The 122,531-nt window shown below is 38.5% G+C and overlaps 1 protein-coding gene and 1 pseudogene across 5 annotated transcripts; one reads left to right on the top strand and one right to left on the bottom strand.

The window, feature by feature from the left end:
- The first annotated feature begins 1,050 nt into the window (after positions 1–1,050).
- On the top strand, positions 1,051–120,573 carry SNX12 (sorting nexin 12). Of its 5 annotated transcripts, none has more exons than XM_073228104.1 (5): positions 1,051–1,346; positions 5,126–5,221; positions 5,775–5,899; positions 6,280–6,370; positions 12,828–13,507. In XM_073228104.1, exons 1-5 carry the CDS (start codon positions 1,182–1,184, stop codon positions 13,218–13,220), a joined length of 870 nt encoding a protein of 289 aa, XP_073084205.1. In that variant the 5' UTR covers positions 1,051–1,181; the 3' UTR covers positions 13,221–13,507. The 5 variants fall into 5 exon arrangements, with proteins under 5 accessions (XP_073084205.1, XP_036858680.1, XP_036858682.1 ...); XM_037002785.2 differs by lacking the exon at positions 12,828–13,507 and adding an exon at positions 117,514–120,573 and having other exon boundaries at positions 1,055–1,346; XM_037002787.2 differs by lacking the exon at positions 12,828–13,507 and adding an exon at positions 17,755–19,308 and having other exon boundaries at positions 1,056–1,346.
- Positions 18,693–18,788, bottom strand: LOC118969243 (U6 spliceosomal RNA; annotated as a pseudogene).
- Positions 120,574–122,531: the final 1,958 nt, after the last annotated feature.

Below are 122,531 nucleotides of genomic sequence, written 5' to 3'. Positions count from 1 at the left end.
TGTGGACTTGTTAAGTGGTTCCTGAATATTAAAAATTAACTTAACATAAGGAATTTTCTGCCTTGATTTCTCTCTGGGACACTGGCGCCTTGGTCCGGGAGCACATCAAAAGGCTGTCTGCCCAGCCCCCAAGGTGGGATGAGGTATTGTCTATTTGCTAAAGAATCCTGCCTCTTAAACTTCCTGGGTGTTAAAATGCAATCTTTTAAGATGGAATTCTTCCTGCCTTTTACCATGTCTACAGCTGGGTCTGCATGCTAAGTTAGTTGCTCAGTTTGCAAAATCACCTTGTCAGATCTGAAGGAGGAAAGACAGCACATAGGCCTGGGCCTTTTAGTATGCTAAAGTGAATCTTACACATGGTTAAAAATGATTAGCATAATAAAACGTGCTACTCTTCTTTATCTGGGTAACATTAACTGATCTCACGGAAGAATGATTCTAGAGCTTAATGTTTAACACAGAGACTTAGTAGGGGGGTTTCCTTGCATGTAGTTACACTGCTCTGACTGCAAATATCCCGCTCTGCCCCCTCCGGAGGCCCTCACCCTACTCTGACTACGTCCACAGTCCCAGTCTCAGCACCATAGCCAGTGCGCACCGAGTGCGCAAATGCGTGTGGAAATGAACTGAAACTATCAATGGCACAAACGGAGGGGCTGCGTTCTAGGTTCTTAGGACTATTGGTGGAACCCCAGCCTCCGGAGACCAACCTTCTATTTTCGCGCAAAACCCTGACTTTTTCAGGTTACTGGGCTTCGGCCTTTCACCGCAGCATCCCAGTTCGCGGCGCAGTGCCTAATGCTGATTGATATACAGTGTAGACAACTTACTGAGTTGAGAAGCAGCGATTGGCGGATTCCGCTGCTTCCCAGGATATTGGGTTTTGCGTATTGGAAATGCAGGTTCCGGGGTGGCCGCGAATGGCGTCCGGAAACCTGAATGCTGCCTCCTACGTCCAGTACTCACTGCGGGAAGTGCGGTTGTTACTCAGGGTGCCGGGCCGGGCAGGGCCGGGGAGACGTGCACGTGCGTGCATACGTGCATGCGTGCGTGGGTGCGCTTGCGCGGGGCCACCGTCCATGGGTTGGCTGGTTATTTTGTAAACGGGAGGGGCCGTGCGCGATTCTGCCTCTGGCCCCTTCCCTTCCTTCCCCGGTCCCGGGCTCTGCTTCGGAAAGATGTCGGACACGGCGGTAGCTGACACTCGGCGCCTTAACTCGAAGCCACAGGACCTGACGGACGCTTACGGGCCGCCAAGTAACTTCCTGGAGATCGACATCTTTAATCCACAGACGGTGGGCGTGGGCCGCGCTCGCTTCACCACCTATGAGGTTCGCATGCGGGTAAGTCACGGGGTGAGGGAGACAGCTGAGGGAGGACCGAGCGGCTGGGCCGAGGAGCCTGCCAGGGGGACGACTAACGGTGGAGAACACATTGGAAAGGGTCATTTGGGGGTTAGGGGCTTAATAGGCTTGGGAAGAGGTCTGCTGACTCGCTTTGTGACCCAAGGGTACACAGAACTCCTGAGGGGAACGTCGGACCGGGGTGAGGGAAAACATGTAGCCAAGAGCAAGAAGTGAAGCATGGCTGGATAAGGTGGGGAGGATGGGAAAGATTAGAGTTGAGAATTGGAGGACATAGGAGTCATGACTCTAGCGACAGGAGGGAAGGAAGAGAGGAAGAGGTGCTGGGGGATGGAAAGCCAAGGCAATCTATTACTGGGTTGCATATCTAAACTAGGTTGTGGGAAGTCCGTGTGAAGAGGGAGGGCAGGAAGGCCGGGCTTCTTCCTAACGGAGTTCCCCTGGAATGATGGACTTAAGCAAAGCCTGGACCAAAGGGAAGATAGACTCCCGGAAAGGGAGACAGTGGGCTTGGTGGAGTAGAAGTAAGCAAGGGAAATCTCCTTGAGATTGAATGCTCCCCATACTTGTTTAGAATTAGCATCTGAAGGAGAGAAGTACTTCATGCTTAAGTTTTCTCAGGTACCACATGCTGTGTCTCACTGTGAAACCTGGCCTTGCACTGGGATTGGTGGATTGTCAGTCACTGCTCACATCCTGTGCTGATCCTTTAGATTTGAAGTATCCAGAATGTTTATTTCAATATTTATTGGCTCTCATTTAAATTTTCAGTGTATGTACTGGCATTTGCCCTTTCTGCCCTAGATTAACTTTTTGGATTCAGACCCTGGCCGTAGTTACTTTAATATATGACATTTCAGGACCGCCCCAGGAGTAGAGTGGTTTCTTCTAGTGTGCCCTACAGTGGACTTTATTCTCTAGTTCTTAGTCCACATTGCAAAGATGGAATGTGCAGATAGAGTATGTGGCTTGCAGGTTCTTTTGCCCAGTTGAAGTGGTTACAGGCAAAAAAGGTTGACCATTTTCTAATTTTCCTTATGTTTTCTTCTCTGACTAGAGGGCCAGAATATTTTCTATGGACAGCATGCTGCTCAAACAGCATTTAAAGACCTAAAAGAATTATGTGCTTTCATTTTTGAATGAGTGAATGAATTGAATTAGAGTGTGTCTCCTACTTGGGCTTTGAAATCTAAATTGAGAAATGATGATCTCCAAATTCCAAGTCTGGCAAAATCCAAAGAAAAGCAAATAGCAAAAATCGAAAACCAAAAACCAAAAACTTGTCTGTATAAGAACTATTTGAGATCATCTCTTTGGGGAAGAATGGAAGTTGAAGGTTGGAACTGGGAGACTATCCTATCCTAGTGCATAGCCTCTTGCTTAGATGGCTAGGTGCTGAGATAAGAGGCCATTATTGTCACCATCCTGTGGGGGAGGGGAGGGAATAGCATTTTTGTGAGTCAAAGGAGGAAGTCCACAAAACGACGGTGGGTGGTTTCACTGTCTTGGAAGAATCTACTCAGCACTCAGCAGTTTTTTTTTTCTTTGGTCCTTCGGTTGGCTTCTATAAAACTCCACTAGTTAAGGTTCTGCTGTTTGGGGATCATGGTTATTTGTAATGAACTCTGGTGGAAACAGAATCACATGGGCTTTCATTTTTGCAGGATTATGTTTCCCCCAGCTTTATCGAGATAAAATTGGCATAAAACCTTGCATAAGTTTAAGGTGTACAATGTGATGATTTGATATGCATGTATATTTCTTGCAGGATTCCGAGAATGTTCTCTGTGATGGTTTATTTTGAGAAGTTAATACATGCCATGTTACAAAATTCAAAAGGTTCAAAAAAGACCGTACTGTAAAAACTAAGTCTGCCTCCCTTCCTCTGCCTTCCAGAGGTTCCCTTTTCCAAAGAAACCACTGTTTGGTTTCTTATTTATTCCTCTAAAGAATAGTTTCGGTAATAAAATGTTACTTACATTTCCTTACTCCACTTCAACTCATTGTCCTTCCTTGGACCTTGATCCTGGGTAGAGTTGTAACTAATGTAACTTGGCTAATTTTTTGACTTTTGATAACCCACACCTAGAACTGGATCCTGAAAAGAGAATTTCCATACAAGCACTACAAAGCATTGTGTAGTGAGTGAGGACTATGTGAAGCTCTAGTGCAGCTCCAAGATGCTCTTTTCTTTCCCTGCGGCAGTTGTGGAGAAAGGAAAGGCCATTTGTTCCTTTTCCACCTGTTGATATGAATTGGCTGGTGGGAAATAGTATTAATACATGCAGCTGGCCATTTCTATTTAGAACTTGTAAACAGGAGTGAGAATCAGGGCTTTTTGTTGGGGGTTTATGTTACCATTAGAGCCTTGGCATAATTAAGATGTGGGAATAAGATGATTGATATAGGGCGTGAGCTATGGTAAGCCAAGTTAATGTAATTACTGTTTTTGCTCCATTTTCTAGATAAGGAGAGTAAACAGATATATAGGCCCTCTATTAATCAGTTGAATATTTGTTGATTAACTTGCATAAGTCTGCATTTAGGGACGTGTGAAAGTAGTCATGGCTCCTGAGTTCAGTGAAATTATGGTTTAGTTAGGTAGTAAGACTAACTATGATGCATAAAACAATAGTATGTCAGGCAATACTAAAGTATAAGTGTCATAGTTCAGAGGAGAGGGAGAGCAGTAAATTAAGCTGGTGTCAGGAATGACTTCCTGTATGAAGTGGGACTAGAAGCATGGAGAGGATATGGACAGGGAAAAACAGGATTACATACCTTGGAGGTGCTTATTTCTTGTTCTTTACCATGAACTTAAATTCACTTTTCAGTTGAAAATGTGATAGGTACACATGGTAAATTCAGATTGTGCAATGAAAAATGTGACCCACCTATTCCAGTTGTTTAGTCTTATTCTCCAAAGCCATTCACTATTACCAGTATCTATTCATAAATATAACTAAATATTCATGTGCATAGCCATTCTTAAAACTATATAAATAGAGGCAAGCTATGATACTATTCTGTACCTTGATTTGAATGCTTCATATCTTTACATACTGGCACATATATATCACATTCTTTTCATAGCCCTATAGTGTCCCACTGTTCAGGCATACTGTAATTTATTGAGCCAACTGTCTATTGATGGGCATTTATTTATTTATTTTTATTAAGGTATCATTGATCTACACTCCTGTGAAGGTTTCACAAGAAAAATGATTTGGTTATTACATTCACCCTTATTATCGAGTCCCCCCCATACCCCATTGCAGTCACTGTCCATCAGTATAGTAAGATGCCACAGAGTCCCTATTTGTCTTCTCCGAGCTACACTGTCTTCTCCGTGACACCCCCCACACCATGTGCACCAATCATGATACCCCACAATCCCCTTCTCCCTCCCTCCCCCATGCCTCCCCTTTGGTAACCACTAGGGCATTTATTATTATTACAAATAATAAATGCAGTGAAAACCCTTGTGCATACCTACTTACAACTTCAAGTCAATTTGTAGGATAAATTCTATTTGTAGGATAAATTCTGAGTAGCAGGGAACTTCTAAACACTAATGTGACAAGGCTGGATGTGGTAAGAATTGGTATTCACCTGGTAGTGTCTTGAAATGGTTATAGAAGCATGGTCCAGAAGAGCTGTTTCTTCACTAGGATCTGTCCAAGTGGTTCTGACAGGAGGCCACCAAAGGCTGAGCATTACTTACCATCTCTCCTTCTCTCATTCTTCCTCCCTTGTAGACAAACCTACCTATCTTCAAGCTGAAGGAGTCCTGTGTACGGCGGCGCTATAGTGACTTTGAGTGGCTAAAAAATGAGCTGGAGCGAGATAGTAAGGTATGGTTCCCTGTGTGGCACCCTTGGAGGAGGAGATCTGCATAGGTTGAGGGGGGCATATGATCACAGTCTATAAAATCTTGAAGGCAATGAAGAGAGTGAACACACACTGTCTAACCAAATGCCCGTATACTGGATCTGAGTGATACCCTTTGAAACTTGAAAGTGGTAAGTTCAGGACATGTTTTTTATAAAAAGTATTACTTGACTTAGTAGCAAGTAAAGTCATACAACTTCTGTAAGTGTTAAAAATGGAAATATAGTGTCGGGAAAGGCCTAGCTAAATTCTTAGATGGTAGTGCATTGTTAAAGAGAAGAATATTTGGAGTTGATTTCCTTTCTTTTGAGGTGGTAAACCTGTCCTAGCACAGAAGCAGAGTTGGATTAATTTTTGACTTGAGCCTGACTGTCCTTACAGTCTCAGTTCATGCAAGTTGCTGCTGTAGGATAGGATGGACCCTATGCCTGATGGGAAAGGAGGTATACAGTGTTTTACTGTCTTGTTCCCTCTCTGTCATCTCCCACGTGGCTAATATTTTGCATTTGTCAGCAGATTGTAGTACCACCACTGCCTGGGAAAGCCTTGAAGCGGCAGCTCCCTTTTCGAGGAGATGAAGGGATCTTTGAGGAGTCCTTCATTGAAGAAAGGAGGCAGGGCCTTGAACAGTTTATTAACAAGTAAGCCAAGTCCCTGGGGGCTTGTCTTGCTACTTTTGCCATCACGGTCTTTCTTTATGTTTTGTAATGGGTAATACGATGTGGTGCCAGTGGTGTGGTGAGGTGTGGGGATAGTAAAACCCCATTCCTTTGAGCAGAATTCTGGTCCTATAGCTCAGGGCCTGAGAAAGCACTGCATATTGGAGGTGGATTTACCCCTGCCTTCCCCCTCTGTCCCTTTCCCCTGTACAATTAGGGTTGAAGTGCTACCCTGCTGCTATCCTCTACTTGCTTGAACCTTAGGGCTGACCTTGTACTTCCTCCCCTGTCTATACCCCCATGCCTCTGCAAATTATCTCTGGTCCCAAATAGTACTGATAATCATCTTGGTCTCTTTATAGAATTGCTGGGCACCCACTAGCTCAGAATGAACGCTGCCTACACATGTTCCTGCAAGAGGAGGCAATTGACAGGAACTACGTCCCCGGGAAGGTGCGCCAGTAGGAGAGCCTCTCACCACTTGCCCTCTACTTTTTCTGCTGAAACGACATTGGTTTTTACACTAAGCCTCTGTCTCTCTCTGATCTAAAGTTGGCTTCCCATCCCCTGGCCTGATAAGACTGTCTGGCATTGTGTTCCTTGGTACCTGACTACATGGTGGGCACTCTGCTAGGATCCTCTTCTCTGAGGAGAGGTGGGAAATCACAGGCAGATGCCCTTTGCTTGAGGTTGGGTGTGTGTGTGTGGGGATTGGACTAGAAGGCCATTTCTTGGTCATTTACCCATACCAGAAGACTAACCTTTGGGGGGGGTCAGGGAGTCTTGTGCTGGTGGGGTACTTGGATACATACTGATGCTGCAAGTCCAGGGGATTTTTCTTACTTTTAGGTTTAACCAGGAAGACAGAGCGGGGGAAAAACTAAACACAGAGCAGGGGAAAAACCCTGCCTTTCCTACCTGCATGAACTTTTTCCTTTTTGGGAGGGTGGTAGAGACCCAAGAGCTCTCCTTGTTTTCTCTAGGCCTGCTCCTGGTTTTCTCAGCAGTTTGTTTTATTACTCCCTCCCTCCTGGTTGCTTTTTATGGCAGTAGTCCTCCTAGAGTCTAAGCAGTCTGTTGTGTGGAGCAAGGTGTTTGGGTTTTCTGGGCCCATTGTCATGGCTGCTTGAGTCAGAAGAAAGCCATAGGGCAGGAGGGGAGCTCCTATTGCCCAGTCCCTCTCCTCTGTGGCTCCCCACTCTGGCTGCCTATTCTTGTTCACCAGCAGGTGAGTCATGATGGGCCAACAGTTCTCCCTCCCCAAGCCCTTGCTACTTTATGGGTTAGCTTTGCAGGTTTGGTGGCTTGAGGGGTGGGGGCAACTCACCACTGCCAGGTAACTCCTTGAAGGGTGGGAGTGGATCATTTTCTGGGTACCTGCCCACTCCTTTCCTTCCATTGTCCCTTCCCCCCATCCCATTTAGTGCTGCCACAGGGTAGAAGCACAAAAACAAACCACACCATCTCTGACTTCCCCTAAGCACTTTGAGCTGCTGAATGGGGCTCAGGGGAAAGTTGTCAGTCCCCTCCCCAGCTTGGTCATGGGGTCACTGAGCTGCCTATACTTGTTTCCCATGAGAATTCTCAGCAGAAGTTGAGCTAGGGATAGCAGCTAGGTGTGGATTTCCCAAATCTTCAAGTCTGAAGTAGCTTCTTGAGGCTGGCAGCTTTCCTGGGCTTCTGTCTGGAAGGTAGTGGTTTGTTTGCTGGGGTCTGGTACCTATCTGAAGTGGTGGAATGAGAGCAAGTCAACTCTGGTGTCAGGATGAAAGTGGGGGCTCTTTGTGTAGACTCCCTATCATGGAAGGGTTGGAGCACTGTATATGGGGTCTTGGGGAAAAAAGGTTACTGACTGACAAGACTCTGATGGAGAGAACAGGACTGAATTTTGACATGGGATTGGAGTCTATATAAATGTTGAAGTTCCCCAAGACATATCAGCTCTCTAGCTGCTGAACCTGTGCCAGGGGCTGAGTAGCCCCTAGAGAGAGGCTCTGCTCCCTTTCCCACCTCCCCAAAGTTGGTGGTGTTGCTGCCTTTTTTATTTGTATCCTCTATTACTTTTTTTTTAAAAAGATTTCCTTCTTTCATTGTGCACAAGTGCTGAGTGCCTGAGGCCCCATTTCTGCTATGTATATATCCTGACTCGGGGCTTTTATTCAGCAAACTGTTCATTCTTCTGTCAGATAATGTCATATTGAACTCTGTTCATATTAAACCACTGTGAAGCAAGCCTTAAGTTGTAAATTTAGTATTTTTTAGTGTCTAGGATATTCTGGGTATTGTGCAGAAATCATACAACATGGTCAGTATCCTGAGGTGATAAGTAAGTTTTGCATTTGAATTAGAAAAATGTAGCTAGGTACCTATAGTGATATTTACTTACTACCCTTTTTGGAACTTGCCATTGACTTTGTTACAGAGGTAATTCATCTGCTTGCAGGAAGTAGCCATGGCTCAGTACCTGTGGTTTGGGTCAGATTTAGCAGATTTAGTTTTTAAGCTGTGGGTTTGTGCTAATTTGGGCAGAATATATTTATAGAGGGTGTGTGTGTGTGTAGGTATGTATATGCATATCCTGTATGTGTACATAAACATGTGGTTGTGATCCTCCCACACACCCTCACACTACCTTACAAACATTCTTTCATAGGCTTTTTATCTCAATCGAGACCTTTTATTTCCTTTCAAATAGATTTGATGCAGGCAGAAAGGTGAATGAACTCTTAAGAACTTTTGATGGGTGGATGTTTTCATCTGACCAGTGTACTCTGAAATGGCTTCCCGTACAAAGTGGTTTTTGGGAAAGGTTTAGAATGAGAGGAGGTAGGAATTTTGTCATTTGGGATGTCAAAGCTAGTTTTAATCATGTAGTTGAGTATGGAAAAAAGGTACAGAAAGTGATGTGGTCAAAAGATTATGAATCAAGGTGACTTAATATTCATACTTGGGTTTAAGTAGAAGTGTGAGGGCTGAATTGAGGAAGTTAAGAGGTTTTGGTAGTTCAGGAATTAGATAACTAAAGAAAGATAGCTGAGTGGACAGGGAAGAATAGATGATTTTGCAAGATAAGAGAAAGGAATACTAAGGAGAAATGCAACCCTCATAGGCAACAGTGTTAGAGAATAACTAGCCAAAACAGCTATAAAATAAAATCTGAACAAAAATTTGGACTGATGACATTCATTTAACAAGTACTAATAGCCTTCTGTGTGCCCAGCCTTATGCTAAAATCTGGGCTGGAGATGGGGTGGGATGGTCTTGGTAAAATAAAATACGACTCTTCAGAAAACTTAAACTTCTTATACTTTAGTTTAGGAAACGTCTATACCCGACAAGAAAATTCTAAAGACAAAGTAAGAGGTCCAGGCACATCTGGTTAGTTGTCTAGTCTTTTTTTTTAGTATCAGGTCAGGTAAATACCCTCTCTTTGGAGTTATATGGGCCATTTGAGCACACTAAGGAGTCCTTAAAGAAAACCAAATCCAAGTCATCTTACCCATCAACACTGAGGAGAAGCATACTTTTATAAGGAACTCAATTTTTGCATGCATCTAGGTATTTATTACTGATTAGTCCCCTTTATCCATAGCATAGAAGTGGTTCAACCTTACGCTGGAACCTGGGGGACAGAGAGTAATGAAAAATTTTGAATGTAGGCACGAAAGAAGTCTAAATTCTCACATTATGAAGGTGCTTTATCTACCCTTTGACACATTCTTTGAGATGAGGTGTTGAGCTAGTAGAGGGTGGAAAGGTGGGCAGCATTCAGGCCTCTCTGGAGTTTTTGTTTCATGAGGTATCCTTAGTGAGACACTTCTGTGTTCACATATATGCTCTAATGATTTAAGTAAAATTACTTTCTGCTGTGGAAATGCAGACAAGCTGCTCACTGAAATGGGTACTTCATATCTTTGAGGACTGTTGAGTCACCCTGGTCTTCTCTTCTTCTTAGACACAATAGCAATTCTAATTTCTCTTTTCTTGGCTCATTTTTAACCCTTTTATCTTTATTATTCTGAAGCTTGTCCAAGGTGCTCACATGTCCCTAAGTCATAGAGTTGAAAACTGGACACCAGTTTAATTAGTCTGAAGGTTAGGTGGGTTGTTAGTCCATTTATACATTGCAGTATTCAAGTTTATTTTAAAAATATAAACATTTTGTGACTGACTTAGCTTGTGGTTCTTTGCTACTCCTTTCCCAACCACCTAACCACCCTTCTTGCCTCTTATCTTTTTTTTTCCTTGTACAAAAAAATAATTGTTGCCTATTTTATTTTTTCTCTCCTCCCCGCCTGCTTATCTATCATCTGTCTACACTTTTGAGAACAGAATACTCATTCCTTACAAAACAGACAAACTGGGGTAATAATTAACATTACACAGAAAAAAGGATTCATAGCAAGGTTCCTTTAAATAGGTGCTTCCATTGGTGGTTTTAAATGTTTGTATATAGAGCATTAACTAGTTGATCTAGAGAAACTGAAGGTCAAGGAATAAGAGGCACTGCCAATTGAAGATCAACCAGAAACTGGATAGAACAGTACTTCTTAAGTGAACAGTAAAATAGATTTACAGAAATTTATGCATTACTTTTCAAGAACATGTTTGCCAGTGTTTTTTTGTCCAAATACAGTAAATTTTTGATCATCTGTTCTAATGGAGGTGTATACATTTTTTGTCATGCATTTTTGTTCTGAAATTAAAATATAGGGGTGTCTAATATTCATAAGAATTAAGACTGTTTCCCAATATGTCATCAGAATGAAGACCCAGGGAGATCTGAGAAGTAGAAAGTATACTAGGTCTGGAATAGAAACTAGGCCTTGGTTCTAGAGCTAGCTATTCTGTTAGTTGGCTATAGCACCTGTAGGCAATGTGCTTCACTTTGGGCTTGTTTTCTCAACTATAAAATGAGAGAATTTGATTAAATGTTATCTGAGGTACCTTAAGTCTAATTTTTTATTTCCAAACCTTGCCAAGGCATTGAGTAAACCCTGGAGGTGATGATGCCACCAAAAAGGTGCAAGCATGGCTTTTTTCTATGATGGAGTTTGCTGTAGTGTATTTCTCTCGCAGAAAGGAACAGCTCTTCACTTAACCTGATTAGATTTTGTTTGCCCACATTCTGTTGTATCTGGTCATGAGTACCCCATTGAAACTCGGTGTTGATTTGATTTACAGTTCTAATTTTAATCCTGGGTCTTTTAGCTGATATTTTAAAATGAAATAGTCACTTAATACCAATAGAGAATTATTATTCTTACTTAAAATATGTAAATAATAACTGTTGATTGTTCTGATTACAAAAGTACTTGTTAAAATGTTTTATTGTGGAAATTCAAAGGTAATCCTAGTTGACAAATTCAAGCAAAATATAAATGTGTGAAAAGATTTCTCCTTATTCCCTTTCCCTACTCCCATTCTCCAAGAATAACTTAATTTGGTATGTATCTTCCCAGACCTTTTCCTGTGCACAAATATATGTGTATGAATACATCTATACACGTGTGCAAATGTATAAATATACACATGCACATACACATATATGAATACCCACACACTTTATATAGTCTGAAAAAACAAAATGGAATATTAAATGTGCTATTTTACAACTTTTTTCCTTAGTAATGTATGTGGACTTTCTCTCACATTAGTACTGGAAATTTGCCTTATTAAAAAAAAGAACATTATAACATTTCATAGTATGGTTGTATGACAGTTTAGTGATTCACTTATTGATGGAAATTTGTCCCCAATCATTCACTATTACAAGTGATGCTACATATAACCTTGCTCATTAAGTATTTCTGTAGGATTTTGAGAGAAGGAATTGCTGTGTCAAAGGATGTGTGCATTTTACATTTTAATAGATATTACTAAATTACCTTATTAAAGAGTGCAGTTTAGACTCTCACAGCAAATGAGAATTTGTTTCCTCCCCCAAAGTGGATTTTTGTTTCCACACAAAACGTTTCTAATGCCCCAAGTGGCAGAATATTAAACAATTGATAATCATCCAAACTATTTGGTGAAAATGGTATTTAAGTTTTAGTTTACATTTTCTGGTACATTTAGTTGTAATGATGCCACTATCGGAAAATTCCCTGCACGTTTCGTTTTAGTCCTTCTAAAAGCAGTGTTTATTGCTGGTTGAGCATCCCTGCCACTCCTCAGTGTAGATAAACCAAATCTTAAATGCCGTGGATATTCCTCGGCTTCTTCCTACCTGACTTTGGGGAAAAATGAAGCAATTAGCTGGTGGCAAAGTATTATCGGACGCGTTCCCGACCATTGCTTTTCTCAAGTTGGCACTATGTGAGGGCAAGCCTAGAGCAGCACAATCTCCTTTGGGAACTCGGGTAAATGTTACTTTGCCTCTTTGGTCACCAACCCTCCAGCTTGGACCTCTTTTTGGTGATTTCTCCCAGATCCAAACCTTAAGATTCAAGGTAGGGACGAGTCAGGGATGGGGACCTAGGTCGGGATGGTGACTGAAGTAGGAGGCTGAATCGGCAGGCCTCGGCTTTTCTGGTTGGCTATCCGCACGTCAGTCAGAAATAAGCAAGCTTTCAATTGGTCTAATGCAATGGTGGGGAACACATACTCTCTTCTGACTGGCCTCTTCGTCGGGAGATGGGTGGGTGGGTCATGGGGGCACCTGCTGATTGGCCGGAATGCAAGGCCAATGGGAATGCTGTAGCGCTGCTTTCGAAAGCGAAACCTGCTCCACAGCCGCTAAAGAGCGGGTTGTCTCATTTGGAAACTGCGCGCTCCCAAACCTAGGTGCTCTAGACCTTGAGTTCCCCCGGTCACGCTTCTGAAGTCTCAGAGTGTCTCCAGGTGTGCGACGGCGGCTCTGACTGAAGTCTCTTGTTGGTGCTTAGAGAGACCTTGCCTTAGCCTACAGGTGCTGTTCCACCACGGCCAGTGCAGAACTCTTCCTCCGATGTCGCCGCTGAGGTCGTGGGGATCGGGGACCGGGAATGGGGCAAGAGCTTGCGGGCATCAGGGCGAGGTTTATGATGGCGGAACCGGGAGAAGCCGAGCTCTGCAGCCTAAGTCCGATCAGGAGGTGCCTGACCCAGAAAGTACCGCAGTCCAGGTGGCCACCACCATTTCAGCCAGCCAGCCCTCATCCCCTCCGTCACCCGATTTCATCCCTCCTGGCTCCTTACTAGACGCCTCAGCTCCAGAACCACTGCAGCAAATACAAGGGCCCTCTCATCGTGGACTCAGAGCGAGTCCCCTTTGTTACTCAGTGTCAGTGGGCTTAATGGCGTTGCTATATTTTTTGTCTTAATTATTTTTTATTACACTAGTACATTCTCCTTGTTAAAAAAGGCAACAACAACAACAAAAACCCTCAAAACATTTATGCATAGATAGGGCTAAAACTAAAATACACTTTGGCCATTACCCACAATCCTACTAGTCGTCTTCCCCTTCCCAAAGGTAGCTGCGTTAACAGTTTGCTCTGTATCCTGGTGGCCTTTCAGGTCTCTTTATTTCCCCTCGAAAATATATTCTGTTTTGTTTTTATTTATACAAAAAGTATACTATAGACTGTACACATCCTGCAGATTTTTCATTCAATATTTTGGAAACATTTTTATTTTGCTACATCTAGATTTATTTCATTTTTAGATCTTTTTCTTTTTTCTTTTAAATTGAAGTATAGTTGATATACAATATTAGTTTCAGGTGTGCAACATAGTGATTCTACTAAATTTACTTCATCTTTAAAGAAATATGGCATAATGTGCCATAATATGGCTATAAAATGATTTATTTAACCATTCCTTATTGATAACACTAGTGGATTTTTCCAGCTTCTTGCTTATACCAGCAGTACTGTTATGAACATTCAATATATGACTCCTCGCCAGAGTTTCTCTAGGGCAGTGGATCTCAAACTTTTTCATCTCACGACCCCTTTACACTCCAGGCAGAGAATTTGTTTTTGTGGGGTTATATATGTCACTATTCAGTATATTAGGAGTTAAAAGTGATTTTTAAAATATTTATTCATTAAAAATAACAGCAATAACAGTGAAATAAGTCAGGCAGAGAAAGACAAATACCAAATGATTTCCCTCATTTGTGGAGTATAACAACCAAGCAAAACTGAAGGAACAAAATAGCAGCAGACTTACAGACTCCAAGAAGGGACTAGCAGTTACCAAAGGGGAGGGAGGGAGAAGGGGATTGTGGGGTATCATTATTAGTGCACATAGTGTGTGGGGGGGGTTACAGGGAAGACAGTGTTCCACAGAGAAGACAAGTAGGGACTCTGGCATCTTACTACACTGATGGACAGTGACTGCAATGAGGTATGGGAGGGGACTCGATAATAAGGGTGAATGTAGTAACCACAATGTTTTTCTTGTGAAACCTTTGTAAGAGTGTATATCAATGATACCTTAATAAGAAATAAAAGAAAAAAAGCAATAAGCTCATTTCATATTAACGTGAATAATATAAATGAAATGTAACTTCTAAAGCAAAATAATTAGAACATTAAAATTAGATATTAATGTATTTTTATTACATTTTTATAATTACATTTTTAATGTATTACATTTTTTGCAAACCTGTTTAATAGACAATAGGAAACATCTGGATTTTCATATCTGATCTCCAATACTTTCACATTTGATCTATTATGATATATTTTGGTTGAAGTATATCACATAGATATGTAATTAGAAAAATGAGCAGTATTTTAATACCTTTTCAGAGAATTGTGGATATTATTTAATATTACATCAATCCTCAACAAGTGGTAGTTTCATAAAGATTACTTTTAATGTGGACTTTGAAACCGTATCAGCCATATCAATCAATTTTTCATACTATGTTACATTAAAATCCATTGGTCTACCTTGTACTTCAGTAAATCTTTTACCTATGAATGGTTTTATAACATCAAGTACTGGTAATTTGGGAAATATTGATTCACTGAATTATGCAGATCTCTCAAATATTGACACAGTTCATTATACAGTGTCAAAAAATCACATTCACAAATATTACCATTGCTTTCATCAGAAAAGTCTTGAAGTAGTGGCAAGTTGTCAAGTCTATGGTGGAGGTGCAAGTTTTCCAAAATTCTAGTTTTTGCTTGAAATCTCAAATGTTATCATTTAGCACCAGATATTGCAGTTGTGTTCATTGAAGTGACAGGCTCACTTTGTCCAGTTTCAAGAAAATGCCTGCCACATACCCATGTCTGAATAGTCATAGTTTATCTGTCAATCATTATGTTAAGAAAAATGGTGTTCCATGAACAAAGCAACTAGTTGAGCTCACAACTCAGTCTCACAAATGCTTGTCTTTGGGGCAACCATTGTATTTCAGTATGCAACAGAAGTGCTTTATATGTGCCTCCTGTTTTGTTGCACAGAATACTAGAAAGCCATGTACTCAGGCAGGAAGACTTAATACTTTTTCTGCTTCATCAAGAACATCCTTAAGTGTGTGGTGCTGAAAATATATAATGATTACTAGTGCAGTTTGGTGCCACTGCTTTGATTAGCACTAAGGCACCAGCAGTTTTACCTGCCTTTGCTTTTTCTCTTCCTCCCATTTTTCTTTTTGCATCATCAGTGCCAGTGTCAACACAGTAAAAACAAACAACATGTTCATAATATTATGAAAATAGTTTTGAATCTCATAGGCCCTCTGAAAGGGTCTTGGGAACTCCCAGGGATTTATGGACCACATTTTGAGGAAGTCTGAACATCTGCTCTAGGGCATATACCTAGGAGTGGCATTGTATGTAAACTGCATATTTTTAATATTAGTAATACTCCCAAATGCCCCTCCACTGTGGCTGTACCAATTTATACTTTCCTCCACAGGGTGTAAGAGGTCACATTTCTCCCTCTTCCCAACACTGAATATTATCAAACTTTAAATTTTGCCAGTATGGTAGGTAGAAAATGGAATCTCATTGTTTTATTTTTAGTACTCTGAATAACAGGGAAGTTGAACATCCATGTGTTCATTCATATGTTCATAAACATTCATATGTTTATTGGCCATTTGTATTTTTTCTGTGATGTGCCTGCTCATATCCTTTACCTGTTTTTTTTTTTTTTTTTTTTTTTTTTTTTTTTTTTTTTTTTTTTTTTTTTTTGAGAGGGCATCTCTCATATTTATTGATCAAATGGTTGTTAACAACAATAAAATTCAGTATAGGGGGGTCAATGCTCAATGTACAATCATTAATCCATCTCAAGCCTAATTCTCGTCAGTCTCCAATCTTCTGAAGCATAACGAACAAGTTCTTACATGGTGAACGAATTCTTACAGAGTGAATAAATTCTTACATGGTGAACAGTACAAGGGCAGTCATCACAGAAACTTTCGGTTTTGATCATGCAATATGACCTATAAACCATCAGGTCAAATATGAATATTCATTTGATTTTTGTACTTGATTTATATGTTGATCCCACATTTCTCCTATTATTATTATTATTTTTATTTTTAATAAAATGCTGAAGTGGTAGGTAGATGCAAGATAAAGGTAGAAAACATAGTTTAGTGCTGTAAGAAGGCAAATGTAGATGATCAGATGATCAGGTGTGTGCCTATGGACTAAGTATTAATCCAGGCTAGACAAGGGCAGCAAGACATCCACGGATGCAGAAGATTTCTCTCAAAGCAGGGGGGGTGAGGTTCTGAGCCTCACCTCTGTTGACCCCCAAATTCTCACCTGATGGCCCCCCTGCGACTGTGCCTGTCTTAGGTTGTTCCTCCCTTGAGGAATCTTACCCGTCTCTGGCTAACCAGTCATCTTCCGGGGCCATACAGGGAAATGTAAAGTTGCCTTTACCTGTTTTTATATGTATTTTTGCTTTTCTTATCTAGGAAAATTAAAGAAAAAATATTAGTCCTTTGTTATGTGTATTGCAAATATTTTTCTCCCAGTGGCTCTCTTACCTTTTAACTTTGTTGTGTCTTTTTTTAAATGGAAGATTTTAAGGTCAGATTTATCAATATTTTCTTTTTTGGCTTTTGATTTTTTTTGTGTTTTGTTTATTAAGGTCTTTCATATGTCAAGGTCATAAACATGCTTCTGTGTTTTCTTATACTTGTATAGTGGCTTCTGTTTGTTTGCTTCATCTTTAATCCAGCTAGGATTTGTTTTTGTGGATGGTGTGAGTGATCTCTGTTTTCTGTTCTTTGTTTTCAAAGGACTGTCTGTCTTGGAACACAGTAGAGAATAGAGGGACCTTAGGATTGTATCTCCAAGGCTCTTGTCCGTGTTTTCTGACCTCAGTAGTTGGGTCCATTCAATGGGACACACCTAATGAGGGGGGGCATTTACTATAAAGAAGGATCCCAATCAAAGCATAGCATTCCCATAACCAGCTCTCATCTGCCAATTAGTGAGAACTTCCTACATGACAGTGGCTCTTTCCTGGCCTCCACCCTCATGCTGGGAAGAGTTGTCCTATAGATGAGCTTAACATCTTCCTAAAAAATTCCTGAACGCATTGACCAAGGGGAAGGGAAGAGGCTTAGTTCTGGTATATCTTCTGAAGGGCGGAGCGGGAGTCACCTAACCCATCCACACAAACAGCCCTTAAGGGAAGAGAGCAGAAAATTCACTGAGTGGTCTCTCTAAGACTTCCTCTGGAGAAGACATTCCTTGAGCCTTCCTTGTCATGATGGGGACTCCTAAGAGTTTTCTTGGGGCCAACCATCTTTTCCTTAGGTTCCTCCATTTTTTCCTTTTGAAGTGGGTTTATTAGTTTCCTATTGCTGCTTTAACAGATTACCACAAACTTAGTGGCATAAGATAACACAACTTTATTATCTTACAGCGCTGGAGCTCACAAGTACAGAATGGCAGGATGGAGCTGAGAAAGGGTGTTTTTCCCCCCTTAAAGTTGAGAGAGATTTAAGTCTACTAAACTGTTGATGGAAAGAAGCCAGTTGAGAGGATGAAGTTCATGACATGGAAGAGACTGAATTCTTATGGTTTCAGTTGACCTGATTCCCAAATGTGTGGTTCTAATAATTCTCTCTTCCAAGTTCCAGACCTGTATAATCCAACTCTCTGTGGAACACATCCACTTGGAAATCCTTCTCAAACTTAAAATATCCAATATTACACAACCGTCTGTTGTTCCTTGACTTCCCCTTTCATCAACTCCCAACCCCTCCTGTCATTTTTCTTGTGGATTCCTAAAGTAGCTTTCAGAGTGGCCTCTTTTTGTTTCTACCTACTGTCCAATCCATTTTCTGTACAGCAGCTAGAGTGATCTTTCTGAAACTTACAGGTGACTCCTGTAAGCTATAAACATTCCCTATTGTTTTTAGGGTACAAGCCAAATCCTGTACTCATCTACATAAATTCTGTGCTTCAAGCCTGGTGAACTATTTCCAGTTCCCAGAGAAAGCTTTGTTCTTTCATATACCTCCATGCTTTCACACATAACAATTCCTTCTGCCTCTGATACCCTCTCCATCTTTTTGTTCCCACTCATATTTTTCTTGGCTAATTTCTACTCATCTTTCAAGATTCATTTCAGGATTTCCTTTCTACTTCCTCTGGGAAGCCTTTCTTGTGTTTCCCAGGCCAGGATTAGGTATCCCTCTGTATTTCCTAGTACCTGTGCTTTCTGGTATGCCACTGTGTTCCCATAGCACCTGTGCCTTCTTTACCTACCATACTCTCTTTTTTCTGTAATTGGCCCATTCTATTTTTTCAATTTTTTATTTCAAGATAATTTTAGATGTACAGAAGTGTTGCAAAAATAAAAACAAGGTACAGTTCACAAATTTGTGTATCTTTGTTCAGGGGTCATACTATTCATTGTAACATTCCAATTTTATGGTGTAGCACAAAAGTTACATTTTTGAATACTGCTTTTATGTCTGGCTATTTTACTAAAGTCTTATATTTAAAATTTGCAGGGTTTTTTTGGGTCTTTTATGTGGACAGTAATATCACCTGCAGGTTGTTTTTTATCCCTGTTCTTATTTTAAAAATTATTTTTTCCTACTTTTTAAAATTAAGGTATTATTGATACACACTCTTACAAAGGTTTCACATGAAAAAACAATGTGGTTACTACATTTACCCATATAATTGGCCTATTCTTTTAATTTTTTATAAAAAGCATTTTAGTTCCTCAAGTAATATATTAATATGGTTCTGTTATTTCAGTCAAATAGTTCTCCTTTTCAATCCCCTGATGCAGGTCCCTGTCCCAGAGGAAACCAATGTTATCAGGTTGGCATTTATTCTTCCAGATCATATTCTGTGTATTTAAAAATAGAAATATATTTTTCTTTTTGTTTGTGTATAAAATATATTTTGTTATATGTCTGTTTTCATTTTTCCCTATATAAATGATATCATACTCTATATTGTTCTCCAGCTTGCTTTTTTTTTCGGTATCATTAATCTACAATTACATGAGGAGCATTATGTTTACTAGACTCCCCCCTTCACCAAGTCCCCCCACATACCCCATTAGTCACTGTCCATCAGTGTAGTAAGATTCCAGCTGGCTTTTTTATTCAGCAATATGCCTAAGAGAATGAGGTAGATCAGTGGTTCCAACATAAAACACACTGCATAGTATTCTATAGTATGCATATACCATCTCCCATTACCCTTTTTAAAATTGTGGTAAAATAAACATAACAAAATTTACCATTAAAAATTTTATTTATTTATTTTTATTAAGGTATGATTGGTATACACTCTTATGAAGGTTTCACATGAAAAAACAGTGTGGTTACAACATTTACCCATACTATCAAGTCCCCACCCATACCCCAATGTAGTCACTGTCCGTCAGAGTAGTAAGATGCCACAGATCCACTATGTCCTTTCTCTGTGTTACACTGTTCTCCCTGTGATCCCCTATACCATGTATACTAAACATAATACCCCTAAATCCCCTTCTCCCTCCCCACCCACCCTCCCACACCCCTCCCCTTTGGTAACCAGTAGTTCATTCTTGGAGTCTCTGAGTCTGCTGCTATTTTGTTCCTTCAATTTTGCTTCGCTGTTATACTCCACAAATGAGGGAAATCATTTCGCATTTGTCTTTCTCTGCCTGGCTTATTTCACTGAGCATAATGTCCTCCAGCTCCATCCATGTTGTTGCAAATGGTAGGATTTGTTTCCTTCTTGTGGCTGAATAGTATTCTATTGTGTACATGTACCACATCTTCTTTATCCATTCATCTACTGATGGACACTTAGGTTGCTTCCATATCTTGGCTGTAGTAAAAAGTGCTGTGATAAACATAGGGGTGCATATGTCTTTTTGAATCTGAGAAGTTGTATTCTTTGGGTAAATTCCAAGGAGTGGGATTCCCTGGTCAAATGGTATTTCTATTTTTAGTTTTTTGAGGAACCTCCATATTGCTTTCCACAATGGTTCAATTAGCTTACATTCCCACCAGCAGTGTAGGAGGGTTCCCCTATCTACTCATCCTCGCCAGCATTTGTTGTTCTTAGTCTTTTCGATGCTGGCCATCCTTACTGGTGTGAGGTGATATCTCACTGTGGTTTTAATTTGCATTTCCCTGATAATTAGTGATGTGGAGCATCTTTTCATGTGTCTGTTGGCCATCTGAATTTTTTCTTTGGAGAATGGTCTCTTCATATCCTCTGCCCATTTCTTAATTGGGTTATTTGCTTTTTGGGTGTTGAGGCTTGTCAGTTCTTTATGTATTTTGGATGTTAACCCCTTGTCAGATACGTCATTTACAAATATATTCTCCCATACTGTAGGATGCCTGTTTGTTCTGTTTATGACATCCTTTGCCGTACAGAAATTTTTTAGTTTGATGTAGTCCCATGAGTTCATTTTTGCTTTTGTTTCCCTTGCTTGAAGAGATGCGTTCAGGAATAAGTTGCTCATGCTTATATTCAGGAGATGTTTGCCTATGTTGTCTTCTAAGAGTTTTATGGTTTCATGACTTACATTCAGGTCTTTGACCCATTTCGAGTTTACTTTTGTGTATGGGGTTACACAATAATCCAGTTTCATTTTCTTGCATGTAGCTGTCCAGTTTTGCCAACACCAGCTGTTGAAGAGGCTGTCATTTCCCCATTGTATATCCATGGCTCTGTTATTGTGTATTAATTGAACATATATGCTTGGGTTTATATCAGGGTTCTCTAGTCTTTTCCATTGGTCTATGAGTCTGTTCTTGCATCAGTACCAAATTTTCTTGATTACTGTGGCTTTGTAGTAGAGCTTGATGTTGGGGAGCATAATGCCCCCAGCTTTATTCTACCTTCTCAAGATTGCTTTGACTATTCGAGGTCTTTTGTGGTTCCATAAGAATTTTAGAACTATTTGCTCTAGTTCATTGAATAATGCTGTTGGTATTTTGATAGGGATTGCATTGAATCTGTAGATTGCTTTAGGCAGGATGGCCATTTGGACAGTATTAATTCTTCCTATCCATGAGCACGGGATGTGTTTCAACTTATTGGTATCTTCTTTAATTTCTCTCGTGAATGTATTGTAGTTTTCAGAGTATACGTCTTTCACTTCCTTCATTAGTTTTATTCCTAGGTATTTTTTTTTGATGCAATTGGGAATGGAATTTGTTTCCTATTTCTCATTCTGCTAGTTTATCATTAGTGTATAGGAATGCAACAGATTTCTGCGCATTAATTTTGTTTCCTACGACTTTGCTGAATTCAGATATTAGATCTAGTAGTTTTGGAGTGGACTCCTTAGGGTTTTTTGTACAATATCATGTCATTTGCAAACAGGGACACTTCAAGTTCTTCCTTGCCAATCTGGATGCCTTTTATTTCTTTGTGCTGTCTGTTTGCCATGTCTAGGACCTCCAGAACTATGTTGAATAAAAGTGGGGAGAGTGGGCATCCTTATCTTGTTCCTGATCTAAAGGAAAAGCTTTCAGCTTCTCGCTGTTAAGTATGATGTTGGCTGTGGGTTTGTCACATATGGCCTTTACTATGTTGAGGCACTTGCCCTCTATACCCATTTTGTTGAGAGTTTTTATCATAACTGGATGTTGAATATTGTCAAATGCTTTTTCAGCATCTATGGAGATGATCATGTAGTTTTTGTCCTTTTTGTTGATGTGGTGGATGATGTTGATGGATTTTGGAATGTTGTAGCATTCTTGCATCCATGAAATAAATCCTACTTGATCACGATGGATGATCTTTTTGATGTATTTTTGAATTCTGTTTGCTAATATTTTGTTGAGTATTTTTGCATCTATGTTCATCAGGGATATTGGTCTGTAATTTTCTTTTTTTGGTGTCTTTGCCTGGTTTTGGTATTAGAGTGATGCTGGCTTCATAAAATGAGTTTGGATGTATTCCCTCCTCTTCCACTCTTTGGAAAACTTTAAGGAGGATGGGTATTAGATCTTCACTAAATGTTTGATAAAATTCAGCGGTGAAACCGTCTGGTCCAGGCGTTTTGCTCTTAGGTAGTTTTTTGATTACCAATTGAATTTCATTGCAGGTAATTGGTCCATTCAGATTTTCTGTTTCTTCCTTGGTCAGCCTTGGAAGGTTGTATTTTTCTAGAAAGTTGTCTATTTCTTCTAGGTTTTTCAGTTTGTTAGCATATAATTTTTCATAGTATTCTCTAATACTTCTTTGTGTTTCTGTGATGTCTATAGTGATTTTTCTTTTCTCATTCTGATTTTATTTATGTGTGTAGACTCTCTTTTTTTCTTGGTAAGTCTGGCTAGGGGTTTATATATTTTGTTTATTTTCTTGAAGAAGCAGCTCTTGCTTTCATTGATTCCTTCTATTGTTTTATTCTTTTCAATTTTATTTATTTCTGCTCTAATCTTTATTATTTCTCTCCTTCTATTGACTTTGGGCCTCATTTGTTCTTTTTCTCATTTCATTAATTGTGAGTTTAGACTGCTTATATGGGATTGTTCTTCTTTCCTGAGGTAGGCCTGTATTGCAATATACTTTCCTCTTAACACAGCCTTGGCTGTGTCCCATAGTTTTGTGGTGTTGAATTATTGTTGTCATTTGTCTGCATACGTTGCTTGACCTCTGCTTTTATTTTGTCATTGATCCATTGGTTATTTAGGAGCATGTTGTGAAGCCTCCATGTGTTTGTGGGATTTTTCATTTTCTTTTTGTAATTTATTTCTAGTTTCATACCTTTATGGTCTGAGAAACTGGTTGGTACAATTTCAATCGTTTTTAATTTAGTGAGGTTCTTTTTGTGGCCTAGTATATGATCTATTCTTGAAAATGTTCCATGTGCACTTGCGAAGAATGTGTATTCTGCTGCTCTTAGGTGTAGAGTTCTGTAGATAACTGTTAGGTCCATCTGTTCTAATGTGTTGTTCAGTACCTCTCCTTACTTATTTTCTGTCTGCTTGATATGTCCTTCAGAGTGAGTAGAGTGTTGAAGTCTCCTAGAATGAATGCATTGCATTCTATTTCCCCTTTCAATTCAGTTAGTATTTGTTTCACGTATGTACGTGCTCCTGTGTTGGGAGCATAGATATGTATAATGGTTATATCTTCTTGTTGGATGGACCCCTTTATCATTATGTAATGTCCTTCTTTGTCTCTTGTGACTTTCTTTGTTTTGATGTCTACTTTGTCTGATACAAGTACTGCACACCTGCTTTTTTCTCTCTATTAGTTGCATGAAATACCTTTTTCCATCCTTTCACTTTTAGTCTGTGTATGTCTTTGGGTTTAAAGTGAGTCCCTTGTAGGCAGCATATAGATGGGTCTTGTTTTTTTTATCCATTCAGTGACTTTATGTCTTTTTATTGGTGCATTCAGTTCATTTACACTTAGGGTAATTATTGATAGGTGTGTACTTATTGCCATTGCAGGCTTTAGGTTCATGGTTACCAAAGGTTCAGGGTTAACTTCCTTACTATCTAAGAGTCTAACTTAACTCACTTAATATGCTATTACAAGCACAATATAAGGGTTCTTTTCTTCTTCTCCTCCTTTTTCTTCCTCCTCCATTCTTTATCTATTAGTTATCATATTGTGTACTCTTTGTCTATCCCTTGATTGACTTTGGGGACAGTTTATTTAATTTTGCATTTGCTTAGTAATTAGCTGTTCTGCTTTCTTTACTGTGGTTTTATTTCCTCTGGTGACAGCTATTAAACCTTAGGAACACTTCCATCTATAGCAGTCCCTCCAAAATAGACTGTAGAGATGGTTTGTTGGAGGTAAATTCTCTCAGCTTTTGCTTATCTGTAAATTGTTTAATCCCTCCTTCAAATTTAAATGATAATCTTGCCAGATAAAGTAATCTTGGTTACAGGCCCTTCTGCTTCATGGCATTAAATACATCATGCCATTCCCTTCTGGCCTGTAAGGTTTGTGCTGAGAAGTGTGATGTTAGCCTGATGGACTTTCCTTTGTATGTGATCTTATTTCTCTCTCTGGCTGCTTTTAACTGTCCTTATCTTCGATCTTCATCATTTTAATTACTATATGTCTTGGTGTTGTCCTCCTTGGGTCCCTTGTGTTGGGAGATCTGTGGATCTCCATGGCCCAAGAGACTATTTCCTTCCCCAGATTGGGGAAGTTTTCAGCAATTACCTCCTCAAAGATACTTTCTATACCTTTCTCTCTCTCTTCTTCTTCTGGTACCCCTATAAAGTGAATAATCTTCCTTTTTGATTGGTCACACATTTCTCTCAGTATTCTTTCTTTCTTAGAGATCCTTTTTTCTCTCTGTGCCTCAGCTTTGTATTCCTCTTCTCTGGTTTCTATTCCATTTATTGTCTCCTCCACTGTATCTAATTTGCTTTTAATACCCTCCATTGTGCTCTTCAGCAATTGAATCTCTGACCGGAATTTATTCCTGAGTTCTTGAATATCTTTCCATACCTCCATTAGCATGTTAATGATTTTTATTTTGAACTCCCTCTCAGGAAGGGTCATGAGGTCCATATCATCTTTCTCATGGGTTATATTAATTTTACTCTGTACCAGGTTCCTTTGGCGTTTCATATTTGTGTATGGTGCCCTCTAGTGTCCAGAAGCTCTACTCTGGAGCTGCTCAGCCCCTGAAGTAATGTCAAGGGTCGCAGGGGAATGGGATTGGAGCCTGGGGGGAGGAAAGAGCTGTTTCCTGCTTCCCAGCTACTGTGCCTGTCTCCACTGCCTGAACCAGTGTGCAGAGCACACAGGTATAAGCTTTTGTCCCAGAGCAGCCGGATATGGACCCCTGCTTTCCTCAAGTGGCTGGAGTCTCAGCCTCTCCAGGAATTCTGCCTGTCTTAGCTTTCCAACCCCATAATCATGAGAGTATTATGAAAGAACCATGAAATGTAGGTTTGAGCTCCCAGAGCAAATCTCTGGAGTTATGTATTCATCAGTCCCAGGCCTCCATTCTCCCTCCCTGCTCAGTTTCTCTTCCTCCTGCTGGTGAGCTGTGGTGGGGGTAGGGCTTGGGTCCTGCCGGGCCACAGCTTTGGTATGTTACCCTGTTCTGTGAGGTCTGCTTTTTTCTCCAGGTGTATGCAGTCTGGCACAGTCCTCTTTCCTGTTGCTCTTTCAGGATTAGTTGTATTAATTATATTTTCGTATTATATGTGGTTTTAGGAGGAAGCCTCTGTTCCACCTCTCATGCCGCCATCTTTAATCCACCCATTTTAATAGTTTTTAAATGAATAATTCAGTGTCATTAAGTACATTCACCTTTAAATGCAGCGGTCACCACCATCTATCCGCAGAATGTTCATCTTCTTCCCACTGAGATTCCATACCCATTAAACAATAACCCTCCATTACCCTCTTCCTCCAGTCCCTGGCAACCACCAGCCTACTTCCTGTGTTTCTCTGTAAATTTGACTATTACAGGTACCCCAGATTAATGGAATCATATAGAATTTGTTTTTTTGTGTGACTTTCTTATTTCACTTCACATAATGTCTTCAAGGCTTCATCCAGATGGTAGCATGTTATCAGAATTTCCTTCTTTTTTTTATTAAGGTATCATTGATAAACACTTTTATGAAGGTTTCACAAGAAAAACAATGTGGTCATTACATTCACCCTCATTATTGAGTCCCCCCCCACACCCCATTGCAGTCACTGTCCATCAGTGTAGTAAGATGCCACAGAGTCACTACTTGCTTCTCTGTGCTTACAGTGTGTTCCCCATGACCCCACACATACCACGTGCACTATCATAATACCACTCAATCCCCGTCTCCCTCGCTCCCCACCCGCCCTCCCACACCCCTCCCCTTTGGTAACCGCTAGTCCCTTCTTGGAGTCTGTGAGGCGGCTGCTATTTTGTTCCCTCAGTTTTGCTTAATTGTTATACTCCACAAATGAGGGAAATCATTTGGTATTTGTCTTTCTCTGCCTGACTTATTTCACTGAGCACAATACCCTCTAGCTCCATCCATGTTGTTGCAAATGGCAGGATTTGTTTCTTTCTTATGGCTGAATAGTATTCCATTGTGTATATGTACCACCTCTTCTTTATCCATTCATCTCCTGAAGGACACTTAGTTTGCTCTGATATCTTGGCTATTGTAAATAGTGCTGTGATAAACACAGGGGTGCATATATCTTTTTGAATCTGAATTGTTCTCTTTAGATAAATTCCTAGAAGTGGAATTCCTGGGTCAAATGGTATTTCTATTTTTAGTTTTTTGAGGAACCTCCATATTGCTTTCCACAATGGTTGAACTAGTTTACATTCCCACCAGCAGTGTAGGAGGGTTCCCCTTTCTCTGCATCCTAGCCAGCAGTTGTTGGTCCTAGTCTTTTCTATGTTGGCCATCCTTACTGGTGTGAGGTGATACCTCATTGTGGTTTTAATTTGCATGTCCCTGATAACTAGCGATGTGGAGTATCTTTTCATGTGTCTGTTGGCCACCTGAATTTCTTCTTTGGAGAAGTGTCTGTTCATATCCTCCGCCCATTTGTTAATCAGGTTATTTGCTTTTTGGGTGTTGAGGCATGTGAGTTCTTTATATATTTTGGATGTCAATCCCTTGTCGGATATGTCATTTGCAAATATATTCTCCCATACTATAGGATGTCTTTTTGTTCTGCTGATGGTGTCCTTTGCTGTACAGAAGCTTTTTAGTTTGATGTAGTCCCATTTGCTTATTTTTTATTTTGTTTCCTTTGCCCAGGGAGATGCGTTCAGCAAAAAGTTGTTCATGTTTATATTTAAGAGATTTTTGCCTATGTTTTCTTCTAAGAGTTTTATGGTTTCATGACTTACATTCAGGTCTTTGATCCATTTTGAGTTTACTTTTGTGTATGGGGTTACACAATAATCTATTTTCATTCTCTTGCATGTAGCTGTCCAGTTTTCCCAACACCAGTTGTTGAAGAGGCTGTCATTTCCTCATTGTATGTCCATGGCTCCTTTATCATATATTATAATTGACCATATATGCTTGGGTTTATATCTGGTTGCTCAAGTCTGTTCCATTGGTCTATGGGTCTGTTCTTGTGCCAGTACCAAATTGTCTTGATTTCCGAGGCTCTGTAGTAGAGCTGGAAATCGGTGCATAATCCCCCCGACTTTATTCTTCTTTCTCAGGATTGCTTTGGCTATTCAGGGTCTTTTATGGTTCCATATGAATTTTAGAACTATTTGCTCTAGTTCATTGAAGAATGCTTTTGGTATTTTGATAGGTATTGCATTGAATCTGTAGATTGCTTTAGGCAGGATTGCCATTTGGACAGTATTAATTCTTCCTATCCATGAGCACAGGATGTGTTTCAACTTATTGGCATCTTCTTTAATTTCTCTCATGAATGTCTTGTAGTTTTCAGAGTATAGGTCTTTCACTTCCTTCATTAGGTTTATTCCTAGGTATTTTATTTTTTTTGATGCAGTTGTGAAATGGAATTTGTTTCCTGATTTCTCTTTCTGCTAGTTCATCATTAGTGTATAGGAACGCAACAGATTTATGTGTATTAATTTTGTATCCTATGACTTTGCTGAAATCAGATATTAGATCTAGTACTTTTGGAGTGGATTTTTTAGGGTTTTTTAGGTACAATATCATGTCATCTGCAGACAGGGACAGTTTAAGTTCTTCCTTGCCAATCTAGATTCCTTTTATTTCTTTGTATTGTGTGATTGCCATGTCTAGGACCTCCAGAACTATGTTGAATGAAAGTGGGGAGAGTGGGCATCCTTGTCTTGTTCTTGATCTAAAGGAAAAGCGTTCAGCTTCTCACTGTTAAGCATGATGTTGGCTGTGGGTTTGTCATATATGGCCTTTATTATATTGAGGCACTTGCCCTCTATACCCATTTTGTTGAGAGTTTTTATCTTGAATGGTGTTGAATTTTGTCAAATGCTTTTTCAGCATCTATGGAGATGATCATGTGGTTTTTGTCCTTCTTTTTGTTGATGTGGTGGGTGATGTTGATGGATTTTGGAATGTTGTAGCATCCTTGCATCCCTGGAATAAATCCTACTTGATCATGATGGATGATCTTTTTGATGTATTTTTGAATTCTGTTTGCTAATATTTTGTTGAGTATTTTTGCATCTATGTCCATCAGGGATATTGGTCTATAATTTTCTTTTTTTGGTGTCTTTGCCTGGTTTTGGTATTAGAGTGATGCTGGCCTTGTAGAATCAGTTTGAGAGTATTCCCTCCTCTTCTACTATTTGGAAAACTTTAAGGAGGATGGGTATTAGGTCTTCACTAAATGTTTGATAAAATTCAGCAATGAAATCATCTGGACTAGGTGTTTTGTTCTTAGGTAGTGTTTTGATTACCAATTGAATTTCATTGCAGGTAATTGGTCCATTCAGATTTTCTGTTTCTTCTTGGGTCAGCCTTGGAAGGCTGTATTTTTCTAGAAAGTTACCCATTTCTTCTAGATTATCCAGTTTGTTAGCATATAATTTTTGATAGTATTCTCTTATAATTCTTTGTATTTCTGTGGCATCTGTTGTGATTTTTCCTTTCTCATTTTTGATTCTGTTTATGTGTGTAGACTCTCTCTTTTTTTGATAAGTCAGGCCAAGGGTTTATCTGTTGTGTTTACTTTCTTGAAGAACCAGCTCCTGCTTTCATTGATTCCTTCTATTGTTTTATTCTCGATTATATTTATTTCTGCTCTAATTTTTATTATATCCCTCCTTCTACTGATTTTGAGCCTCATTTGTTCTTCTTTTTTTTAGTTTCAGTAATTGTGAGTTTAGACTGTTCATATGGCTTTGTTTTTCTTTCCTGAGGTAGGCCTGTATTGCAATATCCTTCCATCTTAACATGGCCTTTGCTGCTTTCCACAGATTTTGTGGTGTTGAATTATTGTTGTTGTTTGTCTCCATACATTGGTTGATCTCTGTTTTTATTTGGTCATTGATCAATTGATTATTTAGGAGCATGTTGTGAAGCCTCCATGTGTTTGTGGGATTTTTCATTTTCTTTGCATAATTTATTTCTAGTTTCATACCTTTGTGGTCTGAGAAACTGGTTAGTACAATTTCAATCTTTTTGAATTTACTGAGGCTCTTTTTGTGGCCTAGTATATGATCTGTTCTTGAAAATGTTCCATGTGCACTTGAGAAGAATGTGTATCCTGCTGCTTTTGGGTGTAGAGTTCTGTAGATGTCTGTTAGGTATATCTGATGCCAGGGAAGGGGCTGCTGGTTTGCAAGCCAAGTGCGGGCTGGGCCAGGAAGAAGGTGCAGCAGGCTGTGTATCATGATGGGGTGCTTTGGAGCTGTATATCCAACCTGGGTAATGGAGCGCCTGTAGCTCCTGAAAGTTCCCATCCTTCTGGGCAGAGTGAGCCCAGACAATTTTGTCTACCCGTCCTTTATCCTGAGCAGTAAGCTCTGTGTAATCCTTGCCCCTTTAGCAGCCCTATCACTGTTAGCAACTCTCTCAGACTGCCCACCTTTCCTTTGTCACAGAGCAGATGGATGTGGATCCCTGTCCTCCACAAATGGCTGGAATCACAGTCTCTCCATGTATTCCACCTGTCTTAGCTTTCCAACCCCACTGATCACCAGAGCACCATGCAATGTATGTTCGTGGTCCCAGAGCAGATCTCCCGGGTTAGGTGTTCAGCAGTCCCAGGCCTTAACACCCTCCCCTCTCCATTTCTCTTCCTCCCGCTGGTGAGCTGAGGTGGGGAAAGGGCTTGGGCCCTGCTGGGTCACAACTTTGGTACGTTACCCTGTTCCATAAGGTCTGTTCTTTTCTCCAGGTGTACGCAGTCTGGCACAGCCTTCTTTCCTGTTGCTCTTTGAGGATTAGTAGTGTTAATTATATTTTCGTTTTGTATGTGGTTTTAGGAGGAGGCCTTTGTCTCACCTCTCATGCCGCTATCTTTAATCTTCCCATTTCTGCAAGTTTTGACAGATGCATCAGTTGTGTAACAACCACTACAATCAAGGTAGAGAACAGTTCTATCACCTCAAAATATTCCCCCATTCTCCTTTAGAGTCAGCTCTTTTTCCCCTGCCTCCTAGAACTCACTGCCTGTTTTATGTCCTTATAGTTTTGCCTTTTCAAAACTGTCATATAAATGAAATTATATGGCACATAGCCTTTTGAGATTGACTTCTTTCAATCCACATATGCTGCCTTCAAAATGTATCCATGTTGTTACCTATATCAGTAATTTGTTCCTTTTTCTTGCTGAGCAGTTTCCAGTGTATGGACATACCACAATTTGTCTTTCTGTTCCCCAGTTGAGGAACATTTGGGTTTTTTCCAGCATTGAGTGGTTATACATATAGTCACTGTAAACTTCAGTGTCAGGTTTTTGCATGAACATAAATTTTCATTTTGCTTGGGTGAATAATAGGAGAGAGATTGCTGGGGTATATAGTCAGTGTGTTTATAAGAAACTGCCAAACTGTCTTGCAAAGCAATGGTACCATTTTACATTCCTTTCAGCAATGTATGAGAGTTCCAATTACTTCTAACTCCCCAGCACTTGGTAATGTCAGTTTTTAAAAAGATGTTCTAATAGATGTGTAATAGTACCTCATTGTAGTTTAAACTTGTATTTTCTTAATGACTGCTAATATTGAGAGCATCTTTGGTATAGTGTCTGTTCACATATTTTGCCTACTTTTAAAACTTAAATAGTTTGTTTTGTTATTATTGAGTTCTGAGAGTTCTTACATATTCTGGGTATAAGTTCTTTATCAGATACATGATTTGCAAATATTTCCTCTCAGTCTGCATCTTGTTTTCCATTCTTTTACCTGTATCTTTTGAAGAGCAGAAGTTAATGATTTTGATGAAGTTCAGTCTGTCAATTTTTCTGTTATGACTCATACATTTTGTTTCATATCTAAGAAATATTTGTGCCACACAGGTTATTTCTGAGGTTTTTTTTTAAAGGTTTTTTTCTTTAAACTGTCTAGAATTTATTTTTGTGAATGATGTGAAATGTTGCTACGACTTAATTTTTTTCCAAACAGATAGCTAATTGTCCCAACACTATACTGACTTTCTCCAGTGACTTGAGATGCCACCTTTATCAAACACTAAATTCTCTTATACACGAGTCTATTTCTAGACCATCTCTTTTGTTTCACTGATGTATTCATTTGTACTTATGCCAGTAGCAATATTAATATCAATATTGGAATTAGTAGTATGACTTCATAAATTTTGATACCAGATAGGGCAAGTTTTCCCTCATTATATTTAAAACATTTCTCAGCTGGTCTAGCTCATTTTTCCTTCCACAAGAATTTTTAGAATCAGTCAATAGACTCAACAAAATATCTTACTGAGATTTTTGTTGTGATTACGTTGAATTTTCAGCTTTATTTGGGGAAAGTTGATGTCTTTACATTATTGAGTCTTCCCAACCAGGAACATGGTATATCTCTGCACTTATTTAGGCCTTTTTAATGGTATATCTCTTTTTATTTAAGCTTCTGTTATATTTTATACTATTTTGTAATCCTTTGTTTACTTCTTTCTCTTTCTCATCTGTAACCTTTTTAAGTGTAGGGAACCTTTTGTTTCATCTCTACAGTACCTGGCATAGTAGATTGCTTAATAAGTGTTTGAGGAAAAAGTTACATTGCAGTGATTGCTCAAGAATTTGATGAAAAAGTGGACTTCCCCCGAAAAATGCACAAATATACACAGAATTTTGCATAAAGTTTCAAGGGGTACATGGACACTCTCCTTTGTGCCCATAAAGAAACCTCATGTTAAGCACCCCTAAGCAGAAGTGATAAATCCTATAAAATTGATATGGGACTTGAGGGAAGGATTTCATAACTATACCCCAGGGTATCAGTGAAAGCCTCATTATAAAGATAATTTTTGGTCTGAGACTTAAAGATTGAGTAGGAATTTTCTTGGACTTTCAAGGGTGGGGGAAAGACATTTTAGGCTGAGGGTACAGTTAACCAAAAGCCAGTTTATCCTGCAAGCCTCTTCAGTCATTTGCCTTTTTGTCCACTCTTGAACTTCTTTGGACCTTCTGCTACCCTTCCATGCCTTCCTTACCCTCATTCATCCACCCACTATTCCTCTCTTGCCAACTCTTTGTACTATGTTTTCCGAAAAACCTATTCAATTGTAAACAAACTCTACCCTAAATTTCTTCCCCAAATTATCTCTCCCCTTGCTTTAACTGAAACCTTGCTTCTCCCCAGGGGTATGTCTCCTTTATTACTATGGATCTTGCCTCACATAACTTATTTAACTGATGGCCTTACTGATGAACATTTGGGTTGTTTCCTTTCTTTTTGCTACTGCAAAACTTGCCAAATGAATATCCTTACATATATGTTTTATTTTTACTTTTTACTTTTTTGTTAAGGTATCATTGATACACAATCGTATGACGGTTTCCCATGAGCAACATTCTGGTTATTACATTCACCCATATTATCAAGTCTCCCCCCACACCCCTTTGCAGTCACTGTCCATCAGTGTAGTAAGATGCTACAGAGTCACTACTGCTCTTGTCTGTGCTATACTGCCTTCCCCATGAGCCCCCTACATTGTATGTGCTAATCATAATGCCCCTTATTCCCCTTCTCCCTCCCTCCCCACTCATCCACCCCACCCTCTTCCCTTTGGTAACCGCTAGTCCCTTCTTGGAGTCTGTGAGTCTGCTGCTGTTTTATTCCTTCAGTTTTGCTTTGTTTTTATACTCCTCAAATGAGTGAAGTCATTTGGTACTTGTCTTTCTCCTCCTGGCTTATTTCACTGAGCATAATATCCTCTAGCTCCATTCATGTTGTCGCAAATGGTAGGATTTGTTTTCTTCTTATGGCTGAATAGTATTCTATTGTGTACATGTATCACATCTTCTTTATCCACTCATCTACTGATGGACACTTAGGCTGCTTCCTTTTCTTGGCTATTGTAAATCATGCTGTGATAAACATAGGAGTGTATATGTCTTTTTTTTTTTTTTTTTTTTTTGAGAGGGCATCTCTCATATTTATTGATCAAATGGTTGTTAACAACAGTAAAATTCAGTATAGGGGGGTCAATGCTCAATGTACAATCATTAATCCATCTCAAGCCTAATTCTCGTCAGTCTCCAATCTTCTGAAGCATAACGAACAAGTTCTTACATGGTGAACGAATTCTTACATAGTGAATAAATTCTTACATGGTGAACAGTACAAGGGCAGTCATCACAGAAACTTTCGGTTTTGATCATGCAATATGACCTATAAACAATCAGGTCGAATATGAATATTCGTTTGATTTTTGTACTTGATTTATATGTTGATCTCACATTTCTCCCTTTATTATTATTATTATTTTTATTTTTAATAAAATGCTGAAGTGGTAGGTAGATGCAAGATAAAGGTAGAAAACATAGTTTAGTGCTGTAAGAAGGCAAATGTAGATGATCAGATGATCAGATGTGTGCCTATGGACTAAGTATTAATCCAGGCTAGACAAGGGCATCAAGACATCCACGGATGCAGAAGATTTCTCTCAAAGCAGGGGGGGTGAGGTTCTGAGCCTCACCTCTGTTGATCCCCAAATTCTCACCTGATGGCCCCCCTGCGACTGTGCCTGTCTTAGGTTGTTCCTCCCTTGAGGAATCTTACCCGTCTCTGGCTAACCAGTCATCTTCCGGGGCCATACAGGGAAATGCAAAGTTGGTAAGTGAGAGAGAAGCCATACTGTTTGCAAAGGTTAGCTTTTTACTTCTTTGCAGATTTATGCCCTGTGGCTTCTATGCCCAGCACTTGTCTCAAGGTATCTTTACCACCTGGAGGAATTATGATACTCGGTAAATTCGATATGAGGCACGAATTCTATTTAAGGGTTGTAATTAGGAAGGAAGAAGAAAAGCTATAGATGTAGCATACGAAGGAAACTTGGGAGGATTGATTATTTCTTTGACATATCTTCTTGTATAGTACCTTAAGTATGTATAGGTTTTAAACTACTAACTAATTTGCACACATATATTAACATAATAGGAATACGGTGACATAAACAAAGCAAATCTATAATTACCATCCATCTCCAGTGAAGCCAAGAAAACCATTTAGGCACCCTAGGCATTTGTGAAAATTTATCTATGATATGATGGATATTGTCCAACTGTACTTGAACCATCAGACAAATTAAAGCAGCCCATTTCTGGGATCTGTTCACATCCCATATGTTCTTTTAACCATAGATAGTCTATAGTCATGAGATTTTGGAGTGCTACAACTTGCACCCCTCCCAACTCCTGGTTGAGTTCCAACAGTACAGATCCGGTCAAATTCGTTGTCTCACTGTATGCACATGCCAGCCTAGACATCTCCCTCCTCATTCTTATGGCAAGTCCAGGAGATGGTGGGCTGGATGCAGCCACAACCGCAGAATCGTCCGAATCCCTGTGGAGGCTTTTTGATGATCATCCCCCGGCACAAGTCCTCCAGAGAGTGCTGATGCCGGAAGCTCCTTCTCATATCGTATCTTAGTTCATTTTCTGGGTATCCAAGCTAGGCCTTGATCTCCTGCATAGAAACAAACAGACCCTTTGCCCACACTTTGACATGCCCTCTATACCACTGTGCAGAACTCATTGGAGGTCAGCACACAGTAACTGCTTTTTTGTATATGTCTTTTTGAAACTGAGAAGTAGTATTCTTTGGGTAAATTCCAAGGAGTGTGATTCCCAGGTCAAATGGTATTTCTATTTTTAGTTTTTTGAGGGACCTCCATATTGCTTTCTACAATGGTTAAACTAGCTTACATTTCCACCAGCAGTGTAGGAGGGTTCCCCTTTCTCTGCATCCTTACCAGGATTTCTTGTTCCTACTCTTTTTGATGTTGGCCATCCTAAATGGTGTGAGGTGATATCTCATTGTAGTTTTAATATACATTTCCCAGATTAATAGTGATGTGGAGCATGTTTCCATGTGCCTGTTGGCCTTCTGAATTTCATGGGATACTGCATTCTGGGATCCTCTTTTCTTTGGGCCTTACATATATGTTTGTGTGCTGTTAATGTATTTATGGGATACATTTATGGAATTGGAACTGCTGGATCAGATGGCACATTTAAAACTTTGATAAATACTGCCCAATTTTTATCCAGAAAAGTTTGTTCTAATGTATATTCTTACCAACCATACATGAGTGTGCATATTATTATACCTCACTGATACTGGAGAGTTATTAATTGTTTTTAGTCATTTTAGTCATTAGTCATTTTTATTTGCTTCGCAGGAAAAGTCATCATTCTTACTCTTCTTCACTGCTTTCAGACCATTGCTTTCAACCCTCAGGTTAGAAGTTTCTCCTTTGAGGCTCAGGCCTTGTGGCAGTATTACCTTTTTTTTTTTTTTTGCAGATTACTTCTTTTTTTTAATTAAGTTGTCATTGATATACAATCTTACGAAGGTTTCACATGAGCAACATTGTGGTTTCAACATTCACCTATATTATCAATTCCCACCCCCCACCCCACTCCAGTCACTGTCCATCAGTGTAGTATGATACTATAGACTCACTACTTGTCTTCTCTGTATCGCATCTTCTTTATCCATTCATCTATTGATGGACACTTCAGTTCCTTCCATATGTTTGCTACTGTAAATAACATGGCATAAACATAGGGGGTGCATATATCTTTTTGAATCAGTGATTTTGTTTTCTTAGGGTAAGTTCTCGAAAGTAGAATTACTGGGTCATATAGTATTTCTACTTTTAGTTTTTGAGGAACCTCCATTCTGCTTTCCCATATTGGCTGCACCAAATCACATTCCCATAAACAGTGTAGGAGGGTTCCCATTTCCTCACATCCTCACCAACACTTGTTATTTCTTCTCTTTTGAATAGTAGCCATTCTGATTGGTCTGACGTGATATCTCATTGAAATTTTGGTTTGCATTTACTGGATGATTAGTGATGTTGTGCATCTTTTCATGTGCCTGTTGGCCATCTGTATGTCTTCTTTGGAAAAATGTCTATTCAGGTCCTCTTCCCATTTCTGAATTGGGTTGTTTTTTGGTGTTGAGTAATTTGTATATTTGGATATTAGCCATTTATTGTATATATCATTTGCAAATATTCTCTCCTAGTCAGTAGGTTGCCTTTTCATACAGTTGATGGTTTCCTTTGCTGTAAAGAAGATTTTTAGTATGGCCACTGCCCATTTTTAAATTGAATTTTTTTCTAATTGTGTTGTATAAGTTCTTTTTTTTCATCATTAATGTACAATTACATGAGCAACATTATGGTTACTAGACTCCCCCCATCATCAAGTCCCCACCACATACCCCATTACAGTCACTGTCCATCAGCACAGTAACATGCTATAGAGTCATTACTGGCAGTATTACCTTTTATTCCTTCTTGATGTAGTTATTTATTGACTTCTTTTATATTTCCTTGTATTCTTTGTGAATTGGGCATCTGACTCTTATTCTCCACTCTACCCAAACTCCTGCTGCCAGTCACAGTGCTCTCTGGATGGACCAGCCAAGCTATGCCCTAGTTTTGCAGTTCACTAACCATTGCTAGTGCTGTTCTTTTCCACTCTACTTATACAACAAAATACCTCTGCCTGATCCTGGATTTGGTCATTTCCCAGAATTACTGTACTGAAAATATAAAATTCCATGGTCTCATTCTCTGTCCTGGACTTTAGATTGTTCCAGCTTTCTCACTACCTTAATCCTTTTCTAATTCTCCTTCAGATCCATAACCCCTCCGTTTTATTTTTCAAAACATGTGTTCTATTTAAAACTAATAGGAATTACAAAAGATTTGCTTAATAACACAAACCTACAACCTAGAAAGTATAATTCTCTTGTAATCCTTTCACTCTGAGATAACCACTGTTGAGTATTTAGTGTAAGTCTTCCAGAATTTTATCCATGCATATATGTTTAGATAATTTTTACAACAATTCAATGGGCACAAACTATATTTTATACACTGTTCTGCAACTTGCTTTTTTTCATAATTTTGGACATTTTAATCCTTTTATTACATATAGCATCAATGTATTCATTTTTTAAATTTTGGTATCATTAGTATACAATAACATGAGCAACATTGTGGTTACTATATTCCCCCCATTATCAAGTTCCCACCACATACCCCATAACAGTCACTGTCCATCAGTGTAGTAAGATGCTATGAAGTCACTACTTGTCTTCTCTGTGCTAAACTGCCTTCCCTGTGCACCCCCACTACATTATGTGTGCTAATCATAACGTCCCTTATTCCCCTTCTTCCTCCCTTCCCACATACCCTTCCCAGTCCCATTCTCTTTGGCAACTGTTAGTCCATTCTTGGGTTCTGTGAATCTGCTGCTGTTTTGTGCCTTCAGTTTTTGCTTTGTTCTTATGTTCCACAGATGAGTGAAATCGTTTGGTACTTGTATTTCTCTGCCTGGCTTATTTCACTGAGCATAATACCCTCTAGCTCCATCCATGTTGTTGCAGATGGTAGGACTTGTTTTCTTCTTATGGCTGAATAATCCATTGTGTATATGTACCACATCTTCTTTATCCATTCATCTGATGGACACTTAGGTTGCTTCCATTTCTTGGCTATTGTAAATAGTGCTGTGATAAACATAGGGGTGCATATGTCTTTTTGCACCTGGGCTCCTGCATTCTTAGGGTAAATTTCTAGGAGTGGAATTCTGGGGTCGAATGGAGTTTATATTTTTAGTTTTTTGAGGAACCTCCATACTGCTTTCCACAATGGCTGAACTAGTTTACATTCCCACCAGCAGTGTAGGAGGTAATGTATTCATTTTTTAAATTAAATTTTATTATATTTTATGGGGTATAATTGGCATATTACATTAATTTAGGTGTAAAAAATTATGATTTTATATTTGTATATGTTGTGAAAAGATCAACCACCATAAGTCTAGTTGGTATCCATCACCATACATAGTTATAAATTTTTTTCATGTGATGAGAACTTTTAAGATCTACTCACTTAGCAACTTCCAAATATGTGAAACAGTATTATTAACTGTCATTGCCATGCTGTACATTATACCCCAAGGACTTACTTATTTTATAATTGGATGTTTGTACCTTTTGACCCATGTTATCTGCCCCCTACCCTCTGCCTCTGGCAACCACCAATCAGTTCATTGTATCTATGAGCTTGGTTGTTTTTCTTTATAGATTCACATGTAAATGATATCATACAGTATTTGTCTTTGTGTGACTTATTTCACTTAGCATAATGCCCTCAAGTTCCATCCATGTTGTTGCAAGTGTCAAGATTTCATTCTTTGTTTTGACTGAATAATATTCCATTTTGCACATCTCAAATGTCCTCATTATCCATTTACTCATCCATTGATGGGCACTTAGATTGTTTCCACATCTTGGCTATTGTAAGTAATGCTGCAATGAATATGGGGGTGCATATATATTTTCAAGTTAACATTTTCATTTTGTTCAGATAAATACCCAGCAATGGAATTGTTGGATCATATATTTTGTTCTGTTTTTAATTTTTTGAGGAACCTTAATACTGTTTTCCATAGTGGCTGTGCCAATTTACATTCCAACCAACAGTGTGCCAGGTTTCTCTTTTCTTCAAATCCTTAGTAACACTTGTTATCTCTTGTCTTTTTGGTAATAGACACTCTAACAGATGGAAGCTAATATTTCATTGTGGTTTTTATTTCCATTTCCCTGATGATTACTGATGTGGAGCATGTTTTCTTGTACCCATTGGCCATCTGTATATCTTTTTAAAATTATCATTAATCTACAATTACATGAAGAACACTATGTTTACTAGACTCCCCCTTCACCAAGTCCCCCCCGACAAACCCCATTACAGTCACTGTCCATCAGCGTAGTAAGATGCTGTAGACTCACTACTTGTCTTCTCTGTGTGGCACATCCCTCCCTATGCACCCCGACATTATACATGCTAATCGTAAGGCCTCCTTTCTTTTTCCCTGCCCTTATCCCTCCCTTCCCACCCCTCCTGCCCAGTCCCTTTCCCTTTGGTAACCGTTAGTCCATTCTTGGGTTCTGTGATTCTGCTGCTGTTTTGTTCCTTCAGTTTTTCTTTGTTCTTATACTCCACATATGAGTGAAATCATTTGGCCATCTGTATATCTTAATTGGAAAAATGTCTATTCAAGTCCTCTGCCCATCAGGTTGTTTTTTTTTTTGTTATTGAGTTGTATGTGTTTTTTATATATTTTGGATTTTAGCCCCTTACTCAATATATGATATATAAATATTTTCTACCACTCAGTAGGTTGCCTTTTCATTTTGTTGATGGTTTCCTTTGCTGTGCAAAAGCTTTTTAGTTTAATTTAGTCCCACATGTTTATTTTTGACTTTGTTGTCTTTGCTTTGGATGTCAAATCCAAAAAATAATTGCCAAAACCAGTGTCATGGAGCTCGCTGCCTATGTTTTCTTCTAGGAGTTTTATGGTTTCAGGTATTACATTCAAGTCTTTAATCCATTTTGAGTTAGTTTTTGTGTATGGTGTAAGATAGTGGTCCAGTTTCATTCTTTTGCATATAGCTGTCCAGTTTTCCCAGCACCATTTATTGAAAGGGCTGTCTTTTCCCTGTTGTTTGTTCTTGGCTCTTTTGTCATAAATTAACTGACCATATATGTGATGGTTTATTTCTGGGCTCTCTATTCTTTTCCAATGATCTGTGTGTCTGTTTTTTTGCCAACACCATACTGTTTTGATTACTATAGTTTTGTAATATTGTTTGACAGGGAGTGTATGCCTCCAGCTTTGTTCTTTTCCAAGATTGCTTTGGCTATTCAGGGTCTTAATTAATTCATTAAAAATATTTTTATTTATTTTGACAAATAAAATTGTGTGTATTTAGGTTGTATAATGTGATTTTTTGATATAATATACATTGTGAAATAATTCATTTTAACAGCTGCACAGTGTTCCATTGTATACATGGCCCATCATTTTATTTACTCAAACCCACTGTTAGGCATTTGGACTCTAACATTGACTATTACAAATATTGCTATATTGTTTGTACCAACACTTATTTCAACACTTACCTGTGTGCCTATGGGAGTATTTCTATAGGATAAATTTTTAGAAACTGCTGTGTGAAACAGTGTGCACATGTAGAATTTTAAGAGTACAGTCATATAGCCTTCTACACTCTACCAGTTTACACTCCTACAATAAGGTATGAAAGTATGTTGTTTATTATAAATCATTTTTCATCCTTACCAATATGATAGGTGAGAAATTCCATGTTCTTTATTGCTGTTTTGTAATACATTTTGTTTGTACTGAACAGTATGTTCTGGACATTTTTCTATGTGAGTGAATATATATTATATTGTCATTTTAAATGGTTATGTAAGGAAAACATATCTATTTACAATTGCATCAAAAGAACAAAACACCTAGGAATAAATCTAACCAAGGAGGTGAAAGACCTATACTCTGAAAACTACAAGACACTTATGATAGAAATTAAAGAAAACACAAGTAAATAGAAATCTATCCCATGCTCATGGATAGAAAGAATTAATATTGTCAAAAATGGCCATCCTGCCTAAAGCAATTAACAGATTCAGTGCAATCCCTATCAAAATACAGCATTCTTCAATGAACTAGAACAAATAGTTCTAAAATTCAAAAGGAATAACAAAAAACCCTGAATAACCAAAGCAATCCTCAGAAAGAAGAACAAAGCTGAGGGTATTATACACTCCCTGACTTCAAGCTATACTACAAAGGTGTAGTAATCAAAATAGTATTGTACTGGCACAAGAACAGACCCATAGATCAATGGAACAGAATAGAGAGCCCAGATATAAACCCATGCATATATGGTCAGTTAATATACAATAAAGGAACCATGAATATACAATGGGGAAAAGACAGCCTCTTCAATAACTGGTGTTGGCAAAACTGGACAACTGTGTGTGAGAACGAAACTGGATGGGTGGCTAACTCCATACACAAAAGTAAATGCAAAATAGATCAAAGACCTAAATGTAAGACATGAAACCATAAAACTCTTAGAAGAAAACATAGGCAAAAATCCTTGAACATAAGTGCAAACAATTTTTTTCTGGACACATCTCCTTCGGAGAGGAAAACAAAATAAAAAATGAACAAGTGGGACTACATCAAACTAAAAGGCTTCTGTACAGCAAAGGACACCATTAGCCAAACAAAAGGGCATCCTACAGTATGGGAGAATATATTCATAAATGATTAATATGACAAGGGGTTAACATCCAAAATATATAAAATACTCATATGCCTCAATACCAAAACAAAACCAAACCAAATAACCCAATTAAAAAATGGGCAGAGGACTTGAGCAGACATTTTTCCAAAGAAGAAATTCAGATGGCTAACAGGCACATGAAAAGATGCTCCACATTGTTAATCATCAGGGAAATGCAAATTAAAACCACAGTGAGATTACCTCACACCAGTTAGAACACCCACTATCCAAAAGACAAGAAATAATGTGTTGGGAAGGATGTGGAGTAATGGGAAGCTTCCTGCACCATTGGTGGGAATGTAAAGTGGTGCAGCCACTGTGGAAATCAGTATGGAGACTCCTTGCAAAAGTAAAAATAGAAATACCATGTGACCCAGTAATTCCATTTCTAGGAATTTACCTGAAATAACCAAAATCCTTAATTTGAAAAGACATATGCACCCCTATGTTTATCACTGCATTACATATACAATAGCCAAGATATGGAAGCAACCTAAGTGTCCATCAGTAGATGAATGGATAAATAAAGAAGTGGTACATATACACAATGAAATATTATTCAGCCATAAAAAAGGAAATCCTGCCATCTGCAACAACATGGATGGACCTAGAGAGTATTTTGCCTAGTGAAATAAGCCAGGTGGAGAAATACAAATACCATATGATTTCACTTATTTGTGAAATCTAAAAGCAAAGCAAAACAAAATGAACAGCATAGCAGTAGACTCATAGACACTGAGAAGTGAATGTTCGTTACCATGGGGGAGGGGAAGGTGTTGGGGTAAGTGGGTGGTGAGGGTGAGGGGGTAAAGAGGTAGAAAAATTCTCAATCATAATATAAGTTGGTTATAGGGATAGTAGTACAGCATGGAGAACATAGCCAATGATTCTGTAACGTCTTCCTATGTTAACAGATAGTAACTGCACTAGTGGGAGTGAGAATTTAATATTATGGGTAACTGTTAAACTTCTGTGTTTTATATTTGAAACCAATATAAGAATGCATTTCAACAATGTTGCAATTAAAAAAAGATGTAAAGAATGGGGAGGATAAAGAAACTAACAAAAAAATAAATTGTTGTATAGTATTGCATTGTATGAATATAACATAATTTAAATTTCATCTTCATTTTCATTTAGATTTTTTTCACTTTTTTGCTTTTTAAGTTCTTGTGCTGAACATTCTTACCCTTGCATCTTTGCGTACTTGTCTGGTTCTCTCCTTAAAGCAAAATGCATTACTTGTTAATGTATTTATTAACCAACACTTATTTCAAAGTCTGTAGCTTGTAAGAAGCTGTTTTTGTGTAATACTTCTTTTGCTAAGTGTAATGTTTTTGAGATTTATCCATGTTATTGTGCATATCCAGTTTTCTCCTTTTTATTACTGAGTAGTATTCCATTGCATAAATATACCAGAGTTTATCCTTTTCGTTATTGATGGACATTTGGGTTATTTATGGTTTTTGGCTTTCATGACTAAAGCTGCAGTGAACGTTCTAGTACAAGTCTTTTTGTTAGCATACACTTTTTAAAAAGTAAGGTATCATTGACATACAATCTTATGAAGGTTTCACATGAACAACATTGTGGTTTTAACATTCAACCATATTATCAAGTCCCCCCCCACACCCCATTGCAATCACTGTCCATCAGCATAGTAAGATGCTATAGAGTCATTACTTGTTTTCTCCATGCTATAATACCTTTCCCGTGACCTACCTATATTGTGTGAATGAACAGTTTTTTTTGGTAAATACCTAAAAGTGGAATTTCTAGACTATAGAGTAGTTGTATATTTAAATTTATAAGAAACTTCCAAACAGTTCTCTAAGGTGGTTGTACCATTTTATATGCACATCAGCAGCATATAAGATTTCTACTTACTGCTCATCCTTTTCAACACTTGGCATGGTCAGTCTTTTAAATTTTAGCCATTCTGGTGTATAGTAGTATCTCACTGTAGTTTTATATGCATTTCCCTGATGACTGATGATGTCAAATGTTTTTCATATGCTTATTGACCATTCACACATCTTTCTTTGTGAAGTATCTATTCAAATCTTTCCTCCATTTCCAAATTGGATTGCTTGTCTTTTTTATTACTGAATTGTAGGAGTTCTTTATATGTTCTGGTTATAAGTCCTTTGTCAAATATATGTTTTGCAAATATTTTCCCCTAGCTTGTCACTTGCCTATTTGTTTTCTTCATGGTGATTTTTGATGAACCAATTTTTTTCTTTTGGTGAAATCTAATTTATCATTTTTTCTTTTATGAATATTGCTTTCTGTGTTCTTTCTAAGAAACCGTTGTCTGTCCTCAGCTCTCAAGATCTTTTCCTGGGTTTTCTTCTAGAAGCTTTATAGTTTAACAGTTATCTTTTATGTTTAGTTCCATGATCTACCTTCAAATGACATTTTTAAATTTCAATTTTATTCTAGCACCATCTGTTGAAAGACTTCCTTTCCCTAATTCCATATTGCTTTGTCAAAAATCAAATGACTATATGTATAGGACTCCGTTCTGTTCCATTGACCCATTTATCTATCAAATACGGCAGCTTTGTAATAAGTCTTCAAGTCAGGAATACAGGTCCTCCAAATTTGCTATTCTTGTTCAAGATTGCTTTGTATATTTTAAGTCCTTTACATTTCAACGTACATTTTAAAATCAACTTGTCAATTTCTATTTAAAAACCTGGTGGGGGGGACTCTCTTGTCCCCTCCTGGCCTGAGCCAGGAGCTCTGTCCTCTCTAAATAAAAGTCTCTGCCTTGCTCTCCTACCTTGAGTGTTTGCAAAGTTCATTCTTCAACTCCATGAGCAAGAACCCTGGTATCATTTTTGGGGGCTCGTCCGGGATATCTTCAGAGATGGGAGCGTCCTCTTCAAGTTTTCTGGCATGCATTCTGAATAATTGGGAGCAATTTGATCCCCAAACCCTGAAAAAAATGCCTTATCTTCTGCACACAAGCCTGGCCTCAATACAAACTCTCTGATGGAGAGGCTTGGCCCCTGAGAGAAGTATATAGTATAATAAGGTTATATAGCAAAATTAATTTTTCCACAAGGAGGGAAAATGGTCAAAAGTCCTGTGGACTACTACAATATAAAACTGGTCTTCTAATCCTTTTATTGGAAATCTATTCTACTTACTGGGTTCATAATTATCCTCAGAAATTGGGAGGTTTTTAAACCAGACTCCCTGAGACAGAAATTTATCTTCTGCAATATAGCCTAGCTTAAATCTTTCAAAACAAAAAATACTTAAAGAGGCTTGACTTTGTAATGTTTAGTGAAGGTTTTGTAAGTAATCTAGCATGGTTAAGAATGAGTGAACTAAAGTGTAGTAACTGAACTTCTTGGCTGCAAGGATGTTGGGTTAAGTACATCCTACACCCTGCAAACTTCCTAAGCCTCCAACATTGATGGACTAGGAGTGTTTTTCATTGGTATGTTCACCTAGCCTCCATTTTTATACCATCTCTTGGTTTAGAAGATGTAATTTGGCATATCAAATCTTTAACCGATTTTACTCAAAAGGCCTTAATACTAAAGTTAAACTAATGCACAAGCAGTTACACAAAATAGAATGGCGCTAGGCATCGTATCAGCAGCACAGGGTGAAACCTGTGCTATAATTAAAGTTGTGTATTGTGTGTACATTCCAAATTATTCACAAAATGTCTCTTTCGCTCCAGGACCTCCAAAAGCTAGTCCAAGCTATGTCAGGCCCAGAAGTCCCATGGACTACTACAATATGGAGTTGGTCTTCTAAATCCTTTTTAAGCTATGAAACTGCAGATAGTGATGGAAATGGAACCCCAGATAGAAGTGCCCATCTTCCGAGGCCCTCTCAACTGACCAGTGATGGAGACCTAGCTGCACCCTGTACTGTGCCCCCTCTCAGCATGAAGCAACTAGAGTGGTCTTACCCCCTTTTGCCTAGCAGCCGCTAGGGTCTGCATCTGTAGAGGGGGGAATGAGACAGGGACCATGGGCTTAGCTAGAGTTGGGTGAGGGCCTCTGGAAAAAACAAAGCAAGATAATCCATTGTGGGATTTTCTTTGGCCTGCTGGGGTCCCACCTTGCTTTTCTGACTTTACCCAGGTGCTGCTTTTCTTCCTCCAGCCCTAAACAAATGATTTTGCAACCTGGGCAATGTAGCAAGCAAGCCCAAAACAGCGTAGTAAAAACAGGAAGGATTCCATCTTGAAAATAAGATTGCATCCTAAAACCCAGTTAATTAAAAAGTAAGTTTCTTAACAAACAGACAATAACTCAGCCCACCTTGGGAGCAAAGCAGGCCAGACCAGGAAGCTTCTATCCTGGGAGGAAATCAGAGTAGTAAAATTCTTGTAAATAACCAGGAAGACTAATAAGAAACTTAATGTCTCTTCAAAGATAAACACCGTGGGACCACTTAGCAGGTGTACATCCCTAGCCCTTTGTTTCTCAACTGCCTATAAAACCCCTAGACAACGCACCACCCTGGGACTCTCTTGTCCCCTCGTGGCCTGAGCCAGGAACTATGTCCTCTCACTTTTTCTCTAAATAAGAGCCTCTACCTTGCTCTCCTAAACAAAACAAAACAAAACAAACAAACAAACAAAAAACCTGGTGGGGATTATGATTAAAATTGTATTAAATCTATAGATGAATTTGGGGTGGATTGACATTTTAACAGTATTGAGTCTTCCAATCTTTGAACATGGTATATACATTTACTTAGGCCTTTGAAAATTTCTCTTAGCGATGTTTTGTGGCATTCAGTGTAGAAGTTTCTGGATCAGCTTTGATTGATATTATTGAATACCTTCTAGAATGGTTTTTTTGCATTAACACCAGTAGTACATTTTCTCACACTCTCATTAATACCGAGTTTTATCAGTGTTTTTATCCCTTGCCAATATCATAGGTTAAAAATTATATCTCAGTTTTATTAACATTTCTTTGACTAGTGGTGAGGCTAAACATATTTTCACAAACCGCATTTATTGATTACCTATATGTAACTTTTCATGAATTGTCAGTTCTTATCCTTTGCCCACTTTTCTGTTGGGGTGTTCATCTTTTTCATGTTTGTTTATAATGATTTATAAAAGGTCTTTGTATGTTAGATGTGTATGTGAGTGTATAACTAGGGGAGTATGTAATATTGGCTTTTACAGCATGAAGAAATTGAGGCTGAGAAAAGCTTAGTGACTTGCGCAAGGTCATATAAATAATAAGTAGCAGAGCAAGAATTTGAATCCTGGCCTTTGTGACACAAAATACCATGTTCTTTCTGTTAGAGAAAGATTATTTTTAGTCTCTTAATAACTTTTCCAAGTCTTATAAAAATTCTTTAATATTTTTGTCTCCTTTGCTAACACTTTGGCTTCAGAATTTGGCTCCTACTGATACCTTTGTTAGAACTTTAGAGATTATAGTTTTCCCTTTTTCAATCATTCAAACCTTTTAAAAACTTAACTATTTTGAAATAATTTTAAACTTAAAGTTGCAGGAATAGTTCAAGGAACTTCATTATACTCTTTACCCAGATTCATACATTTTTTTTTGAGAGGGTGTCTCTCATATTTATTGATCAAATGGTTGTTAACAACAATAAAATTCTGTGTAGGGGACTCAATGCACAATCATTAATCAACCGCTAGCCTAATTCTCAACAGTCTCCAATCTTCTGAAGCATAATGAACAAGTTCTTACATGGTGAACAAGTTCTTACATAGTGAATAAGTTCTTACGTGGTGAACAGTGCAAGGGCAGTCATATCACAGAAACTTTCAGTTTTGATCACGCATCATGAACTATAAACAATCAAGTCAGATATGATTATTCATTTGATTTTTATACTTGATTTATATGTGAATTCCACATTTCTACCTTATTTTATTTATTTATTTTTTAATGAAATGCTGAAGTGGTAGGTAGATGCAAGATAAAGGTAGAAAACATAATTTAGTGCTGTAAGAGGGCAAATGTAGATGAACAGGTTTGTGCCTACAGACTAGGTATTAATCCAAGCTAGACAAGGGCAACAAAACATCCATGGATGCAGAAGATTTCTCTCCAAACAGGTGGGTGAGGTTCTAAGCCTCACCTCTGTTGATCCCCAATTTCTCACCTGATGGCCCCCCTGCAACTGTGCCTGTCTTAGGTTGTTCCTCCCTTGAGGAAACTTACCTGTCTCTGGCTAACCAGTCATCTTCCGGGGCCATACAGGGAAATGTAAAGTTGGCAAGTGAGAGAGAAGCAATATTGTTTGAAAAGGTTAGCTTTTTACTTTTTTGCAGATTTATGCCTTGTGGCTTCTATGCCCAGCATTTGCCTTGAGGTATCTTTACCAATTGGAAGAATTATGATACTTGGTAATTTTTGATATGAGGCACGAATTCTATTAAAGGGCTGTAATTAGGAAGGAAGAAGAAAAGCTATAGAAGTAGCAGACGGAAGAAAACATGGGAAGATTGATTATTTCTTTGACATAACTTCTTGTAGAGTAACATAAGCATGTATAGGTTTTAACAAACTACTAATTAAATTGCATACACACATTAACAGAATAGGAATACAGATACATAACAAAAGCAGACCTAAAATTACCAGCCATCTCCAGTGAAACCAAGAAAACCACTTAGGTACCCTAGGCATTTGTGAAAACTTATCAATAATATGATGGATATTGTCTAACTGAATTTGAATAGTTTGAGAAAAATCCGACAAATTAAAATGACACATTCCTGGGAACTGTTCACATCCCATATGTTCTTTTAACAGTAGATAGTCTATACTTGCACGATTTTGGAGCACTGCAACTTGCACTTCTCCTAATTCTTGGTTGAGTTCCGACAATATAGATCCAGTCAAATTTGTTATTTTACTGTATGCACAGGCCAGCTTAGATATCTCCTTCTTCATTCCAATGGCAAGTCCAGGAACTGGTGGGATGAATGCAACTACAACTGCAACAGCACCAGGATCTTTGTTGAAGTTTTTTGATGGTCATCTTCTGGAGTGACTCTTCCAGAGGATGTTGATGTTGGAAGTTCTTCATATTGTATCTTAATTCATTTTCTGGGTAGCCAAATTAGGCTTTGATCCTCCCCTTTGTGAGGCACTGGGTTCTCGCAGGTGTGGATGTAGTCTGGCTGTTGCCCTGTGTCTTCTGGTCTCTCTTTTAGGAAGAGTTGTCTTTGTTGTATTTTCAAAAATATATGTGGTTTTGGGAGGAGATTTCAGCTGCTCTACTCACGCCGCCATCTTGGCTCCACCTCCCAGATTCATACATTTTTAACATGTTACCATATTTGCTTTCTTATTCTATCTCCATTTCTATCTATACATTTTTTGAGTCAGAGTAATTCTGCAGATGTAAATTCCCTATACTCCTAAATACTTAAGCATGTTTTTCCTAAGAACAGGGACATTCTCTTCCAAAACCACAGTATAATGATCAAAATCAGGAAAACTAACATTCATACAATACTGTCCATATTCAGATTTTGCCTCTTATCCAATAATTATAACATTTTTTCCCTCAGTCCAGAATATAACCCAGGATTATACATTGAGTTCATTTGTCATGTCACTTATATCTCCTTTAATCTGGAATAGTTCCTCAGTTTTTCTTTTTGTCTTTCATGATGTTAGCATTTTTGAAGAGTACAGGCCAGTTGTTTTGTAGAATGTTCCTTAGTTTGTGTTTGTCTGATGTTTCCTTATGATTAGCTTCAGGTTATACATATTTTTGTAGGAATACCACAGAAGTGATATCTTTTCAATGCATTACAGTAGGAGATACATGATGTCAGTTTGTCCCATGATCAGTGATGTTGACTTTGACTATTTGGTTCAAGTGGAGTCGGCCAAGTTTCTCCATTGTAAATCTACTATTTTTCCCTTTGTAATTAATATACAATATGTGGGGAGATACTTTGAGATTTCATGAATGACTTGTTCCTCATCAAATTTTCACCCATAGTTTTTAAGATTCATTGATAATTCTTGCTTGAATCAGTTATTACTATCATGTGTGAAAAATGGTGTTTTTTTCAATCCCTTTCTAATTCTACATTTATTAGTTGGTGTTCTGTTGTAAAGAAGAGATTTCCCTTTACTCCATCTATAGACTGATTATCATTATAGGCATGTGGATTCTTATTTATTGCATGGGTCATGTTTTATTGTCATTATTCAGTTTGATGCTTAAGTTGGCCCAGATTTGGCCAGTGGGAGCCCCTTCAAGCTGATTTATATGTCCATTGACATGTCCCCATTATTCTTTAGTACTTCCTTACTTTCTGGGACACCTAGAATATTTCAGAGTTATCTTGCATTTTCCCTGGCCTACCTCTGGAATCAGCTGTTTTTCCTTGGAGCTCTGATTCCTTCAGTGAAGAATGATATTTAGAAACCAAAATCTGGGTGCCTGATATACTTATTGCTAGTGGGATATCACAGCTTTTTGGGCTGTTTTGAACTCTAGAGAGTCCTAGAAATTATCCCAGGCTTTTGAATCTCTCTCATTATCCCTACCAAGTTATTCTCCAGCTCTATATTTGAACACTTAATTTTTTGAGGAAATTTCTCCAGAGACAGTCTCTTCCATTGTTGGACAGCTCTGATACTTGACAACCCTTTATATTTGAAAACAGTGGTCATTGGCTTCCTCTACTAAGTCTTGTCTCTCTGTGCTTAACATTTGCAGTTCCTTTACTTCCAGCATTCTCGTGGCAGAGTTTTGAGATCTACTCATCATTCTGGTTTTTCTGTTCTGTTCTTACTTCAGTTCATTATTTCTCTTTAAAGATTGGCATCTAGAATGAAATGTTCTATTTCAGGCACATGTTCTGATCATTACAGAAGAGTGGGTCAATGACTTTCTTTGTTCTAGGCCTATGATACTACTCATAGAGACTAAGATTAAGTTAGCTTTTTTCTTTTTCTTTGGACAATCACATCATTCTTTTGATTTATGTTGAGCCTATTGTTTGTTGAAATCTTTAAGACTTTACCTCTGCTACTGTGTTCATCCATTTAGTATTTGCAGATGTGTTTTAGGACCTAATTCAAGTCTAAATTGATCTCTTTCTTTTCAGCTTGTTAAATTTAGCCTATCATTCCTACTTGTCAAGCTTATTTTGAATCTCAAATGTCATCCAGTTGTATTAGGTATCTTTTCCAGCTTATCATTGGCAAATTTGATTAGTATGCCATGAGTGTCTTCATACAAGTAACTTTTTAAAAATATCAAGAAGGTCAGGGTAAAGCTCAAATCATTTCAGCATGACTAGAGCCTTTCTCCCATGTTGAAATCATTCCATCAAATAAGGGATGCTGCTGTTTTTCTACCCTCAGCTGCTGTTCGTCTACCATCAGCTGCTGTTGTGTATTGGAACTGAGCCAACACACCTGCCACAAAACACAAAGCAGATCCAATTTCTAGTTTTTTCATAGGGCCAGGGTTTCAAGGTCATAGGGAGGCTTGTTTATTATAAAATGGGAGTCTAAACCTATTCTTGAATGGAAAGTGGACTGGTATGAGAAGGGACTAGTGACTGTGAAGGGGGAGGGGGAAGGGGATAAAGGGGCACAATATTTCACAATCACAATATAAGTTAGTCACAGGGATGGTAGTACAGCATGGAGAATATAGTCAATGATTCTGCAACATCTTACTACATTGATAGGTAGTAACTGCACACGGAGGGTGAGGATTTAATAATATGGGTGACAGTTGAACCACTGTGTTGCATATTGAAACCAACATAAGATTGTATATCAATGATACTTTAATAAAAAAATATAATAAATTGGCCCAGTCTGGTTCAGTCTGTGTCCTTCCAGGTGTTAGAGGCAAAGAGAAATGTTTCAGGGAGGTAGGAATATTCTACGTTCATCATAGAATCTTTATCAAACTTTAAGGATCATCTAGTTCAAGCTTAAAACGCTGACTGAGAAAACCTCCTACTAATCTGCCCTTCTATTTTAATCTGCTGTATCAGTCAACAAGCAGTTATACAATTTATTATAAAGGAGGAAAGGTGACTTAGAGAAAGGTGCTCTCAGAATTTCAAACAAAGGTGGGGAAATGTCATTGTCTTAAAATGAAGTAAAATTAAATAAAGCAGATAAAAGTAGCTATCTGAAAGCATACATCTACAGAATTAACCTATGCTAAGTGAAGACTTCTAAGTTTTCTTTTAATGAGATTAGGGTATTTTTAAAGTTTCCATAAAAGACCAGAGTGTAGCTTCAAGAAGAATAGAATGAAATGTAGTAATGTACAGAAACTCTAACTTACTCAACTGCCTTATTAACTTGGCCATCTGAGATAGTAATCTTTGAAAAGATGGGTGAAGGGTGGTTATCTGCAAGGTTCCTGGAAAGGGGAAGAATATTTTTCTTTAGCCTTTTCTGGGGCTTATTTTGTTGTTCATTTTTATTTTATTTTATTTTATTTTTTATTTTGATATCATTAATCTACAATTACATGAAGAACATTATGTTTACTAGGATCCCCCCTTCATCAAGTCCCCCCAACATACCCCTTCACAGTCACAGTCCATCTGCGTAGTAAGATGCTGTAAAATCACTACTTGTCTTCTCTGTGTTGCACAGCCCTCCACGTGCCCCCCACGCACTATACATGCTAATCGTAATGCCCTCTTTCTTTGTCCCCACCCTTATCCCTCCCTTCCCACCCACCCTCCCCAGTCCCTTTCCCTTTGGTAACTGTTAGTCCATTCTTGAGTTCTGTGATTCTGCTGCTGTTTTGTTCCTTCAGTTCTCCTTTGTTCTTATACTCCACATATGAGTGAAATCATTTGGTACTTGTCTTTCTCCGCCTGGCTTATTTCACTGAGCGTAATCCCCTCTAGCTCCATCCATGTTGTTGCAGATGGTAGGATTTGTTTTCTTCTTATGGCTGAATAATATTCCATTGTGTATATGTACCACATCTTCTTTATCCATTCATCTACTGATGGACATTTAGGTTGCTTACATAACTTGGCTATTGTAAATAGAGCTGTGATAAACATAGGGGTACATCTGTCTTTTTCAAACTGGGCTACTGCATTCTTTTTTTTTTTTAGAAAAATATTTTATTTCATTGTGTAACTGCATTCCCTTGTTGACTTGATTAATTAGACCTGTTCCACTTCTATAAGAACATAAATATTTTAGAATAAATCCAAATTTAATAAATGAACAAACTTATTAAGATGTAATTACTTTTTTAAGTTCTGTGTTTCAAAAGTCATAATGAGAATGTGGATTACAAACTATATGGCACCTTCAGGAAGTTTGGCTTATCTTTCTGTAATTTTATTTGGTTTAAAGCTAACCACGAATTAATATGGAACACAAGTCTCATAACTGGAGTCATTTCATACTGATAAAGCCAGGTTTTACTAAAAACAAGTGTAGTAAGTATTATAGTTTAAGATGGGGATATAGGGAAGAAAAGCATCCCAAGTAGAAGGAATTTCTGATTGTTTCATGTTTCCCCATGTGTAAACAATTATATATATTACTTATGAAGATATATTATTGATGTAAGTATGGATAGTATGGATGAACATGGAAATAATACAAAAATGTGCATGGAAGTGATAAAAGTCAGTTTTAGGATAGTGATTATCTGTGGGGAGAGGAGAGGGAACAGCTTAGGGCTTTAGTTGTATCTTTAACATCTTACTTTTTTTTTTTCTTTGAGAGGGCATCTCTCATATTTATTGATCAAATGGTTGTTAACAACAATAAAATTCTGTATAGGGGACTCAATGCACAATCATTAATCAACCCAAAGCCTAATTCTCAGCAGTCTCCAATCCCCCGAAGCATAACAAACAAGCTTGTACATGGTGAACAAATTCTTACATAGTGAATAAGTTCTTACATGGTGAACAGTGCAAGGGCAGTCATCACAGAAACTTCCGATTTTGATCATGCATTATGAACTATAAACAATCAGGTCAAATATGAATATTCATTTGATTTTTATACTTGATTTATATGTTGATCCCACATTTCTCCCTTTATTATTATTATTATTTTTATTTTTAATAAAATGCTGAAGTGGTAGGTACATGCAAGATAAAGGTAGAAAACATAGTTTAGTGCTGTAAGAGGGCAAATATAGATGATCAGGTGTGTGCCTATAGACTAAGTATTAATTCAAGCAAGACAAGGGCAACAAAACATCCACGGATGCAGAAGATTTCTCTCAAAACGGCGGGGGTGAGGTTCTAAACCTCACCTCTGTTGATCCTCAATTTCTCACCTGATGGCCCCCCTGCGACTGTGCCTGTCTTAGGTTGTTCCTTCCTTGAGGAAACTTACCCTTCTCTGGCTAACCAGTCATCTTCAGGGGCCATACAGGGAAATGTAAAGTTTGTAATGGGCTACTGCATTCTTAGGGTAAATTCCTAGAAGTGGAATTCCTGGGTCAAATGGTATTTCTATTTTGAGAATTCTGAGGAACCTCCATACTGCTTTCCACAATGGTTGAACTAATTTACATTCCCACCAGCAGTGTAGGAGGGTTCCCCTTTCTCCACAACCTCGCCAACATCTGTTGTTTGTCTTTTCGATGATGGCGATCCTTACTGGTGTGAGGTGATATCTCATTGTGGTTTTAATTTGCATTTCTCTGATGATTAGCGATGTGGAGCATCTTTTCATGTGCCTGTTGGCCATCTGGATTTCTTCTTTAGAGAACTGTCTATTCAGATCCTCTGCCCATTTTTTAATTGGATTATTTGCTTTTTGTTTGTTGAGGTGTGTGAGCTCTTTATATATTTTGGGTGTCAACCCTTTATTGGATCTGTCATTTATAAATATATTCTCCCATACTGTAGGATACCTTTTGTTCTATTTATGGTGTCCTTTGCTGTACAGAAGCTTTTTAGCTTGATATAGTCCCACTTGTTCATTTTTACCTTTGTTTCCCTTGCCTGGGGAGATATGTTCATGAAGAAGTCACTCATGTTTATGTCCATGAGATTTTTGCCTATGTTTTTTTCTAAGAGTTTTATGGTTTCATGACTTATATTCAGGTCTTTGATCCATTTGGAGTTTACTTTTGTGTATGGGGTTAGACAGTGATCCGGTTTCACTCTCTTACATGTAGCTGTCCTGTTTTGGCAGCACCATCTGTTGAAGAGACTGTCATTTCCCCATTGTATGTCCATGGCTCTTTTATCATATATTAATTGGCCCTATATGTTTGGGTTAATGTCTGGAGTCTCTATTCTGTTCCACTGGTCTGTGGCTCTGTTCTTGTGCCAGTACCAAATTATCCTGATTACTGTGGCTTTGTAGTAGAGCTTGAAGTTGGGGAGCGAGATCCCCCCCACTTTATTTTTCCTTCACAGGATTACTTTGGCTATTCAGGGTCTTTGACGGTTCCATATGAATTTTTGAAGTATTTGTTCCAGTTCATTGAAGAATGCTGCTTGTAATTTGAAAGGGATTGCATCAAATCTGTATATTGCTTTGGGCAGGATGACCATTTTGACGATATTATTTCTTCCTAGCCATGAGCATGGGATGAGTTTCCATTTGTTAGTGACCACTTTAATTTCTCTTAAGAGTGTCTTGTAGTTTTCAGGGTATAGGTCTTTCACTTCCTTAGTTAGGTTTATTCCTAGGTATTTTATTCTTTTTGATGCTATTGTGAATGGAATTGTTTTCCTGATTTCTCTATTAGTTCATTGTTAGTGTATAGAAAGCTACAGATTTCTGTGTGCTCATTTTGTATCCTGCAACTTTGCTGAATTCTGATATTAGTTCTAGTAGTTTTGCAGTGGAATCTTTAGGGTTTTTTATGTACAATATCATGTCATCTGCAAATAGTAACAGTTTAACTTCATCTTTACCAATCTGGATTCCTTGTATTTCTTTGTTTTGTCTGATTGCCATGGCTAGGACCTCCAGTACTCTGTTGAATAACAGTGGGGAGAGTGGGCATCCCTGTCTTGTTCCCGATCTCAGAGGAAAATCTTTCAGCTTCTCGCTGTTCAGTATGATGTTGGCTGTGGGTTTAACATATATGGCCTTTAATATGTTGAGGTACTTGCCCTCTATACCCATTTTGTTGAGAGTTTTTACCATGAATGGATGTTGAATTTTGTTGAATGCTTTTTCAGCATCTATGGAGATGATCATGTGGTTTTTGTCCTTTTTTTTGTTGATGTGGTGGATGATGTTGATGGATTTTCTAATGTTGTACCATCCTTGCATCCCTGGGATGAATCCCACTTGGTCATGGTGTATGATCCTCTTGATGTATTTTTGAATTCGGTTTGCTAATATTTTGTTGAGTATTTTTGCATCTACGTTCATTAGGGATATTGGTCTGTAGTTTTCTTTTTTGGTGCAGTGTTTGCCTGGTTTTGGTGTTAGGGTGATGTTGGCTTCATAGAATGAGTTTGAGTTTATTCCCTCCTCTTCTATTTTTTGGAAAACTTTAAGGAGAATGGGTATAATGTCTTATCTGTATGTCTGATAAAATTCCGACGTAAATCCATCTGGCCTGGTGGTTTTGTTCTTTGGTAGTTTTTATTACCACTTCAATTTCATTGCTGGTAATTGGTCTGTTTAGATTTTCTGTTTCTTTCTGGGTCAGTCTTGGAAGGTTGTATTTTTATAGAAAGTTGTCCATTTCTCCTAGGTTTTCCAGCTTCTTAGCATATAGGTTTTCATAGTATTCTCTAATAATTCTTTGTATTTCTGTAGGGTCCGTTGTGATTTTCCTTTCTCGTGTCTGATTCTGTTGATGTGTATTGATTCTCTTTTTCTCTTCATAAGTCTTTCTAGAGGCTTATCTATTTTGTTTATTCTTGCAAAGAACCGTCTCTTGGTTTCATTGATTTTTTTCTATTGTTTTATTCTTCTGAATTTTATTTATTTCTTCTCTGATCTTCATTATGTCCCTCCTTCTGCTGACCTTAGGAGTCATTTGTTCTTCTTTTTCCAATTTCGATAATTGTGACATTAGACTATTCATTTGGGACTGTTCTTCCTTCTTCAAGTGTGCCTGGATTGCTATATACTTTCCTCTTAAGACTGCTTTCACTGTGTCCCACAGTAGTTGGGGCTCTGTGTTGTTGTTTCATTTGTTCCTATATATTGCTGGATCTCCATTTTAATTTGGTCATTGATCCATTTACTACTTAGAAGTGTGTTGTTAAGCCTCCATGTGTTTGTGAGCCTTTTTGCTTTCTTTTTACAATTTAATTCTAGTTTATACCTTTGTGGTCTGAGAAGTTGGTTGGTAGGATTTCAATCTTTCAGAATTTACTGAGGCCCTTTTTGTGGCCTAGTGTGTGGTCTATTCTGGAGAAAGTTCCATGTGCACTTGAGAAGAATGTGTATGCTGTTGCTTTTGGATGTAGAGTTCTATAGATGTCTATTAGGTCCACGTGTTTTAGTGTGTTCTTCAGTGCCTCTGTGTCCCTACTTATTTTCTGTCTGTTGGATCTGTCCTTTGGAGTGAGTGGTTTGTTGAAGTCTTCCAAAATGAATACATTGCATTCTATTTCCTCCATTAATTCTGTTAGTATTTGTTTCCCATATGTTGGTGCTCCTGTATTGATTGGGTGCATGTATATTTATAATGGTTATATCCTCTTGTTGGACTGAGCCCTTTATCATTATGTAATGTCCTTCTTTATCTCTTGTTACTTTCTTTGTTTTTAAGTCTATTTTGTCTGATACTAGTATTGCAACACCTGCTTTTTTCTCCCTGTTGTTTGTATGATATATCTTTTTCCATCCCTTGACTTTTAATCTGTGCGTGTCTTTGGGTTTGAGGTGAGTCTCTTGTAAGCAGCATATAGATGGGTCTTGCTTTTTTATCCATTCTCTTACTCTGTGTCTTTTGATTGGTGCATTCAGTCCACTTACATTTAGGGTGATTATTGTAAGATATGTACTTATTGCCATTGCAGACTTAAATTTGTGGTTACCAAAGGTTCAAGGTTAGCTTCTTTACTATCTTACAGTCTATGTTCACTCACTTATTGACCTATTATAAACCCTGTCTGAGGATTCTTTATTTCTCTCCGTTCTTATTCCTCCTCCTCCATTCTTCATATGTTGGGTGTTTTGTTATGTGCTCTTTTTGGGAGTGCTCTCATCTTGAGCAGTCCTTCTAAGATACCCTATAGAGGCGGTTTGTGGGTGGAAAATTCCCTCAACTTTTGCTTGTCTGGAGACTGTTTAATCCCTCCTTCATATTTAAATGATAATCGTGCTGGATACAGTATTCTTGGTGTAAGCCCCTTCAGTTTCATTGCATTAAATATATCATGCCATTCTCTTTTTGCCTGTAAGGTTTCTGTTGAAAAGTCTGATGATAGCCTGATGGATTTTCCTTGGTAGGTGACCTTTTTTTCTCTCTAGCTGCCTTTAATACTCTGTCCTTGTCCTTGATCTTTGCAATTGTAATTATTATGTGTCTTCGTGTTGTTGTCCTTGGGTCCCTTCTGCTGCAAGTTCTGTGTGCTTCTGTTGTCTGAGAAACTATTTCCTCCCCCAGTTTGGGGAAGTTTTCAGCAATTATTTCTTCAAAGACACTTTCTATCTGTTTTTCTCTCTCTTCTTCTTCTGGTGCTCCTATAATGCGAATAGTGTTCAGTTTCGATTGGTCACCCTGTTGTCTTAATATTCATTCATTCCTGGAGATCCTTTTATCTCTCTCTGCGTCAGCTTCTCTGCATTCCTGTTCTCTGATTTCTAGTCCATTAATGGTCTCTTGCATCTTGTCCATTCTGCTTTGAAGTCCTTCCAAAGATTGTTTTATTTCTGTATTCTCCCCCCTTAGTTCTTGCATATTTCTCTGCAAATGCATCAGCATGGTTATGACTTTTGTTTTGAATTCTTTTTCAGGAAGATTGGTTAAATCTATCTCCACAGATTCCTTCTTAGGGGAGGATGTGGAAGATGTCTGGGTTAGTCCGGTCTGGATCAAATTTTTCTGCCTTTTCATGTTGGTAGATGCAGTTGTATGCTGTTGATTCATCTGTCAGCTGGGAGAACCATGACCCTTTCCACTTGCTCCTGGCCTGTCTTTATTGACCCCTACTGGCTTGTGTTGGGCAGTTGTGCATAGACTGGGTCTCTGTTTCTTGCCCGGCCGCTATGGAGGAAGCTCCCTTGCTGTGGGCATGGCCAGGCTCAGTCTGCTGCTCTGCTATGGTGGGGCCCTGCCAGAGGGGAAATGGGTGGGGGGCTGTTTACCACCATTAAGGGTCTCAGAGCTGCTGCCCAGGGAGTTAGGTCTCCCGGAGTTTTCCGGGATTCCCAGCTGCTTTGCTAAATGTCCTGGGATGCTTCCATCCAGCTGTGGCTTCTTTGTCCCTTTAAGACTTTCAAAAAGCACTTGCTTTTCTTTGTCCCAGGGGCGCCAGCTGCAGGGACCTGTTCGCATGTTTTACTGTCCCATTTTGCTAGTTTCCCACCCTCCTTGCACTGTGTGTCTGCGCTCTGGGTAGGATGGCTGGGGATGGCGATTTAGCAGTCCTGGGCTCCGTTTCTCTCCCTGCTCTGACTCCTCCTCCTGCTGGGAGCTGGGGTGAGGGGCACTCCGGTCCCACTAGCCCGGGGCTTGTATCTTACCTGCTTCATGAGGTGCTGTGTTCTCGCGGGTGTGGATGTAGTCTGGCTGTTGTCCTGTATCTTCTGGTCTCTCTTTTGCGGAAAGTTGTATTTTCAAAAATACATATGTTTTTGGGAGGAGATTCCCACTGTCCTACTCATGCTGCCATCTTGGCTCCATGTCCATCTGTTTTAATGGGTTCAGTGCCTCTGTCTCCTTACTTATTTTCTGAGTGGTTGATCTGTCTTTTGGAGTTTGTGGTGTGTTGAAATCTAAAATGAATGCATTGCATTCTATTTCCTCCTTCAATTCTGTTAGTATTTGTTTCACGTATGTCAGTGCATCAATGTTTGGTGCATAGATACTTATAATGGTTATATCCTCTTGTTGGATCGACCCCTTATCATTATGTAATGTACTTCTTTGTCTCTTGTGACTTTCTTTGTTTTGAAGTCTATTTTGTCTGATCCAAGTACTGCAACTCCTGCTTTTTCCTACATTATTGTTTGCATGAAATATCTTTTTCAATCCCTTCACTTTTAGTGTGTGTATGTCTTTAGGTTTGAAGTGAGTCTCTTTTAGGCAGCATATAGATGGGTCTTGCTTTTTTATCCATTCTATTACTCTCTGTCTTTTGATTGGTGCATTCAGACCATTTACATTTAGGGTTATTATCGATAGGTATGTACTTATTTCCATTGCAGGCTTTAAATTCGTGGTTTTCTATTTCCTTTCTATTTGTTTAAGTCTCTATTGTTATGGAATACAATATGAGAAATGAAACATACAATGGAGGCATTTAAAAGCAGATTAGATATAGTGGAGAAAACGGTAAATGGGAAAGAAATTAGAGAAGAGGGATACAAAGAAGCTGAGGTACAGAGAGAAAAAAGGATCTCTAAGACTGAAAGAATATTGAGAGAACTGTGTGACCAATCCAAATGTAACAATATTTGCATTATTGAGAATAATTCCTTTCTCAACTTCCTTTCTTTTTGTTTAATTTAACTCTCTTGGTATACAATTACAAACACAATCTAAAAGTTCTTTTATTTTTCTCCTCCTCTGTTCTTTATATATTAGGTATAATATTCTGTATTTTTGTCTATTGCTTGTCTGACTTTTGGAGTGGTTGATTTGATATTGTATCTGCTTCATGACTAACAGGTCTATGTTTTTTACTATGGTTTTATTTCTTCTGTTGGTAGCTATTTAGCCTTAGGAAGAATTCCTTCTATAGCAGTCCCTCCAAAATACACTGTAGACTCTTTGTGTGAGGTAAATTTTCTCAGCTTTTGCTTATCTGGAAATTGTTTAATCTCTCCTTCAAATTTAAATGGTAATCTTACCAGATAGAGTATTCTTGGTTCGAGGCCTTTCTGCTTCATTGCATTAAATATATCATGCCACGGCCTTCTTGCCTGTACAGTTTGTGCTAAGAAGTCTGATGATAGCCTGAAGGGTTTTCCTTTGTATGTGATCTTTTTTCTCTTTCTGGCTGCTTTTTACAGTCTGTCCTTATCCTGGATCTTTGCCATTTTAATTATTATATGTCTTGGTGTTTTCCTCCTTGGGTCCCTTGTGTTGGGAGATCTGTGCACATCCATGACCTGAGACTCTCTCCTTCCCCAGATTGGGGACGTTTACAGCAATTACCTCCTCAAAGACACTTTCTACCCCTTTTTCTCTCTCTTCTCAATAATGCAAATATTGTTCCGTTTGGATTGGTCACACAGTTCTCTCAATATTATTTGTCTTAGAGATCCTTTTTTCTCTCTGTGCCTCAGCTTCTTTGTATCCCTCTTCTCTAATTTCTTTTCCATTTACCATTTTCTCCACTACATCTAATCTGCTTTTAAATGCCTCCATTGTATGTTTCATTTCTCATATTGTATTCCATAACAATTACATAGCCAATCGGAATTCTTCCCTGAGTTCTTGAATATTTTCCTGTACCTCCATGAGCATGTTTATGATTTTTCTTTTGAAATATCTTTGAAGAAGATTAATGGGTTCAGTTTCACTTGGACCTTTTTCTGGTGTTTATGGGATTTTGGTTTGAACCAGGTTCCTTTGATATTTCATATTTGTATGTGGCGCCTTCTAGTGCCCAGAAGCTCTACTCTCTTGAGCTGCTTTGCCCCTGGAGTGATGGTAGGCTTTGCAGGCAGGCAGCTCTTGTGCCTGTTGGGATTAAAGAGTTATTTCCTGCTTCCTGGCTACAGTGCCTATCTCCACTGCTGGGGCCAGTGGTCTGAACATGCAGGGAGAAGCCTTTATGATTTTCACTTGTAGCTGCTATAGGTGGGGCTGCCCTCTGTCTGCCCTGGCCCAATGTTGGGGGCAGCCATTTTGCAAGCCAGTTTTGGCCAGGTAGAAGGTCCAGCAAGTGGTGTATTACAGTTGGGGGCCTCAGAGCTGTGTAGGCAGCCATGGGGATGGAGCTCCTGAAGCTCCTAAGAGTTCTCAACCTGCCAGGCAGCGTGCACCCACACAATTTTTTCTGCCTGTCCTTTCTCCTGAGCAGAAATCTCTGTGCAATCCTTGCCCCTTTAGCAGCCCTCTCACTGTTAGGAAGTGTCTTAGACTGCCCACCTTTCCTTTGTCCCAGAGCAGCTGGATGTGGATCCCTGTTTTCCACAAGCAGCTGGAATCTCAGTCTCTCCAAGTATTCTGCCTGTCTTAGCTTTCCAACCCCACTATTCTCCAGAGCACCATGTAATGTTGATTTGTGCTCCCAGAGCAGATCTCCAGGGCTGGGTGTTCAGCAGTTCTAGGCCTTCACCCCTTCCCTGCTACATTTCTCTTCCTCCCTCTGGTGAGCTGGGGTGGGGTAAGGGCTTGAGTCCCTCTGGATCATGGCTTTGGTATGTTACTGCTTTCCTTGAGGTCTGCTTATTTCCCTAGATGTAGACAGTCTGCCACAGCCTGCTTTCCTGTTCCTCTTTCAGGATTTGATATATTTGTTATATTTTCATATTATATGTGGTTTTGGGAGGAGGGTTCTGTCCTACCTCTCATGCCACCATATTTAATCAAGACAGCGTAATAAGTAATTTTGACTTTATTTAATAAGTAACAGGGAGCCATCAAAATGCTTTTGAGCCAATAGGGTAACATAATCACATTATTTTTTTCAACACTAGACTGTTAGTTTTTTGTGAACAGTTACCATGTATTTATCTTTGAGATAGTTACTGGGGTGACACTGCCTTTTTAAAAAAAGTTAAATATCTTCTGTGGGCCAGGTACTGTTCTAAAAGTTTAGTGATAAGTAACAGGCCCACTTGCTACAGTCAAACAACAAACAAAAATGCACTCAGCATCTGTTTCTCTTTTTCTCCACTTCTATCACTCTAGTCCAAGTTGATTGATTCTACCTGGATTATTGCAATAGCCTACTTTCCCTGATTCCACTTTTTCCCTCCTACAATTTTTTTTTCGGAGTAGATACTGTGATCTTTTCAAAAGAGTAAGGCCTTATACTTCTAGTTTTGATGGAGTAACAAGGAGTAGATTTACCCTTTGTTCTTAAATAACTACAAAACTGGGCAAAATGTATGAAACCACAGTTCAACTGTCTAGACCCTAGCAGTCTCTTTTGAGTTTAGGAAATACAGTTGAGAATTCAGGGAGACTGAAGTGGCTAAAATTTGTTGGGCAGAGTACCAAAGAGGAGAGACCTGAATAGAGAAAAAGACAAAGACAAATGTGTGTGTGTGTATATACACACACAATGTATGTATGCAGAGAGACAGAGAGAGAAAGAGAGAAAGAAAGAGATAGAGAAGAGTATTGTCTTAATAGTTGGGACAAATTAGCTCTAGACTGAAGGTTGCTCTGGTCCTGCCTAACAAAACTTAAGAGAAAGCCTTAAAAGGGTTAAATTGTCTCAGACTATCCCAAAACAAATATCAAAAGTATTTAAAGGTACAATAAAGAAAAAAATCCGATGCCCAATGACATAAAATCCATAATGTCTTGCATCCAATAACAAATGACCAGGTATACAAAGCAGGAAAATGAGCAAAGTCAATCAACAAATATAGACCAAGAAATAATACAGGTGAAAGGATTAATAGACAAGGACATTAAAGCAGTTATTGTGAATATGCTCTGTTTGATAAAATAGAGGAAAACATGATCATGTGATCATGTTGAGGTGAGACACAGAGGATATAATAAGACTGAAACTTCTAGAGATGATACATACAATGTCTGAAAAAAGGTACTTGATTGGATCAACAGATTAGATACCACTAAAAAAAATATTAGTGAACTTGAAGACACAGCAATAGAAACTATCCAAAGCTAAACACAGAAAAAGTGACTAGAAGAAAAATGAACAGACTATCAATGTGCTGTGGAACAGCTTCTTAGCAGTCTGAACTTGGGAGAGATATTAAAAGTAGAGGTAGAGATTTGATAGTCTCTATTACAATAGGTGGTATTTGAATCCATAAGACTGGAGACCATCCCAAAGGGGGAAAATAGTAATGGGAAAACAGAAGAGGATCAATGACAGAATGTTTGGAGAATGGCCTTATATAAGTAGGGGATCCCTTTCTAGCAGTGTATGTTAGAAAGCAGACTCCAAAATTTCTGAATTCAGTATTTGTAACTGACAAAAGATTCTCAGATTTCACAGCCAAATTGCTTCCTTCCTTCCTTCCTTCCTTCCTTCATTTCTTTCTGTTAACAGTTTTTATATTGAGGTACAATAAAGTGCACAAAGTGTACAGCTAGGTGAATTTTGTCATGTGTATATACACTCATGTAACCATGACCCACATCAATATATCAAACATTTTCAATAATTTTCCCCCTTCACCTATTTCCACACCCCCTTACTCTACTACCCTGTGGCAACCACCAGTCTATTTTCTGTATTTGTGAGTCTATTTCAATTGTTTGTTCATGTGTTCTGTTTTTTAGATTCCACATATAAGTGAAATCATATGGTATTTGTTTTTGTATCCATTCCATGTTGTTGCAAATGGCAGTACTTCATTATTTTTTATGGCTTAGTAATACTCCATTGTATATATGTGCCACATTTTCATTTATCCATTCATCTGTTAATGGACACTTTTGTTGCTTCCATATTTTGGCTATTTTAAAATAATGCTGCAATAAACATAGGGGTGCATATATCTTTTTGAATTAGTGATATTGTCTTCAGGTAAATATCCAGAAGTGGAATTGCTGGGACACAGCCAGATCTTTTGAAAAACCATTCTATATTTGCTATTGCCACTCCTTGTATACTACCTTATGGAGATAAAGAGAATAAAAAATTGGATGGTGCAGGAGGTATGTATCACATGGAGAGAGTAGGCTATAGACAAGCACAGAAATGTGCATGAGCATAGTATTTGGGGAGAACTTCAAGTAGTATGTTGTTAATGTGCAGGGATTATGTAATGAAGTAGCAAGAAATGAGGCTGCAAGATCAGCATAGACCAATGAGAAATCATGTCAGGGTTTTAAGCAAAGAAGTAATATGATTACATTTGTCTTTTTGAAGGAGCCATCCTGGTAGCAGTGTAGAAAATGAATTGGAAGGAAGCAAACTAAAGTAGGGAGATAAGTTAGGAAGTATATTCGTTTCCTGGGGCTTCCATAACAAATTACCAAATAGGGTGGCTTAAAACAACAGAAATATATTCTCTTAGAATTCTGGACATTGTAAGTCCAAAATCAAGCTGTTGCAGGGACAGGCTCCCTCTGAAGGCCTTAGAAAGAATTCTATCTTGTCTCTTCCTAATTTCTGGTGCTCCTAGAAATTCTTGGCATTCCTTGGATTATAGCTACATCACTTAATGTCTACCTCCCTCTTCATGTAGCAGAGGGGAGAATGCTGCCTCTTTCCTGTGAAGACCCATATCTTTATAATGCTTTCTTCTCTTTGTGTCTTTACATGGCCTTATAGGGGCACTTGGATTTAGGGCCAACCATAATCCTCTATGAGTTCATCTTAACTACTTACATCTACAAAGACCCAAATTACTACTAATAAAGTCACATTCTGAGATTCCAAGAGTACATGAACTTTGGGGGATGGTCTTCCTCTTGTAAGACACTTTTACAGTAAAGCAGGAGAAAAAGGAGGTGAAATGATGAAAACATGAACTAAGACACTGCAATGGGAGTGAAGTGGGAAGAGCCAACTCAAAAGGTAGCATTGGTATGGGTCCCTGCCTGCATCCTTGATTATATTTTTCCTTTAACCAATAGTGAATCTTTAACAATGTTCTATCTGATTCTATTAAAAGTCAATGAAGCTATTGCTTTTTTTTAAGTTTCTTCCCTCTGTGTCAGAAGGCATATCATTAAGTAGTAATAATCAGTATACAGGTAGAAGGATTAAAGATGGCGGCATGAGTGATGAGACAAGAGGCCTCCTCCTAAAACCGCATATAATACAAAAATATAATTAATACAACTAATCCTGAAAGAGCAACAGGAAAAAGGGCTGTGCCAGACTGCATATACCTGGAGAAAAGAATAGACCTCACGGAACAGGGTAACATACCAAAGCTGTGACCAGGCTGGACCCAAGCCTTTCTCCCACCCCATTTCACTGGTGGAAGGAAGAGAAACGGAGAGGGGAGGGAGTGGAGGCCTGGAACTGATGAACACCTAGCTCGGGCAATCTGCTCTGGGAGCACAAACCTACATTGCATGGTGCTCTGGTGATTGGGGTGTTGGAAAGATAAGACAGGCAGAATACCTGGAGAGACTGAAATTCCAGTTGCTTGTGGAAAACAGGGATACATATCTGGCTGCTCTGGGTGGGCAGTCTGAGAGACTACCTGACCGTGAGAGGGCTGCTAAAGGGGCAAGGATTTCACAGAGCTTAGTGCTCAGGAGAAAGGACAGTTAGACAAAATTTTCCAGGTGTACTCTGCCCAGCAGCTTGGGAGCTTTCATGATTTTCAGATGCTCCAGCCTCCTGGCTGGCTACACAGCTCCAAGGCCCCCCTCCATGATATGCAGCCTGCTGTGCCTTCATCCCAGCCAACATGCACCTGGCTTGGAAACTGGCAAACCCTGCCCTGGTGTCAGGCCAGCCAGAGGGAAGCCCGCCTACAGCAGCTACAAATGCAAAGCATAAAGGCTTATACCTGTGCACTCGGCCCACTGGTTCTGGCAGTAGAGACAGGCATCACAGACGGGAAGCAGCCAACAGCTCTTTCCTTCCTCCAGGCACCAACACCAATCCCCTGACACCCCTGACATTGCTCCAGTGGCTGAGCATCTCCACAGAGTAGAGCTTCTGCACACTAGAGGATGCCACATACAAATATGAAACATCAAAGGAACCTGGTTCAAAGCAAAATCATACATATACCAGAGAAAGAGTCAAATGAAACTGACCTCACGAATCTTCCTGAAAGAGATTTCAAAATAAAAATCATGCTCATGGAGGTACAGAAAAATATTCAAGAACTCAGCAATGAATTCCAGTTGGAGATCCAATCATTATGGAACACAGTATCAGAAATGAAACATACACTGCAAAGTTTTTAAAAGCAGATTAGATACAGTGGAGGAGACGATAAATGAAATAGAAATTAGGAGGAATACAAAGAAGCTGAGGCACAAAGAGAAAAATAATTCTCTAAGACTGAAAGAATATTGAGAGACCTGTGTGACCAATACAAATGGAACGATATTCACATTATAGGAGTACCAGAAGAAGAAGAGAGAGAAAAAGGGATAGAAAGTGTCTTTGAGGACATAATTGCTGAAAACTTCCTCAATCTGGGGAAGGAGATAGTCTCACAGGCCATTGAGATACACAGATCTTCCAACATAAGGGACCGAAGGAAGACAACACCAAGACATATAGTAATTAAAATGGCAAAGATTAAGGATAAGGACAGACTATCAAAAGCAGCCAGAGACAAGATGCTTGGCAAGATGGCGGCATGAGTAAGGCAGGGGAAATCTCCTCCCAAAACCATATATATTTTTGAAAATACAACAAATACAACTATTCCTAAAAGAGAGACCATATGATACAGTACAACAGTCAGGCTACATCTACACCTGTGAGGACCCAGTGCCTCATGAAGGGAGTAAGAGACAAGCCATGGCCCAGAGGGAACTGAGCATACCCCTCACCCCAGCACCCCAGCAGGAAGAGAGAAGTCAGAGGGGGGAGAGAGAGGGAGCCCAGGACTGCTGAATACCCAGCCCTAGTCATCTGCACCGGTAGCACAAACACACACTGCATGGTGTGCTGGATACTAGGGAAATGGAAAAGTAAAATCTGTGAGCAGGTTCCTGCAGCCAGCGCTCCTGGGACAAAATATAAGCAAGTGCTCTTTGAACGTCTTAAAGGGACAGGAGTCTCACAGCTGGATGGAAGTGTCCCAGCGCACTCAGCCCAGCAGCTGGGAATCCCGGGGAACTCCAGGCGCCCTAACCCCCTGGGTGGCAGCGCAGCTTGGAGGCCCTCCATGGCAATAAACAGCATCCCACCTGTTCACCCTCTGGCATGGCCCTGCCACAGCAGACCAGCAGCCTGAGGCTGGTCACACCCACAGCAGCCAGGCAGAGCTGCCTCCGTGGACATCAGGGCCAGACTTAGAGGCTCCATCAGCATGCAGCTGCCCAGCACAAGCTGTTAGGGGTCACCATACTTGCAGGAGAGGAAGGCTACACACTAGCAAGTAGGGACATTGTTCTCCCAGCTGACACAAGTGCCAAATGCCCATGACTACCTCTATCACCATGAAATGGCAGAAGAATTTGATCCAGACCAAAATCACAGAGACAACTCCTGAGAAGGAGCCTGGGGAGATAGACATCACCAATCTTCCTGAAAAATAATTAAAAATAAAGGTCATAACCATGCTGATGGAGCTGCAGAAAAAAATGCAAGAGGTAATGGATAATGTTGGGAGAGAGATACAGAAACAAAACAATCACTGGAAGGACTTAAAAGCAGAGTGGACGAGATGTTATAGGCCATTAATAGAATATAAATCAGAGAACATGAATGCAGAGAAGCTGACACAGAGACAGATAAAACAATCTCCAGGAATGAAAGAATACTAAGAGAACTGTGTGACCAATGCAAACACAAGAATATCCGCATTACAGGGGTACCAGAAGAAGAAGAGAGAGAAAAAGGGAAGGAAAGTGTATTTGAAGAAATAATTGCTGAAAACGTCCCCAAACTGGGGGAGGAAATAGTCAATCAGACCACAGAAGCTAACAGAAATCCCAACAGAAGGAATCCAAGGAAAACAACACCAAGACACATAATAATTAAAATGGCAAAGATCAAGGACAAGGACAGAATATTAAAGGCAAACAGAGAGAGAAAAAAGGCTACCTACAAAGGAAAACCCATCAGGCTATCATCAGACTTCTCAACAGAAGCCTTATAGGCCAGAAGAGAATGGCATGATATACTTAATGCAATGAAAAAAAGGGGCCTTGAACCAAGAATACTGTATCCAGCACAATTATCATTTAAATATGGAGGGATTAAACAATACCCAGATAAGCAAAAGTTGGGAGAATTTGCCTCCCACAAACCACCTCTACAGGGTATTTTAGAGGGATTGCTCTAGATGGAAGCACTCCTAAGGCTAAATAGATATCACCAGAGAAAATAAAATCACACCAGACAAAGCAGACCAACCAAATACTAACTAAAGGCAAAAAATAAAATCAAATACTCACAAAAGCAGTCAAAGGAAACACAAAAGAGCACAGAATAAAACACCTAACATATAAAGAATAGAGGAGGACGAATAAGAAGGGAGAGAAATAAAGAATCATCAGACTGTGTTTATAATAGCTGAATAAGTGAGTTAAGTAAGACAGTAAGATAGTAAAGAAGCTACCCTTGAACCTTTGGTAACCACGAATCTAAAGCCTGCAATGGCAATAAGTACATATATTTCAGTAATGACCCTAAATGGAAATGGACTGAATGCACCAATCAAAAGACACAGAGTAATAGAATGGATAATAAAGCAAGATGCATCCATATTCTGCTTACAAGGCATGTACCTCAAACCCAAAGACATACACAGACTAAAAGTCAAGAGATTGAAAAAAATATTTCATGCAAACAGCATGGAGAAAAAAGCAGGTGTTGCAGTACTAGTATCAGACAAAAAAGACTTCAAAATAAAGAAAGTAACAAGAGATAAAGTAGGACATTACATAATGATAAAGGGGTCACTCCAACAGGAGGATATAACCATTATAAATATATATGCAACCAATACAGGAGCACCAGCATATGTGAAACAAATACTAACAGAATTAAAGGAAGGAATAGAATGCAAGGCATTCATTCTTGGAGACTTCAACACACCACTCATTCCAAAGGACAGATTCACCAGGCAGAAAATAAGTAAGGAGACACAGGCACTGAAGAACACACTAGAAAACATGGACCTAATAGACATCCATAGAACTCTACATCCAAAAGCAACAGGATACACATTCTTCTCAAGTGCACATGGAACATTCTCCAGAATAGACCATATACTAGGCCACAAAAAGGGCTGCAGTAAATTCCAAAAGATTAAAATTCTACCAACCAACTTTTCAGACCACAAAGGTATAAAACTAGACATAAATTCTACAGAGAAAACAAAAAGGCTCACAAACACATGGAAGCTTAACAACATGCTCCTAAGTAATCAATGGATCAATGAAGAAATTAAAATAGTGATCAAGGAGTATATGGAAACAATTGACAACAACAACACAAAGCCCCAACTTCTGTGGGAAACAGCAAAAGCAGTCTTAAGAGGAAAGTATATCGCGATGCAGACACACTTAAAGAAGGAAGAACAATCCCAAATGAATAGTCTAACATCACAATTTTCAAAACTGGAAACAGAACAAACGAGGTCTTAAGTCAGCAGAAGGAGGGACATAATAAAGATCAGAGAAGAAATAAATAAAATTGAGAAGAATAAAACAATAGAAAAAAATCAATGAAACCAAGAACTGTTTCTTTGAGAAAATAAACAAAATAGATAAGCCTCTAGACAGACTTTTTAAGAGAAAAAGAGAGTCAACACACATCAACAGAATCAGAAACAAGACAGGAAAAATCACGATGGACTTCATAGAAATACAAAGAATTATTAGAGACTAATATGAAAACCTATATGCTAACAATCTGGAAAACCTGGAGAAATGGACAACTTCCTAGAAAAATACAACCTTCCAAGACTGACCAAGGAAGAAACAGAAAATCTAAACTGACCAATTACCAGCAATGAAATTGAAGTGGTAATCAAAAAACTATGCAAGAGCAAAACCCCCGGGCCAGATGGATTTACCTCGGAATTTTATCAGACATACAGAGATGACATAATACCCCTTCTCCTTAAAGTTTTCCAAAAAATAGAAGAGGAGGGAATACTCCCAAACTCATTTTATGAAGCCAGCGTCACCATAATACCCAAACCAGGCAAAGACTGCACCAAAAAAGAAAACTACAGACCAATATACCTAATGAACGTAGATGCAAAAATACTCAACAAAATATTAGCAAACCGAATTCAAAAATACATCAAGAGGATCATACACCATGACCAAGTGGGATTCATCCCAGGGATGCAAGGATGGTACAACATTCGAAAATCCATCAACATCATCCACCACATCAACAAAAAGAAAGACAAAAACCACATGATCATCTCCATAGATGCTGAAAAAGCATTTGACAAAATTAAAGATTCATTCATGATAAAAACTCTCACTGAATGGGTATAGAAGGCAAGTACCTCAACATAATAAAGGCCATATATGATAAACCCACAGCCAACATCATACTGAACTTGGAGAAGCTGAAAGCTTTTCCTCTGAGATCGGGAACAAGACAGGGATGCCCACTCTCCCCACTGTTATTCAACTGAGTACTGGAGGTCCTAGCCATGACAATTAAACAAAGAAATACAAGTAATCCAAATTGGTAAAGAAGAAGTTAAACTGTCATTATTTGCAGATGACATGATATTTCACATAAAAACCCTAAGGACTCCACTCCCAAAGTACTAGAACTGATATCGGAATACAGTAAAGTTTCAGGATACAAAATTAACACACAGAAATCTGTGGCTTTCCTATACACTAACAATGAACTAATAGAAAGAGATCAGGAAAACAATTATATTCACAATAACATCAAAAAGAATAAAATACCTAGGAATAAACCTAACCAAGGAAGTTAAAGACCTATACCCTGAAAACTACAAGACACTCTTAAGAGAAATTAAAGAGGACGCTAACAAATGGAAGCTTATCCCATGCTCTTATCTAGGAAGAATTAATATCGTCAAAATGGCCATCCTGCCCAAAGCAATATACAGATTTGATGCAACCCCTTTCAAATAACCAACAGCATTCTTCAATGAATGGGACCAATTAGTTCAAAAATTCATATGGAACCACCAAAGAACATGAATAGCCAAAGCAATCCTGAGAAGGAAGAATAAAGTGTGGGGGAACTCATCCCTAACTTCAAGCTCTACTACAAAGCCACAGTAATCAAGACAGTTTGGTACTGGCACAAGAACAGAGCCACATACCAGTGGAACAGAATAGAGACTCCAGACTTTAACCCAAACATGTATTGTCAATTAATATATGATAAAGAAGCCATGGACTACAATGGGGAAATTGCAGTCTCTTCAACAGATGGTGCTGGCAAAACTGGACAGCTACATGTAAGAGAAAGAAACTTGATCACTGTGTAACCCCATACACAAAAGTAAATTTGAAGTGGTTCAAAGACCTGTATGTAAGTCATGAAACCATAAAACTCTTAGGAAAAGTCATAGGCAAAAATCTCTTGGACATAAACATGATGAACATCTTCTTCATGAGCATATTTCACTGGGCAAGGGAAACAAAAGCTAAAATGAACAAGTGGGACTATATCAAGCTGAAAAGCTTCTGTACAGCAAAAGACACCATCAATAGAACAAAAATGTACCCTACATTATGGGAGAATGTATTCATAAATGACAGATCCGATAAAGGGTTGACATCCTAAATATTTAAAGAGCTCACACACCTCAACAAACATAAAGCAAATAATCCAATTAAAAATGGGCAGAAGAGCTGAATGGACAGTTCTCCAAAGAAGAAATTCAGATGACCAACAGACACATGAAAAGATGCTTCACATCGCTAGTTATCAGAGAAATGCAAATTAAAACCACAATGAGATATCACCTCACACCAGTAAGGATTGCCACGGTCCAAAAGACAAACAACAACAAATTTTGGCAACGTTGTGGAGAAAAGGGAACCCTCCTACACTGATGGTGGCAATGTAACCTAGTTGAAGCAAATAATCCAATTAGAAATGGGCAGAGGAGCTGAAGAAGCAGCTCTCTGAAGAAGAAATTCACATATCCAAAAGGCAAATGAAAAGATGCTCCACATCACTAGTCATCAGAGACATTCAAATTAAAACCACAATGAGATATCACCTCACACTAGTAAGGATTGCTGCCATCCAAAAGACAAAGAACAGCAAATATTGGCGAGTATGTGGAGAAAGGGGAACCCTCCTACACTGCTGGTGGGAATGTAAATTAGTTTAATCACTGTGGAAAGCAATATGGAGTTTCCTGAAAAAGCTCAGAATAGAAATACCATTTGACCTAGGATTTCCACTTCTAAGAATTTACCCTAAGAATACACCAGCTCAGTTTGAAAAAGATGAATGCATCCCTATGTTTATTGCAGCACTATTTACAATAGCCAAGAAATGGAAGCAACTTAAGTATCCATCAGCAGATGAATGGATAAAGAAAAGGTGGTATATATACACAATGGAATACTATTCAGCCATAATAAGAAGAAAAATCCTACCATTTGCAACAACATGGATGGAGCTAGAGTGTATTATGCTCAGTGAAATAAGCCAGGTGGAGAAAGACAAGTACCAAATGATTTCACTCATATGTGGAGTATAAGAACAAAGAAAAAAACTGAAGGAACTAAACAGCAGCAGAATCACAGAATGTGAGAATGGACTAACAGTTACCCAAGGAAAAGGGACTGGGGAGGATGGGTGGGAAGGGAGGTATAACGAGGGTGAGGAAGAAAGGGGGATTATGATTAGCATGTACAATGTTGGGTGGGTCATTGGGAGGGCTGTTCAACACAGAGAGGACAAGTAGTGATTCTACAGCATCTTACTACACTGGTGGACAGAGACTGAAATGGGGTTTGTGAGGGGCACTTGGTGAAGGGTGAGCCTAGTAAACAATGTTCCTAATGTAATTGTAGATTAATGATACCAAAAAAAAAAAAAGAAAAGAAAAGAAAAAAGCAGTCAGAGAAGGAAAAAAGATTACCTACAAAGGAGAGCCCTTCAGGTTATCATCAAACTTCTTAGCAGAAAGCTTCCAGGCCAGAAGGCAGTGGCATGGTATATTTAGTGCAATGAAGCAGAAGGGCCTCAAACCAAGAATACTCTATCAGGCATGATTATCATTTAAATTTGAAGGAGGGATTAAACAATTTCCAGATAAACAAAAGCTGAGAGAATTTACCTCCCACAAATCATCTCTACAGTGTATTTTGGAGGTACTGCTGTAGATGGAGGTGATCCTAAGTTTTAATAGCTGTCACAAGGGGTTATAAAACCACAGTAAAGAAACTAGAACAGTTAATTACTAAGCATATTGAAAATTAAATCAACTACAACCAAAGTCAGTTAAGAAATAGACAAAGAGTCCAGAATATGATACCTAATATATGAAGACTGTAGGAGGAAGGAAAAGGAGGAGAAAAAAGGAACCTTTAGATTTGTTTGTAATAGCATACTAAATGAGTTAAATTAGACTCTTAGTTAGTAAGGAAGTTTCCCTTGAGCCTTTGGTAACCATGAATCTTAAGCCTGCAATGGCAAATGTACATACCTATCAATAATCACCCTAAATGTTAAAGGTCTGAAAGCACCAATCAAAAGACAGAGAGTCACTGAATGGATAAAAAACAAGACCCTACCATGTGCTGCCTACAGGAGACTCACTTCAAACCCAAAGACATACACAGATTAAAAATAAAGGGGTGGAAAAATATATTTCATGCAACTAATAGGGAGAAAAAAAGCAGGTTTTGCAGTACTTGTATCAGACAAAATAGTCTTCAAAACAAAGAAAGTCACAAGAGACAAAGAAGAACATTATGTAATGATAAAGGGGTCAATCCAACAGGAGGATATAACCATTATAAATATCTATGGGCCCAACACAGGAGCACCTAAATATGTGAAACAAATACTAACAGAATTAAAAATGGAAGTAGAATGCAATACATTCATTCTAGGAGACTTCAACACTCCATTCACTCCAAAGGACAGATCAACCAGACAGAAAATAAGTAAGGAGACAGACGCACTGAACAATGTACTAGAACAAATGGACCTAACAGACATCTACAGAACTCGACACCTCAAAACAGCAGGGTACAGATTCTTCTCAAGTGCACATAGAACATTTTCAAGAATAGATCATATAAGATGCCATAAAAAGAGCCTTGGTAAAATCAAAAAGGTCGAATTGTACCAACCAGTTTTTTAGACCACAAAAGTAAGAAACTACAAAAAATTAAGCAAAGAAAATTTAAAGTCCCACAAACATATGGAGGCTTCACAACATGCTCCTAAATAACCAATTGATCAATGACTAAATGAAAAAAAAGAGATCAAGCACTATATGGAGACAAATGACAACAATGATTCATCACTGCAAAATCTGTGGAATGCAGTGAAGACCATGCTAAGAGGAAAATATATCACAATACAGGCCTACCTCAGGAAAGAGGCACAATCCCATATGATCAGTCTAAACTCACAATTAATGAAACTAGAAAAAGAAGAACAAATGAGGTCCAAAGTTAGGAAAAGGAGAGACATAATAAAGATTAGAACATAAATAAATAAAATCAAGAAGAATAAAACAATAGAAGGAATCAATGAAAGCAAGAGCTGTTTCTTTGAGAAAATAAACAAAATAGTTTAACCTATAGCCAGGTTTATCAAGAAAAAAAGAGAGTCTGCACACATAAACAGAATTAGAAATGAGAAAGGAAAAATCACTATGGACATCACAGAAACACAAAGAATTATTAGAGAATACTATGAAAAATTATATGTTAACAAACTGGATAACCTAGAAGAAATGGACAACTTTCTAGAAAAATACCCCCTTCCAAGGCTGACCCAGAAAGAAACAGAAAATCTGAATAGAACAATTACCAGCAATGAAAATGAACTGGTAATCAAAAAGCTACCTAAGAATAAAACATCTGGTCCAGATGTTTTCACTGCTGAATTTTATCAAACATTTAGTGAAGACCTAATATCCATTCTCCTTAAAGTTTTCCATAAATTAGAAGAGGAGGGAATACTTCCAAACTCATTCTATGAGGCCAGCATCACTCTAATACCAAAACCATGCAAAGAAACCACAAAAAAAGAAAATTAGAAACCAGTATCTCTGATGAACATAGATGCAAAAATACTCAAAATATTAGCAAACTGAATTCAAAAATACATCAAAAAGGTCATCCACCATTTTCAAGTAAGATTTATACCAGAGATGCAAGGATGGTACAACATTCGAAAATCCATCAACATCATCCACCACATGAACAAAAAGAAGTACAAAAACAACATGGTCATCTCCATAGATGCTGAAAAAACATTCGACATAATTCAACATCCATTCATGATAAAAACTCTCAACAAAATGGGTAAAGGGCAAGTACCTCAACATTATAAAGGCCATATATGACAAACCCACAGCCAACATCATACTTAACAGCAAGAAGCTGAAAGATTTTCCTTTAACATTGGGAACAAGACAGGGGTACCCACTCTCTCCGTTTTTATTCAACATAGTTCTGGAGGTCCTAGCCACAGCATTTAGACAACAGAAAGAATTAAAGGGCATCCAGATTGGTAAGGAAGAAGTTAAACTGTCACTGTTTGCAGATGACATTACATTATATTGTACATAAAAAACCCTAAAGAATCCACTCCAAAACTAGTACATCTAATATTGAAATTCAGCAAAGTTGCAGGATTCAAAATTAATACACAGATATGTGTTGCATTCCTATACACTAGCAATGAACTTAGCAGAAAGAGAAATCAGAAAAACAATTCCATTTGCACTTGCATCAGAAAGAATAAAATACCTAGGAATAAACCTAACCAAGGAAGTGAAAGATCTCTGCTTTGAAAACTACAAGACACTCATGAGAGAAAGTAAAAGTAGATACCAATAAATGGAAATACATCCCATGCTCTTGGCTAGGAAGAATTAATATTGTCCAAATGGCCATCCTGCCCAAAGCAATCAACAGATTCAATGCAATCCCTATCAAAATACCAACAAATAGTTCTAAAATTCATATGAAACCACAAAAATCCCGAATAGCCAAAGCAATCTTGAGAAGGAAGAATAAAGGTAGGAGGATCATGCTACCCAACTTCAAGCTCGACTCCAAATCCATAGTAAATAGAACAAATAGAGAAAACAGTTCTAAAATTCATATGAAACTACAAAAGACCCCAAATAGCCAAAGCAATCCTGAGAAGGATGAGTAAAGTTGGAGGATCATGCTACACAACTTCAAGTTCTTCTCCAAATCCATAGTAAACAAGACAATTTGGTACTGGCACAAGAACAGACCCATGGACCAATGGAACAGACTAGAGAGTCCAGATATTAACCCACACATATATGGTCAATTAATGTACGATAAAGCAGCCATGGACATACAATGGGGGAAATGACAGACTCTTCAACAACTGGTGTTGGCAAAACTGGACAGGTACATGCAAGAGAATGAAACTGGATCATTGTCTAACCCCATACACAAAAGTAAACTCAAAATGGATCAAAAACCTGAATGTACATCATGAAACCACAAAGCTCTTAGAAGAAAACATAAGCAAAAATCTTCTGAATATAAACATGAGCAACTTTTTCCTGAATGCATTTCCTCAGGCAAGGGAAACAAAGCAAAAATGAACAAATGAGGCTGCATCAAATTGAAAAGCTTCTGTAAGCAAAGGACACCATGAGCAGAATAAAAAGGCATCCTATAGTATCGGAGAATATATTCATAAATGACATATCTGAAAGGTGGTTAACATCCAAAATATATAAAGAACTCACATGCCTCAACACCCCAAAATCAAATAACCCAAATAAAAATGGGCTGAGTATATGAACAGACAATTCTCGAAAGAAGAAATTCAGATGGCCAACAGGCACATGAAAAGATGTTCCACATCGCTAATTATCTGGGAAATGCAAATTAAAACCACAGTGAGGTATCACCTCACATCAGTAAGGATGGCCAGCATCGAAAAGACTTAGAACAACAAATGCTGGTGAGGATGCGGAGAAAGGGGAACCTCCTGCACTGCTCATGGGGATGTAAACTAGTTCAACCATTGTGGAAAGCACTATGGAGGTTCCTCAAAAAACTCAAAATAGAAATACCATTTGACCTGGGAATTCCACTCCTAGGAATTTATGCAAACAATACAAGTTCTCAGATTCAAAAAGACATATGCACCCCTATGTTTATTGCAGCACTATTTACAATAGCCAAGATATGGAAGCAACCTAAGTGTTCATCAGTAGATGAATGGATAAAGAAGATGTGGAACATATACATAATGGAATACTATTCAGCCATAAGAAATAAACAAATCCTACTATTTGCAACAACATGAATGGAGCTGGAGGATATTATGCTCAGTGAAATAAGCTAGGTGGGGAAAGACAAGTACCAAATGATCTCCTTTATTTGTGGAGTGTAACAATGAAGCAAAACTGAAGGAATAAAAAAGCAACAGACTCACAGACTCCAAGAAGGGCCTAGCGGTTACCAAAGGGAAAGGTTGGGGTAGGGTGGGTGGGGAGGGAAGGAAAGGGGATGGAGAGTATTATGATTGGCACACATGGTGGGGGGATCATCTGGAAGACAGTGTAGCATGGAGAAAAGAAGTGGTCAGTCTGTGGCATCTTACTACACTGATGGACCTTGACTGCAGTGGGGTATGGGCGGGGACTTGATAATATGTGTGAGTGTATTAACCACATTGTTTTTCATGTAAAACTTTCTTTAGAGTGTATGTGAATAATACCTTAATTAAAAAATTATAAAAAAAAAGAATGTTCATTGCAGTATTGCTCATAGTAGTGAAAAACTAGAAGCACATATGTCTGTTAATAAGTGGAAGGATAAATAAGTTGTGGTGTACTCATATGAAGGAATTTTTTATTAAAGTTAGTTAAAAATGAGTGAACTATAACTATACATATAAACATGTAACTATCTCAGTCTGCAGAAGCAAAAAAGCAAATTGCAATATGTGCTTGTGATACATAATGTATAATATGATACCACTGACATAAAGCAAAACCACCCCAAAACTTAGTCATTTAAAACATTTATTTGCTGAAAATTCTATAGATAACTTGGAGTAGACTTAGTTGGGCACATATGCTGGTCTTGCCTGGGCTCACTTGTGCTGTGGCGGTCAGCTGGCAGCTTGGTGGGGGCTGGGTGGTTTAAGATGACTTCACTCACATGTCTGGCTGTTGGCAGACTGTTAGCCAAGATGCCTAGATTTTCTTCCATGTGACCTCTCCAGAAAGCTTGGACCTGTTCATATGGTGGCAAGCTCCAATGTACAAATGCTTTTCAAGCTTCTGCTTGTATCACATTTGTAAGTATCTCATTGGCCAAAGAAATTCACATGGCCAAGTCCAGAGTCAGCCTTGGAGGAGACTACCCAAGGATGTGGATTCAGGGAGGTGTGATTCATTTGGGATACATTGATCCCACATTTCCTATGACTACATATTTTTTAGGGTTATATACATATGTAGCATAAATATGAAAATGTGTGGCAATAAATACCAAATGTCTGAATAATGGTTACCTCTTGGGAGGTAGGAAGAGGAATGGGAAAGTGATAGGTACACATGATACTTAAGTTGTAAGAGTAATGTTTGATTTCTTTAAAAAATAGGAAGGAAATTTGACAAAATATTAATATTCAACAAACTGAATTTTGGGTACCTGGGTGTTTATTATATTATTCTCTACTGTTTTTGTGTGCTTAACATACTTCCCAATTTAAAAGTCACTGGGAGATGCGGAAATGCAGACTCATATTATGCAATGTTTGGCAAATGAAAGAGCCACAGCAAAGCAGGCAGTAGCTAGACAAAAAAGCATGGTTGAAGGAACACTATTCTTTTGTTTTTAAGATGGAGAAAGGCTTGATACATTAATATGTTGAAGAGGTGTCAGTAGCCTGCTGAAAGAGAAAGCTAATTCAAGAAGTATTCCTGACTTTTATAAGAAAGAGAAGAGATAGGAGAGGAGCCAAGATGGCGGCGTGAGTAGTTCAGTGGAAATCTCCTCCCAGGAACATATCTATTTTTGAAAATACAACAAATACAACTATTCCTAAAAGAGACACTGGTGGATAAAGTACAACAGCCAGGCTACATCTACATCTGCAAGAACTCAGCATCACAAAAGGAGGTAAGATACAAGCCATGGCCCGGTGGGACCCGAGCATCCCCCTACCCCAGCCCCCTAGTGGGAAGAAAGGAGTCGGAGTGGGGAGGGAGTGAAAGCTCAGGACTGGTAAGCAACCAGCTCTTGTAATCTGCACTGGGAGGGCAGACACATGGAGCATGGTGTGCTGGATATTAGAAAAAAGGAAAAGCAAAACCTGCGAGTGGGTCCCTGCAACCGTCACCCCTGCGGCAAAAGAAAAGTGAGTGTTTTTGGCAAGTCTTAAAGAGATAAGGACCTCACAGCTGGACGAAGTTGTCCTGGCACACTCAGCCCAGCACCTGGGAATCCCGTTGAACTCTAGGTGACCTAACCACCTGGGCGGCAGCGCAGCTCTGAAGCCCCTCATGGTGATAAGCAGCGTGCTAGTCTTTCCCCCAACTGGCACGGACCCCAACACACTAGCCCAGTAGTGGGAGAGCAGCTACATGCACTGGTGGCAGTGGCACCAGAGGAACCTGGAGTGGCCCATGTGAGCCGGGGGCAGCGACATCAGAGGGGCCCTGGAGCAGCCCTGCGAGCCTGCAACAGTGGTGGCCAAGTGGTCTGGGAGTGGCCAGTGTGAGCCAGCAGCAGCAGTGGCAGAGAAGCCTGCATGCACCAGTGGCAGTGGCACCAAAGTGGCCTGGGAATGGCCTGTGCAATCCCGCAGTGGTGACAACCAAGTGGCCTAGGAGTGGCTTGTGAATGCCTGCAGCGGCGGTGCCAGAGGGGCCTGGGAGTGGCCAGTGGGAGCCGGCGGCAGTGATAGAGGAGCAGCCCAGGATCTTCCGTGCCCCCAGTAGCTGCCCAGAATCTCAGCCTGGCACACAGCCCCCCAGGCCAGACCCAAAGGCCACCACCAGCACATAGCTGCCTGGTGGGGGAGCTGCTTTCACAGGAGAGCACACCCAGCACGCCTGCCACTCCCCGCAGGGCTCTGCACTACTCTGACAGAGACCCCACCCACAGCAGCTTAGGGGATTAACCCGGAGGCTGCTCCAGGAGTGCAGGTAACAGACACAGGCAGTGGAGAAGGGCAAGGTGACCAGCAAGCAGGGAAGAACTTTGTTCTCCCAGCTGACACACTCGCTACCTGCCTACAGCTACCTCTATCACCATGAAAAGGCAGAAGAATTTGGTCAAGTCCAAAATTACCTAGACAACCCACAAGAGAGGACATGGGGAGATAGATTTAACCAATCTCCCCAAAAAGAATTCAAAATAAAGGTCATAACCATGCTGATGGATCTGCAGAGAAATATGCAAGAGCTAAAGGAGCAAGTACAGAAGAAATAAAACAATCTCTGGAAGGACTTAAGAGCAGACTGGATGAGGTTCAAGAGGCCATTAATGGAATAGAAATCAGGGAACAGGAATGCAGAGAAGCTGATTCAGAGAAGGAAAAAAGGATCTCCACGAATGAAAGAATATTAAGAGAACTGTGTGGCCAATCCAAATGGAACAATATTTGCATTATAGGGGTACCAGAAGAAGAAGAGAGAGAAAAAGGGATAGAAATGTATTTGAATAAATAATTGCTGAAAACTTCTCCAAACTGGGGGAGGAAATAGTCTCTCAGACCATAGAGGTCCACAGAATTCCCAGCACAAGGGACCCAAGGAGGACAACACCAAGACATATAATAAATAAAATGGCAATGAAAAAAGAGGACAGAGTACTAAAGGCAGCTAGAGAGAGAAAAATGGTCACCTACAAAAGAAAACCCATTAGGCTATCATCACACTTTTCAACCAAAACTTTACAGGCCAGAAGAGAATGGCATGATATATTTAATGCAATGAAACAGAAGGGCCTTGAACCAAGAATACTGTATCCCACATGATTATCACTTAAATATGAAGGAGGGATTAAACAATTCCCAAACAAGCAAAAGTTGAGGAAGTTTCTCTCCCACAAACCACCTCTACAGGGTATTTGAGAGGAACTGCTCTAGATGGAAGCACTCCTAAGGCTAAATAGATGTCATCAGAGAAAATAAAATCACAGCAAAGAAAGAAGACCAACCAAATACTAATTAAAGTCAGAAAAATAAAATCAAGTACTCACAGAAGGAGTCAAAGGAAACACAAAAGAACAGAGAATTAAACACCTACCATATAAAGATTGGAGGAGGAGAAATAAGAAGGGAGGGAAAGAATCTTCAGACTGTGCTAACAATAGCTTAATAAGTGAGTTAAGTTAGACAGCTAGATAGTAAAGAAGCTAACCTGGAACCTTTGGTAACCAAGAATCTATAGCCTGCAATGGCAGTAAGTACATATCTCTCAATAATCACCCTAAATGTAAATGTACTGAATGCACCAATCAAAAGACACAGAGTAACAGAATGGATAAAAAAGCAAGACCCATCTATATGCTGCTTACAAGAGACTCACCTCAAACCCAAAGACATACACAGACTAAAAGTCAAGGGATGGAACAAGATATTTCATGCAAACAACAGGGAGAAAAAAGCAGGTGCTGTAGTACTGGTATCAGCCAAAATAGACTTCAAAACAAAGGAAGTAAAAAGAGATAAAGAAGGACATTACATAATGATAAAGGGGTCAGTCCAACAAGAGAATATAACCATTATAAATATATATGCACCCAATACAGGAGCACCAACATATGTGAAACTAATACTAACAGAATTAAAGGAGGGAATAGAATGCAATGCATTTGTTCTAGGAAACTTCAACACACCACTCACTCCAAAGGACAGATCCACCAGACAGAAAATAAGTAAGGACACAGAGGTACAGAACAACACACTAGAACAGATGGACTTAACAGACATCTACAGAACCCTACACCCAAAAGCAGCAGGAAACACATTCTTCTCAAGTGCATATGGAAGATTCTCCAGAATAGATCACATACTAGGCCACAAAAAGAGCCTCAGTAAATTCAAAAAGATTGAAATTCTACCAACCAACTTCTAAGACCACAAGGCATAAAACTAGAAATTAATTGTACAAAGAAAACAAAAAGGCTCATGAACACATGGAAGCTTAACAACATGCTTCTAAATAATCAATGGATCAATGACCAAATTAAAATAGAGAACAAGCAATATATGGAGACAAATGACACCAACAGCATAAAGCCCCAACATCTGTGGGACACAGCAAAGGCAGTTCTAAGAGGAAAGTACATAGCAATCCAAGCCTATCTAAAGAAGAAAGAACATTCCCAAATGAATAGTTTAAAGTCAATTATTGAAACCGGAAAAAGAAGAACAAATGAAGCCCAAAGTCAGCAGAAGGAGGGACATAATAAAGATCAGAGAAGAAGTAAATAAAATTGTGAACAATAAAATAATAGAAAAAAATCAATGAAACCAAGAGCTGATTCTTTGATAAAAATCAACAAAATAGGTAAGCGGCTAGCCAGATTTATTAAGAGAAAAAGAGAATCAATACACATCTACAGAATCAGAAATGAGAAAAGAAAAATCATGACAAACCCCACAGAAATACAAGAATTATTAGAGTACACTATGAAAATCTGTATGCTAACAAGCTGCAAAACATAGAAGAAATGGACAACTTCCTAGAAAAATACAACCTTCCAAGACCGACCAAGGAAGAAACAGAAAATCTAAACAGACCAATTACCAGCAAAGAAATTGAATCAGTAATGAAAAAACTACCCAAGAACAAAACCCCTGGGCCAGATGGATTCACTGCTGAATTTTATCAGACATATAGAGAAGACATAATACCCCTTCTCCTTAAAGTTTTCCAAAAAATAAAGGAAAAGGGAATACTTCCAAACTCTTTCTTTGAATCCAGCATAACTCTAACACCAAAACCAGAGCAAAGACCACACCAAAAAAGAAAATTACAGACCAATATCCCTGATGAACACAGATGCAAAATTACTTAACAAAATATTAGCAAACCAAATTAAAAAATACATCAAGAGGATCATACACAATGATCAAATGTGATTCATCTCAGGGATGCAAGGATGGTACAACATTCGAAAATCCATCAACGTCATCCACCACATCAACAAAAAGAAGGATAAAAACCACATGATCAATTCCATAGATGCTGAAAAAGCACTCCACAGAATTCAGCATTCATTCGTGATAAACACTCTCAACAAAATGGGTATAGAGGGCAAGTACCTCAACATAATAAAGGCCACATATGACAAACCCACAGCCAACATCATACTTAACAATGAGAAGCTGAAAGCTTTTTCTCTAAGATTGGGAACAAGACAGGGATGCCCACTCTCCCCACTTTTATTCAATATTGTACTGGAGGTCCTAGCCATGGCAATCAGACAAAACAAAGAAATACAAGGCATCCTGATTGGTAAAGAGGAAGTCAAACTGTCACTATTTGCAGATGATATGATATTGTACATAAAAAACCCTAAAAACTCCATTCCAAAACTACTAGAACTAATATCGGAATTCAGCAAAGTTGCAGAATACAAAATTAATACACAGTAATCTGTTGCTTTCCTATACACTAATGATGAATTAAAAGAAAGAGAAATCAGGAAAACAACTCCATTCACAATTGCACCAAAAAGAATAAAATATCTAGGAATAAACCTAAGCAAGGAAGTGAAAGACCTATACCCTGAAAACTACAAGACACTCTTAAGAGAAATTAAAGAGGGCACTAACAAATGGAAACTCATCCTATGCTCTTGGCTAGGAAGAGTTAATATTGTCAAAATAGCCATCCTGCCTAAAGCAATCTACAGATTCAATGCAATGCCTATCAAAATACAAACAACATTCTTCAATGAACTGGAAAAAATAGTTTTAAAATTCATATGGAACCAGAAAAGACCCTGAATAGCCAAAGCAATCCTGAGAAAGAAGAATAAAGCAGGGGGCATCTCACTTCGCATATTCAAGCTGTACTACAAAGCCACAGTAATCACGACAATTTGGTACTGGCACAAGAACAGAGCCACAGAACAGTGGAACAGAATAGAGAGTCCAGATATTAACACAAACATATACAGTCAATTAACATATGATAAAGGAGCCATGGACATACAATGGGGAAATGACAGCTACTTCAACAGCTGGTGTTGGTAAAACTGGACAGCTACATGTAAGAGCAGCTACATGGACAGCAGCATTATTCACATTAGCCAAAGGTGAAAACAACACATGTGTCTATCAACAGATAAATAGATAAACAAAATGTGGTGTATACATACAACAGAACATTATTTGACCTTCAAAAGGAAGGAAATTTTAACACATGCTATAATCTGGATGAACTGTGAGGACATTTTGCTATGTGAAATATACCAGTCACAAAAAATGAAAATACTGTTTGATTTCATTTTGAGATATCTATATCAGTCACATTTCATACAAACAAAAAGCAGAATGGTGGCTGCCAGGAACTGGAGGGAGTGGGGAATGGGAAGTTATTATTTAATGGGTGTGAGATTACAGTTTGAAAGATGAAGAGATTTGGAGATGAATGGTGGTAATGTTTATAAAATATGAATGTACTTAATGCCACTGAACTTTACCCTTAAAAATGACTAAGATGGGGAGAAAGGGGAACCCTCTTACACTGCTGGTGGGAATGTAAATTAATTCAATCTTTGTGGAAGGCAGTATGGAGATTCCTCAAAAAACTCAAAATAGAAATACCATTTGACCCAGGAATTCCCCTCCTAGGAATTAACCATAAGAATGCAGCATCCCAGTTTGAAAAAGACATATACACTCCTATGTTATTGCAGTACTGTTTACAATAGCCAAGAAATGGAAGTAACCTAAGTGTCCATCAGTAGGTGAATGGATAAAGAAGATGTGGTACATATACACAATGGAATATTATTCAGCCATAAGAAGAAAACAAATACTACAATTTGCAACAACATGGATGGGGCTAGAGGGTATTATGCTCAGTGAAATAAGCGAAACAGAGAAAGACAAATACCAAATGATTTTGCTCCTCTGTGGAGTATAAGAACCGAGGAAAAACTGAAGGAACAAAACAGCAGTAGAATCACAGAACCCAAGAAGGGACTAACCATTACCAATGGGAAAGAGACTGGGGAGAATGGGAGAGTAGGGAGGGATAAGGGCAGGGAAGAAGGAAGGTGGTATTATTATTAGCATGTATAATGTGGGGGGGTGGCGGAAAGGGGAGGGCTGTGAAACACAGAGAAAACAAGTAGTGATTCTACAACATTTTGCTATGGTGATGGACAGTGACTGTAATGGGGTTTGTGGGGAGGACTTGGTGTAGGGGAGAGCCTAGTAAACATAATATTCTTCATGTAATTGTAGATTAATGATAACTAAAAAAGGGGTGGGATTACTCCCTGATAGGATAAAATTAACTGCAAATCAATGATTCATGCATGCTTGACATATCCTTAATTTTGATCTTTTAAAGGGTGTAGGATGATCAGCTATGGAAGTACATTTTTCTGATAATATTTCTTTCTCTTAAAAAAAAGCAGTTCCTGTGTGGTGGTCTCCAATAGGTTCTTCACAATGGTATAAAAGTCATATAAAAGTGTGGGCAAAGGGTTTGTTTGTGTTTATACAGAGGATCAAAGCCTAATTTGGCTACCCAGAAAACGAATTAAGATACGATATGAAGAACTTCCAACATCAACATCCTCTGGAAGAGTCATTCCAGAAGATGATCATCAAAAACCTTCAAACAAAGATCCTGGCGCTGTTGCAGTAGTAGCTGCATTCATCCCGCCGGTTCCTGGACTTGCCATTTGAATGAAGAAGGAGATATCTAAGCTGGCCTGTGCATACAGTAAAATAACAAATTTGACTGGATCTATATTGTCGGAACTCAACCAAGAATTAGGAGAAGTGCAAGTTGCAGTGCTCCAAAATCGTGCGACTATAGACTATCTACTGTTAAAAGAACATATGGGATGTGAACAGTTCCCAGGAATGTGTCATTTTAATTTGTCGGATTTTTCTCAAACTATTCAAATTCAATTAGACAATATCCATCATATTATTGATAAGTTTTCACAAATGCCTAGGGTACCTAACTGGTTTTCTTGGTTTCACTGGATATGGCTGGTAATTGTAGGTCTGCTTTTGTTATGTATCTGTATTCCTATTCTGTTAATGTGTGTATGCAATTTAATTAGTAGTTTGTTAAAACCTATACATGCTTATGTTACTCTACAAGAAGTTATGTCAAAGAAATAATCAATCTTCCCATGTTTTCTTCCGTCTGCTACTTCTATAGCTTTTCTTCTTCCTTCCTAATTACAGCCCTTTAATGGAATTCATGCCTCATATCAAAAATTACCAAGTATCATAATTCTTCCAATTGGTAAAGATACCTCAAGACAAATGCTGGGCATAGAAGCCACAGGGCATAAATCTGCAAAGAAGTAAAAAGCTAACCTTTTCAAAGAATATTGCTTTTCTCTCACTTACCAACTTTACATTTCCCTGTATGGCCCTGGAAGACAGCTGGTTAGCCAGAGACGGGTAAGATTCCTCAAGGGAGGAACAACCTAAGACAGGCACAGTCGCAGGGGGGCCATCAGGTGAGAAATTGGGGATCAACAGAGGTGAGGCTTAGAACCTCATCCCCCCTGTTTTGGGAGAAATCTTCTGCATCCATGGATGTTTTGTTGCCCTTGTCTAGCTTGGATTAATACTTAGTCTGTAGGCATAGACCTGTTCATCTACATTTGCCTTCTTACAGCACTAAATTATGTTTTCTACCTTTATCTTGCATCTACCTACCACTTCAGTATTTTATTTAAAAAATAAGGTAGAAATGTGGGATTCACATATAAATCAAGTATAAAAATCAAATGAATAATCATATCTGACTTGATTGTTTATAGTTCATGATGCGTGATCAAAATTGAAAGTTTCTGTGATATGACTGCCCTTGCACTGTTAACCATGTAAGAACTTATTCACTATGTAAGAACTTGTTCACCATGTAAGACCTTGTTCATTATGCTTCAGAAGAATGAAGACTGTTGAGAATTAGGCTTGGGGTTGATTAATGATTGTGCATTGAGTCCCCTATACAGAATTTTATTGCTGTTAACAACCATTTGATCAATAAATATGAGAGATGCCGTCTCAAAAAAAAATCTCTTGGACATAAGCATGAGAGACTTCTTCATGAATATCTCCACGGGCAAGGGAAACAAAAGCAAAAATGAACAAGTGGGACTACATCAAGCTGAAAAGCTTCTGTACAGCAAACCGCACCACCAAGTGAACAAAAAGGCATCCTACAGTATGGGAGAATATATTAATAAATGAAAGATCTGATAAAGGGTTGACATCCAAAATATATAAAAAGCTCACGCACCTCAACAAACAAAAAGGAAAAAATCCAATTAAAAAGTGGGCAGAGGAGCTGAACAGACACTTCTCCAAAGAAGAAATTCAGATGGCCAATAGACACATGAAAAGATGCTCCACATCACTAGTTATCAGAGAAATGCAAATTAAAACCACAATGAGATGTCACCTCATACCAGTAAGGATCGCCACCATCCAAAAGACAAACAACAACAAATGTTGGCGAGGTTGTGGAGAAAGGGGAACCCTCCTACACTGCTCGTTGCAGTGTAACCTAGTTTAACCACTGTGGAAAGCAGTATGTTGGTTCCTCAAAAAGCTCAAAATAGAGATACCATTTGACCCAGGAATTCCACTTCCAGGAATTAATCCTAAGGATGCAGCAGGCCCAGTTTGAAAAAGACAGATGCACCCCTATGTTTATCGCACCACTATTTACAATAGCCAAGAAATGGAAGCAACCTAAGTGTTCATCAGTAGATGAATGGATAAAGAGATGTGGTACATATATACAATGGAATACTATTCAGCCATAAGAAGAAAACAAGTCCTACTATTTGCAAGAACATGGATGGGGCTAGAGGCTATTATGCTCAGTGAAATAAACCATGCGGGGAAAGAAAGACAAGTACCAAATGATTTCACTCATATGTGGAGTATAGGAACAGAGAAAAAACTGAAGGAACAAAACAACAGCAGAAACACAGAACCCAAGAATGGACTAACAGTTACCAAAGGGAAAGGGACTGGGGAGAATAGGTGGGAAGGGAGGGATAAGGGAGGGGGAAAGAAAGGGGGCATTATGATTAGCATGTGTAATGTTGGCTGGGGTCACAGGGAGGGCTGTACAACACTTTGAAGACAAGTAGTGAATCTACAGCGTCTTACTATGCTGATCAACAGTGACTGTAATGGGGTTTGTGGCGGGGGACTTGGTGATGGTGGGAGTCTTGTAAACATAATGTTCCTCATGTAACTGTAGATTAATTACACCAAAAAAAAAGAGAGAAGAGAAAAGAAAGCAAGTGTTGGTGAGGATGTGAAGAAAAGGGAATCCTTATTCACTTTTGGTAGAAATGTAAGCCATTATGGAAAACAGAATGGAACTTCCTCTAAAAATTAAAAATAAAACTATAGTATGATCCAGCAATTCCACTCCTGGGTATATATCCAAAGGAAATTAAATCATGATCTCAAAGTGATATATGCATTCCCATGTTCACTTCACTATTATTCATAGTAGCCAAGATATGGAAATAACATAAGTGCCCAACAGTAGATGAATGTGTAAAGGAGATGTGGTATAGATATACAATGAGATATTATTATTCAGCCATGAGAAAGAAGAATATCCTGCCATTTGCAATATTATGCTAAGTATAAGCCAGACAAAGACAAACAATGTATGTTCTCAGTTTTATTTGGAATCTAAAAAAGAAAATAAAGTCAAACTCAAAGAAACATAGTGTAGAATGCTGGTTACAATGGTCTGGGAGTTGTGGGAAGATAGGGAGATGTTAGTTAAAGCGTACAAGCCTTCATTTGTAATAAGATGAATAAATTTTGGGGATCTAACATACAGCATGGTGACTACAGTTAATAATACTGTATTGTATACTTGAAATTTTCAGGAGAGCAGATCTTAAACACCCCCCAAAAAACATAATTATATGATGTGATAGAAGTATTAGTTAGCCTAATTATGGTACTCATTTCATGAAGTATATATATGTATATCAAATCATCACATTGTGTACTTTAAATGTATACAATTTTATTTTCAATCATGCTTCAATAAAGCTGGATGAAAAAGGATAATTTAGTAAGAATTCACCTTAAAATACAAAATTTAAATTGCTCAAATGCTACAAAGATGTCATTCTACCAGAACGAATCTACTCTCCAGTGACAAATATATAAAACATCAAATATGCAAAGCCACCATTTTAACACAAAAATATATTGATGCAATGGATTTCTTAATATTTCTATGCTTTATTCTAAAGCTTCCCAAATTAAAAGATATTTACCCACCTATGAACATAGTCATCAGACCAGTTAACTGAAGCTATTTACCAGCAGACACTTCATGCTCTTTCATGGCTAATTAACATTCTATTGTATGTATGTACCACATTTTCTTTATCCATTCATCCACTTATGGACACTTTGCTTCCATATCTTGGCTATTGTAAATAGTTCTGTAATAAATATAGGAGTACATATATCTTTTTGAATTGGTGATTTTGTCTTCTTTAGGTAAGTTCCCAGAAGTGGAATTGCTCACTTACATGGGCTGGGAGGCTGAGAAATCTTGTTTCAGATCCCAATGGGCAATACTAAAGTCTATAAATGATTATGTTAATACCATAACTCCAAGGTGGGGGTGGTGGAATAACTAGATAAAATGATATGATATCTGGAGATTTCTTTAAAATACTCCTCAGACCATAAAAGAAAAAGTTAATACATAAATACATGCCTAAATACATAAATAGGGGAGTGATCACCCTAGCCCATTTCCCTGGGTTCAAGATTTTTTTTACCTGGGAATTTTTTTAGTTTTTTAAGTTTTACTTTTTTTCTTTTTAAATTTAAATATAATTACTATATAATTATTTCTATTATATATGCTATACAATTATTTCTAATAGAACAAATACTTCTATTTCTAGTTTTTGATATTACTTCTATAATACTATATTGGTTTCAGGTGTACAATGTAACAATTTGACAATTATATACATTACAAAATGTTCATCAAAAGTGCAGTTGCCATCTGTCAACATCCAAAGACATTACAATATTATTAACAATATTTCCTATGCTGTACTTCCATCCCCATGGCTAATTTATCTTATGATTGGATGTTTGTACCTTTTTATCCCTTTCACCTATTTCCATCCCCCAACCGCCTTCCTCTATGGCAACCACATCTGTTCTCTGTGTTTATGAGTCTATTTCTAATTTGTTTGTTCACTTGTTTTGTTTTTTTAGATTCCACTTATAAGTGAAATGATATGGTGTTTGTCTTTGTCCTATTTCACTTAGCATAATACCCTCTAGGTCCATCCATGTCACAAATGGGAAGACTACATTCTTTTTCATGGTTGAGTAACATTCCATTGTATGTATGTACCACATTTTCTTTATTCATTCATCTACTGATGGACACACTGGTTGCTTCCATATCTTGGCTATTGTAAATAGTTCTGAATAAATATAGGAATGCATATATCTTTTTGAATTAGTGATTTTGTCTTCTTCATGTTAATTCCCAGAAGTGGAATTGTTGGCTTATATGGTACTTCTATTTCTAGTTTTTTGAGAAACCACCATACTGCTTTCCATAGTGGCTGCACCAACTTATATTCCCATCAACAGTGTATGAAGGTTCCCTCCTCTCCACATCCTTATCAATACATGTTATTTCTTGTTTTGTTGATACTAGTTCTGGTTTCAGTTTTTTTTTTTTAGACATAATGTTCCTTTATTTCTAAATATTCCAATATGTTGTTTTCTAGAAACAAGGACTTTCCTTATGTAACCACAATACAATGACCAAAATGAGGATATAAATACTGATCGAGTACTAGTATCTAACCTATAGAGTTTATCCAAATTTTGCCAATTATACTACCAATTTCCTTAAGGAAAAAAAATTTTTGATCCATGATCACACATTGCATTTAGTTGTCCTGTCTCCTTAGCTTCTTAATCTGAAACAATTCTTCAGTCTTTATCTTTCATGACCTTTACAATTTTGAAGAGTACAGGACATTTATTTTGTAGATTATTCCTCAATTTTGGTTAGTCTGGTGTGCTCATGATTAGATTCAGGCTATGTGTTTTTGGCAGGAATATCACAGAAGTGAGGCTGTGCCATCTCAGTACATCTTTTTTTTTTTTTTTTTTGAGAGGGCATCTCTCATTTATTGATCAAATGGTTGTTAACAACAATAAAATTCTGTATACGGGGGTCAATGCTCAATGTACAATCATTAATCCATCTCAAGCCTAATTCTCGTCAGTCTCCAATCTTCTGAAGCATAACGAACAAGTTCTTACATGGTGAACGAAATCTTACATAGTGAATAAATTCTTACATGGTGAACAGTACAAGGGCAGTCATCACAGAAACTTTCGGTTTTGATCACGCATTATGAACTATAAACAATCAGGTCAAATATGAATATTTGTTTGATTTTTATACTTGATTTATATGTGGATCCCACATTTCTCCCTTTATTATTATTATTATTTTTATTTTTAATAAACTGCTGAAGTGGTAGGTAGATGCAAGATAAAGGTAGAAAACATAGTTTAGTGTTGTAAGAGAGCAATTGTAGATGATCAGGTGTGTGCCTATGGACTAAGTATTAATCCAAGCTAGACAAGGGCAGCAAAACATCCACGGATGCAGAAGATTTCTCTCAAAACAGGGGGGGGTGAGGTTCTGAGCCTCACCTCTGTTGATCCCCAATTTCTCACCTGATGGCCCCCCTGCGACTGTGCCTGTCTTAGGTTGTTCCTCCCTTGAGGAATCTTACCCGTCTCTGGCTAACCAGTCATCTTCCGGGGCCATACAGGGAAATGCAAAGTTGGTAAGTGAGAGAGAAGCCATATTGTTTGAAAAGGTTAGCTTTTTACTTCTTTGCAGATTTATGCCCTGTGGCTTCTATGCCCAGCACTTGTCTCGAGGTATCTTTACCACCTGGAGGAATTATGATACTCGGTAAATTCGATATGAGGCACGAATTCTATTTAAGGGTTGTAATTAGGAAGGAAGAAGGAAAGCTATAGAGGTAGCATATGGAAGAAAACATGGGAGGATTGATTATTTCTTTGACATATCTTCTTGTAGAGTACCTTAAGCATGTATAGGTTTTAAAGTACCAACTAATTTGCACTCACATATTAACATAATAGGAATACGGTGACATAAACAAAGCAAATCTATAATTACCATCCATCTCCAGTGGAGTCAAGAAAACCATTTAGGCACCCTAGGCATTTGTGAAAATTTATCTATGATATGATGGATATTGTCCAACTGTACTTGAACCATCAGACAAATTAAAGCAGCCCATTTCTGGGATCTGTTCACATCCCATATGTTCTTTTAACCGTAGATAGTCTATAGTCATGAGATTTTGGAGTGCTACAACTTGCACCCCTCCCAACTCCTGGTTGAGTTCCAACAGTACAGATCCGGTCAAATTCGTTGTCTCACTGTATGCACATGCCAGCCTAGACATCTCCCTCCCCATTCCTATGGCAAGTCCAGGAGACGGTGGGCTGGATGCAGCCACAACCGCAGCATCGTCCGGATCCCTGTGGAGGCTTTTTGATGATCATCCCCCTGGCACAAGTCCTCCAGAGAGTGCTGATGCTGGAAGCTCCTCCTCATATCGTATCTTAGTTCATTTTCTGGGTATCCAAGCTAGGCCTTGATCTTCTGCATAGAAACCAACAGACCCTTTGCCCACACTTTGACATGCCCTCTATACCACTGTGGAGAACTCATTGGAGGTCAGCACACAGTAACTGCTTTTTTTTTTTTATATTTTTTTTTATTAAGAGAAAGGAATATTATCAGAAAAGAGTACCTCCATAGCTGATCATCTGACACCCTTTAAGTGATCAACATTAAGGATATTTAAAGCATGCGTTGATCTTCTGGTTTCAGTTTTTATGTCATGTATTTTTTATCCCTGGAAGCCTGCAGCTCCTATCCAAATTGATCAATAGATAGAGTTTTGAAATCTTAAGGTATGGAAATTTAAATATGTTAAGCTATGAGGTAGAGTCAATAGAATTGTATGCTGATTCATTAAATGTGCAGGGTTAGGGAGAAGAGGTGGTTAGGGCAAAAGGAAGTTTCTAGTTTGGGAAACTGACTTGTATTTGAGAATGAGAATGCAATTCAGGAATCCAGTAGATTGGACTGGGGCAGTAAAGAGGATAGTCTTATTTTAGACCAGTGGAGCTTAAGGTACACTTGTAGCTCACAGGTAGAGATGCTTAAATGTAACTTGGAAATAGAGGTCTCAAGCTTAAGCAGGAGTTTGGGGCTAGTATTAAAATTTTGGGGATCTATCACTGTTTAGGTGGTAGCTGAAGCTGTAAGTGGGTGAACTTTTTCCCATGTGTTGTGAGAATATTGTTTTATCTCTTTTCTCTCTCTCTCTCTCTCTCTCTCTCTCTCTCTCTCTCTCTCTCTCTTTCTCTCTTTGCCTGATTGCTGTGGCTAGGACTTCCAGTATTATTTTGAATAGGAGTGGTGAGAATGGGCACCACTGTCTTCCTGATCTTAGAGGAAAAGCTTTCAACCTTTCACCATTGAGTGTGATCTATTTTTTAATTAAAGTATTATTGATATACACTCTTATGAAGGTTTCACATGAAAAACAACATGGTTACTACATTCACGCATATTATCAAGACACCCCCATGCCCCATTGCAGTCACTGTCCATCAGCATAGTAAGATGCTATAGAGTCACTACTTGTCTTTTCTGTGCTATACTGCCTTCCCTGAGACCTACCTATATTGCCTTTGAGAATCATAGTGCCACTTAGTCCCCTTCTCCCTCCCTCCCCACCCTCCTGCCCAACCCCTTCCCTTTGGTAACTGCTAGTCCCTTCTAGGAGTCTGTGAGTCTGCTGCTGTTTTTTTCCTTCAGTTTTGTTTTTCTAAGAGTGTGATCTTTTTACCTTAAAAAAAAATCCAGCTCTTAATTTCATTAATCTTTCTGTAGCTTTCTGGTCTCTTTCATTTATTTCTGCTCTGATCTTTGTTATTTCCTTCCTTTGGCTAACTTTGGGCTTAGTTTGTTCTTCTTTTTATAGGTCCTTGAGATGTAAAGATGGGTGGTTTATATGAAATGTGGCCATTTACCACTATGAACTTATCTTGTAGAAGCCCTTAGGCAGCATAGCTTTTGGTATGTTGTGCTTCCGGTTTCATTTGTTTCTAGATATATCCCGATAGCTTTTTATTTCCTCTTTGACCATTAGTTGTTCAGCAGTGTGTTAATTTCCACATATCTCTGAATTTTCCAGCTTTCCTCCTATTATTGATGTCTTGTTTCATTCCACTGTAGTTGGAAAAGATACCTGGTATGATTTCAATCTTCTTAAATTTGCTGACTTGTTTTGTGACCTATCATACAATCTACCCTGGAGAATCTTCCATGTGCCCTTGAGAAGAATGTGTTTTCTTTTGCTTTTGGATGGAATGTTCTGTATGTCTATTATGTCTATTTGATCTAAAGTATGGGCCAAGCCTCGCATTTCTTTGCTGTTTTCTGTCTGGATGACATATCCATTATTGATAGTGGGGCTTTGAAGTCCTCTACTATTACTATATTTGTCTGTTCCTCCCTTCAGATCTGTTTGTATTTGTTCAATGTATTTCAATGCTTTGATGTTGGGTGCATATATATTTATGACTGTTATATCTTCTTGATATACTGACCCCTTATCATTATATAATGACCCTCTTTTTTCCATACATTCCAGGCAGTCTATATCTTTTGATTGGAAAATTCAATCCATTTGCATTTAGAGTAACTAGTAATAGAACAGGACTTACTAATGCTACCTTATTAGTTGTTTTCTGGCTGTTTTTTAGTTTCTTTGTTCCTTTCTTTTCTCTTTATGCCTTCCTTTGTAAAGTGATGATTTTCCATAGTAGTATACTTTGCCTTGATTCCCTTCTTTGTCTTCTGTGAATCTACTGTAGGTTTTGCTTCATGGTTACTGTGGGGCTTACATAAAACTGTGTGTGTGTGTTGTATAACTCTATTTTATGCTGATAACAATGTATCAGAAAGAAAAACTTTGGTCAAATACAAAAACTCTATCCTTTTACTTCTCCACTTCTATGTTTATGATGTTACCATTTACATCTTTTCATGTTGAGTATCCATTAACAAATTGTTGAAGCTATAGCTCTTTTTTTAAAGTTATGATGGGTATACAATGTTATGAAGGTTTCACATGAGCAACATTGTGGTTACTATGTTCAGCCATATTATCAAGTCCCCCCCCACCTCATTGCAGTCACTGTCCAACAATGTAGTAAGATGGAAGCTATAGCTCTTTTTATTACTTTTTGCTCTTTAACCCTTATACTATAGTTAAGTAGGTAACATCACAATATTACAGTATTAGGGTATTATGAATCTGTCTATATGCTTACTCTTACACTGCATTGTATCTTATGTTTTCATGTTACTAATTAACATCCTTCTGTTCTTTAGCTTGAAGAACTTCCATCATTCCTTGTAAAGTACATTTGGTTGTGATAAATTCCCTCAACTTTCATTTATTAGGGAAAGTACCTTGCTTTCATTTTTGAAGGACAACTTTTCTGGGTATTCTTGGTTATCACTTTGAAAATATCATTTCATTCTCTCCTGGCCTGTAAGGTCTCTGCTGAGAAATCTGCTAGTAGCCTGATGGGGGTTCCCTTTTATGAGAAACATTTTTCTCTTGCTTCTTTTAAAATTCTCTTTTTCTTGATTTTTAGATAGTTCTACTATGTCTTTTAGAGAAGATTATTTTGGATTGAAATTTTGTGTTCACCAATTAACTTCATGAACCTGGATGTCTAAAACGCTCCCCAGGTTTGGGAAGTTCTTAGCCATTATTTCTTTAAATAAGCTTCCTACCCCTTTCTGCCTCTCTTCTCCTTCTGGGACTCCAGTGATGAGTCCATTATTTCTTTTGATGTTGTCCTCTCAGCCCTGTAGGCTTTCCTCATTCCTTTTCATACTTTTTCTTTTTCTTTCTCTGATTGGACAATTTGAATTGATCTGTCTGCTTTATCACTTATTCTTCTGCTTATCAAGCCTGCTATTGAACTTTTCTATTGAATTCTTAATTCAATCATTGTATTCTTCAGCTCCAAATTTTCTGTGTGGTTCTTTTTTTATATTTTCTATCTCTTTGTTGAGTTTCTCATTTTCTTGTATTCTTTTCTGATATCATTAAATTGTTTATCTGTGTTCTCTTGTAGCTCTCTGAGTACCTTTAAAACAACTATTTTGAATTCTTTGTTGGACAACTCCTGGATCTCCACTTCTTTGGGGCCAGTTACTGGAGGTTTACTGAATTCTTTTAGTGGAATAATGCTTTCCTGGTTCTTCATGATCTCTGTAGTCTTGTGTAGGTGCCTGCACATTTGAAGAAGCAGTAATCTTTTCCAGATCATAGGGACTGTTTTTGGTAAGGGAAGCCTTCCACCTGAGGGTAGAGGTGCATTTGAATATGTTGTAATCCTGGGTCTATTAGTGTAGGGTGCCAAGTGTGGGGGGATGTGATCACATTGTGTACAGGGGGGCGTGATGTTTCTGGCTCTGGGTTCCACAGCAGGAACAACTCTGGCTCTTCTTGATCACCACAGGGGGTCTATGGTGGCTACAAGGGCTATTAGGGCCCCCAGCAGCACCTATTGTTACTGTGGCTAGGGACCAGAGCATGTACTAATGATGGCCAGAGCCAGCGTTTGCACATATTTAGCTATGGGAGTCAGCTGCACTTACCTTTATATTGTCAAGTGCTTGACTCAGACACACCTGTCTTGGTGGAGGCCAGGGCATATAGCAAGGGTTGGAGTCTGCTATATGCTCAGTGGCAGCTGCAGGGGCCCTGGCCATTGGTGTGCTCTGTCATGGCTGCAGTCTCCTCCTGGGCATGCATGTTATAGTTGAGGCCAGTGAAAGACATTAGGGGAGCAGGGAGCAAGTGCACAGCTAGAAGGGCTAGCCCTAAGCATTCACACAGAAGTGGGGGTTGGCGGTGGGGATCTAGGCTGGCATCTTGCCCCCACACAGCTGCAGAGGCCTTAGTTGGCTGCTGGTGAGGTTCTCCATCTCTGGTGGAAGAGTGGGGAGGAGAAGGACTCATGGCTAGCATCAGTGAATGTGAATACCCATGGGGCAAAAGATGGTGAAATTTGTAGGGGGTCCACAGTGGCTGTGTTGACTGTTAGTTTCTTCAGGGGCAAAATCTGTTGTGTTTGCCTGCAGCACAAGTCACTGTGAACTGCAATTATTTCCACTGTGTGAACTACATTGGTGGCCCCTGCTTTTATTCCTTTTTCCTAGCCATCTCTATGTGTCTCAGCTTTGCTGGTCTGGGTGGGGTGAAATTGAAGTGGGACCTTCATGCAGTGCTCAAAGACTGGGCAAGCTGGTGGCTCACCCTGCTCTTCCTTTCCTTGTAAGGAAACTCTTTCTAGCTGGGAAGTTCCCTCTTGATGCTGAGCAATACTGGCTGGGGAAATGGGATGATACAGGCAAAAAGAGGCTTTTTTCTCTTCTTGTGCCATATACTCAGGGTTTTTGTTCCACTGTGTTGTTAAAATTTCTTAAGAGGACTCCAGAGCTCTCCCAGTGTTTGTTTACTGATAACTGTCTAATTGTTGATCTTTGCGGGGGGATGGAGGTTGGGATCTCCTACAGTGCCCTTTTGGTCACATCCTGGATAAATTATTGTTTGCATGTTTTCTATTATAGTAGTTACCATGTTTGTTTTAGAAATTTTAGAAAGTACTGATAAGCAAACAAAAAAAGAAAAGAAAACTGGTAACCTTACTCACCAGAGATAATTTATATTAACATTTTGGTATACTGTTCTTCCAGTCTTTTCTCTATGGATAACAGCTCTTCATATTGCCAACCCCCATCTAACTACTTCCACAAGGCTTCCTTCTGTAAGATTCCAAATTGTCCCACTAAGGTTTCTCCAGTACTTATTTGATAAGCCAAACAGTGCATTGATTATGTTAATGTTATTTCCTCTGGAAATCACCAGAAAGTCTCTCACTTTCATATTCCATGCAACCTAGATTAGAAAGCATATCACTAGCTATCTGTTTCAGGGGTTCTAATTTTTTTGCTGGATGTAAATGTCTTATTCACTGGGAATTGATTAGTGAATAGATATTGTCAGGTAAAATGGTTAGTGCTATAATGAGTATGTTGGAAGCTAAGAACTTGGAAAATGAATTACTCATTGAAAATTTAATAGGAATTATCATCCAAGAGAGGAGATCAGCCATCTGTAGAAGTGGTTTACAAGTGTGTTATTAACACAAACATGGGAAACAATCAAATTAATCAAGGTACAACTTTAGAACTGGGAGCTAACTAAACAAAGCATTTCTATAAACATTTTTTTTAAGCTTTTAAGATTACTGCAGTATTTCTACCTCTCTTTTAGGTCTTTACAACAGAAAGTGTGTAGAAATATTTCCTTATCTGTATATACAGATCTCATATTTTCTTCTTTTATTTTTTATTGAAGGGTAGTTGACACACAGTATTACATTAGTTTCATGTGTACAACACAGTGATTTAACATTTATATACATGATAATTCTAGGTACCAGCTATCACCATACCAAGTTGTTACAATATTTTGACTATATTCCTTATGCTATACAGTACAATCCGGTTACTTATTTATTTTACAGTTGGAAGTGTGTACTTTTTTTTTTTTTTTTTGGTGAGGGCATCTCTCCTATTTATTGATCAAATGGTTGTTAACCACAATAAAATTCTGTATAGGGGGGTCAATGCTCAATGCACAATCATTAATCCACCCCAAGCCTAATTTTCATCAGTCTCCAATCTTCTGAAGCATAACGAACAAGTTCTTACATGGTGAACGAATTCTTACATAGTGAATAAGTTCTTACATGGTGAACAGTACAAGGGCATTCATCACAGAAACTTTTGGTTTTGATCACGCATTATGACCTATAAACAATCAGGTCAAATATGAATATTCATTTGATTTTTGTACTTGATTTATATGTGGATCCCACATTTCTCCCTCTATTCTTATTTTTATTTTTAATAAAATGCTGAAGTGGTAGGTAGATGCAAGATAAAGGTAGAAAACATAGTTTAGTGCTGTAAGAGGGCAAATGTAGATGATCAGATGATCAGGTGTGTGCCTATGGACTAAGTATTAATCCAGGCTAGACAAGGGCAGCAAGACATCCACGGATGCAGAAGATTTCTCTCAAAACAGGGGGAGTGAGGTTCTGAGCCTCACCTCTGTTGATCCCCAAATTCTCACCTGATGGCCCCCCTGCGACTGTGCCTGTCTTAGGTTGTTCCTCCCTTGAGGAATCTTACCCGTCTCTGGCTAACCAGTCATCTTCCGGGGCCATACAGGGAAATGTAAAGTTGGTAAGTGAGAGAGAAGCCATATTGTTTGAAAAGGTTAGCTTTTTACTACTTTGCAGATTTATGCCCTGTGGCTTCTATACCCAGCACTTGTCTCGAGGTACCTTTACCACCTGGAGGAATTATGATACTCGGTAAATTCGATATGAGGCACGAATTCTATTTAAGGGTTGTAATTAGGAAGGAAGAAGAAAAGCTATAGATGTAGCATATGGAAGGAAACATGGGAGGATTGATTATTTCCTTGACATATCTTCTTGTAGAGTACCTTAAGTATGTATAGGTTTTAAACTACTAACTAATTTGCACACACATATTAACATAATAGGAATACGGTGACATAAATGAAGCAAATCTATAATTACCATCCATCTCCAGTGGAGCCAAGAAAACCATTTAGGCACCCTAGGCATTTGTGAAAATTTATCTATGATATGATGGATATTGTCCAACTGTACTTGAACAATCAGACAAATTAAAGCAGCCCATTTCTGGGATCTGTTCACATCCCATATGTTCTTTTAACCATAGATAGTCTATAGTCATGAGATTTTGGAGTGCTACAACTTGCACCCCTCCCAACTCCTGGTTGAGTTCCAACAGTACAGATCCGGTCAAATTCGTTGTCTCACTGTATGCACATGCCAGCCTAGACATCTCCCTCCCCATTCCTATGGCAAGTCCAGGAGACGGTGGGCTGGATGCAGCCACAACCGCTGCATCATCCGGATCCCTGTGGAGGCTTATTAATGATCATCCCCCGGCACAAGTCCTCCAGAGAGTGCTGATGCCGGAAGCTCCTCCTCATATCGTATCTTAGTTCATTTTCTAGGTATCCAAGCTAGGCCTTGATCTTCTGCATAGAAACCAGCAGACCCTTTGCCCACACTTTGACATGCCCTCTATACCACTGTGCAGAACTCATTGGAGGTCAGCACACAGTAACTGCTTTTTTTTTTTTTATTAAGAGAAAGGACTATTATCAGAAAAGAGTACTTCCATAGCTGATCATCTGACACCCTTTAAGTGATCAACATTAAGGATATTTAAATCATGCGTTGATCTTTGATTTACCAATTGTTTTATCCTATCACGGAGTAATCCCCCTTTTCTTTCTTTCTTTCTTTCTTTTTTTTTTTTAATTTTTAATCTACACTTACATGAAGAATACTATGTTTACTAGGCTCTCCCCTATATCAGGTCCCCCCTAACAACCACATTACAGTTACTGTCCATCAGCTTAGCAAAATGTTGTAGAGTCACTACTTGTCCTCTCTGTGTTGTGCAGCCCACCCTCCCCTTTCTCCCTCCCCCCATGCATGCTAATCTTAATACCCCCCTTCTTCTTCCCCCCCCCTTATCCCTCCCTGCCCACCCACCCTCCCCAGTTCCTTTCCCTTTGGTACCTGTTAGTCCATTTTTGGGTTCTGTAATTCCGCTGCTGTTTTGATCCTTCAGTTTTTCCTTTGTTCCTATACTCCTCAGATGAGTGAAATCATTTGGTATTTCTCTTTCTCTGCTTGGCTTATTTCACTGAGCATAATACTCTCCAGCTCCATCCATGTTGCTGCAAATAGTTGGATTTTTCCACTTCTTATGGCTGAGTAGTATTCCATTGTGTATATGTACCACATCTTCTTTATCCATTCATCTACTGATTGACATTTAGGTTGCTTCCAATTCTTGGCTATTGTAAATAGTGCTGCGATAAACATAGGGGTGCATCTGTCTTTCACAAACTTGATTGCTGCGTTCTTAGGGTAAATTCCTAGGAGTAGAATTCCTGGGTCAAATGGTACGTCTGTTTTGAGCATTTTGATGCACCTCCATACTGCTTTCCACAATGGTTGAACTAATTTACATTCCCACCAGCAGTGTAGGAGGGTTCCCCTTTCTCCACAGCCTCGCCAACATTTGTTGTTGTTTGTCTTTTGGATGGCAGCTATCCTTACTGGTGTGAGGTGATACCTCATTGTAGTTTTAATTTGCATTTCTCTGATAATTAGCGATGTGGAGCATCTTTTCATGTGTCTGTTGGCCATTTGTATTTCTTTTTTAGAGAACTGTCTGTTCAGTTCCTCTGCCCTTTTTTTAATTGGGTTATTTGTTTTTTGTTTGTTGAGGCATGTCAGCTCTTTATATACTGGACGTCAAGCCTTTATCGGATCTGTCATTTTCAAACATATTCTCCCATACTGTAGGGTTCCTTTTTGTTCTATTGATGGTGTCTTCCGCTGTACAGAAGCTTTTCAGCTTAATGTAGTCCCACTTGCTCATTTTTGCTGTTGTTTTCCTTGCCCGGGGAGATATGTTTATGTCTAAGATGTTTTTGCCTATGTTTTTTTCCAAGAGTTTAATGGTTTCATGACTTACATTCAGGTCTTTGATCCATTTTGAGTTTACCTTTGTATATGGGGTTAGACAATGGTCCAGTTTCATTCTCCTACATGTAGCTGTCCAGTTTTGCCAGCACCATCTGTTGAAGAGACTGTCATTTTGCCATTGTATGTCCATGCCTCCTTTATCAAATATTAATTGACTATATATGTTTGGGTTAATTTCTGGAGTCTCTAATCTGTTCCACTGGTCTGTGGGTCTGTTCTTGTGGCAGTACCAAATTGTCTTGATTACTATGGCTTTGTAGTAGAGCTTGAAGTTGGGGAGTGAGATCCCCCCTACTTTATTCTTCTTTTTCAGGATTGCTTTGGCTATTCGGGGTCTTTGGTGTTTCCATATGAATTTTTGAATTATTTGTTCCAATTCATTGAAGAATGTTGCTGGTAATTTGAGAGGGATTGCATCAAATCTGTATATTGCTTTGGGCAGGATGGCCATTTTGATGATATTAATTCTTCCTAGCCATGAGCATGGGATGAGTTTCCATTTATTAGTGTCCCCTTTAATTTCTCTTTAGAGTGACTTGTAGTTTTCAGAGTATAAGTCTTTCACTTCTTTGGTTAGGTTTATTCCTAGGTATTTTATTCTTTTTGATGCAATGGTGAATGGAATTGTTTTCCTGATTTCTCTTTCTATTGATTCATTGTTAGTGTATAGGATAGCTACAGATTTCTGTGTCTTAATTTTGTATCCTGCAACTTTGCTGTATTCCGATATCAGTTCTAGTAGTTTTGGAGTGGAGTCTTTAGGGTTTTCTATGTACAGTATCATATCATCTGCAAATAGTGACAGTTTAACTTCTTCTTTACCAATCTGGATTCCTTGTATTTCTTTGTTTTGTCTGATTGCCGTGGCTAGGACCTCCAGTACTATGTTAAATAACAGTGGGGAGAGTGGGCATCCTTGTCTTGTTCCCGATCTCAGAGGAAATGCTTTCAGCTTCTCGCTGTTCAGTATAATGCTGGCTGTGGGTTTATCATATATGGCCTTTATTATGTTGAGGTACTTGCCCTCTATTCCCATTTTGCTGAGAGTTTTTATCATGAATGGATGTTGAATTTTGTCAAATGCTTTTTCAGCATCTATGGAGATGATCATGTGGTTTTTGTCTTTCTTTTTGTTGATGTGGTGGATGATGTTGATGGATTTTCGAATGTTGTACCATCCTTGCATCCCTGGGATGAACCCCACTTGGTCATGGTGTATGATCCTTTTGATATACTGTTGAATTCTGTTTGCTAATATTTTATTGAGTATTTTTGCATCTACATTCATGAGGGATATTGGTCTGTAATTTTCTTTTTTGGTGGGGTCTTTGCCTGGTTTTGGTATTAGGGTGATGTTGGCCTCATAGAATGAGTTTGGGAGTATTCCCTCTTCTTCTATTTTGTGGAACACTTTAAGGAGAATGGGTATTATGTCTTCTCTGTGTGTCTGATAAAATTCCGAGTTAAATCCGTCTGACCCTGGGGTTTTGTTCTTGGGTAGTTTTTTGATTACTGTTTTAATTTCTTTGCTCGTAATTGGTTTGTTTAACTTTTGTGTTTCTTCCTTGGTCAGTCTTGGGAGGTTGTATTTTTCTAGGAAGTTGTCCATTTCTTCTAGGTTTTCCAGCTTGTTGGCATATAGGTTTCATAGTAGTCTTTAATAATTCTTTGTATTTCTGTGGAGTCTGTCGTGATTTTTCCATTCTCATTTCTGATTATGTTGATTTGTGTTGATTCTCTTTTTCTCTTAATAAGTTTGACTAGAGGCTTATCTATTTTGTTTATTTTCTCGAAGAACCAGCTCTTGGTTTTGTTGATTTTTGCTATTGTTTTGTTCTTCTCAATTTTGTTTATTTCTTCTCTGATCTTTATTATATCCCTCCTTCTGCTGACTTTAGGCCTCATTTGTTCTTCTTTTTCCAGTTTTGATAATTGTGATGTTAGACTATTCCTTTGGGATTGTTCTTCCTTCTTCAAGTGTGCCTGGATTGCTATATACTTTCCTCTTAAGACTGCTTTTGCTGCGTCCCACAGAAGTTGGGGCTTTGTGTTGTTGTTGTCATTTGTTTCTATATATTCCTTGATCTCTATTTTGATTTGTTCATTGATCCATTGATTATTTAGGAGCATGTTGTTAAGCCTCCATGTGTTTGTGAGCCTTTTTGTTTTCTTTGTAGAATTTATTTCTACTTTTATACCTTTGTGGTCTGAAAAATTGGTTGGTAGAATTTCAATATTTTGGAATTTAGTGAGGCTCTTTTTGTGAGCTAATATGTGGTCTATTCTGGAGAATGTTCCATGTGCACTTGAGAAGAATGTATATCCTGTTGCTTTTGGATGTAGAGTTCTATAGATGTCTATTAGGTCCATCTGTTCTAGTGTGTTGTTCAGTGCCTGTGTGTCCTTACATATTTTCTGCCCAGTGGATCTGTCCTTTGGGGTGAGTGGTGTGTTGAAGTCTCCTACAATGAATGCATTGCAGTCTATTTCCCTCTTTAGTTTTGTTAGTATTTGCTTCACACATGCGGGTGCTCCTGTATTGGGTGCATATATATTTAGAATGGTTATATCCTCTTGTTGGACTGAGCCCTTTATCATTATGTAGTGTCCTTCTTTATCTCTTGTTACTTTCTTTGTTTTGAAGTCTATTTTGTCTGATATTAGTACTGCAACCCCTGCTTTCTTCTCACTGTTGTTTGTGTGAAATATATTTTTCCATCCCTTGACTTTTAGTCTATGCTTATCTTTGGGTTTAAGGTGAGTTTCTTGTAAGCAGCATATAGATGGGTCTTGCTTTTTCATCCATTCTATTACTCTAAGTCTTTTGATTGGTGCATTAAGTCCATTTACATTTAGGGTGACTATTGAGAGATATGTACTTATTGCCATTGCAGGCTTTAGATTCGTGGTTACCAAAGGTTCAAGGTTAGCTTCTTTAGTATCTTACTGCCTAACTTAGTTCGCTTATTGAGCTGTTGTATACACTGTCTGGAGATTCTTTTCTTCTCTCCCTTCTTATTCCTCCTCCTCCATTCTTCATATGTTGTGTGTTTTGTTCTGTGCTCTTTTTAGGGGTGCTCCCATCTAGAGCAGTCCCTGTAGGATGCCCTGTAAAGGTGGTTTGTGGGAAGCAAATTCCCTCAGCTTTTGCTTGTCTGGGAATTGTTTAATCCTGCCATCATATTTAAATGATAGTCGTGCTGGATACAGTATCCTTGGTTCAAGGCCCTTCTGTTTCATTGCATTAAGTATATCATGCCATTCTCTTCTGGCCTGTAGGGTTTCTGTCGAGAAGTCTGATGTTAGCCTGATGGGTTTTCCTTTATAGGTGACCTTTTTCTCTCTAGCTGCCTTTAAAACTCTTTCCTTGTCCTTGATCCTTGCCATTTTAATTACTATGTGTCTTGGTGTTGTCCTCCTTGGATCCTTTCTGTTGGGGGTTCTATGTAATTCCATGGTCTGTTCGATTATTTCCTCCCCCAGTTTGGGGAAGTTCTCAGCAATTATTTCTTCAAAGAGACTTTCTATCCCTTTTCCTCTTTCTTCTTCTTCTGGTATCCCTATAATATGAATATTATTCCTTTTGGTTTGGTCACATAGTTCTCTTAGTGTTGTTTCATTCCTGGAGATCCTTTTATCTCTCTCTATGTCAGCTTCTATACGTTCCTGTTCTCTGGCTTCTATTCCTTCAATGGCCTCTTGCATCTTATCCATTCTGCTTATAAATCCTTCCAGGGATTGTTTCACTTCTGTGATCTCCTTCCTGACATCTGTGATCTCCTTCCAGACTTCATCCCACTGCTCTTGCATTTTTCTCTGCATCTCATCCCATTGCTCTTGCATTGTTCTCTGCATCTCTGTCAGCATGTTCATGATTTTTATTTTTAATTCTTTTTCAGGAGAACTGGTTAGGTCTGTCTCCTTCTCATGTTGTCTCTGTGATCTTTGTCTGCCTCTAGTTTTGCCTTTTCATGGTGATAGAGATAGTTTGCAGATCTGGTACAAGTTACTGCTGGAAGAGCTTCCCTTCTTGTTGGTTTGTGGCCTTCCTCTCCTGGGAGAATAGCGACCTCTAGTGGCTTGTGCTGGGCAGCTGTGCGCAGACAGGGCTTCTGCTTCCTGCCCGTTTGCTATGGGGTTTATCTCTGCTGTTGCTGTGGGCGTGGCCTGGCTGGGACTGCTCTTCCAAAATGGTGGAGCCCTGTTGGAGGGGGAGCGGCCGGGAGGCTATTTATCTCCGTAACGGGCCTCTGTGCTCCCTGCTGCCCAGGGGGTTAGAGTGCCCAGAGATCCCCAGATTCCCTGCCTCTGGTCTAAGTGATCTGTCCTGCCCCTTTAAGACTTCCAAAAAGCACTCTCCAAACCAAAACAACAACATCAACAATGAGAGAGGGAACAGAAAAAAAAAAAAAAAAGGAAAAAATACACGATTTTTTTTCTGTCCTTAGGTGCCGGTCCCAGGCAACCACTCACTGGTCCTGCTGCCCTGTCCCCCTAGCACCAGGGTCCCTGTTCCTTCAAGGCTTCCAAAAAGCACCCGCCCACCGGTCCCGCAGGGAAAAACGCGGTATATTCTTTGTCCTCAGGCTCCGGTCCCAGGCACCCGCTCACCAGTCCCGCCACCCTGCCTGCCTAGCACCGGGGTCCCTGTCCCTTTAAGGCTTCCAAAAAGCGCTCGCCAAAAAGAGAAAAAAAAAAGGGAAAAACGTGCGATTTTCTCCGTCCTCAGGTGCCGGTCTCAGGCACCTGCCCACCGGTCCCGCAGGGATAAACGCAGGATATTCTTTGTCCTCAGGCGCCGGTCCCAGGCACCCGCTCACCAGTCCCGCCGCCCTGCCACCCTAGCAACGGGGCCCCTGTCCCTTTAAGGCTTCCAAAAAGCACTCGCCAAAAAAAAAAAACCGCTCCGGTTTCTTTCCACCCGCCAGGAGCCGGGGGGAGGGGCCTCGGGTCCCGCCGGACCGGGGCTTGTATCTTACCCCCTTCGCAAGATGCTGGGTTTTTGCAGGTGTGGATGTGGTCTGGATGTTGTCCTGTGTCCTGTGGTCTCTATTTTAGGAAGATTTTTCTTTGTTATATTTTCATAGCTCTATGTGTTTTTGGGAGGAGATTTCCACTGCTCTACTCACGCCGACATCCTGGCTCTGCCCATATATTCTTCTTTTTGTGGTAAAGTGTACATAGCCTAAAAGTTCCCATTTTAACAGTATCTCAGTATACAGTCTAGCAGCATTAATTACATTTGCATTGTTATACAACTATCACTAGTGTCCATCGCCAGAACTTTTTCATCATCCCAAATTGAAATTCTGTACCCATTAAACATTAACTTCCAGTTCCTCCCCTAGTCCCTGAAAACCACTACTCTGCTTTTTTTTCTATTAAGGGATCATTGATATACAATCTTATGCTCAGGTTTCACATGAGAAACACTGTGGTTACTACATTCCCCCTTATTATCAAGTCTGCCCCACATACCCCATAACAGTCACTGTCCATCAGTGTAGTAAGATGTTATAGAGTCACTACTTGTCTTCTCTGTGTTGTACAGCCCTCCGGGTGCCCCACCTAGATTATCTCTGCTAATCGTAATGCCCCTTTTCCCTCCTTGTCCCTCCCTTCCCACCCATCCTCCCCAGTCCCTTTCCCTTTGGTAACTGTTAGTCCATTCTTGGGTTCCGTGAATCTGCTGCTGTTTTGTTCCTTCAGTTTTTCTTTGTTCTTATACTTCACATATGAGTGAAATCATTTGGTACTTGTTTTTCTCTGCCTGGCTTATTTCACTGAGCATATACCCTCTAGCTCCATCCATGTTGTTGCAAATAGTAGGATTTGTTTTCTTCTTACAGCTGAATAATATTCCATTGTGTATATGTACCACATCTTCTTTATCCGTTCATCTACTGATGGACACTTAGGTTGCTTCCATTTCTTGGCTATTATAAATAGTGCTGCAATAAACATAGGGGTGCATCTGTCTTTTTCAAACTGGCTGCTGTATTCTTAAGGTAAATTCCGAGAAGTGGAATTCCTGGGTCAAATGGTATTTTTATTTTTAGTTTTTTGAGGAACCTCCATATTACTTTCCACCATGGTTGAACTAATTTATATTCCCACCAACACTGTAGGAAGGTTCCCCTTTCTCTGCATCCTCATCAGCACTTGTTGTTGCTTGTCTTTTGGATGGTGGCCATCCTAACTGGTGTGAGGTGATACCTCATTGTGATTTTAATTTGTATTTCCCTGATGATTTGCGATGTGGAGCAACTTTTCATGTGCCTGTTGGCCATCTGAATTTCTTCTTTGGAGAAAATATGTTCATATCCTCTGCCCATTTTTTAATTGGGTTATTTGCTTTTTGGGCATTGAGCTGTGTGAGCTCTTTATATATTTTTGATGTTAACCCCTTGTCAGATATATCATTGATGAATTTATTCTCCCATACTGTAGGATGCCTTTTTTTCTGCTGATGGTATTCTTTGCTGTACAGGAGCTTTTTAGTTTGATGTAATCCCATTTGTTCATTTTTGCTTTTGTTTCCCTTGCCTGAGGATATATGTTCAAGAAAAAGTCTCTCCTGTTTATATTGAAGAGAGTTTTGCCTGTGTTTTCTTCTAAAAGCTTATGGTTTCATAACTTACATTCAGGTCTTTGATCCATTTCGAGTTTACTTTTGTGTTTGGAGTTACACAGTAATCCAGTTTCATTTTCTTACAGGCAGCTGTCCACTTCTGTCAACGTCTGTTGTTAAAGAGGCTGTCATTTCTCCATTGTATGTCCATGGCTCTTTTATCATATATTAATTGACCATATATGTTTGGGTTTATATCTTGGCTCTCTATTCTTCTTCCTCCATTCTTTATATATTATGTATCATATTCTGGACTCCCTGTAGTCTATTCATCTATGGCTCTGTTCTTGTGCCAGTACCAAATTGTCTTGATAACTGTGGCTTTACAGTAGAGCTTGAAGTTGGGAGCATAATCCCCCATACTTTATTCTTCCTTCTAAGGATTGTTTTGGCTATTCAGGGTTTTTTGTGGTTCCATATGAATTTTAGAACTATTTGCTCTAGTTCGTTGAAGAATGCTTTTGGTATTTTGATAGGGATTTCATTTAATCTGTACATTGCTTTAGGCAGGATGACCATTTGGACAATATTAATTCCTCCTATCCATGAGCATGGGATTTATATCCATTTATTGGTGTCCTCTTTAATTTCTCCAAGAGTGTCTTATAGTTTTCAGTGTAGAGGTTTTTCACTTCCTTGGTTAGGTTTATTCCTAGGTATTTTATTCTTTTTGATACAATTGTAAATGAAATTGTTTTCCTGATTTCTCTTTACGCTAGTTCATTGTTAGTGTATAGGAAAGCAACAGAATTCTGTGTATTAATTTTGTATCCTGCAACTTTGCTGAATTCAGATATTAGATCTAGTAGTTTTGGAGTGGATTCTTTTGGGCTTTTTATGTACAATATCATGGCATCTTCAAACAGTGACAATTTGACTTCTTCCTCCCCAATCTGGATGCCTTTTATTTCTTAGTGTTGTCTGAATGCCATGGGTATGACCTCCAGTACTGTGTTGAATAAAAGTGGGGAGAGTGGGCATCCTTGTCTTGTTCCTGATCTTAGAGGAAAAGCTTTCAGCTTCTCACTGTTAAGTATGATGTTGGCTGGGGGTTTGTCATATATGACCTTTATTATGTAGAGGTATTTTCCCTCTGTATCCATTTTGTTGAGAGTTTTTATCATGAATAAATGTTAAATTTTGTAAAATGCTTTCTCAGCATCTATTTAGATAATCATGTGGTTTTCATCCTTATTTTTGTTAATGTGGTGAATGATATTGATTTATGAGTATTATACCATCTTTGCATCCATGGAGTAACTCCCACTTGGTCATGATGGATGATTCTTTTGATGTATTCTTGAATTTGGTTTGCTAATATTTTGTTCAAGATTTTTGCTTCTATGTTCATCAGGGTTATTGGTCTGTTATTTATCTTTTTTGTGGTGTATTTGCGTGGTTTTGGTGTTAGAGTGATGCTGGCCTTGTAGAATGAGTTTGGGAGTATTCCCTCCTCTTCTACTTTTTGGAAAACTTTAAGGAGGATGGGTATTAGGTCTTCTCTAAATGTCTGTTAAAATTCAGTGGTGAAGCCATCTGGCCCAGAGATTTTGTTCTTGGATAGTTTTTTGATTAACGATTTATTTTCACTGTTAGTAATTGGCCTGTTCAGATTTTGTTTCTTCCTGGGTCAGTCTTGGAAGATTGTCTTTTTTATAGGAAGTTGTCTGTTTCTTCTAGGTTATTCATTTTGTTAGCATATAGTTTTTCATAGTAGTCTCTAGTAATTCTTTGTATTTCGGTGGTGTCCATTGTGATTTTTCCTTTCTCATTTCTGATTCTGTTGATATGTGTAGATTCTCTTTTTTTCTTGATAAGTCTGGCTAGGGGGTTACCTATTTTGTTTATTTTCTTGGTTTCATCGATTCTTTCTATTGTTTTATTCTTCTCAATTTTATTTATTTCTGCTCCAATCTTTATTATGTCTCTCCTTCTACTGACTTTGGGCTTCATTTGTTCTTCTTTTTCTCTTGTCAATAATTGTGAATTTAGCTTGTGCTCTTGGGATTGTCCTTCCTTCTATAAGTAGGCCTGAATTGGTTTATACGTTCCTCTTAGAACTGCCGTTGCTGGGTCCCACAGAAGTTGGGGCATTGAGCTGTTGTTTTCATTTGTCTCCATATATTGCTTGATCTCTGTTTTTATTTGGTCATTGGCCCATTGGTTATTTAGGAGCATGTTGTTAAGCCTCCATGTGTTTGTGAGCCTTTTTGTTTACTTTGTACAATTTTTTTTCTAGTTTCATACCTTTTGGTCTGAGAAGGTTGGTACATTTTCAATCTTTTTGATTTTACTGAGGCTCACTATTCTGCTTTTTGTCTCTATGAATTTGACAACTCTAGGTACCTCATGTAAGTGGAATCATACAATATTTATCCTTTTGTGTCTGGCTTAATTCACTTAGCATTATGTGTTCAAGGTTCATCCATGTTGTAGCATGTGTCAGAATTTCCTCTCTTTTTATGTCTGAATAATATTCCATTGCATGTAAACACCACATTTGTTTACCTCTTGATGGCTATTTGGGTTGTTTCCATCTTTGGCTATTGTAAATAGTGCTGCTATGGACACATATATTCAAGATTTTGTTTGAACACCTTAGTTAATTCTTTTGGGTATATACCCAGGAGTGAAGTTGCTTGGTCATACAGTAATTCTATGTTTAATTTGTGGGGGAATTGCCACAGCAGCTGTACCATTTGATGTTTCTACCAGAAATATATGGGGGCTACAATTTCTCCACATCCTCACTAATACTGGTTATTATATGTTGTTTTAATCATAGTCATCCTCGTGGGTGTGACATATCTCATTGTGGTTTTGATTTGCATTTCCTTAATAGTTAGTGATGGTGAACATTTTTTCATGTGCTTTTTGGCCATCAGTATATATTCTTTGGAGAAATATCTATTAAAATCTTTGCCCTTTTAAAAATTGGGTTACCTTTTCATTGTTGAATTATGAAAGTTCTTCATATATTCTAGAGTTATATAGAAAATCATGTATCAGATACATGATTTGCAATATTTTCTCCCATTCTGCATGTTGTGTTTTCATTCTCTTAATATCTTTTTTAGAACTGCTTTATTGAGACATAATTCATATAGTAATTTACCCATTTATGGTACACAATTAATTAGTTTTTGGTGTATTTACAAAGTTGTTCAACTCTCATCAGAACAAATTTTCAAACATTTTTATCACTCCAAAAATAAACCCTATACCCATTTACATTTACTCCTCCACTGTATTTTTCTTCAAGATTTCACTTGATGTATTTGTAGTTGATGTTAATAGCTACTGAGCTCTGTAGTCAGCCTAAGGTGCAAGCTTATGATAAAGTTTCCTACACTATAATATAGAGAAGATAACTTTCCTGGTATAAATGGGTTTAGAACATTTGGAAATTTTCCCCTGAAACGCTACTCTATAAAAACAACAGTCTTGTAATTATATTTCTTAAGGGATCCATCCGTGTTTAACGCCATTGAAGGCCAAATATCTACACACTAACATTACTTTGAGAATGCCTGTTTATTTCAGGTGAGTTGTTTAACAAAAGTATTATGCTTATTGATTTCTAGTGCTTCCTCCAACTCTTAAAATTCACTCAGGAAAGTAATGAAGGGAAACAACATAGGGAACACTTGTTTCTAAATTTAGTGTTCATTATTCCTAAAGTTGGAGTCACCAACGTTGCAGCTTAGAGAAAGATCAGGAAGGAGTCAGCAGGCTGCTTTAGCCTGAGCCTTACAGATGCCATTATCTTCATGGCATTTCTAAAACCAGTGTCTGATCTGTTGTTTTATAAGTCCAGAAACTTAGTTTTCTCAGTTCATTGAGAGATTATCAGATTCAGAACTAGAGTTCTGTAGCCAATAGACCAGAAATACCACTGTAGTGTTTTTTCTTAAATGTGTATAGCATTTGTAATTTTTCCTTTTTAAGAACTTTATTTTAATTAAAAGTAACAGATTTGGAGAAAAAATGAGTTGAGAAGCAAAATAAATAATAGGATTAGAAATACAAACCAGCACCCTTCCTTGGGACAATGAACCCAGTATCTTTCCTGAGTGGCAGCTGACAGTGTCCAAGGGGCTGGAGACTTCACGGCCAAAGGCAGAACGAGGCCTCAGTTTGGATCCCAGGTTGGACAAACCAGTCACAAAGGAGACTTAGGGGTATTTAAATATGTTTCAAATTTTACATGACAATGAGGAATTGTTTTTAATGTTTTAAAGTATGATAATGCTTATTTGGTTCTATTGCAAAATGTTATTCTGAAAAGCAGCATCCTGGAAAAACATTTGGATTCATTTGCAGCTTGGACAAGCCAATGCAGAGGCATGCCTTGGGAGTTTCCCTCTCTAAAAACAACTGTTTCAGCAGGACATGGACAGTTATTGGACTTTCGGTGTGGGCCAGCACTTCATATATTTTCTCATTTCATAGTAGCCATGTGCTTTTCCTTTTTGTAACTCTTTTAATTGAAAAAGTAATATGTGTTTGATAAAAAATATTTAACCTCCTAAAAAAATACAAAATAGCAATTCTACTTCTAGGTATATACCAAAAAGAATTGAAAGCAGGGACTCGAGCAGATATTTGTACACTCATGTTCATAAGCAGTATTATTCATAAAAGCAAAGGGTGGAAGCCATGCAAGTGTCTATCAATGAGTGATTTGGGTAAAGAAAATATAGTTTATACATACAATGGAATGTTACTCAGCCTTAAAATGAAGGAGATTCTGACACATATTAAAACACAGATTGAAGACATACTAAGTAAGATAAGCGATTCACATAAGGACAAATATTATATGATTCAACTTATATGAGGTACCTAGAGTAGTCAAATGCATAGACAGAAAGAAGAATGGTGATTGCCAGGGACTGCGAGAGGGGGACACGGGGAGATATTGTTTAATGAGTCTAGAGTTTCAGTCAAGGAAGATGAGAAAATTCTGGAAATGTATGATAGTAAGGGATGCACAGCAACATGAATGTACTTAATGACACAGTATACACTTAAAAATGGTTAAAATGGTAAATTTTATGCTATATATATTTTACTACCATAAAAAAGAATTTGCTTATATGAACATGATTACCTTCTACTATCATACCACTGAAATAAATAGGAGTGGTTAGAAACAAACAAAAACATGATGTGCCCAGCTCCACTAAAGGAATATGTATGTCACATGGTCCACCATACGTGTGGTTAGTAATAGCACCTACATCTTTGGGTTGTGTGACTCAAATTAAATCATCCATGTCAAATATATAATTTCACCTTTGAAGCATAAGCAGCATTCAGTAAATTTTAGGTACACTAACCAGGTTTCCCCCTCCATGATTAGTGCTGGAGACACGCTGACATAGTCTTTTCCTGCTCCATTTTTGCCAAGATGGCATACAGACCATTTCCTTTCTATTAATACATCATTTTCCCCAGGTAAATTGCAATATACTTCATCAGGCCATAGCATAATTCAGTTACATTCATACCAATTCATTCTAAATCTAGTGTAAATTGATATAAAAATGTCAAGTTCCTAATAGCTAAATGGCCAAAAGATATATTTTACAGATGTATTGTTTATTCATTTCTCTAATAGGGAACTCAGTGAATTGTTCTCTACAATATCTTCCCTTAGAGTAGACCCCTCAACATGCTACCCTCTACCTCCTGGGAAGAACTAATTACTCTGACCTTTGTATCCCTGTAATACTGTATATGTACTTCTCATATAGCATATATTCTCCTTTACTAGAGTGTATAGCCTGTGAGGTTCTCAAAGACGAAGCCTGTATTTTAATTCATCTTTCTATCTCAGGTCCTTAGCATGGCTTCAGGTACATAATATTCACTGAGTGACAAATGACTTCATTTTGTTTTTCTTTTAGATTGAGGCACATACAACAAAATGCACAGATCTTAGTGTACAGCTCGATGAATTTTGATGCATGTATGCACTCATGTAACCACCACCCAGCTTAAGACATCAAATGTTCTCACTAATTTTTTCCCTCTTCACCCACCCATTCCCCCTACTCAATTTCCCTATGGCAACACTAGTCTGTTTCTCTGTGTTTATAAGCCTATTTCTGTTTTGTTTATTTGTTCGTTTGCTTTGTTTTTTAGATTCCACATATAAGTGAAATCATATCATATTTGTCATTCTCTGATTTATTTATTTAACATAGTACCCTCTAGGTCCATCTATGTTGTTACAAATGACAATATTTCATTCTTTTTCGTGGCTGAGTAATAGTCCATTGCATATATGTAACTGCATATCCATTCATAACTTCTTTATCCATTCATCTATTGATGGACATTTAGGTTGTTTCCATATCTTGGCTATTGTAAATAATACTGTAATAAGCGTAGGGGTTCACATGTCTTTTCAAATTTGTGGTTTTATTTTCTTAGGGTAAATTCCAGAAATAGAATTACTGGGTCACATGCTATTTCTATGTTTCATTTTTTGAGGAACCTTCATACTGCTTTTTACAGCGGCTGCACCCATTTACATTCCACCAACAGTACACGAGGGTTCCCTTTTCTCCACATCCTTGCCAACATTTATTATTTCTTGCAGTGAGTTCAGTTTTGAACATGTTGAGTTTGGGGTTCTGACAAAGCACAAAGTATCTTGCAAGTAGTTATAAACTCAGTTCCAAAACTCAGAGAGGTTGAGGATGGAAATAAATATTCAGGAGTTGCTCACAAAAGTGAGACTGAAACTAAGTACATCAATGGGTAAAATTGCTAAAGAAAGGAAATATGGAATAAGAAGAAATTAAAAGTCATTGGTCTGTATAGTAAGAAGAAGGCCCTACCCTTAGGTCCACGTTCTCAAAGTGTGGACCCTCTGCATTACCTGGCATGCTTATTTAAAATTCAGATTCTCAGATCTATTTAATCCATTTCTTGAGTTAGAATTTAGGAATTTGCATTACAACAAGCTTCTCTGTTATGTTCATTAAGGCTTCCAATGATTTTAGGCACATTGAGAAAGCCTCTTTAGATAGTGAATATAGACAGAATCACCTAGAGGACTTCATTTTCCATAATAAACATATATCATTTTGAAGTGAAAACATATTTAAAAGTATGGATATTGATGTTTAGTGGGCTTTTAGGTTCATAGTTCCTATGTGCACAATATACCTTCACATTTATCTTTTCTGTAGTGAGCCATTCCCTCCCACCCCACCCCCAAATCTGCCTAATCCTGTCTGGCTTTCAGAATCAAGTGGCTAAAGGAAGAGAAGTTTAGTAAAGGAACTTGGGGTCCCCTTTTTTTTACTACTTTTTTATTGGTACCATTTCCCATTCCGAAACAGTAACTAAAATAGCAAAAGCTAATTTTCAATACAAACCCTTTTATATTAATAGTTTCATGGCAGGTCAATGTCATGTTGCCTATTCACGGATTATGAGGATTTTCCAAGACAAGGAGCCCCTAAAAAGTTGGAAACATTCAACCCTTATGCACTTACTACTTTGTCAAGGTGCTGTAACTTAAGACCACACAGAGATAGTAAACTGTAAGGGTTGTATTTAATATGAAGGGAAGAATGGGCATACAGAGTTATAGCTCCAAGTCTGTCACCTCAAAGACCTGCAGCCTTTTCCCAGTTCTCTCTGCTTGCCCAGTCACATTCCTGTAGGAAGTAAAGCTATCATAAGGGCTGACCTTAAGCCAGAATTTAAATGTTTTTTTTGTGTGAGATCTGTGTGATGATAGTCAATGTAGTTCTTTCTCTCTCTTCTCACCTGCATCTTTGTCCCCACCCCCACCACCACTAATAACATTTTACAACTACTGTGCCTTATCTAGAAGTGAAATACCAATCCAGAGAGCTCTAAATGCCAATACAGAAATGGAACTTCAGCAGAGCAATGTCCATTCAGTATTTTGTGTCCAGGGCAATTTTTGCTGATCCCAGACTCAGGCTGAGGCCATAATTCTTGAGTTTACTCACCCCAGACAGTCAGAAACTAGATGTACTTGGAAGATAGGAAGGAAGATGGGAAGAAGTCTGAAGTGGCTGTGCAGAACAGTCAACTTGGTGTCAGTTAAGGGAAGCTTGGCCTCACCTTAAACCCTTCTAAACTATTCTATTCTTATCCCTGAAACCTTCATGACCCTTGCCTTTCTGTTCCTTTCCAGGTGACCAGGATGATGTCTAAAAGAAGACAGGAAGCTGTAGTAACATGCAAAGCAGATTTTCCTTTAGGGAATGTTCTTGGTTCTAGATTCCAGACTTCAATCTTTTTATTCAACTTACATTTTATGAGTACTTACTTATGCCAGGTATTTCATGAGACTTTGATAAGAGATTAGGTAAGAGTTAGTCCCTATTCAAGAAGAGTTGATAATTTGGTGGGGAACACAAACGGTGAACAAATAATTACCATGTCATAAAGTGTAAGTACTAAAATAGAGGTCCTTATGGGAGTGCCATCAGAAAAAATTCTCACATCGGTCCAGTTTCTAGGTCTGACCACTCCAAAGAAACTTTCAGGTGGGGTCTGAAAGCTAATAACACAAAGTCTGCAGAGCTGAGTTGAGAGGTAGAGGCTTGCCCACCACACTAAGAGGCAGGGAGGGGGTGGTGCACTCCAGGGGCTCAGCGAATGCCTTCACCTGCTTGCTCATTGCTCCTGTGGGCCCTTAAGGATCTCCTTTGGTTTCCTCTTCTGACACCAGAGCTGCTGGAAGATAAAAACTGAGGTGTGTTAAAAACTTGGGGAGTTTGACATTTAGTGATGACTTAATGCCCATCCTTCTTAAAGTTTTCCAAAAAGTAGAAGAGGAACGAATACTCCCAAACTCAATCTACAAGGACAGCATCACTCTAATACCAAAACCAGACAAAGACACCACAAAAAAAGAAAATTACAGACCAATATCCCTGATGAACAAAGATGCAAAAAATACTCAACAAAATATTAGCACACCAAATTAAAGAATACATAAAAAAGATCACCCATCATGATCAACTAGGATTTATTCCTGGGATGGTACAACATTAAAAAATACATCAAAATCATCCACCACATCAACAAAAAGTAGGACAAAAACCACATGATCATCTCCATAGATGCCGAAAAAGCATTCGACAAAATTCTACATCCATTCATGATAAAAACTCTCAACAAAATGGATATACAGGGCAAGTATCTCAAAATAATAAAGGCCATATATGACAAACTCACAGCCAACATTATACTTAACAGCAAGAAGCTGAAAGTTTTTCCTTTAAGGTTGGGAACAAGACAAGGATGTCCACTCTCCCCACTTTTATTCAACATAGTGCTGGAGGTCCTAGCCACAGCAATCAGACAACACAAAAAAATAAAAGGCATCTAGATTGGCAAGGAATAAGTTAAACTGTCCCTGTTTGCATATGCCATGATACTGTACACAAAAAACCCTAAAGACTCCACTCTAAAACCACTAGATCTTATATCTGAATTCAGCAAAGTTGCAGGGATACAAAATTAATACACAGAGATCTGTTGCATTCCTTTATACTAACGATGAAGTAGCAGAAAGAGAAATCAGGAAAACAATTCCATTCACAATTGAATCCCAAATAATAAAATACCTAGGAATAAACCTAACCAAGAAGTAAAAGACCTGTACTCTGAAAACTACAGACACTCATGTGAGAAATTAAAAAAGATACCAATAAATGGAAACACATCCCATGCTCATGGATTGGAAGAATTAATATTGTCCAAATGGCCATTCTGCCTAAAGCAATCTACAGATTCAATGCAATCCCTATCAAAATACCAAAAGCATTCTTCAATGAACTAGAGCAAATAGTTCTAAAATTCATATGGAACTGCAATAGATCCTGAATAGCCAAAGCAATCCTGAGAAGGAAGAATAAAGCAGAGCAAATTATGCACCCTGACTTCAAGCTCTACTACAGAGCCACAGTAATCAAGACAATTTGGTATTGGTGCAAGAACAGAACCATATATCAATGTAACAGAGTAGAAAGCCCAGATATAAACCCACGCATATATGGTCAATTAATATACAATAAAGAGCCATGGATATACAATGGGGAAATGACAGTCTCTTCAACAGCTGGTGTTTGACAAAACTGGACAGTTACATGTAAGAGAATGAAACTGGATTATTGTCTAACTCCATACACAAAAAGTAAATTTGAAATGGGCCAAAGACCTGAATGTAAGTCATGAAACCATTAAAACCTTAGAAGAAAGCATAGGCAAAATCTCTTGAATATAAACATGAGCAACTTTATCCTGAGCACATATCCTCGGGCAAGGGAAACAAAAGCAAAAATGAACATATGGGACTACATCAAACTAAAAAGTACAGGAAAGGAAAACATCAGCAGAACAAAAAGCATCCTACAGTATGGGAGAATATATTCATAAATAACATATCCAACAAGGGGTTAACATCTAAAATATATACAGAAATTACACGCCTCAACACCCAAAAAGCAAATATCCTAATTAAAAAATGGGTGGAGTATCTGAACAGACACTTCTCCAAAGAAATTCAGATGGCCAACACGCACATGAAAAGATTCTCCACATCATTAATTATCAGGGAAGTGCAAATTAAAACCACAATGAGATATCACCTCACAGCAGTTAGGATGGCCAACATAGAAAAGACTAGGAACAACAAATGCCAGTGAGGATTTGGAGCAAGGTGAACCCTCCTACCCTGCTGGTGGGAATGTAAATTAGTTCAACCATTGTGGAAAGCAGTATGAAAGTTCCTCAAAAAACTAAAAACAGAAATCCGTGTGGCCCAGGAATTCCACTCCTAGGAATTTACCCTAAGAATGCAGGAGCCCAGGTTCAAAAAGACACATGCACTCCTATGTTTATCACAGTATTATTTACAGTAGCTGAGAAATGGAAGCAACCTAAGTGTCCATCAGTAGGTGAATGGATAAAGAAGTTGTGGTATATATACACAATGGAATATTATTCAGCCATAAGAAGACAACAAATCCTACCATTTGCAACAACATGGATGTAGCTAGAGGGTATTATGCTCCGTGAAATAAGCCTGGTGGAGAAAGACAAGTATCAAATGATTTCACTCATCTGTGGAGCATAAGAACAAAGCAAAACTGAAGGCACAAAACAGCAGCAGACTCACAATATCCAAGAATGGACTAACAGTTGCAAAAGGAAAAGGGACTGGGGAGGGCTGGTGGGAAGGGAGGGAGAAGGGGATTAAGGGGCATTACGATTAGAACACATAGTATAGTGGGGGGGGGCACAGGGAAGGAAGTATAGCACAGAGAAGAGAAGCAGTGATTCTATAGCATCTTACTACACTGATGGACAGTGACTGTAATGGGTTATGTGGTGGGTACTTGATAATGGGGGGAATCTAGTAACCGCAACGTTGGTCATGTAATTGTATATTAATGATATCAAAATAAAGAAAATGTTGGTGGAGTTTGAGCAGAAGTCCATTTAAATTGGGTAGGACCAAAGCAGAGTTGGGGTTGCTACACCAACAGGAACCTGGGGAGAAGTTTTTGTGGAGAAAAGGCAGAAGGAAAGTAAAGAAATCACTGATTTGCTTTAGCTTGAAACCTAGTTGGCTCTTTGTGATTGGTTGTCCTTAGTATTTTGATTTCCTAACCTTGAGGCATTTATAGGCTTAGATTTTGGTTGCTAACATGGGCCACCATTGGCATTAGAGCCACACCAGTCTAACTGCCTCATTTAATTAATTTAACAACATATAAAAATATATTTATAAATGTATCTGCACTAATCCAATTCCTACTCGTTACCACAGGGATCATTTTAGCTTCTTTCTTTTGCTTATCTGTACTGTCCCTCGGCAAGAGTGAGAAACCTGGCTCCCATAATCCATCACCATCTGTTACTTAATTGTTCAATTCCAGTATACACGTATAGTGGCTTCAGAATTGCTAGTGTCTATGCCTGTGGGGAATAACTGTATCAACTAGGATAGGGTGTTTATGTACAGTCCCTTTCACCCGTAATCTTCTAGACAGCACTAATTTACAAAGTTACTTAGGTTTTCACCTTTGCCCACAACTTTAGTAAAGTTGTTTCATGTATTTGTAATACAGTTAGATTTTTTTTACACATTCTGCAACTGACCTTGTATCCCTTGATCTCCTAAATGATTGTTTTGTTTTAATAGCATATACTATCTCACATTTGTGTTGTACAGTTCTACAGGTTTTGAGAAATGTGTGAAGTTCCCACTATTATGGTATCATAGAGAATAGTTTCACTGCCCTAAAATATTTCCCTGTACTTCACCTATTCGGCCCTCCTCCTCTTCCCCAAGTTCCTAGAAACCACTGATATTTTTACTGTCATTTTGCCTCTTCTTGAATGTCATGTAAGTGGAATTACACAGTGTGTAGTCTTTTCAACTGGCTTCTTTCACATACAGATGTATACTTAAGATTAACCCATGTTTTTGCAGGGTTTGATAGCTCATTCCCTATTATCACTCGGTAGTATCCCATTATTTGGAAATACCACAGCTTGTTTATCCATTCATTTACTGAAGAAATATTGGTTGCTTCTAGCTTTTAAATAATTACTAATAAAGCTGCTATAAACATTCATGTGCAAAAAAATAAATTCTTCACAGAAAATTTTGAGCTGAGTATTGAAGGAAAAGGAGGAGTTTACTAGGTAGAATGATTAAGAGCAGCATAAAGAAGGGCAGAGAGGTCTGAAAGAACATGGCATGTTTGGGGGCCATCAGAAAGTTCTCTCTAATTGTAATGGTACATTTATGATGACAAAGTTGGAAAGGTAAGTTGGGACCGGATCATAATGACTCAGTTTGGGCTTTATCCTTATAGACCAGTGTTTTCCAACTTTATTTATTCATATTCTACCTCACCATTTTAATTTATTAAATTTAGGTAGTAATATCTTTGAAATTATGAGTTTGATGTCTTTTCTTATGTATATTAAAGTGTGTCCATTAAAATAAAAGTATATTCATTTGTGTACCATACCAACAGTGGTACACTCTGTTTAGAAAGACAATTCTGTGCAGCTCCTCTGGATCTGCCCATGCCCAAATTCTCTGGGTGCATAATCTCCCCTTTCTTTAAACTCTACATGTCCAAATAAACTCTTACTGCTCAACGGGAAAAGAAAGATGATTATGAG

Source organism: Manis javanica, chromosome X, assembly GCF_040802235.1.
Source record: "Manis javanica isolate MJ-LG chromosome X, MJ_LKY, whole genome shotgun sequence".
NCBI classification, from domain to species: Eukaryota; Metazoa; Chordata; class Mammalia; order Pholidota; family Manidae; genus Manis; species Manis javanica.
This window is presented reverse-complemented; position numbering and strand designations above follow the sequence as displayed.

Excerpts from the sequence above, each read along its gene's own strand:
- SNX12 (XM_073228104.1), top strand. The coding sequence starts at position 1,182 with ATGTCGGACACGGCGGTAGCTGACACTCGGCGCCTTAACTCGAAGCCA. Across the intron at positions 5,222-5,774 it reads AGCTGGAGCGAGATAGTAAG|ATTGTAGTACCACCACTGCC; the intron begins GTATGGTTCCCT and ends ATTTGTCAGCAG. Across the intron at positions 6,371-12,827 it reads GGAACTACGTCCCCGGGAAG|GTGCTGTTCCACCACGGCCA; the intron begins GTGCGCCAGTAG and ends CTTAGCCTACAG.